The following is a 137,311-nucleotide window of genomic DNA, read 5'->3' as shown; positions in this document are numbered from 1 at the left end:
GACCCTTTCCTACAGCAGTTCACAAACTCTTTGGGGGCAGGAAGGGTATGCTCAGCTGGGCTGATCAACTCATTTAATTTTTATTTATGAATTTAATTGGCTTTTTTATTTTGCAATCAAGGTGGAGTGTTGTGTTTTTTTTTTTGCGTCCTTGCTACAAGAAACAACTGCAGACACTTCTGGCATAGAGGCATTTTGGCGGCGGCCGCTGCTGTTGGCCTCACTCTAGTAGTCAGTGAGGGGGTATCGCAGGAAGATGAAGATAAGGATGATACAGAAGGTGGCAAGGGCTGAGCTGGTGATGTTAAAAAGCCGGGCTGTCTTGGCATCTTCGACTGCTCCGTTTAAGTCATTGAGGAGTTTCTTATCCCGGACCTGAGACAAAAAAAAAAAAAAAATAAATTGGGAGATGTATAAAAAGACATAACTTGTTTCCAGCAACCCCCACACTGTAGGGTACCTGTGCAGCGGACGAGGGCTGGGCTATGCCTTTTTGCATTTGAACACTTGGGGTGCTGTAAAACACCCCAAGTTGAAGTTTGCTATGGCTTGAGCTTGTTGAAGCCAAGCACCGTAATGCCTGTGGGCTAGAAAGCCCTGGAGTGGAGAAGACCTGGAAGAGCAGCCCATTGCTAACCAGGCAAACCAGGTCCCCGTGGCCCCTGGAGCGGGGCAGTGCCATTTTGAGCCCGAGGATGCGCAAGGGAACTGGGGTGCCATCGTGCACCCCATGCACGTGGGCACTAAAACATCCTTCCCACCGTGTCGCAGCCCCCTGGCCCTGCAGCGCCGGGCTTCGGCTCGCCCGGGGCCACGAGCGAGAAGGCTGGCCGCGGTTTCGGTGTGTGTCCCCGTGCCTCCGTCTGCACTGAGGGGCTGAGCGGGCGAAACCTGGCACGGCATCCTACTGCAGCTCCAGGGCTGCGCATGAGCCTACAGCATATTAAGCAGTCCTGGGTTAATGAGTTCCTTTTGCAGGTCTTACGCAGCTCGTGTAGCATCTCTGCCACTGGCAGTTTTCAATCCTGCCAGCACGGTTTGCTCTCTTCATTATCCTGCGGGCTGGGACTTTCATGGGCTTGCCTTGGGACAGTTCTGCAGTGGGTAAGGATTGTGCGTGTCCATGTCACCGTCTTGCTGTCACCTCTTCCAGGCTGCCAGGCAGTGCTTGGCACTGCCAGGCTGTGGTGGCACCAGCAGCGGATGGCATCGTCAGGCAGCGGATGGCACTGCAAGGCAGCGATGCCACTAGCAGGCAGCGATGGCATTACGAGGCAGTAATGGCACTAGCAGGCAGGGATGGCAATACCAGGCAGCGAATGGCACTGCCAGGCAGCAGATGGCAATACCAAGCAGGGATGGCACAGCCAGACAGCGCATGGCACTGAAGGCAGTGATGGCATTGCAGGCAGCAAATGGCACAGCCAGGCAGTGATGGCACAGCCAGGCAGCGATGCCACTAGCCGGCAAGGATGACACTATGAGGCAGTGGATGGCAAAGCCAGGCAGCGAATACCACTAGCAGGCAGTGATGGCACTGCCAGGCAGCAATGGCACTGTCAGGCAGCAGATGGCACAGCCCAGCAGCTGATGGCACTGCCCGCCAGCAGTTTGAGCCCAGCAGATGAGCAGTCAGGCTCCATCCCTTCCTAGCAGGGATGTGTCCCCATCCCCAAACCACCCCGTCAGCCGGCACTCAGCAGACCCAGGCAGCTGGAGCCACAAGGATGTGGGACGAAAGGACCAGGAGACTTTACCCCTCTTCCCTTTCCTGTATCTCAGCGGGGTATCCAGGGGCTGGCACAGTATCTGAGCGGGGTATCCAGGGGCTGGCACAGCGTGGCAGTGCCTGCTTCGCTGCCTGCTTTGTGGCCGGAGGGTTGCAGGCCGTGGGGCTGTGTGTCCTTCGCAGCCTGCCCTTGCTGCTGGCAGCACGAGCACCACCAAGGCACTGCCGGCTGAACGCTAGATGTCGGTGGCAGGCTGCGAAAACCAGCCCCAGGGTCCTACCTAGAAATATTAAAAGGCTTTTATCGACCAGCAGCTTTCCGAAAAGACTCTGTGATGGATTCAGACCACGTCTTAGTGACTTTTTCTCTCTCCCTCCTGCAGTGCTTACCCACGGGGCTGTCCTGAAAGCCTTCTGTGACTTGCTAGATATGGGGAAGGGTTGCCGAACCCCTCGTTCCCACTGACCCATGCTGGTTCACAGGGCCTCCAAAACCACATCTCAGCACCTCAAGCAACGTCCCCTCCTCGGTCACACCAGTGGGGACCTCTCTGCACAAGTACCCCCTGCCCTTCATTAATCCTGGACCGTGGGGAGGGAGTCTCTGCTGGCACGAGGCCCGCAGGAGCCGGCACCGGCAGGCGAGAATGCGAGCTCCGTTTTCCTCCTTGTATTAAATCCTGCGATGCCACATCCTTGGCCTCTGTTGCGCCCCGCTCCCGGGAGCCTGCAGTTGGAGCCGGGATCATCCCCCCATCACCCCGCTACTGAGCGCACGGCAGCTTCGGGGCATCCTTCTGGGAGTGGGGACAGGGGAGAGTCACAGACCACGCGTGGCTCTGTGGCATGCTTGGCTGGTGCTCCCAGCAGCGGAGATGACCTCTGGGAAGGCAGCAAGCCAGTAGCCTGGGAGCCCGCACGCCTTTCTGTGTCAGCTGTGCATCCGGGATGACTCAACTTTGAAATGATTCGGTAGGTTTAGCATCCTCCTGAAAATCCCTGGGCGCAGCAGTGCCGGGCAGCTGGCACCTCCTCACCCACACCGGTGAGAGCGGAGGTCCCTGCAGCCAGAGCCCCAGGGGTGCTGGATTGGGGCCAGAAATCCTGCCCGCTGCTCCCGGCAGGTTCTTTGAAGCTCTCACGCGCTTTCCTCTTCCCAGCGGCAGGGCTGCTGGAGGCAAACCCTGCGCAGAGCAAATGCCTTTTTACCCCTTCCTCCGCTGTAACCCAGCCACGGCTGGGAGAGGTCGCTCTCTGCCGCAGGCAAGCCAGTGTTTGCCATCGGTGTTTGCCATCGGTGTTTGCCATCAGTGTTTGCCAGGCAGACAAGTTTCTCCAGCAGACCGGCGTGGCCGGCACACCGAGCTCTGCAACCCTCCTGCCGCCGAGCCGCTTGCTTTGCCTTTGTGGGGCCAGCGCCTCTTGGCCCCAGGAGCTCTTCCCTGCTCCTTGTCTCCTGCTCCTCCTTTCCCCGGGGTGCCCTGCTGTAATTTCCATGCCCAGCCCTCTCCCAGTGCTCCCAGCAGCCTCTCCCACCTGACACCAGCTTGCACTCGTGACTGTGACCAGGGCTTTAGCTCTTTCCCACGGTGTGCTTCAGCAGGTCCTGCCCTTGACTTCCCGTGGCTCTCCTTCTGTCCCTGCTCCATTCCTGCTGCTCCTCAGCATCTCTAGCGAGGGGCGCCCAGGGCTGCCCTCTCCCCACTGCCACCATTTCCTCCCAGTTCCTTTTTTTGTCCTTCCCATCTCTTCTCTTTCCTGCTGTTTGGGCCCAAATGATGATACAGACAGCTGCCTTCGACTCCTGCCAAAGGGCACCCAGCTGCATCCTCTCCCTGCCCCTCCGGCCGGTCCTACCCACCCGTTCCTTCCAAACCCTGAGGCACACAGAGCTCTGCCAGGCACACAGAGCTCTGCCGGCATTCCCAGTCTCCAGCAGCCCCTTGCCCTTTCCCTGCCCTTTCCCTTCCCCAGCTCTCCTCCGGCCGCTCTGGCCTTGGTCGCCTGGATCCCTCATCCTCGCCGAGTCTTTGGTCCCTTTCCTCTCCTCCCTTATTATTTCCCCATACTCCCTATGGCTTCAGTGGTCACCCTCATGCAAATCATCCCTTATTGTCCATTATAATTTATATCGCAACGGACCTTCTAAGCACCAGACAAGTACCAGAGCCCCTGCGGCACATCAGCGCAATGAAAAGGCATTTCTCCTTCCAAACCACTCGAAGCTCCGGCCTCCCGCATCTCTCCAGATTGGCCTCACCTCCTCCCGCCTGGCCTTGCACCTCGAGATGCTCACAGACATCTATCTCCCCTCAACGTCCTGCTGCGGCATCCGAGCCGGGCTCTGGAGGAGGAGCTCTCCTGGAGAGCAGATACACATTTTGGCTCCTTCCCCGCTCCGTCCTTAAGGAGATGCCAGTGTCCTTCTCATAGCCCAGCCTCAGCTTTTCCTATTTTCATGCTTCTGTGGCCACCATCACCATAATGTGCTGGCAGCTGGTGCACGAGCTTCTGGGAGCCCTGGAAACTGCTTTCTTCCACAGCCGAGGGGGTGAGGCATGTGGGGAACTGGTCCCCAAGGTCACAAGGTCACAAGGCTGAACCCCCACAAACCCAAGTGTGGCGTTTCCTTAGTCACAGACTCTTTTCTCATTGTCACTTTGACTCTTCTCACCTTGCCTAAAGTTATTTGGGGATTTTTGGCCCTGCTTTGCACTGAGATGACTGGTGTGTAAGGATAATCATCCTGCATCTGCTGACTGCGGGGTTTCCCCAGGCACCCCAAAGCACTGCGTGGTGGCCCTTTTGGAGATCCCACCCTGGGCAAGGCAAAGCTCATCTCTGGTCTGGCTTGACAACTTATACGTTTCTTTTCCTCTTCCATGCCTGGCCTTCCATGAAACACAGCCCGCTCTTGTGGTTTAACATGCCAACATTCCTCCTCCCCTCTCCCACCAGTGAAAGGCAGTGGTGGCCTTCCCGTCCGTTCCTGCTTGTCTGTCACCTTCCTGCTGCTCACCTTGTCCTCCAACATCTCCAGATCACCTTGTCCTCCAACACCTCCAGCTCACTTTGTCCTCCAACATCTCCAGCAGACCTTGTCCTCCAGCACCTCCAGCTCACTTTGCCCTCCAACATCTCCAGCAGACCTTGTCCTCCAGCACCTCCAGCTCACTTTGTCCTCCAACATCTCCAGCAGACCTTGTCCTCCAGCACCTCCAGCTCACTTTGTCCTCCAACATCTCCAGCAGACCTTGTCCTCCAGCACCTCCAGCTCACTTTGCCCTCCAACATCTCCAGCAGACCTTGTCCTCCAGCACCTCCAGCTCACTTTGCCCTCCAACACCTCCAGCTCACCTTGTTCTCCAACACCTCCAGCTCACTTTGTCCTCCAACATCTCCAGCAGACCTTGTCCTCCAACACCTCCAGCTCACCTTGTTCTCCCACACCTCCAGCTCATTTTGTCCTCCAACACCTCCAGCTCACCTTGTTCTCCAACATCTCTACTGTGCTGGTGCCTGAGGGCTCTTTCTTTCTTCCCTCTGACCACTGTCTCCTGCCCTTCCTTCCCTTGTGGCTTTGCCTTCAGCTTCCTCTCCAAGCACTCCCCACGACTCCTACCATCCCGCTCCTTCCCAGTCCCTTCCCCAGCAGCCACCTCCCCTCTCTCTGCTCTGGGGCTCTGCCCCTCTCATTTTTGGAAGTAGGGAACTTGCTGCGCGGGTACAAAGTGCTGCCTCAGCTTGCAGGAGGAGGCGAGTGGTTTGCTGATAATGAGCCTAATGAGGCTGTCTTTAAGGCAGCCCGGCTTTTAGCGTGCAGCCCACAGCTGGTTGTCTGCAAACCCATTTCCCTGCAGAGCTCTGCATCCCTACATGTAAGGAGCTCTGGAGGGGATCCTTGGATTTATTTGCTCTGTGACTTGGTCAAGAGCTCTCCAGCCCATGTACCTCCACCACGCCGGCACCAGCATCACGGGGCTATCACCTCTGTATTTCACCCACTTCCACAAACCTTTGCTCCTCCCCAAAAGCGGGCTGAGAGCCTGCCTGAGAGGTCTGGTGCCGCAGCCTCTCTGCTTCTTGGGGTTAATAAATAGCTATGGATTTGTGCCAGTCTGCTTGCACTCGAAACGGGGGAGGTCAACACATGGTGAGAGGGGAAAGTAAACAGCCATGCCCGGAGCTGTGTGCTAAGGGCCGGACAGAGAGCGGGCAGGAGAGCTCAGCTCTCCTGGGGTGCTATCACACCCCAAATTTTGGTGGCCTCAAGGGGCAGGAAAACTCTGCAAGCAACCCCGTGGGCTGCTGACGGGGCTTAAAAAGCCAGCAGGGCTTCTTGCTGTCTTCGACTCTATACAACCACAACGTGGCATCCGTACCGCCGCTCATCTCAGGTCCCAGCTCCTCTCGTCTACCTCCTCATGGTGTAATGGGTACTGAGAAGGACTTGGCTCGCCCCGGCAGTCTCCAGAGACGGACATCCTAATGACTGAAGCAAGATCTCCTGCTACCAGGCGCTGATGCATCATTAATTGCTGCTTGGAGCTGGGAAAGAGGAGGGAGTTGCCAAATATTGGGCCACAGCATTTGCTTCTGATGAAAACCAACTGAATCCAAAGCGTTGCCATTGGAGCGATCCTCACATCTGTGCTGGGCTGGGGTTAAGGTTACTTCAGGGTTTCTAACTTCCCTGGTCCTGCTGTTTTTCTCTTCTTCCCCAGCACCAACGCATGCTTACATGAGAGCACCTTGCTTGCGCTCTGGGAGGCTGACCTTGAGAAGCCTGAGATGCTAGAAATAACCCCCGGAGGGATACGTGAGTCGGTGCGATTCCGTTGCAGCCTGGCAAGCTGCATCTGCTGAGGATCTGGCCCGCTACGGGTGTAAATAAAGACGAGGCGTGCCGTCTCACTGTTATTCAGAGCGCTTGGCTGGGGTGTCCGTCACATGGACTACTTGGCTTGCATGTCACAGTCTTTGCCCTCACCTGACTTCATGTGTTTCTTTGAGTAAGAGCATAAATTCTCTGGTGCTGAGGTGGGTTTTGGCATTTTTTTGTAAATGGTGGTCACCACGAAATAGCATTTCCCTGCAGAAAGAAATCTGGAAGGCTGCAGCTCCTGTGCAAAAGGCCAGGCAGACATGGAGGTACTGTTTTCCCAGCTGCGGCTGAAACCAATCAAAGTGGGCATGGGGAAGGAGACAGCTTTACGGTAACGTTCAAGCATACATCTGGCTTCCAGTGTGGGCACGGTGCTGCCGAAACTGGTGGAAATACTCGGGTGTGCTAAGGTCCATAATGAAACATCTCATGGACTTGGGGCACGAAGGAGCTTTATTAACGGTATGAATCTGGCAAAAGCAGATGATGTTTATGGCAGGGTATTGAAAATGCTATTTCTGTAATGAAAATGATGATTCCTGAGGTTGCCAGAAGTTTCAGTTGTTTAAAGGAAATGGAAAAACCGTAACCTGGGAACTGTTTAATGCCGTCAGCACCCTGATAGCCCTTCAGCCAGGAAACCTGTGCGCCGCTAGCCAAGGCTCCAGAATGGGCTCAGGGAGGGGAAGGTGCTACTCCCCTCCTCTCCCTCCCACAGCACCGTACTCGGTCTCTGCAGAGCACAGACATCCTAGAAAGGCTGGGACTTAAGTTATCTGCTGCTAAATTGTCCTTACATTTCATTGCAGAGGAACAAGAGAAGTCTGTTTAAAGGGACGTCTGTCTCCCGGGGCATTCCTCGCTTCTGCTTTCTCTGAACTTCTGGGAAAAACCTTATTGACTGCAAAAGAGATGAAAACAACAGGCTTCTGGAGAAAGGACCCTAACGTCCAGCCTGGCCGGGATGTTGTGAAGGTCTCTGCAGTAGCTGTGAGTGAGGAAGGATCCCATCTTCCTTAACATCCCAGTGGTCTTCCCCCGGACAGATCTTCTGCTACTGCCCCAGCATCCCCGTTGCCTCCCACCACCCATCCCAACAGCAGCCCGCGAGGGCACTCGCCATCCCTTCCGCCACTTGCTAGCTCTGCCCTGTGCCTCTGAGGGACGTTTTGTTTCTGTTTTCCCCCTGCCACGGAGTCACAGCTCCCGGGGAGCTCCAAGACCACAGCAGAGTTATTTCTACCCGCTCAGCTCCGCGTCTGTTCGGGTACCACCATTACAGCCGATCAGCTACTGCCCCCACAGTCCAAAAGCCAAGGCTGGTTTTTGACAGCCATCTTCTGTTTTCCTTTCCCTGATTTGGAGCATTATTTGCCCATTTGCCTTCCCTCGCTGACGCTTCTTTTTTTCACACTGGAGTTCATGTCTTCTAGACCTTTGCAGCTGGATGTGAGCCTACGCCTCTGCCCAGGCACAAGGCTCCGGCCCCGGGTTACTTCTGGGCTTTATCCTTCCTTCCACCTCCTGACAAGGATAGTGAAGGGTCCAGCTTTTAAAAACCTTCTAGGTGGCAGACGCTGCTCTGTCCTGTCCCCTGGGGACGGGTCAGCCAGGTCCTTAGGCTGCCTGCAGCCGAGGGACCGCATCTACCCAGACACCGCTGGAGGTACTGCCGTGTCCCCGTGATGTGAAACCCTTCCTTAGCCCGCTGTGACCGTGCCTCTTGCATGGGAAAGACGCCGGTCGTTAAAGGCAAATTCAGACGAGTAAAGGCACACAAAAAAAGAGGAAGCCAGTTTCTTCCCTCACTGGCTAAATGAGTGGGGCTGTTAAGGCACTCCCTCCCCTCCACTCCTGTTAGGCTGCCGCTGAATGGATTTGCCCTTGGGTCAGTCCTGCTTGTGGTGATGCTCAGCCCTGGCATGATTTAAGCTATCAAATGCCATGCCCAGGCAGCAGTGAAACCTGCTCCTTGGGTGGCGGCGGGGTGCTCATCGCCCATCTCAGGGAAGGGGAAACTGAGGCAGGCATCATGGTGCCAGTGCTGGGAGAGCCCAGGGCACGGGTCTGCGGACTTGACCCCGCGCCTTTCTGCCGGAGACCCTGACGGGCTCGGGAGCAGCCTCCTTGCAGCGCTGGGCACCCGCAGTCGGCTCACGGGAGCTGGATGGGGTTAATTGATCTGCTTCTGTGACGAAGCCCATCTGCGCCCGGGCCTTCCTCTAAATGCCGCCTGCCAAAACAAATCAGCTAGCTCCTCTTCGGGGCCACCCAGCCGCCCCCGGGCTCTCCGCACATCCATTCAGTCAGTTTGGAGGCTGGAGGCAGGGAAGGGGAGGGCAGCCCAGGCCCCTCTCTCCCAGGGGCTGCCTGTTTGCCGGACGCCATCCCTGCTGGGCTGCTCTCCCCTGCAGCTACTGGGAGTAACCCAGTCCCGTCCCCTACGCCGGCTGCGCTCCGCGGCATCACCCTCTCCATCAGCACGGCTCTATTTGCCCCCTGCGCAAAGTCCCCCTACACTCTTTTCCCCCTCCTCAGCTATCCAGGGCTCGTTCCCACGCTGCTGGCAGGTCTCCAGGGCTTGCCTTGGGATTTATAGGGCTCTCTGGGTGGAGCTGGCCACCAGCTCTGGTGTTTTAATTAGGGAGAGGGCAAGAAGGAAACAGGCAGGATTGCCCCGCACCTTGGCAGCGTCTCCCCCCTGCAACTTGCCAGGCGCCGGCTCTGATGCTGGCCGGCCGCTTCTTATTGCTTCTGCCCGACCAGCCGACGCTGCCGGATCCTACCCTGACAAGATCTCTAACGGACAGGATCCCGAAGAAGGGACCGAGTGCCGGGGTGTCTGTGGGTGCAGTACGAGCCGAGCCAGCCCTGTGTTGCCTGCCTGTCACCCTGCCGCCGCGGTACAGAGGAGCCTCCAAGGGTACCGGAGCAAGTCAAAGCGCCTCTTCCCCACCTGAAGCAACATCCCCGCCTCTAAAACTCATCCTTGGCTTTCCCCATCCCCATCCCCAGTGGGCGAAACCTCTCATTTGGGTGGCAAAGAAGTGATTTACATCAGCCGTGACCCCCAAACTCTTCCCCCACCTCTCCGGCCACCCCTTACCCTGCGCCTCGCGCTCGGTACTCACTTTCAGTGAATAGGCCAAGGCGATGAAGCCAAGGCAGCAGAAGTTGAGGTATACGAAGTTGAAGATGGACCAGAGATAGTAGTCGTTCACCTCGGTGGTGTCGGGGTAGATTTCGATGACGGTGGTGGGGTTGGTCATCGTCTTCTTCTCCACTGAGTGCTTGCACGGGACCGCCGGCCGCAGGCTGTCCCCTTTGCAGCTCTTGCTCTCCATGAGATAAACGGCGGAAGAAGGAGACAGGACGGGCGAAGCTTGCCGGAGAGCCGGGGGCTTGGCGATGCAGGCGAAGCAACCCTGCGGGGGGCCCTGGGGGGGTCTCGGGGTCCAGGCCACCCCCTCGAAGGGGCACGGCGGGCCCAGGGGGGGATCCTGTGTCCTCTCCGTGGTGGCTGCTGCGGCCTCACCGCGCTCTGCCCTGGCGAAGCGAAAGCCCCCCCCGTGAAAAATGGGGGTGAGGGGATCGGGGTGGGGGGGGAGAAGAAAAAGGGGGGGAAGGAGCGGAAAAGGGGAGACGTGGGGGGAAGGCAGGAGAGACAGAGGGACCGGGAGACAGAGGAGAGAGCGGGAGAGGAGCGAGGGAGTGGGCAGAGGAGAGAGGGAGGAGAGGAGGGCAGGCGGGAGGGGGAGGAGGGCGCACCGCTACGCCCGGGGACCACAAAGCCGCCGCCTCGGCACGGAGCTGCCGCCGGCCCCGGCCCCGCGGCGGGGGCAGAGGAGCGGGAGCGGCGGGAGCGGCCCTCCCCCGTCCGCCCCCCCGCCCCCCCGCTGCCCGCTGTCCTGCGTGACCCGCGCCCGAGTCACGAGCGGGGGAATAAATTTTAAAAAATTAAAAATAAGGAAAGAAAGAAAAGCAGAAACACTTGGGAGGAGGCGGGGGGGGGGTCCGGGGGAGTTGCCAGCCAGCCGCGCTGCATCCCCCCGCAGCCCGCCCCGCCCGCCTGTCGGTCGGTCTGTCTGTCTGTCTGTCTGTCGGGGCCTTCTGTCCCACGCGGGGACGGGAGCGGGTTGCCGGGCTGCGGGGCGGCGGGCGGAGCGGCTCTCCCGGTGCGGCAGCGCAGCACCACACCCCCCCCCGGGGTTTCATTTTTGGGGCTTTTTTTTTTTTTTTTGGCTGAGTCCTCCTCTCTGCGGGATTCCAGGTGGGATTGCATTTCCCGATTCTTTCCACCTGCCAGCAGGTTCCCTCCCCCCCCCCCCCCCCCGTCTTTTGGGGAGAATGTCGTGGCCGGAGAGGAGGAGGAGGAGGGGGAAGAGGGGATGAAGGCAGAGGATGAGGAAGGGAATGTGGGAAGAGGTTTCCCCCCCCCCCCAGCTTTGCAAATAGAAGAGACTAGTCCACCTCTGGCTGCCCGTCCGTCCGTCCATCCGTCTCCTCCGAAGGCATCAGGAGGAGCGAGGGAGACTCCCGGGGAGGGATGCGGGGAGTCGCTGCGTATCCGGCTCAGCCCTCCGCCGGCTCCGCGTCCTCGGCGCTGGAGTTGCGGGAGGCGGGGAGGGCGGGGGGGGCACCCATGGGCTCGGGGTGGGCAGGGGGGGACCTCGGGGCTGGGAAGGTCATCCTGCAGCCCCCTCCATCCCCCCCTCCCCCCCGAACATGCTCCACGCGGGAGAGCTCCTCCGTGTCTCAGCGCTTCTCCTCGTGTCCTCCCCACGGGAACGTCACCTCCTGCTTGGAGCATCCTGGTAGCATCTCCTGGGCCACGGGCGAGCAGCTTCCCCGGCCATTCGGAGGGGATGCTCAGCCCCGCTCTCCCCAGCATCACCCACAGAGACCTTTGCAGTGGGGACTCGCTGCAGCCGGGGTTGCGGGTTCGCTCCCACGGGCCTGGGTGAAAACCTCAAGCAAGCGTTGCAGGGGCACGTGGGGACGATGGGGACAAGGGGAGGTGGCGGTGATGCAAAGCCATGGGGAAAAAAGTGCTCCGGTCATGGGGGATGGATGGAAAGGGGATAAATCCTGTGTGCGGGGCAATAAATCCCGCTGGCCCTGAGCAAATCCCAGTGCAGGCAGGGGCGGGAGCACCCCAGCAGCAGGATGCAGGGCATGCGGCTGCTTTAGGGGAGGGAGGTGGGGATGTCATGAAGGATGGACAAGCCCAGGAGGATCTGGCTGTGCCCAGGCTTGGCACAGGATCAGGGAAATGCTTGCTGTCTCCCGTTGCCAACTGCCCTGTGAGTTGTGTGGAAACCCGCTCCTGGGGTGCTGCGGTAGCATCCCCCCAGGGACACGATGCTGGAGAGCAGCTGGTGCCATGCAGGGACAACTTGCAGGTCATTCGGGAGGACGGAGCCATGGAACGGGGCGGGTGAGGACATGAGGACACGCCGTGTCACCCCGCAGCAGCAGGGCCTGACCCGGCGCAGGTGGCCTTGAGGCAGCAGCCACTTCAGCTGGGGCACTGGGGAAGGAGAGCAGAGAAATCCCAGAGTACTGGAAACAGGGAGGGTAAAACAAAAGTTCATGCAAAGCGGTACCTGCAGGGGAAGGGAAATCCTCTGGAAATGCCTTAAGCCTACCCGCAAAGTGCTGAGCTAAGAAATAAGAATAGTAATTCACTCGGCTGTTTGCAAGCAGGTTTGGCTCCTGCGTAGGGGCACCCACCCCGTGTTCATCCCCATGGGTTGGTGTGATGCAAGGGGACTTCTTGCACGGCCACAGCGCTCTCAGACTGGACGGGGTCCAGTTTCCACAAGGCCGGTTTAATCCCTCTGAAGGTGCCTGCGTTGGTTAAAAAAGGACCAATTGCCCTCTGGTTCGGGATTTATCACTGCTGGAGCAGTGCTGGGTCCTGCCAAAGTAAAGAGGGTATTATCAGTGCCTGTGATGAGACCCAGATCTCTCTCCAAGAAGCTCCTAAGGAGCAGAAGCAGTGCTGGAGTGAGAGTGATGTTCCCATGGGATTAAGATGTTTGCAGGAGAGGCAGAGCTGCGGCCAGCTGTCGTCAGCTTTTCTGGAGGGCTTGAACAAAGCTGGGCAACCCGCAGCTGTGCAAAGCATCCTTCTCGCAAGCTCAGGGGGAGCAATGAAACCCCTTGGATGCAGACGGCTGTCTGCCGTAAGAGCTACTGATGAGCCTGCTGTTCGTTTGTTGGGAGAAAGTTGTGTAGGTAGGGCTGCTCCTCTTCTTGATGTCAGGCAGGGATGGAGGTTGAGGAGAGAAAAAGAGAGGTCAAAGAAGGGGTCTGGAGGAGGCGAGAGGTGGCAGCAGGGTGGTGTAAGGGAACGCGGGATCAACAGAGGCGGGCGCATTCCCTGGGGTGAATAGGATTGAAAGGTCAGGGAGGTTGGATGGCTGGTTTTCCTCTTCTCTGGGTACCCGATCAGCCCTACAGTTTTCAGAGCACTTTTGGGTCTTTGGGTTGGTAACTCACCGTCGTTCTCAATGCTAGGTGGTGAACAGTGAGAGGTTTATTACCGTGCGCCACAATGGCACATACGCAGCATCACTGGTTCAAAAATCATTCATGTGACCCTTCAAAATTAAGGAACTGGCTTAAAAAATAATGGCACAAGGAAGTAAACCCTCAATATTCTGCATTATTTTAACACTCCTTCTATTTTCTGGGAGTCCTTAAAGGTCATGCGTGCAAGCCCTCAACCACAAGGTCTAGGACCATTTTCCTTTCAAATAAAAGCTGGGATGAGTATGAATAATTGCCTGTATTACTGTGGCATCAAGGTCTCCATTCCCTTGTGCTAGAACAGAAAGATATTTCCTGCCCCAAAGCAGTTCTCCTGTAATCGTGTTAAAGACATGTGGGCTGTAACATAATCAAGTGCTGTAAGACCCGTGAGAAAGTCTTCCATCTCAAATCGTACTCCAGTTCTCCGCAAAACCATTAGCAGGACCTGCCCCTGCTTTTTTCTGAGGGAGAAAGCCCACAACCTCCTGAAGGCTCTTTCCTATTCCCCTTAGAAAATTCCTCAATGGGTTGCTAAGCCCCATAAGCAGTAAGGTGGCCTGAGGCTTTGAGGGGTAAATCTCATCTCCCCACTCTCCCTTGTAATCTGTCTCCTCTAAGCTTTCAGTCTGCACGCTGCTTCTTTTCCATCCCAAAGGAACCTAAAAATAAATCCAAGAAGGAGCGGAAAAAGAAAAAGCCACCAGCCCCCAAAACAATGTTCTTCGTCACTGACGGTGAGTAAAAATAGTTTTTCAAAGCAACAAATTGCTGAGCCAACCAGATGAGCAAGTCATCTCCATAAACGAGGGGTCTCATCCTCCCTCTCCTTGGGCACGTCCTTGTCTGAGTGGGCTTTTGGCAAAGCCCTCATCAAACCTAGAGCAGAGTCAGTTGGAGAAAGATCAGGCTCATGAAGACAGCCCTGAGGGTCAGGGCCAAGCGCCCTGCTACTGAAAGGGACGTATAATGAAAAATTCTGTCTTCTTTGCATCAGTGGGGACATTTAATAAAGAGTTACCAAATTGCCATCTGCATGGAGTTCTGCAGAGACAGGGCAGTAATGGGGGGGCTGGTGTAAACCTGAGGATTTGCGGGGCAAGACAACATGGGGCCGCGTGCAGGCTGCTCGTGGGGTGGGGTGCGCTCTGCTCCCTGCTGGAAAAGCATGGGTGGACAATCCTGGCTCTTGGCTTCTCCAGCTCTTGGCCAAGATCAAGCCTGTGACTGTTCCCGCTAGGACACAACTTTCAGTACTCACGGCACAATTAAAAGCTTAGGCACAATCCCCCCAGCAGAAACAACGCCCTCGTATTCTTGTCGATAAATATTTGGCAGCGGATGACTTGTTCTCCCCTTGGGCTATTGAGGAATGGTGGGCTGCATGATTGGTTTTCAGGACCCAGCCAGGCTTTTTGGGTTAAATCCATCTCTTCAACATAGGAGAACAGCTGATTGGGGTATTAAGGCATCCTGGCGGAACAGAGGCTTGGGATGTGCCAGTGGGGAAATCAGTTAAGCTCTCTGCATGCTTAGATCTTCGCTCAGAAAACGGGATGGGACTTGGCTGCATCCGTCTTGCTTATGTAGATGATGCTTTTTTCAAAGTAGGGATTAGCTCTTATCTTCCACCTGGCACATGGGGCCTTCATTCTGCATCAGAGTCTCCAGCTCCTGTACCGCAGCGCTAGGACTAAAAATCGCACAGCCAGGCAAGAGGGATGGATTTTTCCCACGTTTTGAAAAAAACCCCCTGTGTTCTTCATCATCAGGCTCTGGGAGCATAAGTTCCACATCCTAGGGTTTTTTTTAGGCTGGACTTAGAAACTGGAGTCCCACTTTGGCTGCTACAGGATCACTTTATGTCCCAAGTCGAGCAGGAGCTTGTTCTAGCTGGCCCAGAGGACCAGGGGACAGCTTGAGTACCGTGTTGGACGATTACCCTTGGCAATACTCAGCCAGGGAGATGTGGCCCCAGGAGAAGGCTGTTGGCTAGGAGAGATGCTGGGAATACTGGTGGTGCTGGGTCAGGCAGGTGACACTGTCATGTCATCCTGAAGAAGCTGGGTTATGTTTTAATACATTGAAAACGACAAACCCGACAGGCTGCTAGCTTGTGTCCTTGTCAGAGAGAAGGGAAGAAGCTCTTCTGAAACACGTATGAGTCCACCCAAGTGGGTGACCAGATGTACTGGGCCAACAGGTCGGGGAGACAGAGTCTCTGGACACCGAGAAAGAGTTTGGCATCTCAAACTGCTTAAGAAAAGACCACTCTCAGAGTTAAGGGGGGGGAAATACTGTATTTTCTTTTCAATTTTCTATGATGAGACAGTAATTCTGACAGCAAATTAGATTAAAAAAACATACCCAACAGTCACGCGGTTAGAGTTTGGTTTAAAAATGCAAATAAAAGAATAAGGGGAGGAGACCCATTCAGGGAAGACTACAATGAACCGCTCCTCCAGCCTATCCTAGGTATGTCACTCAGGACGTCATTTTGGGCCATGCTCTTTCCCCAGGCAGCAGTCTTCTGCCTGCCCCAGGACAGACACCAGCCCAGCCTTGGATTACCGTGGAGGCTACGACGTGGATGGCATAAGGCGTTGCACACCCAGCAGAACTGCAGCCCGACGGCTTGTTCTGGGGCTGTGCTGCATGTCCCGCTTAAATCTGATGCCAAAGACATTCAAAACCTGCCACCAGCTCCGTGTTGGGCTTCCCCCCTGCATCAGGTCTGATTAGCGGGTACTCGAGAGGCTGCCTCTGTCTCACCGCGGTGGAGAAATCTTGCAGCTGGAAAATGATGTAGCAAGACTTAGAGGAGCTCTGGGCACTTAATCAGTGGGAAACCGGGGCTCTCCAGAGAGGTGCTGAATATCTGCTGATTTTGAAGTACCTATTGATGATATTTTTTTGGTAACATGCTACTGTTCTCTAGCCAGCCTGCAACAGATGTCCTTAGGCGTCCAGGCGCAGGGCTGCACGTGAAGGCTACGAGCAGGCAGAAGCAAGCTTTGGGAGCAGCATTTGTCGCATCCGGGGTTGCAGGGGACAACGCACGCATCAGAAGTGTGCCCAGGCCTGTCCCCACTGCCCACGCCAGACCCCTCCAAGGCATGAGGCATGGTTATGAAGCCAAACTGATCAGCTGCAGCGGGTGGAGACAGGGGACATCGGCAGGCTGCATGCCCACTGTCCTCCCACAGCTCACCTCGGGACCTCTTCCCCACCTGTGCCTCTGATGCTCGTGGTGAATTCAATATTGGGGATGATGTATATGCATTTTGCCGGGCATAACCATCTATTCACCCACTGCCCAAAGACCTTTCTCGGGAACTTCCTTGGCCCCACTGGTACTGCTGGCAGGATTATCAGTGAATTTTGGGGAACCAGGATTTTACCATCTGTTTTGCCTGGCCCAGGGTCACGGATGGTGCTGATCTGGTCCTCTTGCCACCCTCAGCTTTGCCCCTCACCTGCTGCCACTCCCTAACTTCAGGACTTGATCCAGTGCCCTGGGAAAGCAAAGGGAGTCTTTTACTCCCAGTGCGGGCTGGCATTCTTGGCAGACTCTCTTCTGCTTTCCAGTACTGCTTAAAACTCACTTTATCGTCCTCCCAGCTCCACCAGTGTTTGCCTACTGACGCCAGCCCAGTGAAGCGAGCGACTCCATATGCGCAGCTCTCCAGAGGATCTGCGAGCACAGCTAAATCAGCTACAACCTCTCCAAAGCAGGATTGTGCCTCACTCCATCTGCAACACAGGGTGGACATGAACAGAGCTCTCACCAGCATTAGTAAGGTGGAAAGCAGGTAAGGAGGGTGTTAAAGGCAGTTGGGTTTCGGGATGGGGCAGAAGGGAAAGCGAATGCAAGTCCAGCAGCTGCCGCAGCACCCTCCTGCCTGGGAAGCTTGCTGGCTCTGTCAACTGTCTCTTGAGTTTTGGGCAGTTCAAAATGCTGCGAATAATGTTTCCAAAAGGTCTTACGTGGCTGACAAACACCTACGGATTTTATCAGTGTGATTTTGGCTTGTAGATCACTTAGATGCTTTAGGAAACATTATTCTCAACTCACTGGCTGCGGATGAAGCTGGGAAGATCTGAGGTTTGGGGAACCCGGGAGAAGTTCACCAAACTCGAGTCACTCAAGTGACTTTGCTCAGCAGGAAGCTGGGCCTTCATGGCCATGAATTCAAGTGACCTCTATTAAGCCCTATCTTGACCCCCTTTATATTCTCACTTCCTGAAGAGTCCCACTGGCTGGAGCCCCCCTACGAATCCTTGCCTTGTTAGGTCAGGCACGTGGACATCATGCCTCCAGCTCTCTCACTAGTGCTGTCACAACACAAAAACACACCGCTAAAGCCCTCGGGCTCTGAAACTCAACCCTCAGGCACGCTACCACAGTCACCCGTCGCTCCAGCCCCGGACACGCTCTCCCAGGACCAAGCCAGCACAAACCCGTTGAGAAATGACCTAGTGGTCGCTGCCTCAACCTGTCACGGAGGGGTGATGAAGACGGACTCTCCTCCCCCACCCGCTCCCCCACTTCATCAGTGAAAAAGCAAGAAGAAGTAAATAATGTGCTGGACAGCCTTCCCCATCCCTCTCCCCCAGCGCAGAAGCCCAAACCCAAGAGCAGCCGCACAGCCTCTCTGCAGGAACAGAGGTGCTGGGGGCTGGCTCCAGCCAGCTGCCCCCCCAAGGAAGGACACCAGGGCTGGGAGACGTGAGAGGGCCTTGTTGAGCTCTGAGAATAATTCTTAAAAACAAATACTGGAAGACCTAGCAGTAAAGCAAGGGGCTACTCCAGCTGGAGTTGTCAACTAGAGACCTCCCAGCACCACTTACTCAACGGAGGGGAAAAAGCTAGCAGGGCACTAATGACTATTTTCCATGTAATTTTAAATCTAGTTCCATTTCTTTTTCTTTTTTTTTGTTTTCCTTTCCACTCACTGGGTTTCTAATCCTGGTAATCTTTCTCTACGGCTCCTGTGCGTGTGTGTAAGTGTGTATGTGGCAGAGGCAGTGGGGGGGTCAGGCGCTTAGACACATTTGGCAAAGCCAACAGAGTCGTTATCACGGTCAAAGACGGTGTAGTAGGGACCGATGAAGACATCTCCCAGGATCCAAAGTGGGCCCCCGGGGGGTGGGACGTCCAGGCCTGAAAAGCCGCTCAGGCAGATGGTCTCTCCTTGTACAGAAACCTAGAGAGAACAGTGAGAGCTTCAGTCCGAGGAGGTCCTCCCCTTCCCTCAACCTCGCAGGCTCGGAAATAACACCGGCCAACGCCGGCTGCGCTTCAGCCTCTCCCAGCCTGAGGTCCACAGCTTGCAAAAGTAATTCCCAACCCGCCACTCCCACGGCTCCAAACCCAGCTCCCCCTCCCACAGCCCTTAGGCAGCAAAGCATCAGGTAAAGCCCATAAACCTCCCAGCCCACGCAGCTCTGAATTAGAGCTGTCATTGAAATTCTGCACAAGATGGTCCTTGCAAGTTGACTCTGGTGGCTTAAATGCCAGGCTGGTGGCCTCTGCTATGACGAGGCTGGCCTCGTGACACCAGAATCCAGCAGAAAAGGGCAAAATGTTTGTACAGAGGGATGCAACAGCCTGCCTGCCCTTTCTCTCCCGTCCTGCTATCCCTCACGTGCATCACGCAGGGGGTCTTGTTCCTGCAGGACTTTGGTGAGGTCGCCTGGGTCCATCAGCCAGTGCCACCACCCCATCACCCCAACCTTTCAGACTTTTTCCCAAGTGCCAGCTCCAGCCTTGCATTTTGCTGCTTTTGCATTTTGGATTTCATGGTTGAGGTTTGAGTGGAGAAGGCAGAAGTCAGGCCTTGGGGGAGAAGCGTAGGGCTGGCAAAAGCTGCCTGGACGCACCTTGAAGACATACTGCTCTCCAGTGAGCTGGTAGGGTTTCCCTCCTAGCGTTAGTGTGACGACAGGCAGAGATGACACCTTATCGCAGGGGATCACGTACTGAAACAGAAACAGTAAAGGCCTTACACGGCAGCTCTCATGCTCTCAGGAAAGGGCACGGTCTCTCCCGGGCACAACCATGTCTTTGCTGCGGTTTTCCCTGAGAACTGCTCATCTTAGGGTGCAGAAGAGGCTTGAGCTGGGGTAAGCGGGCTGCTCCCTGCCCAGGGCTGCAAGCTGAAGGGTCAGAGGGTTTTAGGGATAGGGATGGAGCCCAAGTATGCTGGGTCCAGCTTTTGGCTCTGCTGAACCCCAGGGCACAGCACCTGACACTGCAGGGCTGGGGTCTTTCCTCTGCCACAGGAGGGGGAGATGTGGCTCAATAGAGCCTAGAGGCACAGACAGGGACTCACGGTGTGATGAACGGACAAAGCCTGTTTAATTAACACTGGCGAGTCTTGGGGAGGGTGGCACGTCTAAGCCAGTTGTTGCTGCACCATGGGGTCTCCCCATACTGCAGAAAAGCCCTACAAGTGCTCATGGCTCTGTGATTTGGGAGGAGTTCCAGAGCAGAGCATCCTTCCTAGAGGGTCCGTATAATTCCTCTTCCTCCACAATTTCAGGGACAAGAAATGACCTTGTGAGATTAGCTAAAATGGTTAAAAGCTTGGCAGGGAAGGATTATCATTTGCATTAAATATATTTGTATTAAAGTGCCTCTGGACTCATGTTACCGTGAATCCTTGACCTCAGCTGCAACTTGCACCCCTTCTCCTCCGCCTCCCAGAGACAGGCGGCAGAGATGACCCGAAGCCTCCCGAAGTTCACGGGACTGTGCCCTCTACCAAGAGCATGAGCTACCTGGGGTCAAAAGACGAGGGGTCCCTGCTATGCCAGGGGCTTTTCCAGGAGCACAGGCTGGGAATGGAGAGCAGAGGGAGCAGAAGACCAGGGTCTCTAGAAGCATCTGGGTACAAAGCAGGGCATCAACGTGGATGCCGCGATGGCCATGGACTCCCGCTTTCCCAGCCCGGCCTCACCTGGCCTTTGATGAGTGGTTTTGCACCGATGGCTGTCTGCAGCTCCTTCACTTCCTTGGTGGGGCCGGTGATGAGCGAGGTTCCTGTGTCCACGATGGCCTCGCAGCCCCCTTTGCACAGAGTCAGCCCATTGGCAACGTCCACCCTGGGGAGAGATGCCGAGACAGAAGACATCCCTTAGAGGCCTCCCAGCAAAGGCTGTGGGGAGCAGCAGGCAGAGACTTGAAGACTGCTGAGCATGGGCAGTACACAGGCATGCGAGGGAGGGTTGCGACAGATGCCCAGGAAGGACGGGCGCTCAGAAATCCTGATGCAGCACCGACTTAGTGCACAGACCCCCTGGCTCCCCGCAGGGCCCTCGCCTGCTCCCGACTGAGCGGGTGCCTTGGTGCGTTACTGCATGTCTGCAGGCAGCCGGACTGCTGCCTGCGTACCCTGCCTGCTAAACACCGTGACTGACGGGCACGTGAGCGTGCTAAGGACGATGCATTAGGGACTCGTATGACCTGTGCTACTGCAAAAAGCAAAGGGTTAAAGGGATGATGTGATGGCTGAGGGGGTCATGGGCAAGGGAAGGTTTTATACATCGAAGAGGCAAGACAGGAGCTGCTTGGGGCCCTCACCTGCATCGTGTTTCACAGCAGCGCAGATAGATAAAGCCTTCCAGCCAAGGGTCTGCCACGCTTTGCCAACGTGGCAGGGCTGGGGGAAGATGAGAACTAAAACTCTGCGCTGGGGAGGGATGCGATCCCCAAGAAAAGGACACACTCTGATCACAGGCCGCTTTTAAGTTCTCATCACGTGGGAGAGCTCAGAATAGACCGCAGGGCTGGACTGGCAGCTCAGCCGGCTCTCCTCCCCTCTGCCTCCAACAATGCACACTGATTGCCACTCCGTGCCCTTCAGTCAAGGGCTGGCTTCCTGGGGCCTCATCCTGTTCCTCCGGAGCTGTGTGCATGTGAGCCACACAGCTCAGGACTCGCTGAGAGCTGAGCAAAGCTGGGTTTAATCCGTGGGGCTCGCCGTGCCTGCAAGGAGGACAACGCCGGCATTTTTCCCCGCTTTGCAAGGGCGTTTTCAAGGGCCAAGCCATAAACAAGAGGAAAGGATTTTGCAGAACATCTGCTGTTTTTTGCCTCTCCTCCCCTTCCAGCGACAAACCACCCAGCCTTAGGGTGGGATTTTAATCTGCGTTTTTTTGGTGTGGATGTGTTACAGGGATAGAGATGATTCCTTTATGGGGAGGGTCTCAGTCCAGCCCTGGGTGTCAGGTGTCTGCACACATGTCCCCATGCATGTAGTCGGGTGGAGGGGGGACTTACGCATCCATGTGGACCTGCCAGTAAGCCTTGCGTGTGACGTTGACCCAACTGAAGTCACCGCTGTAATATTTGGGGTCGGTCCCTCCCAGGAGCAGCTCACCGCCGGGCTGAGCGGTGGGGTCTCTGAAAAAAAACCAAACCCAAAACCATGAACATCAGGGGTAGGGTGAGAACAACCCCCTCCGCGTGCCCCCAAAACACACACTGGGGTGCCTAGGGGTGAAGCATGGCTTAGTAGCATTGGAGACAGACAACTTACGTCATGCTATAATATGTCAATATAAGGACAGATACTGTGAGATAGGCTGGGGTGGGGAAATGGGAATATTCTGGCCCAGCCGAAACATCCTGCAACTTTGCGCTTTGTGCTTTCGCATGGACACCTGGAGAAACTCGCTGCAGAGAAGAGGGACAGCAAAGCGGAACTGAGAACTGGTGCAGGGACCCACCAACAACAATCAGCTTGTAACAAGCACCCGTGCAGGGCTGGACGTGGCTGATGCAGCGTTAGGTTATCTGCACCCAACTCTGCGCCAGCCAGCAGCCTCAGAGCCGAATCCTCAAGGTTACCGTCAGATAAAAGCTCGCTGCCGAGCAGATGGGAAGAAATATGGTGATGGGGGGAGGGCTGGCGCTTGAGCGGCCAGCAGCAGCCCTCTCTGTCCTCCCCGCTCCCGGTGTGCTACTTTTTGGGCTGAAGTAGTTCAGAGTTTCCCCTGCCGTGCCGGGAGGGTGATGGGGTGTCCTGGGGGGAGCTGCAGCGGGTGGCAAGGCGTTGGGAGCCACGCAGGAGGATTTCCCGGAGGGTGAGGGAGTGTTAGCCCCATCATTAGTGATGACTGGTGGGGGGCACGCTTGCCTGGGAGCTGACATGGTGGTGGCCGCGTGGCTCACAGATTTTGGCAACAAACTGGGGCTGTGTTTAACTCCCTAGCAGGGACTGCACCAGCAGCATGCAATCTCATGATCACAACCCTCTTTCTTTTTATTTCTCTTTCCTCTGGAAACATCCTCTGTCTCTTCATCAGTTAAGAAATCTGGTAGCAGATCTACCCAGCTTTTTATCAGTAAAATGGCTGCATCTCTAATTCCCTTAGTCTTACTTCAAAGCAGTAAACAGAATAGATTTTGGCCCGATTGCTCCAGCAAGGAAGGAGACCTTGCTGAGACCTCCCCAGTGGTGCTGACCAGGGCGTAAACCTGCACATAGCAAGAGGTGCTACCAGGAGGCATAGAGAAATGCCCAGCTGGGCTTGCCCTCGCAACGAGAGGTGTGCCACCGAACCCAACGCTACCTGTTCAGGTAGAAGGAGAAGATGTTTTTCTCGATCAGCTTCTGTTGCATGATGTTATCGAAGAAAGGGGTGACCTTGTCCACAGAGATCCTCGGGAATGCCATGCCCAGGATGCCGTCGAATTTAGCAGCGATGAACGTGATGCCTGGCTGCTTCACTGCCTCCCCAAAGATCTGGTTCTTGATTTGCAAGTTACCGAGCTGAGGGGAGATGGGGAGGGAAGCAAAAAGCAGATTGTAAAGAAAACTGTCTCAGGGAACCGGGGTGGAAACGGGATCATGCTGAACACAGGCTGTAGCATGTCCCTCAACATGCTGCCACACTCCTGCCTGCTTTCACCCTTGCATTCGTCGGCAGCTGCAGAAACCAGATACCCTGGTGCCATTCTCCCGAGGAGGGGGGACGGGGATGACAGGCCACGCTAGCTGCAGAGTGGCACCTCCTGAGTCCCTGCAAAGCCCAGCACACCCCTACGGGCAGGACCCCCCCTTTGCTTTTTGCCCACCTCACTCAACACTTTCAGCCTTTCGCTGGGTCCCGGCACTTGACCATGCCATTTTGCAGCTCCTCTTTGCAGAAAGGGCCCTATATCACTTTGTCCCCTCTACATCCCTTCCCCTATTGCCTACTTCATCCTTTCCTCCCAGTCTGAAAAGCTCTTGTGCTGTGCCTTTAATCTTCTTCCCCACCCTGGACATCTAAGTCATCTCCGTGTCCTAATTCCTTGGGTGCTGCACCCGTCCCTGGTTGGGAGCACAAATCCCTCTCACCTCTGCCAACGACCCCTGTGATCTCCCCTACAGAAGAAACATCCCCAGGATATTGCTGCATCTCCCAGAAGAGCCACCAGCCTGCAGAGACCTCCCGTGGGAGGGAAGAAGACCCAGCCAGAAAACCGAGGTTGAGTCCGAAGCACAAAAATAGCAAGAGGAGTACTGTGAATGCAAAGGTCACCTCTCTTGCCAGCCACAAGAAGGACTGGTGTTCCCTGCCGGAAAGCTGAAACGCCCCACAAGGGCAGATCCGCGGAAAGAAGGAGATCGCAGAAAACAGGATAGCTCTGCTGACAGGGAGTAGGATGTGTCTGCTGGCTCCTGGCTGTAGCAGTTCAGGAGGTTTCTGAGCTTCTGGCTGATAACGGGCAATTTTAGCATCCATGCTAGGACGATTTCAGCCTCTCAGCCTCCAATTAGCAGCCCTGTAGTGAACCGGGCTGGACTGAAAAGCTGGCCTCTCCTACCTGATGGTGGATAACGATCGCTGTAAATTACTAATATCCCCCCAGGGTTAGACAGTGCAAGGCTGGGATGGGCAGTGTTGGCTTTAATGGTATCAGAGGCTTGCGCTGGGCGATCGAGCCTTGCAAAAGCTAAAAGCCACAGGGCAGGATGTGGGGGTGAAAGAGCTCGCAGCAACGCATCCGCTCGCCGGCACGTGGCGAGCGCCCCAGTTGTATGCCTCAGGTTTACAAAAGCCACCGCTCCACCGCTCGGTGCAGCTGGTCCTGCAGCAGCTCCGCAAGTTCAATAAGGCTTCCACTTAAAAAAAAAATAAAATGCAATGGACTGATAAAACTGAGTGCCAGGTTGGTTTGAATACTGCCCTGGTTGTACATCCCAAGAGGGAGGCAGATATCTGCCCGGTGGTGGGGGTCTCGGCAGACCCTGCCCACGCTTGGTCCTCAGCAGGACTGAAACCCAAGAGCATCTTTAGCAGAGCGCTGGTGCCAGGTGACAGATCCTTCCTCTCCATCCCTCGGCTGGCTCTCGCCCAGACACCGAGCGACCGAAAATCATTACCAGTGGATGGCTGCGTTGTGGCCGCCCTCCAGCACTTTGCAGACAGGTGTCGGCACCCCGCAGCTCTCCCGGCCTCCTTGTTAGCGGCCTCAGCCGAGCGGGCAAGCACTGGATGGTGAAGGCAGACTACAGGCGAGAGCCTCCGCGGCATGGTTTGGCACCGGGGCTCCCCTCTGCAGAGGCACAGGGGAGAGGCGAGGAGGGGCATCTCCTGCATGTTGTACCTGCACTGCAGCCCAGGGTGAGACCTCGCACCCCATGGCCGGCAATGCTTCCTCTGCTGTCCTTGAAGGACATCCCAAGGTCAGGCTGCGATAAAGGGCTGAGAGGCCCGAGCAGGAAAGGGCTGGCTGAACCCGCTGCTCTTCAGAGGGTGAGCAGCACTGAGGAGCGCGGTGCTACGAGGCATCGTTCATCCACAGAAGGAGCAAGGATGTTCGACATGAGCTCGTCACCCTCTCCAAAAAAAAATTCAGGGCTGAGGGACTCTGGACCACCTGCCAACCAGCGCCTTTCGATCAGATGTCAGTTCTACCACAGGCTGCTGTGGCTGCTTCCACCCGTCGGGATGGCTGGAGCCGAGAAGGTCACCCTGAAGGCTGTTTCAATGTCTGTATTTCCAGACTACAGCTGACGGGGAGCTTGCCTATGGGATGTTGTGCATCAGAACAAGCATCTTGGTGTTCAAGCTGAAGGTCCCTGACCCTCTGAGTCGCCCGTGCTCCTGCATACTGCAAGCGTGACATTGCTCAGGCTCCACGCAAGAGGGTTCTCTTGCTTCTGCCCAGACAGAAACCAAATGCTACAAGCTGTGCTGGCTGCCAAGAGCCATCCCCGCTTCCTGAACAAGCTCAGGCACAAAATCCTTCATCTGAGCCGCCGGGAAGTGGAGAGCTAATTAGCAAGCAGGCATTAGGGTGATAATTACAAACCAAAAAAAAAGAAAAAGCTGCAATTTTCCTTCTGACTCACTTCAGCCCCTGCATTAAGCCGGAAAGTGCCTAAACCAGCCTACACTTTCACAGGACAATAAAGTTCGCTGTTTGCCTCACTGCCCCGGTCCATTACTGGGATGAACGCAGATGCCTCCGCCTGCTCCGTCTGTATTTTGCAAACCTAATGTAAGAGAATCCATTAATGCTACGTACATGGTGCCTTCATTTGGTGAGAGGCGTGGGAAGGCTCGGATGGGTGGCTTTTTTTGCGGCGGGGTGTTTCTAAGCGAACCGAGGGGTGCAGGCAATAAACAGCATGAAATGAAACTGAAACTGTCCTGAAGCTTGGTGGGCTGCAGGAGGCAGGGAGCAAAACCAGAGGTGCAAAGCTGCTGGCAGCCCCTCTGTCTTTCCCCCACAGCCTTGGCTGCACTGATTTTCAGGGTTCACCGAACCCATCAAAAGCCCTCTCCCCCAACGAGGGTCCTGCACCCAGCCTGAGCCGCTGGCACCTTTGGATGTAGCACAGAGGCAACGGCTGGTGCTTCCAGGCTAGCCTGAAATTTTCCCGCTATGAGGATGGGCTGAAGAGTGCTCCTTGCATGAGCCACCCACTTCAGGCTCCTTTTGGATATTTTTCTTTTCATCCTGATGAAATTAGTAAGCCAATACCTTTCAGCTGAACCTAACACGGAAAACCCCAAATCCCTAGATTTACGTGCTTATTCAAAACTTTTGCTTTGTCTCCCCCCCAGCAAAGCAAACATATGCTCTTATCCCTGCCAGGATACCAAGTAATCCGGGAGGACATGCGCCGCTGATGTTCGGCAGCTGACAAACTCTCACGAGCATCTGTACCTGGGAGGCAGTCACAAAAGGCGCCCGGCCTTCACAGGACAGCAAGCTCAGCCTTTGCTCACTGAAAAGGAAACGATGGGAAGCAACCATCCGCAGCCCGGCTACCTCAAGCAGCGCCCTGAACGCTGCTGGGGAATCCCCCCAGGTGTTACACAGCCTTTGCAAACATAAGCACCAGTTCTCGACACCAGACCAGGATGGGGCAGCGAAGAGCCCATTTCTGGCCAGTGTTTGGGCAGCTGCCTGTGTGGACGTCTACTACCGCATGGATATTGGCCTCTACAGTGGTGCTGGAGTGCGCTTGGGCTGGGAAATTTCCGGGGTCAGGAGGAAGAGCATTGGAGGGATGGCCAGAGACTGTGTTGGCAGGGCACCACGCATGTGGTCCACGCTCCTAGCCTGCTGACCTGCTGATTAATACCTTCCACCTTCTCCGCCTGCCTCGGTCATCGTCACCTCCTCAGTCATCATCACCACCTCATTTCAAAGCACTTGGAAAGACAGCGCTGAAGCATGCTTTATACGAGTGAGACACTCAAGAAGGGGAGACCCATCGGAATGAAACGGCTTTGAGCGCTCTGCCAAAAGCAGGCTGGGGCAGCTCGGGGTACTCACCGTGACGGTGTCCTGGCTGAGGTACCCAGAGAGGCTTCCCGTCCCGTAGTGAATGGCGAACTCGGTGCCGTTCTCCACGTAGGTGCTGGATTTAGAGGCATCGTACTTGTGGTGCAGCACTGCAGCCGGGGAGGGAGACACAGGGGGACATAACAACGTTAGTGCTCCTTGATACCTAGGGCTGCCCGATACTTAGCCCCACACCATCCGGCTCATCTGGACAGACACTCAACAATGTGAGGGTGGGCCTGAACCCAGCATTTGCCAAGCCCAGACTGCTTAACGAAGCATTTCCAACACCTGGGGAATTAGGTGGGCAGATCCAATTTGGCTGTTAAATCGGATTTGGCCACTGGGTATTAAAAGCCTAGAGGTTACGTGGCTGGTATGTCAGGGTGCGTTAGACAGCAGAGCGAAACGTCCCCCCCGTGCCATGGAGAAGCAGGGTGGCTTTAAATATAGCTTGCTCTGGGCATGAACATTTTCACTTTATGGATTTATCTGTTTCTTTTACTAAGACTAGCTGGAAATTTTTTTTACATGGTCTTTGTTTTTTGCATAGAGAGGGCTCAAAATACTCTTTTATTTGCAGAGGAGAACGGCTTTCCTCTAGTCTAAGCTGCTTTTCCCCTTGGAAGGGTTGGGAACTGTAAGATAACCCTGGTTTTATGGGCAGGCAGATTCCTCCTCCGCAGATTCCTCCTGAGTCACGAGTTGGGCAGCGGCGCGTGGCGAGCTCAGCCAGCCCGGCTCCACGGCTGCTCGCTGAGTGGGGCAGATAGCGGCTGAGGATGAACCAGCCGAGTCCTGTGGTAACCAACACGCTCTACGGGGACTTCCCCGTCCGGGCCATCTGGATCCCCGTCTGGCAGGAGGTTAGACTTGTTGCATACTCATAAAACGAGCCCTTTGGTCCCGGCACCTCCTGCGCTACTGCCTTGAGAAACCAGCTCCCTGCCGGGTCAGGAACCCCCAAGACAGACCAGGTCTGGACCTCACCACCCTACCAGTGTCCTAAATCTCATTTCACGTATGCGAAAAGAAGGTCCGCCTCCTCTCTGGGCTCTACAGGGTGTACAAGAAGTCCAAATTTCCTCCCTACCTACAGCGAGCCCTGTGGGCCACCTTTCACGGTTGCATTTGTTGGCTCCACAGGTTTCTCTGCTCTGCTTAAGCAGCAGAGCCGGTGGCTTTTAAATGGCATTTTGCCATAGCCGGGTTTGACACCTTCAACTGTGGAGGTTTATTGCGTAGGAACGCCACAGAGCAAAAAAAACTTGTAGTCCCTAAGTCGTTCTCATCTCATCGTGCCTACCTGGCTCTCGTTAATTATAAATCCATAAACATGCACGCACATGCTCCGTGCGGCAATAAACCAGAAACTAGGACAGTTTGTATCAGATTTGGCAAGAGGCTGATTTTTTTTCACCGGCATTGTGCAATGGGGCAACAGCAGCGTCGGTCTATAATTTGGGGAGAAACATCACAACCTGTGATGCTGCTCCCCAGCTGCAAGGCCAAGGCTGTTGGGGAAGGTTTGAAGCTGTGCGTGGGCGACGCGGAGGGGGAAAAACAGGAAGGGAGTAATGAAGGATGGATGTGGGATGTTGGGATCCTATATCTAGCTCTGACCCTAGAGAGTCCATCAGCCTCTGGCAAGCCCTTTCACGCTGCTGCCTCAGTTTCTCCTCTTGCAATGCCAGGTTCTGCATTTTGCGGGGAAGGAGAAACTGTTGAGCGGTGGCTGACACTGGTGACACTTACGGCAGGCGATGTCCAGCAGGTGACAGTGCACAGATGGCACCCAGAGGTTGGAGGAACCAGTGTCAAAGACCACAGTGAACTTCTGGGGGGGGGTTCCGATGCCGATCTCACCGTAATACTGGGCCTGCAAAGGAGGAGAAGGGAACCATGAGCAGAGGCGGCAGCAGGCTAAAAGCGGGATTAAAGACCAAAAAATCTCTTAGGACTGAAAAAGCGACCAGCTTCTCGTCTAGACATGGCTCTTCTCTTGTTTTTGGCAGTGATGGGCTCCCAGTCTTTCTCCTTTGCAAGGGAGGCTCCCCTTCAGTGTTCACACCTCATTACAGCGGGTGTGAAAAGGATAAACCGGGGAGGAGAAGTGGGATGGGTGCTTGCGGGGGAGGACTTTTGGGGCAGGGAGACAGGGCAGAAGAGAAGGGGGAAGGTCTGCAGGCCAGCATGCGGTTCACTATAGGGAAGAGAAAAAAGATGGGAGGAAGCCAACCAAAACACCTGCGTTATTGAAAAGCTGAAACTGGCTGGGAAGCTGCTTTGCTGGCAGGTTTGCAGAGGAACTGTGGGTTGCAGTGGGCAGCAGCTCTGCCCACTGCGGGTGGAGGTACAGCTGCCGGGGCTTTCGGTGCGGGCTGGCAAGCCCCTGGGGTGGGGAGGAATAAAATGCTCAGTTGTGGGCACTGGAAGACTTTTGAGAAGCTGGAGGGAGAAAAGGGCATCAGCAGCACCGCCAGAGAGGGATTTAGGGCTGCGGGGTGAGACTTTGGGAGAAGTCCCTGTAGTGCAGGTAGCTGATGGATACCCCTCTGCCCTGTGAGTGCATCTCTGCTGGGACTGGAAGAAACCCGGGTGGCTGAGATGTTTGCAGGGCATCCCTCTATCCGGAGGGGAGAGGATGAATGGGGAATGCTTGGCAGGTCCCGGACAGACCCATTTTTCCCCAGCCCTCCCAAAGGGGCAGAGAGCCACGTCATGCTTGGCGAGCAGCTGGATCAGGGCCCTGGAGAGAAGGCTGCTAGCAAGGGAAGTCAGCCTGTGGCCTTTCCAACCCCCCTGTGTACTTAATTAAGGGGGGGTAGGGGGAGAAAACAGGATTAACAAAGCTGCTCACCTCCTGTGCGCTTAGTTTGCAGGGGGTGCTTGCTGAGTAATTAATAATCCATTGCAATTAGCCATAATGGGGAGGCAGGACTTGCTTCTAGCGATTCTGTAACTATTGCTGGGGCTTGAAAAGTAAACCCTGGCGTAGAGGTCCCATACATCACATACACAGACCCGCGAGAGGTCCCAGGGGCTGGTGGGGACCATACAGGGTGGGCTAGGGGAGGATGTGCCTTTCATCCCAGCAGGTCCTCTGGCAGCCAGAGCATTTTCGGCCGGGCTGGGAGGGACCCAGTGGCCCCTTATCTCCCATCGCAGCTTGGGCTGGTTCCCCTATGACAAGGGAGCAGAGTCCTTCCCTGAGGGGTGGCCGGAGCTGCGGTCGCAAAAGACAACGCCGTGGCGCAACCGCTAGCGCCCTGGCTTTCAACACCGCCGATTAAAACACTGGCGGCCTTTCCCATCACAGCCCTGGCAGGACGGTGCTGGCTGGGTGACAAGAGCCCCTGGGGGGGGGAGCAGGGGGCGTTATCCTGAATTAAGACCCAAACATCCAGCGCCAGCTTCATCCTGCCGGCCAGTGCTTGCAGCCCACTCCTCCAAGGGTCGTGAGGATACCTGGTGGGGAACCCAGAAATAGGAAACCCCACACGTGTCTGGCAGCTGGGCAAGGGCAAACCTCATGTCCTTTATCTGGCTTCTCCTTTTATCACTGCTTCCACCATGAAGGTCTCTTTGTTCCCTAAGCTGCCAAGAAGAAGGTGGAGGTGCAGGGTGGTTTTTCCCAGGGCAGTGCAGAAGATGAAGGATAGCAAGAGGAAGGGTCCTGAATCCCCAGTCCCACAGTACGCTCGTGCCCAGTCCAAGCCCTCTCCCCCTGCCCCATGCTCACTCTTTTATGCCCCAATGCCCCAAGGAGTGGAGCATGATTTTTACGCCCCTGTCTTGCAGGACGGGGAGCCCAAAGGGGCCAGAAGATGCTAGAAAGGACCACAAGTGAGCAGGCCCCTATTTACGATACTAATACTAATTACTAAAATACTAATTAGTATTAGAATTAGTATTTTTAGTTCAGCAATGATGGCAAGCAACTTTCGGCAACCACCCACCAAGCCATGGTGCAGGAATCTCTCCTATGGGATTAACACCTCTCCCTCCTTCACCTTCCCAGCTGTGGTGGGACGGTGAGGCTGGCATGTCCCACCACCTCCCCCCTGGGACAGGTACCCCCAGAAGGGACGGCTGCCCGGCCAGCATCGCACTGGGGTCCGCCATGGGGGGGGAGCGGCTGACAGGAGGAGGGTTACTCACATCCATGTAGTTCTTCAGGATCTCCGGGGTGGGCTCGGCCAGGTCGGCGAAGCCCAGCTTGAACTTGAGGAGCTGGGTGAGGGCGTTCATGTCGGGGATCTCGCTGCCCACCTCATTCAGGACCCGCCGCATGGAGGGGAACTTGGTCAGGGGGATCCTGCGAGGGGAGGGCGAACACCCACCTGTTAATGGGGGGTGTGTGTGGGGGGGTCCCCTTGGGGAGGAGGGTGGCACGGCTCCAGCAAAACCAGGGGACGCGCAGCGTGGGGTGGATGAGGTTTGGGCTCCCGCCAGCACCCCGTGCCGGATCCCCTTCGCCGTGCTGCACTCAGTGCTTTTCCCAAAATGGGGGGGGGGGGGGGCAGGTGGCCGCAAAGGTCACCCGCAATAGGGGAAGCCGGGATGAAACCCCCCTTGGGCAGGGCATCACCCCTGAACCCCCATCTGGGGGGTCTCAGCCATTCTCCCCTCTGCTTTAATGGGGGGGGGGGGGGGAGCAACACCCGGGGGGGGGTGCCTGCAAGAGGATCCCAGAGGCCACCATCGCACCAGCACCTGGGGTGCATGTCCCATGTCCCCTCCCCATCCCCACCCTACCGGGGGGGGCTCAGCCAGACCCCGAGGGACCCCTCACCTGATGAGGGCCGCGCAGGGCCCCGCCAGGGCGAGCAGCAGGAGGAGGCCGTGGGGGCCCATGGCGGCGATGGCGGTGGTGGCTGGGGGGTGACAGAGGCCGGAGGGTGCCACCGAAGGGAGGCCGCGACGCCGCGCCCGGCCGCCTTCCCTGTTTTTGTAGGAGCGGCGGCCCCTCTCCAGGGATTTTTCGAGTCAGCTGACGGTCTAAAATTGCAACCGGCGGCGTCACGTGAGGGCGGGCCGGGGCGGGGGCACCCGCGTGGGGTGCGGGGCTGGGGGTGCCGCCTCACGCCCCCCCGGTCCCCAGGCCTGACCCCCGGTACCTTGGCCCGTGACTCAGCCTTCGGGAAAAGGGGAATAAACACCATTAAATAAATCACGAGGCGCCTGGCCGGCCGCGCATTCTTGCTTCTGTTGTGCCTTTCACTTCCTTTTTGTTGGTGGTTTTTTTGTTCTTTCCAGGTTTTCTGGCTTTTCTCTCTTCCCTGGGGAGGTGGGGGGGGACACACACAGTCCCCAGCCAGCGGCCCCCCCAAAACCCTGCTGAGTGCATCCCCCCACCCCAGCCTGGCCCGGCGAGGGCTCAGACTTCCAGCAGCCCACGGCCGCTCACGGACCTCGGCCACCCACCTGCTCTCACCAGTGGGGTTCAATTTTGCAGCCGGGCCCACAGGGATGTCCGCACCCCCCCAGCGCCATGCTTCTCCCTGGCCCCGGGACCCCCCCAGTTTGGGGGTACTCATCCCTCTGGGCTGGTTGATTTTGGGGGGAGACGGGCATATCCTGGACCATAGCTTGTTCGGGAGGTGCCGGGGGGGTGCCAAGCCAGATGTGCCCCCTCTCCAAATTCCACCGTGGCAGTACCAGGCCTCCTACAGCCATTGAGGATGATGCTGGTGCCTGGCAGAGCCCGGGGGGGGGCACTGGCCAGCAGCAGACCCTGAGGTTCCCCCCCACCCCAGGATGCAGGGCCGAGCATCAGGGAGCGCTGGGACTCGTTGCCAGCCCCGGGGTGTCACGGCAGGGCTCGGAGGTGCCACCCCACTGGCTTGGGAGGTGGTGGACGGAGCTAATCTCTGCCCCGTTCGCCCTGACCGAGCTCTTACAGCCACGAGACCAGCTGGAAAAAAAAATAAAAATAAAATCGGATTTACAGATGCTTTCCCTTCCAAGTCCTGAGGGTTAGGGGTGTTTTGTTTTCTGCTCCTGCTTGTGCCCAGCATTGGGGACAGGAGAGCAGCAGCCCATGGGACAAGCTGGGCACTGCTGAGCTGGGGGACCCCTGGCTTCATGGCGGGGTCCCTGTCCCTTGCCCGCCTCCTTCGTGTTCATGCAACGTCTGGAAAATCATTGGGTCATGTTGCTGGCACCTTGCTCATGTCATCTCTCCCCGCTCTCCCTCCCTGAGCCTCTTCCACCCTCCCACGGCCTCACGCAGCATCCTGCTGCCCCGGGTCTGTGCCCACCACCCCCTGACTGCGGTCCGTGCCGAGTGTTTTTAGGGGTTACTTCTGCCCTGGGCTATGTCTGGTCCCACCGGCTGTCCAAATTGTCATGCCTTGGTTGAGCTGGGGGTATCAGGAAACCCGCCTCCTCCTCGTGGGACATGGCACCCACCGGGACGAGGTTTTCCAGAGCGATGGCCGGAGGCATTGGCTGAGCCTGCTGGGTTCCGTTATTTCGGCCAGCCCCCGCTTCCCTCCTGCCCTGCGGGCGCGTGGTCAAGGCAAGTGCCACTGACCCTGAGTCAGCAAAACCCAGCGCCTTCCCAGCCCCGCGGCACTGCGTGACTCAGCAAAACCCCGTGCGGCTCTTTTTGGGCAAGGGGCCAAGGTGTGGTGGGTCCCCAGCATCTGTAGCCTGACCCCGGAGGCATCACTAGCCATGAGCTCCGTCTCGAGGGTATCCTCTTCTTGTCCCCCTGGGTAGCGGCAGGCCCAGTGCTGAGTGCCCGCGGGTGGGAGCGGGTCAGACATAAACTAACTCAACCGCGGTCCCACCCAAGCAAAGCCACCTTCCGAAGGGCTCTAAACCCCTTTGCAAATGTGCTTTGCAGGCAAAAGGGATGGTCTTGACGCCAGGCCTGGGGCTCCTCTGCACCCTTTCAGGCTCTGCCGGAGCCTGCGGTGGAGCCGGCGTGGTGCCAGCCCTCCTCCCTCCTCTTTGAAGTGGTCAGGAAACCGTAGCCGGCCGGGCAACGTGCACCTGGCCCCCGGGCTGGGGCACCTCCGGCAGCTCCTCCGTGAGCATTTCCAGTCCAGCCAGTCTCTCCCAGCATCCCGTGCCTATGGAGTGGGCTCTGGTGTGCAGGGATGGGCTGGTGAGGACGGCACGCCACGTTAGCTCCATACCATCACGCGCTGCAAAGTCTTTCAGCAGGGTCAAGCAGTCCAGACTCAGTCTGTGTCTGTTTTTTTAATTCCAAGGGATTAAGGGCAATCTTTGGTGTGAGCAAAGCTGTTATGAACGAGCCTTTGCTTGGGCTTCATGGTAGCAGGGCTCGTGTCCGCATCTGGAGCAGCTCTCGTAGCAGCGTGAGAGGGTCACTCCTTTTAGATGTGCTTCTCTAAGTGACTTACGTGTTCATCGTGCTGGTGAGTCCAGGCACTTGGGAAAAAGGGAGGATGGGGCTGTGTCGGGGAACAGTACGATCCTGATCCTCTCCTGGGTGCTCACGGGATGGGAAGGGACTGAGGGGCTAATCCCCAGGGTGTTTAATTTGCTGCCAGCCCTTGGCACTGGTGGTTTCCGAGCTGCCACTGCTGTGCCTGCGTGCCGGGGGACTGGTAGCCCCAGAAAGAAGCCAGGATTTCTGCACTTGGGCTCCCTCAGCGCCTCTGTGGGCTGTTTGCCCTGATGTCAAGGCCTTGAGAGGTGCAAGAGGGATATTGAACCAGGAGCCGGGAGCACGTCTGGGTATTTATAGGCTGGGACCGTGAGAGTTGCACCGTGTTATCTTCAAAAGATAGACTGGCATGAACTTGTGCTCGGGAGTTTTTACATATTTTTCCCTGTTTGCGGAGCAAGACCCGGAGTACTGGGTCTGAGGCATGTGGAGCAGGCAGAGATGTGCAAGAGACGGCCGAGGGACCTGTCCCTCCTCACTCCTATTTTTGGCACAGTGGATGAAGACCTTTCCTTGCTGATCTGTCTTTCCAGCCCCCCGCATCCCTCCCCCAGCTCCAGGAGGTGAGCCGGAGTGCCGTCCCCAGAGGCCTTGCCGTGGGAGTGGGGGTGACACGCCCCTGGGAGCGGGACACACTTTCGCAACCTCGATCCTTGCTGGAGAGGATTCCCAAGGTGGGGGGGAGCCGAATGACTCAGCCCCAGCGTCTCCCGTAGGGAGGTGCACCCCAGCCCCAGTCCCGGGAGACTGGGGTCCCCTCCGCGGGTGACGCTAGGGTGTGCCACCTGCCCTTTGCCATGTGGATGGGGACCTGACGCCACTTAATTTCAAACACTTTATTTTCTGGGGGGCGGGGGGCGGTCCTCGCAACTCCCCCGCCCGCAGTCTGGCAGCGCTCTGGCAGGGACGCTGCAGCAGCCTTTCTCCTTACATTTGGCTGTGCATTTGCCTTCGCCCTTTCCTCCACGTTTTGTTTTTTTTTAATTTATTTATCCCAGCGGTAGCCAATGCCCCAAGCTGCAATGACCTTAAAGGGCAAGGAAAGCTTCAGTTCAGAAATACTGATTATTTTTTGGCCAAGAGGTGTTAAATGCAAAGCTGAGGGTGGGATTTCTACCAAATGATTGTCTTCTTCAAATCCAGAAAAATGTGTTTGGGATTTTGCAGCTTGTTGCTAAAGGAAAAAAGAGAACTATTCCTCTCTCTGAGCCGAGCAGAGCCTACAGGCGCACAAGCCGGGACAGGTCTGGTTGCAAACACTGTGACTCCGACTCCAGGTCTCGGTACCGGTGTGAAGCTGCTGGATGCAGCTAATCAGCGGAGCCTGATTCACCGGCCCCGAGCCCCCGAGCGAAGTGGTGGTAACTTTTTCCCGGCGCGGTGCCAGGACCTCGCCCACTCCCAACGCCGTTTCCTAAACCGGCATACAGTTTGCAAGGCGAGGGTGCGTTTTCCAGCGGCACTGGCACGTCACAAATGACACCCTTTTTCTGGGTGACACCCACAAAAGCAAACCTGAAGGTGCTTCAGTAGCAGCTCCGGCTGATGGGAAACCCGGGAGCAGGGGAGGGGTTGCACTGAGCACAGCAAAGGGACTCATCCAGGCCCTGGCCACCACGTCCCAGAGCTGCGAGCGCTGGGGCAGATGCCCTGGGCATCGCAGGTGGTGGCGACCCCGGTCTGTCGGTGCCAGCTGGCTGGGGCTGGTTTGGAGACAGAGCGGGCCAGCAGCCTGCTTAAACATTTTTTGGTTGCCAGCATGGGCTGCAGTGACCTTGGGGAGACGCTAAATGGAGTTGCAAAAGGCTTAGGCTGGGTGGTAATTGTTCCCTTGGTGCCTCTCACGCCACAAACCCTGATCCCGGTGGCAGGCGAGGGTGGCTCGCCGGCGGCCAGGTGTCACGGCTGGGTGTCACGATGGGTGGGAGCCCTGAGCGTGGCTCCGTCACCATCAGGGCTGTTTGCAGCAGCCTCTGAGCATGGGGTGCTTTCAGCTGGGTGGACCTTCTCCACCACATCCTGCCTTTCCCCTAACTATTTAAAAAACATAAAGGCTTTATGCAGCAAAACGCTTATGGTCTTTAAGCTTGTGAGCTTAAAGCCCTGGTGTCTTCACTAGGGCTTACTCATACACTGCCGTGCCTCACCGGGCTGCTGCTAAACTCGGCATCGCCTGTCCCTGCGTCCCACACGCTCTGTGGCCCTGCCCAAATCCCTGCCACCCCCGTGATGCCTACCTGCCCCTGACCCTGCTTGGCATCGGACGTCCTTCCGCATCCCCCAGCCTGTCCTCCCCCGCGGTTGGGGACACGCCTGGCACCCATCTCGGGGCGGAGGGGACCTGCCTCACCCCGGCTGCCGGCCCCGTCCGCTCCTCAGGGCAGGGATCTCGTGGTGTTTGCCTCACCCGAGTTATTTTGCAGCAGGCTAAAATTGCCCGGGACGGGCAACAACAACCCCGGCAGGCAACGGCAGCATGACCGGTGGCTGACGGGATGGGGTGGTAAGTGGCAATGACAGTATCGATTCATCGACTCCCACGCCAGGATGTGATGGGGAACACCGGGACCCAACTCAGCTCGTCGCCTGCCTTCAGCAATCCCTGCCGCAGTCCCCAGGGCCGTGCCAGCCTGGCTTGGGGCGGGAGATAGTGGCTCACAGGTGGGATGTCCATGCATGATGCAGGGATGTGCCTCCAGCCTCATCCAAGCATGCCATCCATCTCGTTTTCTTTGCCAGCACTAGATGCCGTTTAATTATTTCCTTTAATTTCTAGCTGAAGTCGCCTGGAGAAGACCATCATTTATGCAATTACGTCTCCTCCATTTGACAAAGCACCAACGCAATTGAGCCTTCTGGTCCTGGGGGGAGGGTGGGCTCAGAAAGGCGAGGATCAACACCCCATGGTGACCCAAGGATCGGCTTAAAATTGCAGTGTGTTTCCTTGGAGCGGGAGCAACCACGCAGCTCCTCTTTGGTGAATCAATCCTGACCTCCTAGGGCGGGTGCTGCTGTGTGAATATGCCTATAAAGGCTCTTAATTCCCACCTATTTATTGCCACCTTTCTCCTAAGCACCGGCTTCACTTGCTGCCGCAGCCAGCATTTTCCAATGTGCCTGCCTGGGGTTAAGATCTTGAATTCATGTTTAAGCACCCCGGCAAACACGGTCTGTGGCTTTGCACACCCTCTCTCTGAACTTCTGCATGCAAAACACCCCGTTAATAATTATTTGCAGCGTGGGACTTGGCATCTCAGCCTCTCTGGCTGCGAAGCCCTGAGTGTTTCTCAAGGAGCTCTGCCACTGGGGTGGTTTAGGGTTAGGTCAAAAATGTGAAGATGCTTGCTCTGTGCTCGCGGCTGAAGGTGCTTGTAGGTTATGGGTGCAGGGAGGTGCGGGAGCATCCCTGGCGGATACTGCAGCTGCGCCCAGGTCCTGCAGCCTCCAGCACCCTCTCCCACTGTAGCCGGGAGACAATAAAGCCGAACTGCTCGGACATTGCCAATGCAGACGTCTGTTAGCAGCTAAATACCTGCCAATCTTCCCTCCCCGCAGCAGCGTCTTTTCATAAAAACATTTCTTTCTCTCTCATAGTGCTAAGTTGGGGATTTTTTTTGGCGTTGCAACCCTAAATTGACTGGTGCAGTGAGTGGGGGATTTAAGGGCATGCTCCTGGGCAAAGGTCTCCTGCAAAACTCCATGGGGCCAGCCGGCTGCAGCCTCTGATCCCTGGGGTCACGCGCTGCCCCCAAAACAAGGGCTGCTTGTTCGGCACCACTGGCAGGGCTAGGCTCAGCGGAGGAGGCAGCCGGCCTGCCTGCGGCTGAGCAGAGCAGGGCATCGCCCGCTTCCCTCCCCGCACCGGGAGGGTGTCACGGGGGTGTCCCAAGCAGTGGTGGGTCAGTGCTGGGGGGGACCCCAACGCTGGGCATCTTCAGCTGGGATGGTGTGGGGCTGCTGAAAAGCAATGGCCAGAATGAAGTGCAGGTCCTTGGAGCCCCCTTTGCACCTCTTTGCACCCCTTTGCACCCCTTCATTTCTTTTCCCAGAGTGGAAAGGTGTGAAACCCAGCAGGGCTTAAAGGGAGCCTGTCCCTGTGGGTGGCATGGAGGTGTGACCTACTCCTGCCTTGCCCTGGCCCCAAAACCTGGGATGGATATTAGAGAAGCATCCCGCAACCAGCCCCAGCAGCTAAACCTCCTTTGGGCTGTAGCAGCAGCCGGAGACCCCTGGGCACCAGAAACCCCTTGAAGGAGGGAGATTAAAATGCCTCAGAAAGCCAAGACCTGAGGAACATCCCCAGCATTAATGAACTTATTACGGATGCCTCTAAGACAGAAACAAGAAGTTTGCCCTTACAGCAGGGGTTGAAGCTGCAGCAGTCCTTGCCGGAGGGTGTTTTTGATGCTCCATCTTTGGAGCGGGGCAATAAAGGGCAGTTTTGATGATACACCTTTGAGCCACGGCCTGAAGCAGCTGTACTTCGCCCCATATGACGCAACCCCACAAACCCTGAGCTTCCTTCCTTTTTTCCCCATTTTGGGCACATTTCGCCTTGTCATCCCCTGCCGTGCTGACAGTGCTAGAGGAAGGCACGCGGCGCCTTCCCCCTGCCTCAGCAGCTCGTGCCCTGCGAAGGCTCACGTGGGCCTGTCCCCACCACCCTTGACTCAGCTAATTCCCCCTCGCCCATGGCATTGACCAAGCTCCTGCCGGCAAAGGCGATGGGTCGGAGCGGCGGAGGGTGTCCGGGACCACCACCATCACCGCCACCGCCAGGTCCATGTCCCCTCCGCCACCTGCCACCGAAGCAGCCGGCTGTGCACGGTGAGTGGGGCTGGAGATGGGTGCTTGGATGCCCGCACCAAGCCCTGTGGTATCTGACCTGCGTAACAATGGGACGAACTTCTGTACCTGCTCACCGGGCATGTTTTGAGCATCCTGTAATTAATGTTTGCTCAGCGACTGCATCTGATGGGTGTTTAGTGTTATTAGTGAATGATGACTAGCTGATGTTGTTGATGTTGCTACCTGGAGACATCTAATTTCAGCATCTGGACTGAGCAAAAGGGCCACGGGCCAGACTGCTAGTGCCAAAACCCTGCTGGGCTTCGCGTCTTTGGAGGTGACTTCCTACCAAAGCCCTGCCCATGGGCACACCTGCCCTGCCCTGCCCTGGCAGCACCAAGTTTGGACCCACATGGTGGCCACGGTGGCAGGGACAGGACCTGTGCCGGTGGCACGGCGGAGCCAGCAGCTCCCCTTGCTAGGGTGAGCTATGCAGAGCCCCCAAGCCCGGGTAGCGGGGAGGGGAGTGGGTTTGGGGACACAAATGCAAGAAGATGTTCAGGGGCCTAATCCACTGAAGGTTTCTTGTGTGTTTAACCCATCTTGATGCACGCGTATAAGACCGGATAAAAGAACTGAATGTCTGTAAAGGAGCACTGAGTTATCCCAGCCCTCCTCCCACACTGCTGAACGTGGGCATGAGGGACAAGCGCTCACACGGGGATGCTCTTTTATTTATTTATTGGGGGAAGAAAGCATTGGTGCGAGTGACACTTGTGAAGCCTTTGAAAAAAAATTACTGTCTGATTACGCTAAGATTAAAAAAACTAAGCCACAGTCATCTTTATCTCCTCGGTCCATAATCCTGCTGCCACCCAGCAGGCACTGCCCTGCACAGCCAGTTTGTATTTTCTTACAAGGTGGTTCTGGGGAGCTCCCAGAAATTTGGGGTGCCGTGTCCCCAGGCAGCACAGTGGCCTCTAGTGGCAACTGCTCGCATCCAGCCCTGGGGAAGGAAACCTGCAAATGAACCTTGGGGGGCTGCTTGCTCCCCAGGAAAATTAGAAGCAGAGTCCAAATTGCTGGAGGAGAGGCATCCCTGCATGGGGGGTGGCTCGGTGCCGGGCAGGGTCCTGAGCGCACCCACCAACCCCGTCTGAGCCAAGCAGCTGCACCTGGGACCCCCCACCCATGCCCTCCGCCCACAGCCCTGCGGACTCATTTAAGCTCAGGCCTGGGCACCCAATCCTGCCCTAGTCCATGGGGTGCTGGTCTGCAGCCCTAGCCCCTGCGTGGCTTGTGCTGTAGGCAGGCCATCTCCAGTGCCCTCTCCTGGAGGGACATCAGAGCTATGTGGCAGCTCTGCCTCCTGCATAGACCTCAGACCTGGGTTGCAGTCTTGTCCCTGGCTTATGTCCTGCAGCTTCAGTGTCCTACAGGTTTGGGTCTCCTAATGGCACCCTGTGAGCAGCCTGCATGCCTAAGGAAAGGTGACTTGTGCTATACTCTCTTCTGTATAGGGGCACAGCTGGGGCTTGCTTTCTTCAACCTGATCACCTGTTTCTAAAAAGCTTGTAGGTCCTTTATGGCTTTGAAGTCTTTCTCCCTCTGCTGAGTTTGGCTGGAGCTGCTTGAAGGACTGGCTAACACATCAGCCTCCCCAGGAAATCAAGCTGAGTGTGTCTGGTGAGGCAGGGTCTTGAGGGCTTCCTTTGGGCAGCGGTCCTGGGAGTAAATCTTGGAGACTGAGTGTAGCTAAAGTTAGCCCTTTTAGTGCTTGGTTTCATGCTTCCTTTAGCTCCTGTGTGGGGTAATAGCTTCATTTGTTTCTTTGCAGAAGAGAAAAGTCTCCAGCTCCTACAGGGCAGGTAGGTGGTGGTCTTAGTGTCACAGTAAGGGTGTCCTTCCTTCCTGGAGCAGTTTCATCTTTTGGCTTTGTTGTAAGACCTAAATGACCTCATATCAGGAGCAGAAATAAGTACCAAGTCTTGCCTGGTAGTCTGTGCTTTCATGCAATGCTCTTGCCCCATTTCCCTGAGGTTTTCTTGCTGTGGGTTAGGAAACCCTTCCTTTTCCACCAGAAGGTTTGCCTTCAAGTGGCCCAGTCCCCCGTGCTGCCGGGAGGGAGGACTGCTGGCCTGCAGCCCATCAGCAGCAGGAAGGGACCCAGGCAGAGGGTACGCCCACATCTCGAGCACCCTGGATGTTATGAAGGCCATCGTCAAAGAAAATGTGGGGCTGGATCTGGGCGAGGATGGGCCCCTTGGGAGCCCCATCCATGAAGAAAGCCTCGTCGATGGCCAGACCCCACTCCCGGAGCGTCTTGATGGCTCGGATGCCCATGTCCCGGCCACTGCGGGCGGTCACCAGGTAGGTGCGGATGGGGGATTGTTCTGGGCTGAACTTCTTGCGGATCTTCCCAAGGTGCATGGCAAAAGCCTTCAGGGGACCCTGGAAGCACAGGAAGATAATTGGGAGTGGGGGGGAAATAAGGAGACATCTACTCTGCTTGTACAAACCACTTGTTCCTCTTCCAGGGTCTCTCAGGGCTCTGCAGAGAATAAGGATGCCTCTGGGGTGCAGGATTGGGCAGTGCTGGGACCAGTGCTGTGCACTGGGGTGCTTGGGAGGACGGTGAGCATTGTGGTGCTCATACAAATCCCAAAGTGACCAGGAAGGTACATCCCAGTGAGCAGTGCCTCTGGATCTGAGTCCTGCAGGGACTTGCACAGCAAGAGGTACCAGCCTACAAAAGGTGAAGTGGAGGTAACCACAACCCTGGAGCTGATGCTCACTTATAGGAAACATTGGGCCAGGTCCGTCCCCAGTAGGACTCCAGATCAGGCCCACACCTGGGACAGAGTGGTGGATACAAAGGGAACCTGTAAGGATTTGTGCTTTTTCAGCTACTCGTGGCAAAGCCCTAGTGGGAGAGATGGGTGTAGAGCCTGGGGATGCCCATTGAAGTGGGGTGCCTTGCTCACCTCTCCCATGGGCACGGCCTCCATTGCCCGCTCGTACTGCACTGCCCCCTCCAGCCCCTTCCTCTGGAAGACCTGGTCCGTCTCGTTGGAGAAGAGCACGGCATCCCCATCGAACACCACGCGGAGCGGGGTGCTGGGGGCCTGCACCTCTTGCTGGAAGATAAGCGCTGCCGAGACCCCTGCGAGACAGAGCAAGGTGGGGCTCAGGAGGCACACCCCCATCCTGGGGGCAGCTCGTGCATGGCCAGCTCGCCCCCCCCGCACATCTGCCGCGGCCCCATCCCACACCGCAAATGTTGGGGTCTCCAAGGCAGGGGTCTTTCTGGGGGGTCAGCCCAGGCTTTCTAGGGCTGTGTTATCTACCCATGGGGATGGACAAGAAAGCCCTGCTGCCCAGAGACTGGTGTCTGGAGAGATACTTGGTCTGCTAAGAGATGACGGGTGGCTGTGTAGGCATGAGCAGCCCTCCTCCTGGTGCTTCCTCACCCTGCCAAGCCTGGCTTTAATGCCCAGATTTAGCACTCTGCTGTGACTAACAGGGACTGGCACCTCCACTTGATTGGGGTAATTGGCTTAATTACAGGTCTCTTCCTCCAGGCTGCTCCCTGCCCACCTTCATCCATGGACTGAGGCCCCCGGATGAGGGACACTTGTCAGAGCAATGATACTCTTCAAGGAGGCTCCAGGAATGTGCTGTGTAGCGAAGGAAAGCCCAGGCTGCAGATGGCTTGCTCCTGACCTTGAAGGACCTTGGCCAGCTGATGGGCTCATACCCAAGCAAATTAATAAGGAGGTGATTAACCCCATTAGAGCTGTTGGAAAGACTGCACTCCCTCCGATCCAGGTCAAGCATGTGCTTACATCTATCACGGAAAGCATGGTAACTCTGCATGCACCAAGAAAGCAAATTTCTATAGCATCCTCAGAAAGCCCTTGGAATTGCTGAGGCACTCTCATTGATCCAGGGAGCAGCAACGGGCAGCATCCTTGGTTAGAAAGGCTTCAATGTCAGGCAGGGAGTGACCAGCCCATGGCAGAGCTACGGCCAGAATTATGCATAAAGCACTTGGCGACTTGTGAAGGCATCTGAGAAACCCTGGTGTGTTTGCAGGCCACTGGTGAGGACAGAAGAGGAGACTGAACTGTTCAGCACCATACTGGTAATCAACATGCCATTCACCCCCTTACCCTTGTGAGAGTACGGGCTCTGGCATTGCCTCTTGGTTCTGGGCTGCTTGGGGAAAGTGTGGTGGGTTTGGGGACGTGGGACGGAGGGGAGAACACACCTCTCCGGAGGGCATTGCAGACATCTGTCCTGTCAGCCGAGAGGAAGAGTTTGACCCCGTGGGACTTCAGGTACTGCGTGGAGTCCTCATCGCTGACAAAGCAGAACTTGGAGATCTCCAGGCCTTCAGGTCAGGGGATGTGAGCAAAGTCTGTTATGGGCCAACATCTTCCTCACAGCCCCCCCTCCCCTCCCAGGGTCTCGGCGTGCTTTGCTGCAGAGCTCAGGGCAATTAATTTCCCAGTGCTGTGTGGGGACCCTGCCCCTATTCTTGCTGCATCTTCTTGCCCCGTTGTCCTACAAAGCTGCAGAGTGCAGTCAAATATTCCCTTCATCCCTCTCTTAAATGAGCCTTCCTGACATCACTGTGGGATTTAGTTTTTCTTAAGAGCTCTGTTTCTTTAGTAGCTGCCTGAGGATGCCCAGGCTGTGTGAAATGCTGCCAGACCCCCTGGTGCAAAGGATACGGCCGAAGGGAGCTGGGCTCTGCCAAGGAGCCTGTAGCCTGGGTGTGCTCCGGCACCCTGGGCAAGCTGCATGGGGCTGGCAGGAATTGGGCTTGTTTCCAAAATAACCCTTTCCCCTTGTGTCCCCTGGCTCTGTATTTGCCACTGATGCTCCACTGTGATGCCTTATCTGCTTCTCAGCCTCCCAGGGGGAAGCAGACATCCCCGGGGATGGGGTACCCCTTACCGTAGTGCTTGGCGCTCTTGACGATGCGCACGCCGCTCTCTGGGCTGTTGTTGGAGAGCACCAGGATGTCAAAGAGGTCCTTCTCTGCCGGGTTGCTCTCCAGGATCTTCTTGTTCACATACTGTGCTGCCTGCAAGGAGATGAGACTCTCTTGGAGGGGTGTGACTGCAATGGCTTTGCCGGGGCTCTTTTGCGGTTAAGGTTAGTGGTTTGTGCTGCATCTGTCAGCTATGGCAAGGCTAGTGTGTTGTGGAGAGCCAGACAGAGCAACCATCCTGCAAAAGACATTGCTAGGAGGGCAGGGAGCAGGATACCCCACCAGCAGGGAGGTAGACATGTGGGACTGGTGAGGAGCACAGGTCTCAATGCCCTGCAAGAGGCCAGGCCAGGCATATTTGCACCCCATGATGGGAGTTGAGACCTAAAGCTGGGAAAGCTGAGCTTTCACCCCATCCTATGAGTGTCTGCTTGTGCCTCTGGCCAGGCGTGGGGCTCACCTGGATGAAGGCAAAGGCCGTGCCCGGTGGCAGGGGCTTGTCCTGGTTGGCCTGCTGGTGCCTTGTGTACTCCTCCTTGCCCTTCTCCAGGTAGAGCTTGTGCTCCTCCTCCAGGTTGAAGATAGCTCTGGTGGTCACCGCAATGACAAGTGCCTCACTGGGGTCTTTCTGGAGGACAGGGAGGAAAGAGGGGTTGGGGGACAGCAAAGAAGGAACTTGAGGAGGTGGAGCGAGCAGGGGGACCCAGGGCTCCACCAGCCAGGGTGGTGGTGTTGGGTGTTGGAGGCATCACCCATGCGTCATGGTTCCTGATGCCAGAGGGCCTTTGGAGAAGAGGTACCAAGCCCAATCTTCATCTTCAGGCCACCAAGGATGGGGCAGGCAGTTGTGAAACCCTAACCTGTCCGGTAAGTGCCATGTGCTCTGAGGACAGCTCACACCAGCGGGGATTGCTTCATAATTTTTGGTGTTTGTGGGCACAACACAGCCATAGTCGCCTGTTTGTGCTGAGCTGGGCACTGCTGGGTTTCTCTGCTTGTACTGGTGGTTTTACCCTTTTGTTTATGTCTGTTCTGGAGAGTCTAATAAAGTCTCTATAGATGTACAGAAGCTGCTGTTTTTTCCATGGCTGCTCCAAAATCTAAGTGTGAACAAATGCACCCATCCTATCCATGTAACTGGGGGTTCAGTCCTGCAACCTCTTCCCATGTGGAAATCACACAGATCTCACTGGGACCAGGTGCCCAGCAGTCCTGTGCCAGGCCACTTCTGCTGAAACCTAGGCACAAACAATTCAAGCCACCACCACTCTGGGTTGTGGTATGTCCTCTCCTGCGGTGGCATTTCAAAATTTGCTTTAGACATACAGGATGCATGTTTTGTAACGAACAACCTTTTACCTGTTTCACATCGGTGTTTATGACTGTGCTTTCAGGCTCTGCCATCTTCAACTTTCAGCCTCAAAGAGAAAATATACAATTAAACAGTGCATTATAATACAGCCAATCTAGAGAGGGGGAAGAGTGGGAAAGAAAGGGGACATCCCAGCCCAAGTGAACCTGCTTCTGCTGACAACAGTTCTGCTCTGAGAAAGCCTGGCCTGATAGTTGCAATTAAATATGAAGTGGCTTTTAATCACAGATCACCACTTTTTTTTTTCCTCTCCAAAGAGTATTTTTCTCCAGGGGGAACTGCTCAAAGCGGTTGTGAAGCTCTTCCCAGCAAAATAAGTCTGTCTTTACGCACCGTAACAAGGCTCGCAGATTGATTAGAGCTAAAAAGCCAAAATAGGTCAATCTTATGGGTAGGCTTCTAGTTCACATCCTTATTGCCTTTCTTGCTACTTTTTTTGTCTGAATGGTGAATTTGTATCCACAAATAAGCAACTTCACTGTGTGAGCCGCTCATTTGCAGCTGCAAAAGGCCTGAGTAAGTAGAGATGTGTGGTGAGGGCTTGGGTGCAGGATGGGATCCTGCTGATGGGGCTGGTCTGCTCCTCCGCAGCCCTCTGAGCCAGCTCCTACACTAAAGGTCTCTGTGCGGGCTGTGCTAACCCAGGGCTGGCAGATGGAAGTCATGAGGGGTTACATGGTCTGCCTGTGCCTAGCAGCTGAATAAGAAATCACATTTATTTTTGTACATCCAGGTCCTGTGGTTTCTGTAACTGCCACGCTGTACACTTCATTTCTATGTGCTGGTCAGTGTTAGAAGTGGACTTCTAGGATTCAGCGTGTGGGATGGGAACTGTTCCCATTCCCACCGAGGGGCATCCCATGGGGGTTGTTTCCACCCAGCAGCTCCTACAAGTATGCTGTGGGGTTTCTCTGGAGAGCAGAGGCAGCAATGATCTCTCTGTACAGATGTGCTGGGAATGGCAGGGGGCTTAAAATTTAATTTACCAGTTCATGCCCTACCTGATTACTGGGTTGGGGGGCTGTGCAAGCATAGACCAAAGCCAGCATGCAGTGTAAAGGGGAAGTCAGTGTCTCCAGGGAGACCTTTCTTTTGCCCCATTTTCTTGAATTCATTTTTATTATTCAGGGGCTGTGCAAAGTGTTGCCTGGGCTGGTAGGAAATGCACTCAGCCGATGCCAGCCCCAAGAGCCGGAGCCTTGCCATGGGGGTTCAATGTTTGCATGCGTACTCCCCGACTGCCCCCGGGGTGGAAAGCCCAGCTGGCAGGGCTGCTCCCCCAGCCAGGGCGTGCCTGGAAAACCAGGAGATGCTGAGCATCCCTCTGCTTCTTCCCCCCATAACCCCTGCTGGGAAGGGGTTTCCTCCCACAGAGCAGGGCAGAGGGTGGCAACCACCAGCCCTTGTCTGCTGTGCAGCGAGAAGCTTTCCTCTGACCGAATTTCAGCCGAGCACTTTTCTGAAAATGAAACGAGAGGAGGTCAACGGAGCTGAGCAGTCCTTCCCAGAGGGAGGATAACACCTCTGATTTCTGCTCTGTCCTTCCAAGTGCTGCAAACCGACCCTGACTTCTCCTTTCCATCTACCAGCCCCTAATAACTGCAGTGTGGTTTACATACAGATATATATACACACACACGCACACACCTCCGCTGCGAGCACCCCCCATGCACACAATACCAGACATGCAGGAAAGCGTTTCAGGCGGATGCTGCCTGGTCCCCGCAGCTCATCCTACAGCCACGTAGCACAGAGCAGCTATCACCCCACCGCACGCAGCCAGGATTTTGCTAGAGAGAAAAGCCCAAACTCACCGCAAGCGCCTCTGCTCCCTGGTGCAGCCTGTCCAGTGGCAGCATCTAAACTTTGCCCAAGATGCTGCCGTTTATATTTCCCCCTCCCCGCGCTGGCAGGAAGCAGGCGGGAGCCAGGCTGGGGTGCAGCTCCGCTCCCCGGCGTGCTGGGATTTGTAGGCAGCTGGGTGGGTTGGCGTCATGCTTGGGCCAGACTGCATTTCCCAGCCGGCGCCGCACAGGCGGCTCACGGCCGCCCAGGCCTGGCCTCGGCCATGGCTGCGCTCTGCGGAAGGGGCTCAGCCCTGGTCCTGCTTTTCGGGCTCCCTCGGAGTTGTGCCACCGCTGCTCGCTGCCCACAAGCACTGCAGTGATGTCTATTTCTGTAGCTGGGGTATTTATAGCGTGCCTCCAGACCTCCCATTTCCCAGCCCTTGAATACACAATGGTTGTGGCTAATCACTTTTGCAATTTTACTGTGATGTTTTTGGGTCCCTTTCCCCTTATTTTCTGAAAGCTGCCTCTTACACACTGCCCTGAGCAGGGGTGATTTTTGGGCTGGGCTCTTGCTTTTCCACAGGTGGGCTGTGCGGCACCCAGCCCTGCGAGGCTCATGCTGCCGGGGTATTTCAACACCCCCTTTCTGCCCAAGAGTGAGATTTCGGGGGTGTGGGGGGAGGCTGACACAGAGGAGCGGCTGCCATCCTACAGCTTTTCCCTTGCCCAGCCGGGGCACATCCCTGCCCCGCTGCTGGAAGATGACCCAGAGCAGCAGCATCCCCAGCCCGGCTCCTGCCGAAGGAGACCATTAAGGCCAAGCAGCCGTCCCCCTGCCTGGCACCAGCTTATCACCAGCGTCACCAAATCTCCTCCTAAAGCGTGGGCTGCAACCCGGGTCCTGCGCAGCTTGGCTTCACCGAGGTGCTTCTCTTTAGCAAACAACCTGTTGAAAAGGCTACTGATATGCTCAGCTTTTAGCGTGCATATGCAAACCCTCTTTCCGTGACTGTTTTTTTTGGGCATGTTCCCTTTTACCCCTGCCCCCTTTATGCATTTCTCCCATGCATCCTCTGGGACTGCCAGTTTAGACCAAAAAGTGTTTTGGCACCTATGTTTCCCCCCTGGAGAGGTTTGCTGCAGCATCGTTCCTGCATCATTCCAGAGCAGCATCTGCTCCTGGAGACGATACCTCTCTGAGCAGCAGATGTGCAGGGTGCTTGCGAGTGGGGCCGTGTTTCAGGTGGCCGAGGGGCAGCCCCAGCACCTCTCCCATGGCCAGGCACCCGGTGTGGCAACGCTTTGGTGGCCATGTGAAAATCTGGCAGGACCGGTGAGCCAGGGTGGCTGGGGAGAGCTGGGACGGGTCTGGTTTCCGGGGCCTCTTCCCCCATGTCCGCGTCAGCCATCGGGCACCGCGGTACCGCTCCCTGCTTCCAGCACCGCCCCACATTTCCGTGGTGACAAGGCAGATTTTGGGCTGAGTTTGCTGAATTGGCAGCAAGGGAAGAAGCATGCAAGCATAAATTTAATGCGACAGGGATGCCAGTGAAATTGCACCTGGCTGTGTGCCTGGTGCTGCTCCCATTGGTGCTGGGGGATGGAGGAAACCAAGCGTACTGCCCCCAACAGTATCCCCTCATCCCGTCTGTTCTCCTTGCTGCGCTGGAGTGGAGCATCCCCGTTCATCTCTGCTGCTGCATGCGTTTCTCAGGCCGTCGCATGGTGCATTAAACCACCCTGTGCCCCTGTGGGCCAACGAGCTGGGCTCCCCAAATGCAGAGCTCACCAGGGATGGATGCAGCCATGCACCCATCCCCTTGCAAGCATCCGTCCCCTTGCGCTAAGTGCCTGCAGCCTCGTGGTCCAGCCCAGCATCGCTGCAGGGATAACTTGGAGAAGCGAAATTCCTGGGGCACAGAGCCAGGCGGCGATGCCCACCAGCTTGTCGCAGGCAGGAGGGCAGGTTTTGCTTCCTGGTCTGGCAGGGAGTTCCCCGCTGGCTTTTCACCTGCGTGATCGCCGCTTGGGTCAGCAGTGAGGTGGGGCCGACGGAGCTGCTGGGGCCAGCCGGTTCCTGGGTCGGCAAAGCAGACTTTCCTGTTTCGGCCGTGCCGTGCAGCCACTGTTCCTGCTACACCCCTGGCTCCGCACCCAGCGGGGTCCCGTCTCACCCTGCAGCATGCCCCTGCCGTACGCGGCAGCTGGGCCTGGACCCTGTGGAGTGGGGAGGGGACACTGAGGCTGGGAAACAGACCTGTCGGTAAGTCTGGTTTCGGGACCCTGGTCAGCACAGGGTGGGAGTGAGAAGCAGGGCTCCCCCAGCCCCTTTTCCAGGAGCAGGATGCTCGATGTTCCCTGCAGGGAGGCTGCACTGCCTCTCCCAGACTGCAACAGGGCTGTCCCCATCAACCCCAAACCAGAGGTTCAGGTCACCCCACAGGGCTGAGATGAGCTTTCTTTTTAAACCAGGGTCAAAGTCAGAGTAACGTGACACAGTCCATGGGGGCCTGGCAGGGAAAAAATGCTGAGACACCTAGTTCTGTGCTGGGTGGGTGCCTGCTTGCCTATACTGTCGCGTCCACCCACCGCCACAGCCTGAAGCCGCAGCCTGGTGCCTCCTAAATATCATAGGCATGTCACTGGCCACCGAGTTCCACGTGTAGGAACAGGAGAAATTGGTCATTAAAACTGCTGGTGGTGAGGCTATGAGCGGAGCTCGGGTGTCTAATGGCACAGACGTCCCAGGTGGCCCTGGGCAAGTCACTTAACCTGCACCTCATTGCCCCAGCGATGATGCTGCAGGGATGACAGCAATTCCCATGTCCCTCCAGCCCTATGCCCACACGCAGCAAAGCCCACTGTTGGAAAAATTAAAGGCTCCCGCTGGCTTTGCAGACTCAGCAGAGGGAAGCACAGAGGTGGTTTCACCCCAGGAGGATCCCCGTGCAAGGAGCCATGGCCCTGCGGGGTGGGCAGAATGCAGGCAGAGTGCAGGCAGAGCGAGGCGGTGTTGGCTGCTTGAGCAGGGACCTGCTCAGATGCGGGGCAGGCAGCTGGGGCAGCCAAGGCAAACAGGCACATACCTGCCAGCCTTGGTCACGGCACTGGGGCCGGCTGCTGCCAGCACCGTGATGGCTACAGACCTGCTCGCCACACAGCCTGGCTCCTGGCGCACCTCTCCCACTGCTGCTCCTCACCCGAAAGGAGGCAAGAAGGAAGTTTTGGCTACGAGGAAGTGTTCACGCTAGAATAAGAGCCTTGCTATAGGGAGAGCAGTAGTGAAAAAACATTCTGCTTTAAATTTGAAGCCTTCCCTTAAGCCGCGTCAGTGTTGTCGTGTGCACGGGTCGGGCTTATGCAGTTTCTGAGCCGGTGTGACTGCAGCCCACCGGCACCACCGCCACCTGCAACACGGGCACCAGTCCGGCTGCAAGCCCAGGAGCAAACCTTCTTGCTCCTCAGCACTTCGAGAGGGGGAAAAATAGCCAAAAAAAGGAGTTAGCTAATGGTGGGGCTTGCCTGGGGCTGAGCACACCCTTGGCAAGCTCAGCTGCCTGGCCAGGGAGGAGCCAGCACAAAACCACTCTTGGTTTATTTCCCCTACAGCCAGGTGATTCCTATTCTCAAAAATAAGGGAAAACTCCCTAATCCATCCCACCTGCTCCCTCCCCTTTCCAAAGGCAGGCTTGCAATGGTATAAATGAAAAGCTTGTAGGTAAGGGGCTGGCTGGTGCACAGCCCTCCCTGCCTGTGGCTCCCTCCAGCTCCATTTCACACCTCATTGCCGAAGTGGCCAAGCCCTAAACCCTTATGCTGGGCTCTAATTGTGTTCTTTTAATTGTGTTTGCTCTCATTAGAGCCCGGGGCCACCGGCAGCACATGCACTACTGGAGAGGAAATCCCCACCCTGTTAATTTTGCTTGTGTCCCCAGGTCACCTCAGCTTAGACATGGCAGTGGCAGCCAGGAAAGGCAGGGTGACAGCCTCCCCGCTTGCTGGCAGTGCTGCAGCCATCGCCACCACGGCTCAGCCGGGCTTCCTGGGTAGCTGGCTTAGCTGGATCCCATGTGAGTATGGTGGTGCTTGCCCCGTTCTCTTGCACAGCATTATCCAGGGGGGCTCCCAGTCTCTGAGGCTTCATCTCCACTTCTTCCTCCCTCCAAATCCCTTTTTCCAGCAGGATCCGCTGGGGTGGGGATGCTGCAGAGTGGTACCGTGCCGCCCTGGGAGTGCAGGGCATCCTTGCTGCCTGTTTGGGGCATGGTCTCCGGCTGCAGCATCCCTGCATGGGGCCTATCCAGGGTTATAGGAGCGATTTTGAAAGTACAACTCCTTAAGGCTGAAGCACTAGGAAGGGGTTTAAATGCACTGTACATGTTTTTTGCTTGGTTTTAACTCTTCTGTCCATCTCCACTCCCTGAACATCGCATAGTACCTAAATGGGCACTCATTGCTGTGGCTGTCGCAGTGGCTGTTGTCCTCCTCCTCTTCCTCATCTGCATCATCAGGTGCTGCTGTGGCAAGAAGAAGCCCAAGAAGAAAGAAAGAGTCAGCTTGCATGCCATCAGTGGCTCCAGCACGGCCTGCCTTGTGCGTCCTGCTTTCCCCTCTCCCCCACCTCCCTCCTCCCTGGAGGTCTGCTGCCCGGTCCTGAGGGTGGTGGCCGGGGACGTGGCTAAGCATGTCCTGAGGGCAGTGCTGTTCTCTGCTGCAGGTCCAGCCCGAGATGGAGGACCTGGAGGAGGGCACGGAGCAGACAGGGCGAGGAAAGCTGCAGTACTCCCTTGAGTACAACTTCCGTGCACAGGAGGTGGGGATGCTCGCGGCTGTGGCGCGGCAGGGAAAAGGCTTTGCCCTTGCATGGTCCCTCTTTGCTGCCCACCAAGGTGGACCATATCCTCTTGCACCTTGCCCCTGCCCACAGCCTCCTAGCTTTCACACCCAAGTGGCATGGAGGTGTCCTCCCTGCTGCACTCGCTTGCTTCCCACTGAGCCCCCAGTCATCTGCCCCGTCCTTTATCCGGTGACCTTGTGCATCGCTCCTTTTAAGCTGAAAGTTGGCGTGAAACAGGCAGCCGAGCTGAAGGCCATGGACAGTGGAGGCACATCCGATCCGTATGTGATTGTCTACTTAACGTCCGATATGAAGAAGAAGCACGAGACCAAGGTTTACCGCAAGACCCTGAACCCCGTCTTCAATGAGAGCTTCACTTTCCAGGTAGGAAACCATAGCTGACGATGGTTTTATGGTCCCATCAAGAGAGTTGCATGGGCACTGCTCCCAGGGCACAAACCACTCCAGGGAGGGAAATGCCTTTGCAATCAGATGGAGAAGCGTCAGAGAGAAAGACCTGTTATTGTGTCTGCTGCCCTGTCCCATGGGGCAGGGCTGCCACTGAGGAGTGAGTCCGGGCTTTTGGGTCCTCCCCTGCAGGTACCCCAGGCAGAGGTGCCTGAATCCACGCTGGTGATGCAGGTCTACGACTTCAACCGCTTCGCCAAGCATGACATCATCGGTGAGGTCCGGCTGCCCTTGGCCAGTGTCAGCCTGCAGCACGTCATCGAGCAGTGGAGTGACCTGGCGGTGGCCAGTAAAGTGGAGGTTGGTCGTGGCAGGTGGGAAACTCTACCGGGAGGAACACGCTGTTGCTTTTCCTTCCCTTGCCACCGCCCCAGGAAGCATCCCTTTGGGGGCAAGCATGAGGGTGGGGGAGACCCAAGAAACCTGGGTCCAGCCTGGTGCTCCAGCCCCAGGTGAGCCGGCTCCTCTGCCTGGTGCTCATCACTGGCATCTCTCCATCAGGAAGAGCAGCTGGGTGAGATCTGCTTCTCGCTGCGCTATGTCCCCAGCACCGGCAAGCTAATGGTGGTCATCCTGGAAGCCAAGAAGCTGAAGCGGATGGACTCCCATGGGCTCTCAGGTCAGCAGGGACTTGTGCTCAGATCTCCCTACCCCTGTCCAGGCCTTAATGATGGCACCCAGAGCTGCAAAGCCTTGAAAGCTCTCGGTGCGGAGACCTGCTTCCCTCTCCCACCACCATACCCAGCCCTTGGCTGGCTCCCATCCTTCCCCAGCACAGATACTCCAGCTTTGGGCAGAGCTGGAGGTATCTCCCAGGAGGAAATGTCATGGTTGGATGGTATGGGGAGCTCATGGCAGGAGGAGGCAGGGGTAGGTGAGCTCTGAGGTGGCTGGCAAGGGGAAGAGGGGTAGATGCTCACCACGAGGAGTGACAAGTGGGATGCCATGCTCTGCTTGGGAATGGCCCAGGGAAGCTGTTTCATGGCTGAGCTCCTCAGTCAAAAATTGTCACTTTTGTCAACCATGTCCTCTCTCCTCAGATCCTTTTGTCAAGGTGCATCTCATCCTGAACAGGAAGAAATGGAAGAAGAAGACGACAAGTGTGAAGAAAAACACCTTAAGCCCTTACTTCAATGAGGTGTTTGTTTTTGAGGTGCCTTTCAATCAGATCCAGGTGGGTTTCCCTGCAGTGCCCAGGGCTAAGTGGGTCCCCGCTGCAGCAAGCCCCATCTCCCTGACCCTCTTTCTTGTGTCCCCCCCTAGAACGTGGACGTGGTCATCTCCGTCTGGGATCATGACAAAGTGACCAAGAACGAGCCCATTGGCAAACTCTTCCTGGGCTGCCGGGCCACGGGCAACCAGCTGCGGCACTGGTCTGACATGCTGTCCAACCCACGCCGGCCCCTCGCCCAGTGGCACATCCTGCAGCCCCCGGACGTGGTTGACAAAGCCCTGGGGCTGAAGTCCCACATCAAGCTGTCCCTGCCCCCCAAATAGTGGGGATCCTCCTCCACCCGGGGGGCAGGATGGAGGGCTTACAGAGGGGTGAGGGGCTTCTGCTCAGCAGCATCTAGACGTGTTGGTCCCAGCTCAGTGTCAGCAAAGAGGGGACTGGGGGCTTTTTCTGGCCAAGAGATAATCTGCCTGCTGGTGCAGCTCATGCCCTGTGTGATGGCCGGAACGGGGCAGCTCGGCACCCCAGGGCAAGGCTGGACGTGAAGCAGAGGATGCTAGAGGGGACGGCGTGGGCGCAGGAGCCAGCTCATCCCAGCCGCTCATGGGCCAGGGGGACAAATACACAGAGCTTCAAGCTCATGCAAAAACACCGAGTCCATTGATATTTTTAAAGCAGAGGATTAACGTGCTGACAGCCTGGGGTGGGAAGTTTCTTTGGTTGCGAATAACTCGGCAAGAGGCAAACTCTTGGGAAGGCTTTATGTGTCCTGTGAAGGCTTTTAAACGAGACCAAGATCTTGAAGCATCCCAAGAGGCTTGAGAGGAGAGAAAGAGGATAGGCTGGCGAGGAAGGTCTTGGAGATACAGGACTAGCTCTTTAGTGCCCCTGCAACAAGCATGCTCTGTGTCCTGGCTAGAGGCTAAATGAGACAGCAAAATGAGCCACTGGTTGTCCACCTGGCTTCACTCTTAGCCCATTCCCAGCCCATGCTGGCTTGTGCACCCCAAGATGTGACTCGGGGTATGGGACTCACCAGTGACCATCTCCATGGACCATGCAGATGACGATGCACAATGTCAGTTCCATCCACCCCACGTGGTCCTACAGTACTAACGCAGCAAGGTTTGTGCCCCTGGCACCTGGAGGTGCTGCCAAGGTGGAGGGACTAAGGCTCTTGCTTTCATGCCATGATCACGCTACCCTGATGAAGGCTGGGTTGCAGCCCCCATGTCACTTCTGGGCAGGTTTCATGTAATCTGACAGGTTTTTGTGGCCACATATCCTGCCCTGCCCTGCTTTGTGGGGCCTTGGGGTGGGGGCTACATAAGTAACAGTCCCTCCGAGAAGGATGAGGGCATCAGAGAGGTGCCACTGTCCTTGACTGTGCTGCAGTTTGGGGTGGCTCAAGGGCAGCTCCTCTGAGCCATCTGCAGGAGGAAGCTCCCTGCATTGGGCTGGAGGAGGGAATTACCCTTGTTCCAAAATACTTCTGCTACAAAGCAGCCATAGCACACAGAAGATTTGGGCTTATATAATGGAATTTTGGCCCAAAAGACAAAAGTAATTTGCACCACAGGGAGATGCTGGCATGGCTCTAATAGCTATCGCCCGGGCTCTGGAGGGGAGAGAGCCCGGCACATTAATGAAGAGCCATTAATATTGAAAAGCAGTTAATCTGCAATTACCCGGAGCTCCACAGAGCAACCATCTGAGAGTTAAACAAACATGGTAAAGCTGAGGAAGGTTATGAAAACTCTTGATAGAGATTAATGACCTGAGCTTAACCATAAAAAGCTGCTGCGTCTGCTTCTTGATAAATATTCTCCAGGCTTCGCCGTGGCTGTGAGGAGGGAAGAAATGACAGGGTGATTTCGAGATGGCTGTAACGAGTGGAGTGTGGCTTCTGCTGGGGAAACAGCATCTGCTGGCGGCTGCTCATGAGATGGAGAAGGAAATCAGTCACCTCAGAAAGACTCGTAAAGGGGTGCTTTAAAGCCTCAACCTTCAGTCTCAGCCTTAGATCAGGCTGGAATGGGCTGTGCCGAAGACATCTCTGAATTGGGTTTGGGGTCCCAAATCCATCGCCAGGTTGCTTTTTGGTGATGCTGTGTGGTGATTTAGGGCTATGCAGGACCCCAGAAGGGTTTTGGAGGTGCTGGGAACAGACATTTCTTATTTGTGTGTGTGCTTTTTCCAGCCCCCTTTTTTGAAGTCATGGCCTTGAGGTTCACTACACAATTTATGGGGCCAGGCATAAAAGCACGTGCATATTAGTCCCAAAATGGACATAGTTGAAAAAGGTGCAGGGACATCCCTTCCTTGAGAAAGGTTACCCCCAATACCAGTGCTCACTGCTCTTCTCTCCACCTTTGCTACGCCCAGAGCCCGAATTGCTGGTGCAGTCCCAGGTGAGCAGAGCCGGTGGGAGAAGCCCGTGGCACTTTTCGGGGTGAAGCTGGGGACCTCAGGAGCCAGCGCCCAGCTGGACTAGCTCCAGGCAGCCTGAGCTGATCCTTGGTGCTGTAAAACTCAGGAAACTGATTTGTTTGCTCAAGAGGGAGAGGCGAGCGGGTGGGGCTGACCTCCACCCAGTTCCAGTTTTTAATGCACCGCCAAGGCTGCTTTCTTCCTCCGTCATTGCTTTTCCTTCTCAATCTGCCTTGTGCTCTTACAACAAGGCTTTGAGCGCTCTCCCCCTTCGGCGGGATCCTTTTTGTATCTCCTGGCAGCTGTTTGAAGCAGGACTGGCGGAGCTGGGCTTTGTTTTATGGCTTATTTCACCCAAAGTGAACACAGCCCTCCCAGGAGCCTATTCACGGGAAGGACGATGGCCCCATCTCATGGGCAAGCATCTCCTTTTCACCTTGGCCTTGGCAAAGCCAGTTGTCCCCCATTCACCAAGGCCAGATGTCCAACCATCTCCTGCCCGACTGATGCTCCTTGTGTGCTTGGAGGGCCTGGAGCAGAAGGATTCTCCAGTGGAAGATGCAATGAGAAGTTAGAGGAGGAAACCAACTCCTCCTCAGCTTGCGTCTGTGCTGGATTCCCCAGTCTGCATCTAGAGGGCAGGGCAGGTACATCCTCCAAGCTGGGTCTCTGTGTCGTCTCATCTGTGGCACCCGTAGAGCCTCACCAGCCAAGATTTCTTCTTCTGGAGATGGAATGCATGTGCGAGAGGGAGAGAAAGCTGTGATGCTCAGGTTCAACCCCGTTCCCATTGCCGCAGAGCCAGTTGGCACCGGGGCAGTGATGCTGGAGGTGTTCACGTGGCTTTTTGCAGGAGGCAGGAGCCAGCTTGATCCTGCACCACAGGGGCAAAGGGGGTTTTGCTGGTGGGTTAGGGGGGCAAAAGCAGATATCCAAAGCCAGTCTGCATGGTGCCAGGTGTCTGGGTGGAGTTTGTTCCTCTGCTTAGTGCAAGGGACAGTCCTTCTGCATTTGATTAGCAGCTTTGTGGGATGGTGGCAAGGCAAAAAGCAGGGCTTGGGCCAGGCAGAGGGCTGTTAAAGGAGACAAGAAGTACTGAAAATTGAGCTGTTTGCTATTAAGATTTATAATCTCAATTATTTACATCCAGATCCAAGACTTCTGACCTCCAGAAGTCCCTCCCAAAGTGAATTATTCCCTCATTCAGTGAATTTTATGATATTTGCCCCTGCACTTCAGGAAATCAAACAGGAGAGCTGCACCAGGAGAAGGCTGAGCCTTATATGTGCTTGTTGCCAGTCATCTGCCATGAGAAAAAAGTGATTATGGGCTGTCATCGTTCAGCCTGGGTATGTGCTGGCTGTCCTCCAGCCACAGATTTTTTTTTTGGCTAGTCTCACAGTTTTTGAGAGCTGGAGAGTATCTAAGCTTTTCTCACAAGGAGCAAGTGTGCCTGTTTTATAAATATTCGGTAACTAGCATCATTATATCTCACAATTTTATGGGGAAACGTGTACTTTGCCATGCAACGGTTTCTTTTTTAAAAGCTCCGGCTCCTGGATTTGCAGGGTCTTATGCAGGTTTGCAGCTTTTTCTTTTAAAGCACATTTTTAGCCTTTGTGGTTGCAGAGGGATATACATGAGGATGCCTCCAGGCTCAAAACCCAGAGGCAAAGCAAGAGGTTGGTTGGTTTTTGTTGGAGGCTTTTGCAAAGGAGCTGGGGTCCCGGGTTTGCTGTGGGGAGGACGCTGGCTGGAGGGAGGCCCCACGCAAGGGTCGTCAGCTGCCACAGCGGTTTGCAAGGTGGGTGGGAGGAAAGCCAGTACCCCTCAGCCGGAGCACATTTGGGGAGGCGAGGCGGTGAGGGCTGCAGCCAGCCTCCCCCTGCCCAGAGCCCCGCCGTGTGCCACACGCTCTCGGGGGGCCCAGGGGCACGCTTCCTACTGAAACTACACCTTTCAGTCTGCTCAGCACGCTGTCCCAGTGCCGGTTCCCCAGGGAGGGCTGCTTGGGGGAGATGGGGGGCAGCCGCCAGCCCCCAGCGGGCCCTGGCATCCTGCCCTTGCCTGCGGTAAAGCACCATGGCAGGAGAGGGGGGAAGCTTTGCTTGAAGGGTCCTGCATGGTGTGGGATGGGAGGGATGGCTGCAGTCGGCCAAGCGGCCTCTGGGAAACTCCGGTGGGAAAGGGGGGTGCTGGGGAGGGGTGCTGGGAGAGCCAGCCTGCTGGGCACTGGTGGGAAAGGGGTGGAGGGAAGAGGTCGTGCCTGGGTGCTGGGGGCTCTGGGGGAGGTGCATGGGAGGGAGGGGAGGGCGGCTTTGTGCTGAAGTTGAGAGAGGAGCGGGACGGGGGCTGCGGGATGGTGCACCGCTGCCTTTCAGGGCGATTGCTTCCTCCTCTACCCTGGCCGAGTCTGCTGTGGATGTGCCTTTCAGTTTCTTAGAGAGAGGCAAGGAGCCCTACCCTTATCTCTACTCCTTTTCCTATCCCCTTTTTTTACCCTTTTCCCCCTTTCCCCTGCCCCTACCTCTTTTCTCTGCCCCCTTGCCCCTGCCCCGACTGCTGCTGGAGCTCTTGCATCTGGGACTGTTCCTGCCCCAGACTGGGCTTCTTTTCTTTCTGGATCAGTCTGGTGACACAGAGGTGTTTTTAGGACCACTTTACATCCTGGTGTACCTTTCACTGCCATGGACAAGAAGGGAGGAGGGTTTCCCTCGTGGAGTAGCAGCCTCCTGCCCCAAACAGTCCCATCCGAGGAACAGGACTGATAATGGGTGCGTGGAGATGCTCCCCAATGGCTCCTTCCATTTGAACTTTGTGGGCAGACCTAAAAAACCAAACCTCCCATTTCTCCATATTTCAGGTCTCAGGAGGATGGAGCTGGGGTTTCTTTGCTGTCATGCTGCCGGGCAAAAGATGCCCCCCAAAGAAGCTCAGTGTTACAGGTACCCATCTGTGATGACTTGTTGCACGTCAACAAGATGGGGATTTCTCAACCAGCCTTCCTAACTTCACACAAAGGTGATGAAACCCCTGCGGGCACTTACCGCAGTTCAATTTGAGCAGAAACAAGCACAAAGTCAATTAGGAATAGGAGTTCAGCTGAGCTGAAATGAGGTCTTGACCTGCAAACACCCCAACCCATATCTTATTTTAAGTCCTGTGAGCGGTGTCTGGGAAGATGGTAGTTTTGAAAATGAGTGTTTCATCACCCTGCTCATAAACATGGACATTGCACATGCCCCTGTCTGAGCCAGTTATCTGGGGGCAGCAAGCTCTCTGTGGGAAACGAGCACTTTGAGTAGTGAATCATTCGTTTAGGATGAGAAGAAGAATTGCACCCTTGTAAGAGCCAGTTCTTCTCATTGCCTGTGAAGGAGGCAGCTGGCTCAGGTGGAGGTTTCTGCCCATTCGGCATCTGGGTTTGCCCTGGATGGAGAGCATTTTCCTCTTAACTTACATAAAAGTCAGAGCAGTTTTGACATAGCAACCTGAATTTTGGCATGAAGGGCGTCACTTAAGACAGCCCAGTTAAAACACTTGGCCTTGGTGTTATAAAAAGCTGGTGGGGAACTTCACTCTGGATGTGACAAAGGACACGTTCACATCTGCAAAGGCCAGAAACAAAATCCTCTGAAGGTCTCTCTGCTTTGGTTGCACTCATCCCACACCACCCCTGACTTTTGGGTATGTGCTAACCTCAGGTCTGGCTCCATAGGGGAAAACTCTTGTCTCAGATACACCCTGAAGTAAGCAGCATGGGGGATGGTGTTGAGAGATGCTCGATGGGTTTGGGTGTTGAGTTTTCCTGGCTCAGCCCTCTCTTAGTCTGAGCTCATCCTCTCTCTTCCCAGGCCTGATTGCGAAGCACCTCCAGAAGACCTTCCAGAGGCCCATTGCCTTGCAGCTGTCTTCTCCCATGGTTTGCTCTCAGCCTTGTGCAGGTAGGTGAGGCTGCTGAGGGTCTTTGCAGTTCCCAGCTTTTTTATAAATTGTGGTGTCTGGGGTCACACAGCACTTGCAAAAAGCCAGTGAGCTTGAAATGGATAATTTCTGGAGAATCATTCCCTACGTGGCCACTGGTTTGTAGGACAGTCGCTGACCTTGGGAAGAGAAGAGCTTTGTGCTTTATTGTGCTTTTTTTTTTTTTAGCTCTATGGCCAGTTTTTTTTTACTAACACAGTGTTCTCACTGCTGCTTCGTTTTGGCACAGAGACTGAAAGACCTTTTGAGAGCGAAGACACATTGCAACCATACTCATTTGAGCACAGAGAGGTCTCAGGCTGTTCTCCAGGCACGTTCTGGGTCACGTCCTGGTCTTTAGCAGGGTTTGAGGACGCGCAGACTCACGGAGGATTGTGTCAGGTCACTGTGGTAATACTATCCAGGGGCAGGCTCGGTGGGAATGCCGGAGGGATCACCTCAGCTGCTGGAGACCTGGGCACGGACCACCATCGGGCAGAGGTGTTGACTGTTGGCTTTCCAGAGGACCTGCCAACTCAGCCTGGGGCCGTGGAGAAAGGGCCGGGCTGTGGCAGGGTCTGAGGCACCTTCTGGTCCAAGTGTCCTGGGTAGGAGTGGGAAAAGCTCCTGCAAGGAGCGAGATCTCTGCCCGGGGCTGAGCTGGGAACCGAGCGATCCTAACCCTGGCTATGAACGCAGCCTCTCCATCACTGGAGACTGGAGCCCCCGGGTGCTACTGTGGTCAGAAGGGGCTTCATCCGGAGGGGTTTGCTGTTAGCTGCTCTCTCCCTGCAGCTGCTCTTCATCCCTTCGTGTTTTCAGTTTGAAACTCAGTCCTTCCTCCTGGCTCCAGCAAACCCCTCCAGCAGCCCACACCAAAGAGTGTTCCTCTGGAGTGGAAGGGATCATTAAAATGCCGTGTTTCTCTTCAAGGCCGGTGTTTTTATCGAAAGCACCTGCCTGTGAAGTACTTGTGTGTGTCCCTATGGAGTTGTTCTGTTCCTACAGGCTCTTCTCCAAACTTGGTGGTGAATAAAAGTGAAGTGCATGAAGAGAAGGGTGGGGATGTGGTGTCCGTAGCCGTACAGCCTGGCAGGACACACCGGTCACTCTGCTTAGTGCCATCAGCAGGAGGGCACAACTGCTCCAGCAAGTGGGCACCCCAGGACTGGCAGAGCGCTCTGCAGGTCCAGGTGAGCCTTCACGGTGATTTTGTGCCTGTCCTGGGGGAAGAGGATGGCTGGGTATTTGGGCTGGTGACGTGCAAGGTCTTCAGGGCCTCTAGTGTCTCCAAGTGCTGCCTTGGGCAAAGCCAGCTGCCAGCTTGTGCCTCCTTGTTTATGCAGCTGGAGAGATGAATTTCTGTGGTCTCACCAGTCCTTTCCTTTTCTTTGCAGATGGAAGAGGCTGAGAGTGGAGGGGCAGCCCACAGCACAGGGTCCCTGGCACGGGCATCCCCTTCTTGTGCCCTCAGATCCAGTCCCACCCCTGCTCCTCCTCTGCCTTGTCCAGCGGACTCCCCTTCCAAGGCAAAGCTCTCCAGCTGCTTATCCATCTTCTTGCTGCTGTTGTGGGGATCCAAGCCCAATTCCAGTCCCCTGCCCCATGCCAGCTACAAGAAACCCCTCAGGGGGAGCTGGAAGAAGAACCCGCATCCTGAGGAGCCCGCTGGTCCAAAACCAGGAAAGCCTGCATGTTCGCCCTTCACAGGACCCATCATCGCTCAGATAACCTACTGCATCTACCTGGGGAATCTCAACGCTGCCTACAGCGGGCGGGCAGGCACTGTGCACCAACAGCATTGACAGTGTCATTGACATGAGCAGCCGGCCCAGTGACCACAGCCTGAGTGTCATCCCCTGCCTGTGCCAACGGGGAGGGTTCAGGCACAGCTGGTCACGCCTCAAGGTTGATATCGAAGCTCCACTCCATGCGGATCATCACAAAATGGGGCAAACCTGCTTCCGGGACATCGAGTGCAATGAAGCTTCACTGGAGAGAGGGAAGCGTGTCCTCATCCACTGCAGGGATGGTTACTCTCTAGGTCATTCAGTACCTGATGGTCAAGCACAGCATAAGGCTGCTGGCAGCCTACGAGTTCATGGGGGCACGGTACCCGCTGAACATCCAGGAGTGTCATCAGGACCTGCTGGTGGGTTTGGAGATGTCCCTGCAGCATGGGGGCATCAACATCACGTGCCTGAAGCACTCCCTGTCAAGGAAGATGGCATGGAGCTAAACGGACAGGGTGGCTGTGTTGTTTGGCAGCGGCCCTGGAGAGGAAAAGCCAAAAGCCTTAACTCCATCTCATGGGTGAATGAGGTGGTTGTAGCTGTGGGGTGTGTAGGACAGCACTGGCACAAGATGCAAAGGCGATGGCCTTCCTTTGCAGCAGTTCCTAGAGGCTGGTGTTGGCAGAAGTAGAGTGTGGGGAGCTCTTTTAGGGATACACTGGAGGGAGATGGAGTGTTCTGGGCAGGATGGGAGCCATGTGCTTTGCTTTGGTCTGATACGATTTTGGGAAAGCAAAGGGAAGTCGGACACTGGTTTGCTCAGCAGTCCTGCTTGAGCTTTTACCATGAGCTCAACTGCTGCTGAGCAGGAGGCTTGGGTTTTTTTTGCCAACAGTGTCACCATCGGAAGTAAGACATAGTGTCATGTCACTGATGCTTGTAGGATGTTGAAGAGGAGGCAAGGTGTAAGGGTGTAGGAGATGGCCGTCACGGACAGCTTGTGTGGATCCATCAGCTTAGTCCTTTCAACACGTGGTGGTTCCCTGGAGGAGTCTGGCCCAGATGTGCCATACCTGAGTCTCTCTAAAGCATAGGGCAGAACCTCCTGTACATGCCAGGTCTTCCCTCTGGCCTTGCAGGATGGTGAAATTGCTCTGGGAATGGTGGGCCATACTCATGGCATGTTCCTCTAGCACGAGTGGAGGGGAGCAAGGGAAGGGAACAAGGTCATCTGCTCCACAAGAAAGGTACCCAAATGTGAACAGTGTGTCCACCCACAGCCCCTGTGCAATACCCTCACTCATACTTCATACTCACAGAGCCGAGTACCTCTCTGAAGGACTTGCCTGGAGCTTCCTTATGTCTTCCTTGAGGAACTTGTTCATTCACCACTCAAACACTTACACTACTTCCTTTGGAAACCTCCGTCTTAATGTTAACTAGAGCTCCTACTTTGGGACGTTTTTGTTTTTCTGTTCTTCCTGGTCCTCCCTGGGTTTGTTCCTCATGACATTCTGGGTCTGAAGCCTCTTTCTTTTTTTGGGAGACCTGCCTTACAGCTTAACCTCTGTGCAAGGCAATTCCAGGGAAAGCCTTATGCAGACTTGGAGGCTCAACCTTCTGTTCACCCTATTACCACACCTCACCATCCACTCCTTCCGTATTCTACAAACACATCTGTTTTAGACAAAATTTTGCTGATGGGACTTCTTTCTTTGAACTTCTTTATTCAACTGTTTCAGGCCAACACTTTCCTATTGCAAGCTGATAAACAAAACCTTGAACTCGGAGCAAATCTCTTTTGCTGTGCTGCATGCCGGAACTCCAGGAGGTTCAGAAAGCCTTCATTTCACAGGGCTGAAGGAAACTCCTTGGCTGTGGGGAATTTTTGAATGGACAACCCTCCCAGTTTTGGTCCCTCCACCAAGAGCTGAGCTGCTTTTTGGAGGACCGGTGGGCCAGCAGTGGCTAGAATGTGCGTAGCTGCATAGGGAGCTGAAGAAAATGGCTGTAGAGACTTTGGAAAGAATAATAAAGACTTGGTTTAACCCTAGAGTCAACCATGGCTTATGGAGTCGGCACTGAAAGGAGAAGTGAAGCAGCTAAGCTGTCCCTGAATGGGTGACTTCTGCTGTTGGCTATAGAGGGTGGCTGCTGTCTGTCTGGAAGTGTGCTTGCTTTGGTCTCTGTTTTTTCATTTTCTGAGAAACTGGCTTTACATGGGACAAACAGACGTTCCTCCTGCCAAACTGTCTGTTTTTGCTGAAGTCCAGATGGGAGATGGGTGCTGGGTGCAGTGATGCCTCTGCCAATGGGTCTTCCTCAGGGGCTGCAACAAGGGATGCTCCTGGGGAGCAGAAGCTGCTGGAGTTTAACCTCCTTGTTTACTAGCTCTGCCTGGAGCTGCAGAGCCCTGTCTCCATTAGGGCTCACCGCCCTGGGGACGTGGATGTGCAGGAGGTGAGTGAGGAGGAGGGTTGGAGCTGGCTGATCCTCATTACAGATCTTCCCAAGCCCCGCTCCCTCACTAGGTGCTGACCCACAGCCGTTGCATGGGAGCCCAGATGAGGGCAAAACCAGCCAAAACCTCTGCTGAACTGCACCTTCGCTGTGAATTTCCAGGAGTCTCACGGTGGATTTGCAAGGGGGTAGCTCAGATCTACAGGCCAGCATACATGGACACCAAGGTGTTCGCTACCCAAACCATCTCCCTCTTGCCGTTTCAGAGGGACAAATCCCGAGCGGACCCAGCCTTGCCCACAGTAGGCATTTCTCTCTCCTCCACCTGCTATGGGTGCAAACCCCTGCAAGACAGCAGCCCTGTCTCAAGGACTTGCTCTTCCTTCACTGGCATCTGCAGCATTACTTGTACGATGCCAAGGTGGTGAAACAGGAAGCCTGCAGCAGCGGATTTGCCGCTATCTATATAACCTTTGAGAGGTGCCTGGAAAATATTGTCAGGGCCACGTCTGAATCAGCCTAAAAAACCCCAGCTGAAAGGGGAGGGAGCGCCTGGGCTGGAGGAGGAGGAGGGCAGGAGCTGTTTGGGCTCCTGTCTCCATGGGATCCCCTACACACACGCACTGCATGGGGCGGGCAAACATTTCCAGCTACATTTTCACCTGCCTCTCCATCGGGCTCATGGAGATAGGGATCTGGGGCATCCCACAGCAGATGGGGGGGGGGGGGTTACCTTTCTTGCTGGTAGCGTGGGGCTGCTCCCCCATACTCTGCTGCCTCTCCCCAGCCCCTGCACTGCAGTGAGCCTCTGGGCAACCCGCAGTGGCTCCGCAGGTTTGTTTGTTAAAAAGCCTTAGTTGTGTTGAAATACTTCACACGGGGAGGAGCTGCAAATGCTTCACATGTGGTAAGTGAGGTTAGAAGAGCATGCTAGGGATGGATGGCTCGCTCAGTGATTGCTCTTGCACATACTATTGGCAGTGGATTGGGGGGTGCAGGCTCTTTCCCCTATGCATTCCTGAAGGGCAGAGCTGCTCCCAAGCCACTGGAGGTGAATGGAGCTGTGCCCCTGTCCATGGATAAGCCACTCTGTCTCCAACGGGAAATTTTATTAGAGGCCTTGCGGATGGATGGCTGTGTGCAGGGAACCCCGGGCTCTCAACAACCTTGAGGTCATATCTAGTGTTGCAGGTTGATGGGAGGAAGAGGGGGAGGAAGGCTCCCTCCTCGGCACTCCCGAGGAAGAGCACCTCCCCGGCTCCTCCGGGATGGCTCTGCTTCCCCACCCCATGGGTAGAAGATGTCCTCCCCCTCCCCACCCCTCCGTCCCCACGGCTGCCCTCTCCTCCGGGGCTGCCTGCCTGGCCTGCCCCAGCCAAGGGAGGTGCACAAGGGACTCTTGCACATCATTGGTCTGAGAAGGTCTCCATGCCCTTAAAGAGAAGGTGGATTTTCTGCTGAGCCACCCGAGAAGCCCTTTTATACCTCCTTACTCAGCCAGCTGCCTGCGGCTCGCCAGTCCGTCCTGTCCGGCCAGCGGCACTCTCTGGTTTTCCTCTCCAGACTTGGGTGAGCCGTTTTGCATGTCTCTTACTGACCCAGCTTGCTCTGAGGGGGAAATGGGGGAGGAGATACACTTACCTGAGTTTTAGGGAGATAAATGCCAGGTGGGGTGACCTGCTGGGAGAAACGGGGGTGCTAATAAAAGCTTCTCCATCCTTTGCCTGCGGGAGAGGGTCCGTGCATCGCAAAGTCTCCCTCTGTCTTTTCCAGTGCCCTTCTTTCTCTTTGGTTTCATGCCTTCCTCTCCCTTGGTTGGTTTTGCTCTCCGGCTTGAGTGGCAAAGGCAAGCGGAGCCGCAGGGTCCCTAACGCTGACCTCCCTAGGGCCATAGGACGCGGGGTCCTTGCCTGCCGTAACTCGGCAATGCTCCCTATTTACACCCGACCCGGTCTTTGCAGTGCCTTGCTCCTCAAAAAACACCCTCAGACAGTGACGACATCCAAATCTACTGTGTCCCCCCACCAAGAACAGGTGATTTAAAGCCCACATTGCACGCAGCGAGCCGCAGCCTGGCGTTGTCCCCTCACTTCCTCAGCGCTCGCAGCATCGCCGCCACCGAAGTGGGTGCGTACAGACGCGGGACAGGGATGCGAGTAAAAATAGCTGGCGTTCCTTGGCCGCCCTGTCCCTCAGCTGTAGCCCAGCCACCTGCGGTGGCTTTTGCTTCGCATCGCTCCGACCTCCCTGAGTCACGGGGGCTGGCACCAGGGAAAGGCTGCCGTCCGAGGAGACAGCTGCAGCTCCTTCTGCAGCTCCCTGACCATTTTTAGAAGCACTTTCCTCCCCGCCCCCCCCAAAATAATGTGATGGGCCTGCACATTTTCCAGGATAAAGTTTCCTTGGCCCTGCAAGCTGTGCCTCCTCCCTTGGGCATGAGCCCCCGTTAACACTTCACCTCCCGACAGAGCCTCCCAGGTCTGCAGATGGCTGTGTTGCAGGGGCTTGCCTGCTCTGCAAAGGACGAGCTTAGTTTGGGCTTGGCTGACACTCCTGCATCCTTCTATTAGCAGGCACACGCAGGAGATATTGCTCTGCTAAAAAAGTAAAATCCTATTTACGGGGAAATAATTTACAGCAAAACAAAGCTGCTCTTCCATCTCTTCCCTAATATGCTGCATTGTACCTGTAAAATTTCCACTTAATGGAAATGCAAGGAATTGCCAGGGGAAACTCTTTGTGCCTTTACCAATTCGACAACTTTCAACCCCGTTCGACGTCATCTGTGCTGAGGTGGTTGCAATAGGTTCCCCTGCCCCACGCAATGGATGCATACATTGGCAGTCGCATCCTCTGAAGTCCTTCCTTGTCACCTGGGGTCGCTGCCTGGCTCCGTTCCCAGGGTGTCCCAACCCTCCGCAGGCTTTGGGATATTTCTTTTTCATGAAGTGGGGCAAGACTGCGTGGCAAAGTGAAGCAGTAAGCTGAAAATAGCTTTTTCCTCTACTTCCTTCATTGCATACAATGGTTTCCTGGGGGTCAAACAAGAAACATGCCTGCAGGAATTACTGTCACAAATCTCTCTTTGTCACCAGACCAAATGGTGCTGGGCCAGAAGTCCCCCCGTGCTGAGGTTTGTGTGGCTGTGAGTAGGCACATATTTGGCTCTCGTCCACAAACTGCAGCCTAGTTCCCTATATGATGAAAATTTGGAGAAGTTGGGAAATAAGAGAAAACCTGTTCCTCTTTTTTTTTTTTTTTTTTTTCTAGAGGAATCTTGCTTTGTTTTTAAGCCCAAGAAAGTCACCACCAGCACGAATAATTGTGAACTGTTTTTTTCCTTGGTTTTCTTTGCAGGCTCACAACCGTCTAAAGCAAGATGTCTGAGTAAGTTCCCATTTTTCTGTCTCTAATATGTTGTTGGCATTTAAAAGCTTTTGTTCAACTGCCAACTTTTTATGCTTGTTAAGATTCCTCTACTTGTTTCTGATTAGGATGCTAAATGCCTTTTTCTCCCCTTTCTCTTCCTTCCCTTCCTTGTCCATCCGCTCATCCTGAACAGTGAAGAGGTAAGTGTGTCTTGGTGGGGTTTTTCCTTTAGCAATGCTCATGGCATCGATCTTGGCTTCACCGTTCCTCCTTAGGAAAAGCAGCTGCTGGGGATGTGTGTGGGAAATGGCAAGGCTTTCTTGCTGGCTCCTGGTAAAGATGGAAAGTAGAAGAAAAAACCCTTTTGAAGGTCTTTTCTGCCTCCTGGCTTGGAGTTAGATGCTTTTTTCCCCTCCTTTCCTGCTTCCCCAGCCGGCCACGAGATGGTGCTGGGAAGGCTGTGGTCCAGAGCCGCCTCTCCTCCATCACCCATCCACCACCCAGCCCTTGGTCAAGCATCCTCTCGTCCTTCCCCACACCTAGCCCCTGGTTTTCTGCCCACTGAGCACTGCCAAATCACTTCTCAAAGGGGATCTGGTGAGCCCTGGATGCAGGGCAGCCTTAGCAGGGTGGAGGTTGCATCCTTGGCAAGTTCTCCCTGGCTTCTGGCAGAGCCAGAGAGGAGCTGGGCTTGAAGCCTGGGGGAGGCTGGGGAAATGGAAGGGAAGGTGTGGGAGAGTTGTGCATGGCTTTGTAACTCCGTATCTCCTTTTAGCAAGCTGCTCCATCCTTCATCTCTGCTTGGCACCTCCCCATATGTCCAAAGCACCACAAGCTCAAGCTTGTCCTCACCAAGAGAAAAGAGGGTTTCGGGGACACATAGAAACTCCACAATATGGTGCTGATGTCCAACAGGTGCCTTGATTCTCCACCAAACCCAGTGCCCCCAGGGAAGGCTGGGAGGGCACTCTTTACTAAGGTACTAGTTTTCAGACAGAGAATAAGCCCTGGGCTAACGGTGCTCAAGCGATCTGCTCTCTCCTGGCCCATGGCCAGATTCATACAAGCGAAATCCTCCCAGCTAATGGTGCGCTGCACCTCTGAGCTAGATGCTTTTTTCTGCAGAGCTCTTCAGCCCTGTCAGGAGGGCCTTAGCACCATTTGCATATGCAAAACAAGTCAGATTTTGTTACATTTTGCTCTGCAGATTCTTATCCACTTCCTCCTCTATGCAGCCCAAACACACAGCCAAATGCTGCTTCTTACTCCCCCACCACAGCGTATCAGATGCCAGGGTGCGCTTCCTTCGCCTCAGCCACATTCAGCCTTGCTTGCTCGTCTGGGCAAAATGCTGAAGAAACAGCTGCAACGCAGTGGCACATCAAGGTTGGGCCTTCTTTTATAAATAGGAGACTTGTTGCTGCTGTTCCAGCGCATCACGGGTACAGAAGGGCAGGCTTGGTCTTCCGTGCTCACCTGGCATCCCAGGGAAGAGCGAGCTAGTTTGCACCTTGCAGCCACAGCCTCGTGGCCTGCAGACCCCGTGGTTGTGTCTGTCCTCCAGCGGTGATGAACCCCCCACGCCCTGGCCCTGCCTCCCCAGTGCCCTAACGCAGCACATCGAAATACCCGTAACTGCCAGGCTGGGGAAGAGTTGCAAAAGGGCTTGCTGTTTCTCACAGCGTCACCTTCAGCATCACCTGCGCTGGGTCTTTCAGCTCCAGAAATTATGCAGCCTTCATGTTTTCACCTGCCTGGCCATCCTTCTCACTCTGTGTGCCAGGGAGCGCTCAGAAAGACATCCCACAGCTCCCAAGTGCCCAGGGGCATTAGGGCGGTTGAGTGCAAAGCAAAACACATGTCTGAGTGAAGAGGAAGTTAGAGAAAAAGCTAAAAGTCCCAAAAAGCCAAGTTTGAAGTTATATTTTATATGTACATCTGCAAGTTCGTCAACCTCATTATCTTTTCCTGATGCACTTCGTAGGGTTTAGCTACCTGAGGTTGGCAAAGCTGGGTTCAGCAGGGAGCCTCTTCTTTGAGTGCTGCGGGTTTGGGGACCAACGGTGTGTCAAGCATCCCGGCTGGAGCCAGCTCCCTGGCATGGCTGCAGGTCTTTGGAGGACTGTGCGGTTGTATGGGGAAGGGGAACGGAAAGGGGAATGGGCATCCCATAACCTGCTTTTCTCTCATTCCTCCCACATGCAGAAAAAGAGGAGGGCAGCCACTGCCCGTCGGCAGCACCTGAAGGTACGTGGCACTGCTGGGACTGGGCGAGGTGTGTCCTGACCATCCCATCTCCCATCCCAAGCCAGCCAGCTCTTAGCACTCTCCCTCCTGGAAGAGGCCTCGATGCACAACATGGGGCCCCCCCCAGCCTTCCCCACTCCTTACTGGGTCCCCACCATATCCCTGGCTTGGAGACACTGGTATTGATGGGGAGCTCCCCAAGCTGCCTCTCCATCCCTTGCTAACCCCCCTGCCCTCCTCCCTCGCCTCCACTCTGTGCTGACCATCCTCCTGCTGCCTTCCAGAGCGCTATGCTCCAGCTCGCTGCCACCGAAATAGAAAGAGAAGCAGCTGCTAAAGAAGTGGAAAAGCAAAACTACCTGGCAGAGCATTGCCCTCCTCTGTCGCTCCCAGGATCCATGCAGGAACTTCAGGTAAAGACTTCTTTAACCCTTTCACTGTGCCCAAGCAGAAAGGATTTGGCTCCATCAGTCAGCCTGATGGGTCTAGATTGTCCTTCCCATCTTGACGTCCTCACCTGCGGGTGCCCTGGCGCTGGCTGGATGTGGAATTGGCTTGAGAGACAGCTGGGGTCCCTGCAAAAAAAAAAAAAAAGGGGTCTGGCTGGCAGGAAAGCTGCATTTCTAATGATGTATTGAGACAGCATTTGCATGAAGCTGGTAGCATGGAGACCAGGATCTGGCCTGCGAACCACCCTTCGCCATCTGGTCTTGACCCAATCTGGTCTTCTGGACTGAGGTCTTTCAAAGCTAGAGCGGTCAGGAGAGAGGAATCACGTGTGTGGGTCCTAGCAGTCGACATCCCTCTCTGCTTTTCCTCCCAGGAGCTGTGCAAAAAGCTTCATGCCAAGATAGAGTCAGTGGATGAGGAGAGGTATGACACAGAGGTGAAGCTACAGAAGACTAACAAGGAGGTGAGTTTCTGCCAGAGCCATCCCTCAGGAGAGTCTCCAGCCCATCCTTCGTGCCTCCCTGTGTCACTTGGGTCTGTCTCACGAAACCCATGCCCCACTTTCTCTCTGCCCCCCCTCCCCTTTTGTCCCCCCACAGCTGGAAGACTTGAGCCAGAAGCTCTTTGACCTGCGGGGCAAGTTCAAGAGGCCACCCCTGCGCAGGGTGCGCATGTCCGCCGATGCGATGCTGAGGGCCCTGCTGGGCTCCAAGCACAAGGTCTGCATGGACCTCCGAGCCAACCTGAAGCAAGTCAAGAAGGAGGACACTGAGAAGGTACTCCTTCCCTCTCTGCTTTGGCCATACAGGAGTTGGCCCCCATTTTTCGGGGCTCATGCCTCCTTGTGTGATAGGCAGGGTTGAGGGTGAGCCTTTCTCTGTGATGTTCTTCCTGCTCAGTATTTCCTCCTCTGGCACCCATGATGTTGAAAAAAGAGGGTGCAGCCCCAAAAGATGTACAGCATGGGTGGAACTGGTTTCCTGTAGCTGATATGGGGTTTTCCATGGGTGGATGGGTGAAGGGCCCTGCCTGGGTGGGTTGTCACCCTGGGGGGGGACCCCTCGCACCCATGCGCCTATCCCTCCCCCAGGAGAAGGACCTCCGCGACGTCGGTGACTGGAGGAAGAACATCGAGGAGAAGTCTGGCATGGAGGGCAGGAAGAAGATGTTTGAGGCTGGCGAGTCCTAAGAACCCGCCTCTCCACACCCGTCCTCCGCTCCCTCCTGTCCCCGCTGTCCCCCCGGGCTCAAGGGCACCGACTGGGTGCCGTTTCTCTCTGGTTTTGCGAAGAGCTGCATCCTGGCAGCAGCGGTGTAAATAAAGCTTTGGTGGGAGAGGCGGGTGTCGCCTGCCTGGGGGGCTGGACCCTGACCCGTGCCATGGTGCCAGGAGGGTCTGCCCCCAGCATGGGGGTCCTGGTGGGGATGGGGAGGCTTTGGTGGGGTCTGTGCTGCAGGGATGGGGGTGGGGGACGTCTCTGCTGTTGGTCCCTCCCTGAAGCTGGGGCTGCTCGTCCCCCTTGTTGTGGGGAGAAAAGGGTGAGGCCGTGCCACCAGGCCCTGCTGGCATCCTCCTGCCAGGCTGTACCATCGGCTCCTGGCCATGTCCTTCACCGGTGGCGAAGGGACAAAGAGAGGAGTCCGAGCCCCAGGAGGTGTTGCAGAACCTCCTCCCACGGTGGCAACAGCGGGAAGCTGTGGGGAAGGAGCGGAGCTGGGAGGGGAGGTGAGGGGTGACGGCTGCGGGGCAGAAGGAGACCCTTTGGCTGCAGCGGGCTTTGAGAGGTGCAAAGTCAGGACAACCTCGGCAGCTCCTGTGGCAGCACCCTGGTACCCGGTGCACTGTAGGGTGCTGTGGTTTAGAGATGCTGGCTGTCCCCAACGCCAAATGGGCAGCTGGGGGAGCGGCGAGTCACCCCTCTCCCGGCCATGGTGGGGATGTCCATGGCCCCCACTTTCCCTTTGGGTTAGCCCAGCGCTTTCCGATTTTGAGCTGCCGGCAGAGGCAAAACCTTAAAATAGCACCAATGGTTTTAAAAAACTAAAAAAGAACCCCAAGTTTGCCTTCCCTCTGCCTCTCTCCCAACCCCCCAAACCCTCAGCCCATGAAGCTTCCGGCACAGCTCACTTCTGCCGAGCACAGGAAAAGCGAAACGGCGGCAGCACCCTCGCGCCGGAGCCGTCCGCGGGGCCGCCGTGCCAGCCAGGGGAGAAGATGTCAGACTCGGAGGGGTGCCAGGAGGGTGCAGAAGGTGTCAACCGAGTGGGAGATGAATCCTCTGGGGAGAGCGAGAGGTGAGGCATGGCGACTGGGTACCCCAACGCCACGGCTGCCTTCCAGTCCAGGGAAACTGGGAGGCTGGGAAACGGGGAGGGGTGATGGTGGGAAAGGAGGATGCGCGGCCAAAACGATGTTGACCCATGAGGCTGAAATGGGCCAGATGCTCTGGCAGGCTTTTGACAATCTCCTCCAGCTAGGGAGAGACTTAGACTTCCTAAAGGTCTCGTCTTCTTTGAACTTCAAAGTCTTTGAAAAGTTTTTTTGGTTTGATCAAGTGGGCAACCACAGCTCCAGCAGTAGGCAAGCTCAGCAAGGGGTCTGGCAACCTGGACCTGCTCCGCAGTTGAAATCAGCCCCATCTTTAGGACCAGTGGGTGGGGATCAGCTGCCTCCTCTCCTTGCAGCAATCGCTGGGCACATCTGATTTCTTGCCGTGCCTCTAACCGAATTAACCTGGCAATGTTTCAAGCTAGTTGCTGTAAGGTTATACATCTTCCTGTGCCTCCACTCTGCTTTGTTGTTTTATCAGCAGAGACTGAAAAATTTGGGGTCTGCTTGCTCCTATGCGGACAGCTTTGCATGGGGGTTAAAAGGAGACGGACCCGTAGCAGAGACCACATCTGTCTGTGGTAGAGGCAGACAGTGATAAGCTCGGCTGAGGTATATCACCCAGAAGTACTCAGATTTGGACTGGATTCAGGCTGAGCATCCAGGGAGCTTGGGGTGTTGCCTGATTTTTCGCCTCCAGCTTCAAAGCTTGCATTAGCATTTCTCCCCAAGGCTTCTGAAAGCCAGGCAGTTATTGTTGATAGGAAAAAAAAAACCCTTGAGTGACAATGAGAGGAGAAAGGTGTGTCATCTCCTGTCACTAATGGTTGCAGCAAGTGTTTTGGCTGACACCTGACAGCAATTAGCCTTGGCTGAAGGCTTGACTGGAAGCTTCAAAAGGCGCTGGAAGGCTCCATGCATGACTCTCTGCTGAAACGAAGGGGAAGCCTTGGCTGCTGGGGGAGCGGCGGGGTTTCTCAGCCTGGTCTCTGGGATTCCCAGTATCGCTCCAGTCTGGCCATGCCTCCACCACAGGCTCGGCTCACCTTGCAGGAGGAAGGAGCAGATGCTGGGGGCTGCCCAAGGCAATTGAGCCTCCCCGCTCCCCTCTCGCTGCGGCGGGCGCAGGTACATCGGCGCAGCCGGGGCGAGGCGGTGGGGGCTGCCGGTGAGGCAGGGTCAGCTTGTTCCCTTCTCTGTTTCCCGCTGGAGTTTCAGCTAAATAAGAGGCTGTCTGGAGGGGTCTGGTCTGTACCACTCCAAACCTTGCAGCCTTCAGAAACTTGTTTAAAAAATGTGTGTATGAATACTGATGGCAGGGTGGCACAACCCTTCCTCCCTAGCTGCATTTTGGAATTTTAATGAATTATGACATTCGATGGAAAAGAAGTAGCGAGAAAAAGTAACTTCCTTTTTGCTTTGAAAATATGGAGAGTTACTTTCCCTCCCAACTTGTGCAATGGTTTCATGTGCAGTTCTAAACTCTGGTTTTCACTTGTGCTGTTCAAATGCTTGCTAGGCTCTGGTGATTTCCACTCCTAAAATGGAGGAAGGAAGTGTTTGCTTGCTGTTTGGGGCTACCTTTTCTCACCCTGTGGCTAGCTCAGCCCTCTGATCTCCTCTCCCTGAAGATAAAGCTCTTTTCAAGCCGACTTGTGTATGGATGAAGTCAGGACAGTGCTCCTAAGACAGCTTAAGGCGTGCTGGAGATATGAGCAGCGAGGCTTGTGATGGAGCTGCCAGGAAAGCAAGTCCCAATGCTCCCTGGTGTAAAAGCACAGCAAGGAGATATGGGGAGAAAAACGGTGCTGGCTTTGCGTAAACAATGAACTGTATCTATTTAGCTGTGGCCAGTGTATATAGAAGAGAAGCTTGCATTAGAAAATGCCCTAGAAATCTTAATTTGGACATACCGTACTCTGTTTCCCCACACAAATGGGGACACGCTGGCAAAGTCTTGCTGATGCCCATGTACCACCACCTAAACCAAACTGGTCTTACGCTCTCTTCCATGAACTGCAATTGCTATATATGAAACCACTGCAGTTGCAAGCCTGATGTGAAGCCTTCCCAAAAGAAGCGAGAAGCTGGGGTGAGCTCTGGGGAGGTGACTGCTTGGGTTGTCTTGCCCTGATGGGACAACACGGTGCAGGATGAAGGAGCCAACCCTCCTGCCTTGACAGTAGGAGGCTGGGAGCCCGAGGTGTGGGCGAAGCCTGCCTTACAGCAGGGCTAAATAACCCAATATGTATTGGGACTGTTATTCAGAGCACCCTCCATAAGGCTCTGGAGGCTTCAGGCAGCCCCTGACCTTAGTTGCTACACCCATGGCTGTGCACATCCCTACGGCATGGGCTGTGCTCTGCAGGATATTTGCACCTGAGCGGGAGCGTGGCTCACGAGGCAGGTTTCTCTCGCCTATGGGGTCTGAAATGAGAAATTGGCTTCTTCCAAATTCCCCCACCTCCTTCCTTCTGGGGCTTCCCACCCCGGGAGCTTCAGGGAGCCCTTGGCAGCCCATGTATGGTCACCTCCTGGGGAGAGGCTCTGCTGCACTCGCAAGCCCCAGGCTTTTGCCACGTCTGTCCCCAGCTGTCTTGAATTCTCCAGATCCTTAGAGGAGTCTCGAGGGCCCTTGCTAGGATGACTGCTGTTGCTAAGTATACCCGTGGTTGGAAGAAGGTTGTCTGGGAAAATTGATATGTGGAGAGTCTTTGGACCCCTCGGCACACCGGATTCCTTGGGGGAGGGAGGGAGAGATGGCTGATCCCTGTTTGGGAGTGACTGGTCGCAGTTTGACCCAGCTGGGCTCATTAAAGTGGAAAAATAGTAGGGAAATTAACAGGGGAGGGCCAGATGGATAATTTAATGAAGCTGGGCAATACTTTTGTATTTCCAAATTGGATATAGGTGCCCTGGCAGTGGCATTAGAGATAAGGAACCGTCTCTAATTATAGGGAGCTATCAGGTGCCTTCACTGCCCCTTTCTCCTTGCAAAAAAAAAAGCTTGGCTTGCCTTGCCTCACCTCTGAGCTTATTTTGCAGTGTAAAGCTATGGTTTCGAGGCTTGTGTTAAAGTAGGGGATTGCCCAGCAGCCTTTATTTGAATTTTACTTTTTTTAAAGCCCAGAAGACTCTCTGCTGGCTGGAGGGGCTGGCTGTTTTAAAAATCTCGGGGTGAAGTCTGGCTCTGAAGCCTGTGGGAATCCCTTTGCCCCTGGATTTTGGAGAGACCTGGCTGTGAGAAAGGTCCCAGGGACCATTCTGGGGGCTGCTAAGAGTTGGTTTTGCCAGACCAGCATTGCTGGGGTGGGGTGAAAAAGCATTTCTGCTGGTTGAGCTGGTGCTGGGGCTCCTGCTCCTCTGGAGGAAGGGGGGCAGAGGCACAGCCCAGCCTGCACCCCCGGGGCACCCAACCCCTCTGGTTGTGGGGCGCCCAGGCATCCCCTGGCCGCACCCCACGAGGGGGCGAGCTCTGCTCGGCTGGATTTGTCTGACAGCACCAATAAACCTGCAGCAATGAGGAAAATGGATATGTCCAGGCAGAGTTTTGGGGCATGGCAGGGCTCTACCACTTCCATGGAGCAAGCGGGCATTGCCCAGGGTGGAAACGTCTCCAAGGGAGAGCTGCTGTCAGGGGATACGATGGCACTTTGGGACAGGGTGGTGTCCTGGCCTTGGAACGGAGAGTGGGGACAGCTCAGGGTCTGTTTGCAGCCGTGTTGCCCACAGGGGTTAAGCCGCATGGGCTTTCCCAGGTTTGTTGCAGCTGAAAGAGGATGGGTGCTGCCCCATGGGCAGGGCTGAGTTAAGCCTAGAGATGTGCAAGGTGTGTGGAGGAATGGTTTGGGAAGGAGGGAGGAAAGGGGGAGTTTTTTCCACCCCCGCCCTGCTCTGGGTGTTCTCTCTGGACATGTGGATTTTGTATGGTGTGCTGCTTCAGGGGGTTTCAGGCCTTTTCCAAAATCCGAAAGCCCTTTTCCTAGCAGTAACTGGAGGGTAGAAGGTATCACGGCTGGCTCCATGGCAGTGAAATGGTTAACCTCGGCTTACCCTGGGGATCCTGGGCCCCTCTGCTCTGACCCTGCTAACCCAGCCCTGGCCCATGCTCTGCCTGCAACCCCCCTCACAGCCATCACCCCCGTGACCCACGCGCCCGGCTGCGGGGTCTGCGCGGCGGCTGAGCGGGCTCCTGGCTGCCTCCCTGCTCTCCCCAGAGCTGGGCTTGCTCCCAGCTAGCCACTTATCCAGCCTGGCTGCTGCCTCCGTCGGGACACTGACTTGCATCTGGGCAGACCGCCTGGCGGGGAGATGCTCTGAGGCCTCGACGGTGCGGCGTTTTTGTCGGGAACAGCTTTTTCTTTGCGGGGGTGGGAGTCCTGGCCCAAAGAAAGTCATTACCCAGGCTCCAGGGGGAATTGGTGGCTGCCAGGCTCCTGGGACTGTAATCTGGCTTCGACAGACAGTGCAAACCTGCTGTGGTCCTCAGGGGAAACACTGCAAGAATTTGCTGCCCTCACTTCATCCTCCACGTGCAACCCTCCCGGTACAGCCCGGCTACGCGAACCTGTCTGGGAAGGACGGTGCCCGCTCGCCCGGCGCAGGCGAGGGAGGGCTCTGCTCTGCCCAAGCTTGCGCGGGAGCTTTGACCTCCTGCAGCTCCAGTTCCCGTTCCCTTAACATGAGTCCAAGAAACTCCTCATCAGGCTGAGTCTTTGGGCTCACTGAGGAGGTGCTTTGGCATCCTTTGAAGCCAAAAGCATGAGGAATGGGTTCTCATGAGATGGCTCTGTTCTCAAGTCCTTCATAACGAGAAAGCTTGAGGATATACATCAATGAAAAGAAGACAGAGGGGTGTATTTGTATGATAGGGCCTAAGGGGCCTCTTTACCTAGGTTGTGCTCTGGATCATGGTCATCAGGTATATGGGTCAAAAATATGTCCTAGGAGGTGCTGCACATGCTGGGAAGGCAGCTGTCCTGCATGGCATGACTGCAGCATGATCGGTACTAGAGCAGCACCTACAGTGCCCAACCAAGGTCAGGGTGTCACCGTGGTGGGTGCTCTGTGGCTATCCCAGTGGCCTCCTCCCTCAGGGCAAAAAGGACAGATTATCTCTACTGCAAGGCCAGAAAACTGAGATTGAGGTGTTTAGGAAGGGGAAGAGATGCCCTAACCGTAGGACTTGCCCACTGTGGATCGGGTACCCAGAAGATGTGGTTTCCTATTGGACCCACGTGACATCTGCCAGGCTTTGGCAGGTCACTTAGGTAACCCTAGGCATCCTCAGTGGCACTTGACATCTATGTTTAGGCACCTGAATTGGTCCCTGATTTCCCAGTATCACCTAGGAAGCACAGTCCACTGCTGAGATTTGAGCCGAGCTCCCCTGAGGCTTGGCCAGGTATCTCGCAGTCCTCAGCCTGCCCGGGTGCTCTACAGAGGCTCAGTCACAAATGGGTTAATCATCCCCGGCTTGGAGCCCGTGTGTGTTTTCTTTGCCAGTGTATCCGTCCTAACACACACCAGATGTGTGAGGCAGACACTGGAGTGTCTTAATCCCAGGTTTCGGCACTTGGAGTTGTCTTTCTCACGGGCAGGTCTGCAGTGGCTTTCTGGGAGCTCCACCGCTGCTCGTGCAATGCCTGAGCAGGGAGGCTGGCAGCCCCCATCCTCCGCAGGAGAATTTGCAGCAAGGCAGGACGATATATCTTCTCTTATTTGCTACTTTAAACAAGTCACTCCTGGGATGGGCTGCTGGGGCTGGCAGCAGTGCTGATGCTGATAACTCCGTCTTGAGTCATACGGGGTGAGTGTGAAAACCCAGGAGCTACTCGGGTTCACCCTATCTCAGAGGAACAGTGGTGGTTCATACCAGCCTGGTGTGTCTGATAACTGTCCAGGGAATACATGGGTAAAGAGGAAAATACACGAGGAAACCCAGCTGGATTTATTAATGAATGGAAATGGCAGTCAGTGGGCATCTATTATTAGCTTGATTGGTGACTTGCACCCAGTGGTCTAAAAACTTGGAGCCACCTGGGAGCAACTGGTCTGAGATGTGCAAGACTTGGTTTATTTGGAGCTCAGTTTATTTGGATTTCTCTTGCCATTGCACGGATGTGTAGGCCCAAATGCTTTTGCTAGTGTACATCAGCACCATCCCACTGTCTGCCATATAGCTGTGCCAGTTTGCATCAGCTGCAAGTCTTTGGTTCTTTCGCTTACATGCTCATTTTGAAAATAGATCCTTTGCTAGGGATTAATTCTGCATTACCAAGAAGCCTCTCTCCCAGCTCTAGGTATCTCTTGCTTGCTGCAGCTAAATAGACAGCATGTGCAATGCCTTTTATCAAGCCCTTGCCAGACGGTTAGGAAAATATGATCTCTTCTTCTGTGCTTGTGCATGCATGTGCTTTTCTGCTGCAAAAGCAGTTTCCTTTCCAGTGAAAGCTTGCTCCAGAGCCATTAGCATCGACAAACCCTGAACTATTGACAGACCCCAAACAATCACGACTGCCAGCCCTTTGGGAGGGGCAAAGTTCTCCCCCTATAAAATTGATGGCAATAATTATTTCCTCTTAAAATAAGTGCCTCCTTGCAGTTGTCATTTAGCTTCACGTAACAGGAGCTGACAGCAGTGTGTCTGAGCTGAGCCGTCCTCAAGGACAGACTAATGTGATATACAGGCTGTACACCCCTGCTCTGGTGGGGATTCTCCTTCCTTGGGGTGGCATTTGCCTCTTCTGCTGCTTCTCCGCTCCAGTTGCTGTCTTCCTCCATACAGCCTTAGCCGCCCCTTGTGCAGAAAAGCTCATCTTAACTTTTTGTTGGACCTCACTTTGAGCATTAATGACTATCCTCCCGCTTGGCAGAGGCGTGTGTTGGTCTTCAGGCTTTTTGGATACGTGATGATACTTTTGCCTGCCCTTCCATAACAGCTCCCATCTTTTGCCCAGCTCGGTGAGGGAGGCGTGGGTGGATATTTCCAAGCTAAGATTTGATGCCTTTCCCCAGGACAAGGTGCAGCTTGAAGTGAGGGTATAGCTTGGAAGCAGGAACCATCAGATGATGCTTGGGGGTTCCTTCTTATCCATGAGTCTACCCTGACCCCAGCTGGAGTAACCAGCCTGGCAGTGTGAGGCAGGGATTAATGGTTGCTAAAACTACTTGTGTTGCACAATGCGGTGCTACATCAGAGCCTCGAGCCAGCTGCAGATGAGCTAATAAGTTTATATCAGGCAGAAGCTGTATTTCACTTCTTGAAAGCTGTGCTGTGCTGGTCAGCTGAGCAGCATGGCTTGGGCACAGGGCTGTACTCACACAGCAGTACAAGCTGCTACAAGCCTATCAACAAAATTTGGGTGATGCTTAAGCACATCACACAGATGCCACTTGGTGAAAGAAGGTGGTGCCTCTATTACGGGTTGCACCCCTCTTATGCTAAACACGGGAGATCTCTGACGGTGTCTTCAGCTGCCCAGTGTCCGTCTAATCCACCTAGCCAAAGCAAAGGCCACTCCATTTATTTTAAATGGACGTTCAAAGTTCAAATTCATTCAGCAGCTTTCCAAACCTCGGTGAGCAAAGACTAGTGACAAGGCAATGTGATGCTGGAAGAAGGCCTTTTTTAGACATTTCCTACGGCGTCTACCGGTGGGAGGACAACCCCTTGGCAGCAGTTGCCTATGGCTTATTCATCCCGGCTGGAGTCCTTTGTCCTGCTTCTTGGCCCTGCAGTGGAGAGGCATCCCAAAGAGATGGAGCCGGTCTCCTTGGGGCCAATAGTTCTCCTCTTGTCCTGTAATGACCCTCCTGCGTGGGCTGGGAGTGTCTTATCTGCAGCCATTGTTTTGTCTTCCTGTCTCTTTCCCAATGGCTTTGTTGATTTAACCTAATATATAGATATGGTGCACACTGCCGTAACCACGTTGGCTCGACGTGCTGGACCAGCTGCACTCCTCCAGGGCTTGGCTGAGTCACTTGGCCTTGGCCCCGGTCTGTAAAACCCGGGTGGCAGCTCACTGCAGTGGCTCAAGTGGTATCTCCCTGTTTGCGCAGCACCTAGCGCAACAGGGGCTCTGATCTCCTTTAACCATGCTGGGCTGCCCGGTTAATGCTTACACCACCTCTCTTTGCTTCCCTCCTCCCCCTTTTTTCAATCCAGCTTTCACATGTTCCTTTTAGTTCCTTCTCCCTCGGTCCCCTCATCCTCTGTCCTTGTTCGTATAAACCGCTGGAGCAAAAGCATTCTCTTACAAGGCTTGTAAGCTTGCGTCTCCCCTCTCACCGGGAGATGAAGCAAACTCTTGGAATTTTAGGTTTATGGATGTACCCATGAAATGCCCCACAGGGAGGGTTCCTCCTCCATTCTGCGTGGGGGTGAGGGGTAGCACTGGGGCAGAGGAAGAGGGATGCTTCTTCTAGACCTGGCTTCCTCTCCCTCTCATTTCTGCCTCTTTGGATGTCATGGGAAGAAAGTCATCATTGATCCCAAGCCAAGTACTTCAGACTTAGTATGACACGGTGTTTGTTGACTCTTTGGACCCAGCCCACGATTATACATGTTCTTCATGGTGCTCCTCTGAGCGCGTGGGCCAGGCAAAAGCTCCGAGCCAAGACAGCTCCCGCCTACAGCACCCCCTCCCTGAACATCCATGGGGTCACGCGTTGGCTTGGGAACGTTCCCTCCTGACTCATGGCCAGGGCAGAGGAAGGCTTGCCAGGGAGCGTCGTTGGAACCGGACTCCTTCCCCTGCACCCTGAGTTAATTGCACCGATGAGATGCCCTGCCCTCCTGACAGCACACTTCTGGAGCCTGTAACGAGCTGTTCTGGTGTGAAGGAGACAATGTGCTGCTTTTGGCTGTTAGACACCCTGTTTCCTTGGGATTATCTCCGGCTGCCTGTTTTGGCCTCTGTATTTGGCTGCCCAAAAGTGAGTGCTGGCAGAGTAAGCCGGACTGAGCTAACTGGGATTTAGGGATGAAGGTGAGACGGGCAAACCCTACCCATCAGGCTAATGTGTCAGCCACGCCATCTACACAGCTGACGTACCAACTGCTGTGGCCTTCTTCAAAGTGGGGGTTGCACGTGCATGGTGAAGTGAGGCTGGGGAGGTGTCGGGATAGGGAGAGAGGTTTGGGACGGCAGAGGGAAGGATAAATCACTTAGAAGGCAAAAGAGAGACCCATCTACTCCATTGTCCTAGGGGGACTGCTGGTGGAAGTGCAGGGTCTCCGACTGAGACAGGACTGCTTAGTCCTTGCTGAAGACGTGAGGCTGTTCCTGCGAGAACATCTTCTCTGGGTGGGATCCCACCACTGACATGCAGGCATGGACCTCTGGAAACCATGCTGGCAGCTGATGGCAGCTAGAAAGGACTGGCCCTCGAAGCGACTGTACGTTGGGGCTTACGCTGACAGTGCTATGCATCCCAGCAATATCGGAGAAAATTGCTTGGGCTGCATTTCTTTGCTAGCAGGACTAGAGTCTTTTTGTTTCTTTTCTTCCTAGACCATGTGTTAGCCTCCAACTGATTTTGCAACTAGTCCTACATAGCAGAGTGATTGTGTAATTAACGGGAACTGGTGCGGCCCTATCTCTCTGGGACTCCCGCCCTCCTTCCTGCAGTGATGGAGCCAGGCTCGCTCCCACCCGGCGTCTCACCTTCTCTGCTTCCCCTGCTGCTGGGAAGAGCTCTGGGAAGCTCTCCGGTGCCCTGCAGCGTGTTTCTGGGTGCTCCAGGCATCCCTGCTCCTGTAGTGGGGTGCGGTTTTGCTGCAGTGATTTATGGTGGTTCTCCTAGCTTAAACCGTGCCAAAAAATAACAGATGAATTAATTCTTTGTTTTTCTTCCTGTGTCTGTTGTACTCCTACCCGCTTCCTGGGGGGACCAGGAGGTTTGTTTCTGTGAAAGGATACGAGCAGCTGTGGGACTGATGCTGACCTTACTGTTCTTGGATACATGGTATGACTCAGACTGATGCACCTGGGCTCGGCAGCAAGCGAGGGAGGAGAGGGGACAGAAGGCGCCTCCGTTCTGCTGAGCGATGGTGTGGGATTTCTCTTTCTCCGTGGTCCCTTAGGCCCAGCCTTTGTGCTTTTGAATAGTGGGTTTACATGCGCCCTGCCCCAGGGAGATGGGGATAGTGACCCTGTCCATGTCAGTGCACAGTTCCCTCCCTTCTTGCAAGCTGTGAGTTTAGAAACAGGGTCCTGCTCTTCTCTCCTCTCCCTGTGGTCCTGCAGGACCCTGCTGATGCTGGAGGAAGGGTGAGTTTTCATATATCTGCTCTCTTTCTCAAAGATGAAAGCCAGGGAGAAGGGCAGGAAACCTTCCCCAGAGGTCGAGCAGCACAGACACCTTGTGAAGGCAGGAGGATTTTCCAGGCGGAGTTCAGTACCGGGAATTTCTCTCCCCAGGAGCAATGCAGAGCTCAGCCTGCTGCCTGTTGCCATGTAGGGACCCCTTTCCTCACCGCTTCACTTCTGGTGTTTCCAAATGATCTTAGCACCTTAGACCAGTAAAAGGTAATGTCACGACCTCTCTCTGGTCCTGGATTTCATCATCCAAACATGGGTTTTGTCAGCCCTGTTCAATGAAGGCCCCCATCTCTGAGAGGCAGTCAGTCCTGGGCTTGGGGTGGAAGTCTGCCAAGTGCTTGGAAGAGGAGGAGCTCGCACTGGCATCCTCCAGGAGATGAACCCGGGTGTGGAGGCAAGGCTATCTTGCTGGGGGAATCAACAGCTTTTCCCTCTGCCTGTTTACCCGGAGGATCTCACCTCCGGTAGGTAGTGGTGTGCCATCGCCTCTTCCCCTCCCCGCACCCAGCAAGCTCCTGCCTTCTCCTGGTGACAGCGGCTGCATTCCTCTCTGCCCCTCCTCAGCTCCCTGCGGATTGCCCGGCATCTCTGCCTGAAATAAGAGTGCTGCTGTGATTTCATTCAGCCCCCAGTTGTTGCTGGCCCATGGCTGCTAGCTACGTCTCTGCCTGCCAGGGCTCCTCGGGCTTGCATCCTTGGCTGGCTCGGACCATGGGAGCTGCTGGCAGGTTTGGGTCGATTCTCTCCAAAAAGAAAACCCTGTAGGTGTGGTGAGGTTCATGTGCTTATACCCAATTACTCCTGTAAGTACTTGCAGGGCTGAGACAGGCTCTTTTTCAGCAACAGAGACCTTTTGTGGTGGATCTCTTGCACCTTCTTACCAAATTTAGAAAGAAAAAAAGGCAGTGTGACAGCATCTGAGCAGCCCACAGAGTGAGGCCAGCATCAATGTCTGTGCTTAGCGGTTGGTTGTTGTTCCTAATCACCTAGGGGATGCTTAGTAAATACCTGCAGAAAAAAATAAAGTGCTTTGAAATGAAGAGACAGCGGGGAGGAGGGCAGGCACTTCCTTCTGATCTGGCTTTAATGCCTTTCCTTTTCATTGAGATTTCTGGGTGTATTTCATGGGCAACTTCCCCATTTCAGCTTACCAGGCGGCAAGAAACGCTTCTGCAGAAGTGATTGAAAGGAAACATGTAAATGAGATGAGAGGGACTGAAAGCAGAAGGACGGTGAGTGAGGGTCTAAGCAGGGTGGTGCCATCATACTCCTCCTGTCTCGGAGACAGCCAGGGGAATATTCCCACCTACCGTAGGGGAACACGGGCAGGCCATGCCATGAGCACCATGATGGGCTGGAACTCGTTAGGTACAAGTCCAGGTGCCTGTTGCTTTGGTATAGCAGAAGATCTCTTCCCCAAAAAAAGGCACATGTGGACCAGGAGATGCAGGTCAGGGAAAAAAATCACTGTTTTTTTCCCAAGACTGCTCCCACAGGAGCATGAAGAGCAGTCATCTGAATGCATGGCAGACGGGCATTTTGTTTTAGCAGGCGGCAATGTTAGTCCTTCATCAAACACTCATGCGTTTCTTTAATCTCCTGAAACATTAATGTTTCATGGAGACAAACCAGATTTTTTTTGCTCTTGCCCAATTTGATGGCTGGGGAAACAGAGGCATGGGACAGCCGGTCACTCGAGCAGGTGATGGGGAAGTTTGAGAGCAGAAGGCGTGCTGCTCGCCTGCCTGGGACTGCAGCCCAGTGGCTTCCCCCAGAATCCAGTTACCGTCTCCATCCCAGGAGAACATTTTTCTCCGGTGCGGCATTCCCCAGCACAAAGCCCCTCTCGCATTAACCTGGCTCTTGGTTCACCTCCGGGCGTTCGGGGAGCGTTTGGAGGTGAGCCCTTCGCAGAAGACTTCTGCTGTGAATGGACCGGGAGTGATTTACAGCCTTCCGAGTGGAAGTTGCCAACCTGGATTTCTGCTCCCGAGTTGCTTTGTGTAATCAGGAAAACAGTGGTAAAGGTGGAAAAAAAGGGGGGGAGGAATAGCGGGAGGGGTGGGTGGGGGAGTGAATAAGGGAAGGAGGAGGGGGCTGGAGAAGATGAAGGAGGGTTAAAGCAGAGGGGGGAGAGGGAGAAGCCCCCCTCGCTGGGAAGCGCCGGGCTTTGTGCCGCGGGACCCGCCGCCGGCTGCGCTCCGGGAGCTTCTCCCGTGACACTTCCACGAGGAGGAGGAGGAGGGGGAGGAGGAGGTAGAGGTGGAGGAGCCAGGCCGGGGGTGTGGAGCTGGGAGGGGAGGGGGGGGCTCGCAGAAACAAAAGGAAACCAGCTGCAGAACTTCCTGAAGGCGGAGAGGGGGCGGCGGGAGCGCGCAGCGCCGGGCGGGCGGGCGGGCGGGCGGCTGCCTGCGGCGCTGGGGAAGGGGGCGGCGGGCGGGACCCTGCCCGCTGCTCCGCCACCATGACCAGCGCCATCCTGAGAAGGAACTCCAGCAAACAGGGCCTGCAGAACCTCATCAGGTGAGGGAGCCCACCTGCCCGCGGGGAGAGCCGGCTCCGGCTGGCTGCTGCCCCCCCCCACCCCGCAGGGACGCGCCTCTGCCCGGGGGTCGCGGGTTGGGGGGGGGGGGGTGGGTACCGGGGAGGTGAAAAACTGTGTTCCGCATCCATCATCTCCGTGTCCCTTTAAATCAGCTGAATTTCTTCTTCAGCCCGCTTCTCCAGCCGACGCGATGCGTTGGAAGGAAGGGAAAGAGATATCCCCCCCCGCCACCCCCCCCCTTTGGTCCCCAAAAGCAATATGAGAAAAGCAGGTTTGAACTTACTGATGGCTTTTCCAGGAGCACACAGCTGAAATCACTGCGCACAACTGTACTCTGACACTCACCTGAGCCGCCTGATTCCCCCCCCACCCTGTGCAAGGGATGTCTCAGGATGCATCTTTTTGTGTCCCCTGAGCGCTGAAGGCTTCTGCCTCGAAAAAGGGTTTCTTCTCTTTTTTTTTTTTTCGTAGGAAATGTATGCTGGGCATGCTGTGATGTGCATTTGCAATTCAGAGATCTGTAAAGGGCCAGATCCTGCCAGGTCTGCAAGCTGACATTGCTCTTTTGATTTAATTGATTGCAATAGTGCTTTCAACCTTTCTCTCGCGGTATAATTGCCAGGGCAGGGAGGTGGATGGTTCAGGTGGGTTTATTCCCATTTGTCAGCCGGGGCTGAGCCGGGGAGGACGGCTACATTGTCTGCTGGCGCTGGGATTCCCTTCCATGCGGTCACTCTGGTTTTCTCTGGGGGCTGGAAATAGCGCTTTTCATTGGGAGCTGGAAATGCTGCTTTCCTCTGGGGGTCTCTGGGACCCTCCTCTGGCTGCCGGTGCTGGGGGAGCTTATTCTGTGCCATGTTGATGGCTCTGACCGGGCAGAAGAGATGCGCTCCTCTCCTTTTTATATTTAATTGAGCAGCTGGATGGGTGAGAGATGGAATTAGGGAGTGCTGGACTCGTATCCCACGTCTTGGGCGCCTCTTGGCTCCCTTGCGCAGGTCTTGCCTGCAGGTCTCCAGCTGGGATGTAGAAAATGTCAAGGTGGGGGCATGGGGGTTATTTGGACAGGCGTTTGCCAGTCAGTTTGGGATTTCCCTGGCTGGTAATGCAGCCTCTGAACCTCACCCCTTGAATGAGTTTCTTGCCTTGGAAGGGAAACTGGTTCCTACAGCCATCCAGTCCCTCCCGCCTTCTTCCTGGGGCCCGTTCTGCACCCAGGGGAGTGGGCAGAAAAGCTCCCACTGGTTGTGGGGACCCCCGGGATGGGAAGCAGGCAGGAGGAGCTGACTCCTCTCTGTTCATCTCCCATTTGGCCCGTTGCGCTTTTTCCCTGGTCTCAGCCCGGAGGGACTGGGATCTTGGTTACAGATCCCTGTTTCAGAACAGGGCTTGGTCAGGGGCTCGCAAGGGGAACGGAAACCTCTGTGTGGGTGCGCAGCAGACAAGGATGGGCTCAGATTGGGGGCCAGCTGGTGCTGAGGAGGGCCAGGCAAATGAACCGGGGTGGGAATCACCTGCCCACAGCTGCGTGGCAACTTATTTTGCAGGATGGCAGATGGGGGGGGAGAGGCACATGTGCCTCATACGCAGAAAAGGAGTGTCCAAAGAGCTGTCCATACACAGCCCAAGCCAGAGGTGTTTTCCTGTCCTTAGTGGTGTCTCCAAGTTCCTCCTGCTGTGGATAAGGGACTTTTGGTGCCCTAGAGACTCACAGGGGCTTTTGCCAGGGAAACTCCAGGATGACATTTGTCCTGCGTGGGGTTATTATGCTTAATCGGGCTGAGGTTTGGCTTTGTGGCTGTGTTTTCCAGTCCTGCTTACAGACGAGGTGGGGTGTGAGGATGTGTGAGGGATTTCATCCATGGTTTACACCCAAATAAACCCACTAATGCTCGCAGGAATCAACAGGAGAATAGGCAGGATCTGCTCCACGCACAGCACAGCCTGTTTTGCGGTTGTATTTTTCTCCCAGAGCAGTTTTTCTCCTAAGCCCAACCATGGGGCTGGCTCTGCAAGCCCTGCCAGCCTGGGTGCAGGCACATGCTCCTTCAGTCGGTGAATGGCTTGAGGCTCCTTGCTTGAAGATATAGTGCTGTCAAGATCGCCGTGCTCTGCTTTTGTCTGTCCCAAGGTGATCGCAGGCAGAGCGGTTACACTGCGTAGGTCCTAGGCTCTCCTGGTGTGCCTGAGCGCATCGGTGACCTGGAGCACAAGAGTGAAAACGGCTGCTCAGAGTCATATTCGTGAGCACTGGGGGTTTCGGTGTGATGCCAAGATTTACCCGGTCGCTTCTGCTGCAGAGCATCAGTGGGGATAACCAGGGAATTACCTTCTCTGAGCATCGCTCAGCCGAGGGAGCTGCTTGCCAGGCTGGCCTACAGCTGGGTTAAGGGATCCTCAGCTGAAACCAGTGTAAAAGTCTTGTGGATTTGGGGTTGAAGAGCTGAGTCCCAATGCTTAAGCATCCAGCCTTGTGCTTGAGACAAACCCCCAGCATTTCAGACAAAGTGGCCCACGCCTGTGTGCGGAGCAGGAGTGCCTGGCTGCCATCACCCGAACATCGGTCCCAGGAGCCAAATTTGTGTGAAATGGCTTTTCCACGGACCGTGCTGACAGGTTTGGCGCACACTGGGTTTCGGGGTGGGTTGGTGTGCTCGAGAACAGTGGGCCATGTCAGAGGCACCACAGGCTGATGTGCTGAGTCAGCACTCTGGGGAAACATCCTTTACCTTTTCCCAGCCCGGAGGTGGGCTGGCAAGATTAGCCCTACTTGTTCCTCGCTGGCTGCCAGCCGTGGGACACTGGCAGCTTTGCAGGAGCGTGCCATTTACATCCGTAAGGTTGGAGGCTGAAAAGAGCCCAGGGCTATGCCTTGGACCACAGAGCGTGAGTGGCTGAGCAATTACTTGGGAAAGGTTTAGGGAAGAACGGGCAACTGCAGGGTTATCTACCTCCCCTCCTTTGCCCCACGTGCCCAGGCACTCCCTTCGTCCCGCATAGTCTCTCTATCAGGATGTTCCTGGGGAGAGATTTCTCCCTTTGTAGCACATTAACAGCGGTGATCTCTCACACACCCACAAGACTTTGTGTATTTTTAAAAGTCCTCTCCAAACATGAGCTGCTTTTATCTTGTTATCGTGGTCTATTTTTCCTTATCCTTCTAATGAATTCCTATAAATAAGATAGGGATCCAGCGCCTGTCATGTCGATTCATTCAGTGCGTTATCTGCTCCTGCTGGAATTTTACTCTCCTTCTATCAAGCCTCGAGTGTTTCACAAAAGAATATGGCTGTTTAATTAACCTACAAATCAGCCGCCCTGTAAATCAGCTGTGCCACTCCTCGAAACTGGATTATCGGGCCTCTCGGTTGACACTGCTCCCACTAAGTGCCGCGGTGGCTTGCTGCGGTCGCCTCCCCGTAGCCGGGCTCTTGGTGCCTGCCTGGGGTGTGCAGCGATGGGGTGAAGCATGAGTACGGATGGACGTGTGTTAGAAGAGCTGCCGCTCTCGTCTCAGCTGGTTTGGTTTTTATCCAGCGTGTGGGTGAATCCCGGGTGTCGTTAGGAAGTGAGCTGCGACCTGTTCTTGGGGAGAAAGGACAGTTTTCTTGCACGCTTCCTAGCACAAAGGGAGACCTGGCCCAGAACAGGGGTTCCAAAGCTGCACAGGCAGCAAATAAACGAGTGTCTATAATTACATGTCTTTGCAACACCACAGAGTCTGAAGTGCAAATAATGCTGTGGGGAAGGGGGACTCAATCTTGAGGATGAAAAAGCTCAGGGGAAGCAAACGAGTCAGAAAATTAGATCGGGTGATAAACCTAATTATTTCCTCTGTAGGATGGGACTTTTGCTTCTTTATCTTCTGTGGAGTCATTAACATGGGAAGCCAAACCGTGAGATCTGAAATCATGTTTGCACACCCCTGTGTTTTGGCCCGTCATACATGATGAAATGCTTTCCGCCTCCAGCCGATGCCAGCACTCGTGGTCCTGGTGCTGCAGCTGCACGGCCCCTTCTTTCTCCCTGCAACGCGCTCCTGCATCCTTGAGCAACGCCCTGGCGATGCTCAGAGTCCCCCAGTGTTAGGGGTAGTTTAAAATTCCCCGAACTCCTTGAATTTTGGTGTATGTCATGAGTGTGATATTTAGTTTGATGAGGATCCGGGGGCTCTGCCCACCTCTGCGGGATGCCTTCCTTTCCGCCTGCGCGCGAGGTTTCCTGGACCTTGCCAGGACGTGTCTCAGCAGGGAAGATGCTACTCCAGTGTTTCTGTCTTGACCTCCCAAGCACTGAGCTGGGAACAAGAAGCTTGAAGCGCCTGGGAGGGCTGGATGGCGCCTTGCAGGGACAGGACATTTTTTGGGGGGGCCGTTGATGCTAGGACATGCTCCAGGCAGGGTTTGTTGCCTGGGAGGTAGCGGTTACTGCCTCCGAGGGCTATTGCAGCACCTCTTTACTCCACTGCCCCGGGTTGTGGATAGGTACGGGGAGCGAGGAAAGCTTGCCGTGAAGTGGGGCAGCTCCTTAGGGGGAGACGGGGAAAATGAAGGTGCAGGACCAAGGGGAGAGGAGGGAGGGGTGCTGGCATGGGGACAGCGGGGGACACAGGGCCTTCATCAGTGCAATTCATACTTTGCAACGCTGCCTCAACTTTTCACAAGGAGCCTATGGTCCCTGCAGGGCTTACCCACCACGGTTCTCCCATCCCGAATCCCCCCTATTTTGATGTTTTTATTAGTGGCCTCTTTTTATCCCTCTGTGTCCCATCGCTGGGGCCAGGGCAAAGCTGATGGGCACCTTTGTGAGCCCTGCAAGCGGAGGGCGGATGCGAAGGGAGAGGTGACCAGATGCTGCTGGTGGGGAGGAGCTGCCGGGAAAGCCCTTTGGGCCAGACCCATCGCCCGGGGCGCCAGCGAAGCATGTCCAGGGGCTTTCCACATCCCAGCACGGCTCGGGGATGCCAGCTGCTTGCAGAGCGATGTCACGGCATTTTGCAAGCCATGAGGGACCCGGGGCTTTGTAGCCCAGCTGAGCCGTGGGGCAGGGTGGGCGTAAGGGGCCAGGCTGGTGCCTGGTGGGCGCCCCGTCCCTGGGTGCCTTGTGGGATGCCCGCCCTCTGCTTTCACCCCAAGGAGGGCAGCTCATCCTTCTCTCTCCACTGGCAGCGTCTCGCCCATCCCCTCTGAGCACCCTGTGGGTCCGTTCCCAGATTTTCCCAGCCCTGGGGCTTGTTTCATCAGGAGCACTCCACCTCCCATTGACTTTTCCCAGATGCCCGCTGATGGTTTTTGTTTGCCTTTAGCCTTGCTTCTCTCAGACTTCTACCTGCTCTCAAGCAATTGGATATTTAGGGCCTGAACTTGAGCCCATGGAAATTTTGGGGAGCTGTAGTGAGCCTCTGAGCCCCTCGGGGCTGCAGCTGCAGGTTATCCGCATTCTCTGGCGAGGTGGAGAAGCACCGCCACACGTGTCTGAGCACGGTTCAGCTGGAGGGGGCACTGGACGGGGTCGCTGGGGTCTGAGCCTTTGCAGCTGGGATGGTGTGTGAGAACAAATTTTCAGCTTCCAGACTCTCGTTTTTTTCCCTTCTCCCACCATTGGTATGACTTCACTCGTCTGACTGCATGGGAGTTGCAATCAGTATTTTGGGGGACAGACTGGTTTTTCTCATGAAGGCACACTGCCTCAGCGCCGCAGGGACCGAGGGCTTGCCGCTGACTCCGGTTCCTGTTGCAGCACAACTCATCGGCCATGGCCATAAACGAAGAGAGCCTCAACTCTCCCAGGGAGCGGAGCAGCACGTTCCCACGGCCTCCCTCCTGCCAGTGCTCGGGTAGCAAACTCCCTCCTGCTGCTGGGGACTGCAGGGGTTGGGGGGACTGTGTCACCCCGAGGGCTGCAAAATGAAGGACTCGCAGCCAAGCCAGCGGTGCTATAAAAAGCAGCATGCCTGGTACGAATCTCACTCTTACTCCTGGGCTTGAAGCAGGGGTAAGGCTATTGCTCGCCTCCCTAGGCTCAGACTTGTTTTCCAGCCTGAGCGTATCGAGGAGGATGCTGGCTGACTGTAGCCAAGGCAGGGAGGCTACGGAGGCTTGCTTCCCTCTGAGAGAGGGGAAAAATAAAATACAAAAGTTGGGTAAGCCAGTCCGAACCTCTCTGACAAGTCTTTTTTTTTTTTCTCCGCTGGCATGCTTCTCCCTTGCAAAAACAGAGACCAGACTTCCTGCTCTTTAGAAAAAACCCTCCGATTTCTTGAACCTTAGGGCTGAGGTGGAGAGACCGTGAGAAAGGGCTGTGGTTCGAGGTTGTATGTGGCACCAATTTCTCACACCTACTGAATACCGTGGAGTGCTGGGAGGGCTCAAACTCCAGCCCTTTCCTCCCCCCCGCCAAATTCCTGACCGGTGATGTTAATACATTACCGCACCAGTCTATCTGTGTGCTAAGGACCCACGGTCCTGGGGGTGCAATCCATCATCTTGTAAGGGATTTGTTGGGATTCTGTCTGCCATGATTAAAACCAATAATAATAAAAAGAAGCAGTCGTTCCCATCAGCTGCCTTGTGCCTCTACGAGTGGCCTGTGCATCTGGAAGCGCAGACCATCCCATGCGTCTTTCTGGAGCTGCCACCCTGCGAGAGGCAGGAGGGGACAGTCGAGGCTCATGCTGAAGGACCAGCCCTGCCTGCGTCCCTCCTCCGAGGTCTGCTCTTGTCACCAGCTTTCTCAAATGTCTCTTGTTTTGCTTGTGGAAGCTGTAAATTACCAGCTCGGGGCTTTCCCCGCCCATCACGCCGCAGTGACAGGTCAGTCTTTGCAGGGAATTTAATGAAGGCTAAACCAGGCAGAGTTTTATACCTGGCACGTGTGGATGCATGGCTGCACAACTGCACATCCTTCTTTGGGCAGAAATGGGATGTGCTTTTCTGGAGAAACCCCAAGATTCATTTAAAAAAGAAGAGTTGTTTTTTTTTTTAAGGGGGAGAGAGATCTCCGCTGTGCTGCCTGCGGTTTTTCTTCCATTTCTGCTCGATGAAAGTTCAGGCTGTATCATATTCTTTTCAGACGCCTGGGCGTGTCCTTATCGCCCCGTGCGTGACGCCTTTCCGCACCCCCCGGCTCCAGCTGGTCGGTGGGGACGGGCTCTGCGGCTGCTCCTGGGCGTGAAGCGGCTTTACCCTGCTGTTCGCATCTCGAAGGCGAGCCGTGATTTATAGGAGAAACGGGGAGACGTGGCTGAGACTGCACGGCTACGAGTGGGGTAGGGAAGCTTGGTATGAGAAAAAGGCTGAGGGTGAAGCATATACATGCATTTTTTTCCTCACCCCCTTGCCCCCCTTCTTGTTCAAACTCTGTAGCCTGGACTCTGAACAGAGCAATGCAGCTGAGGAATTACATGAATGTATGGGAGGGAGAGGCTTGGGCAGCATCTCTGGCTGCCTTTGACTGACAAGCTGATCTTTCGGAGCTAGGATAACCATCTCCCCCGAGACTAGGCTGCAATAAACTCCAGGCTGTGACATAATAATTTTTGATTTTATTTCTTTTCCCAGCCTCCCTGGATCGTACCGCTATCCACGCCCCCTTCCTTACCCAATGGGATGATTATCCAGCTGTAGTCTTTGCTATCAAGCCGTGTTACTCCTAAGCCACAGAAACTCATCCGTCGAGAAGCGTAACTGTTGCTTGCTGTCTGACTCGGTGATGGCCGTACCATAGAGGCTTTGCCAGCCCGTGTCCCCTGGTGTCAGGGAGCACAGCCGTGGTCGCTAGCGTCCAGCAGCAGCCTCTTGGCAGAGCGTTAATCAGGGGGTCGGGATGCCAGCTGGACCTCCGCTCCCTTCCCTACATCTTCCTGGCTTCGTGGTGACCTTGGACAAGCCCTTGGGCTTAGGGACGGGTTTCTGAAGGTGTCTTGATAGGTAGAGGTAAATCTGTGTCTTGGAGGGATCTTTGGAAAGGGCTGAGATGCTGAATGCCTAACACACATGCCTAACACTGGTACCCGTGGTGTGTGGCATCCCCTGGGACGCTGCTTTGAGCCAGCACATGTGTGATTTGCAGGGGTGGAGAGAAACTGAGCCATGGCAGCATGACCATGCACTGCACGCAAATGTCCTCAGCCATGACTTCTGTGGTGGCCTGACACCAGTTGTCCTGCGTGACGTGAGCGGAGGCGTTATCTGGGTATTTCAGCGTACTTGACTCAGTCACACAGATCCATTAGATGCTGTTTATAAGACATTAATAAGTGATTAATTTGTTGGCGGAAGGTCAAGTGGGTGAGGGAGATGCTCCTTTGTAGCCTTTTAAGGGTGTTCTCTTCCATTTCATGTGACAGGGTGAGCTGCACATCTCCATACCCCTGCCAATCATGTCTGGGCCCTTTATAAACGGGTGATAAATACAATACGAATTAAAGCCCGGCAGCAGGATAAACTCGACAGTCCCAGGCCGTATTCTGCACCGATATTGTATCTGGCACCGTGACAAGGCAACAGAGACTGCAGTGGATTACGTGGGAAGGGGAAGGTCCCTTGCATAGGTTTTTGGCATCTCCCTTTCCCCTAACCTCAACGGAGGGGCCAACGGGATGGCTGCCGGGGGGCTCAGGGCTACCCTTCCCAGTTCTTCTCCAGTTCGTGCAGCCCCATCTCTTGCAGGTGATATTTTTCAAGCGGTGGTAGACGCTGTTTCTTTCACAGGAGATGGGTCAATATATCCTCTGGGAAACAGCAGCCGCCATGCCAGGGGTTGCACATGGCTCCTCCTAAACCCTGTTCCCAAAACTTCTTCCCTCCTGACCCCTGGATCTGCGGGGGCAGCCTACCCAACAGAGGCAGCAACCAAAGTCAATGCTGTCCTGGCCCGATACCCCGGCGAGCTCAGGAGACAGGAATGTCCAATGTGCTGGTAGAGGGTTCCTGGGTTTTTCTGGCACAGGTCTGCAAAGCCCAAAGCCTCCGGGACGCATTTCATTTTCCTTTCTGGAATTAGCTTTAGTGCTGAAGGTTGGGTTTGGGCCAGCAAAGCTTCCTTTGAGCCGTCGGCCGTGCAAAAGACTCCTCGAGTCTTCAGCCTTTCCCTTAAACACAGCTCATCTGGTGCCAGAAATTTCCCTCGCCTGAATATTATAATCTCCTCAAGTGCCAGTGAACAATTGCCCAAAGGAAATGTGACCTTTCCAGCAACGCTGGCTTGTCTGGAGCGGGCGTTCGTGGCCGCGTGGAACTGCGCAGCCAGAGCGCGGGTGCCCGTATCGTTCTTCTGCGGGAGGAGGAGGTGTTTTGTAGAGCGAATGGAAATAAAACCCCTCCCTTGGCTGGGGGTCCGGAGGGAGGTGAAGTCAGGAGCTGGATGTGAAATGGGCAGCCAGCCCCAGTCAGAGCAGAAGTCTGAGCATCCCAGACGCTTGGCAAACTGTGGCTCCGTGGCCAAAGCTGAACCGAGGTGCTTTCAGCTGGTCCTTAGACCTGCAGGATCTCCTCCCCTCCTCAGGAGGAGATAAGCCCCTTCCACAAAGAGTGTTTTGCCCCAAACCAAGACCTCCAAAAGCTGTTGGCAGAGATGTAGGGATTGCATAAGAGAAACGACCTGGCCCTGTGATGAGGTCTTGCCAGAGCAAGCCTTGCCATAGCTCCTGGCTGCCAGGGCAGCAAAGTGGTCTCTACTCTCCCTCTCCCCCTTCTCCAGTTCCCCTAATGTTTGCATGAGGGGGTGAATTTCCTTTCACCAGCATGAAAATCCCTCTATATGGGCAGGTGACTGGATGCAGGAGTGTAGCACGCCGTAGCTCATCTTGCAAGTCTTCAAGTCTTCTTACTTTCCATTTCCTTGTCCTGTGTTGGGTGAAATGAAGTGGGGAGCTCTCAGTCCCACCAGCAGCTATGACCCTGCTTCTTCCCAAAACTTCCCCAGCCTGGGACCGACCTGGGAAAGTGTTGGCTGGAGGTGAAGGCAGAGGTACGCAGTGTCAGCCTGATCCTGAAGCGCCGGGTAATTTTTTCTAGAAATGGGAAAGATGGTTGTGCAATACCACTGTGGGCTGAGCACGTTGAGTTACCAAATGTGATTGCGAGCAATTAGAGCAAACGGGAGACCGCGGCCCCTTCTTAGAAAACGGAACCGTTTGGAAATTAAATCTTTCCACCTTTTTGCTTTGAAAGGCAATTTAACAGCTGACCCCCTCCTCACACTTGGGCTTGTCCAAACTGAAATGGCACATTCAGTCTGTGGTCCAACAGACCCTTGTAGCTAACGAAAATGCAAGAACTTTGGCAAGGTTTAGTTTCTCATTTGTTTGGGGGCCTTTTTGTTTCTTTTTCATTGAAGACAAATATTTGTGCTGTCAGTCAAAAAGGAATTGTCCTTTTCCCTCCGTTTGTTGGTGTGACTACTGAACCCCAAAGCATCGCTTATTAAACCTTGCTCCGCTGCCAGCCTGTTTGGGCATGAGAGAGTGCTCTGAATCCCCTAACAAAATGATTTTAGGTGTTTGCTGGAGGGTGCTGATATTTCTGAACCCAGGGAGAGTGGGGGCTCAGTGAGGGCTTTATCCACAGCCCTTATTGCTGAGAGGAGCAGGCACGAAGCTTGCAGCATCGCAGCCCCACCATGATGCTCAGTGTGTCTGAGCCACATCCCAGTGCGGCGGTGGGCAGCTCGGAGGCTGGTTTGCTCTGCGGCAAAAGTTGCTGGGAAAGATATTTCCCTGCTTGTACAGAAAAATCCTTCTCCCCAAAACGGTCGCCCCTGGCTCTGTCCTCAGCCCGTTCGGAGGATGCAGGGACAGAATAGCGAGCCGGTGAGGTCATGGGGAGAGAGTTAGTCACATCCAACTGGGAAAGGGAGAGGGCTGCCAACCAACGTTGCTCTCGTACCGCGGAAAGCTTGCATGGTTTGGAGGGGACCCCCCTCCAGGCTCCCCCGGGCACCCCGGCTAAGCTGGGGGGGTTGGTGCAATGCTGCTTCTGCAGCGGCTTTCCAAGGAGCTGGAGGAGGGGGCAAAGGAAGTAAGTCGAAATCTAATTTGTTCTGGCATAAACGTGGACCTTATTTCTTGTAACTGGGGCGATATGGGCGAGAGGGGGTTAAGAGCCTTTCCAAATCGGAGACTATCTGGAGCTGTCGCACAAGGGAGGGAGATCATGGCAGAGTTTAATGAATGACTTCATTTATATATTTAAAAAAAAAAAAAAAAACAAAAACCAACAACACGGTGGCTTCCTGCCAGGCTCACAGACAAGGGTTTCTATGGGAACCTGGGGGAAAACAATAAATAGGAGTGTGGGATGAGTAGGGAAGAGAGGAGGGGATTCCAGGCTCTGGTCCGGGTCCGCTTTGTTCCCCATGGAGAGCAAGGTGGCAAGGAGTGACGAGGGGGGAGAAGGGGAAAGGGTGGCTGAATTTGCTGCTTGCAAAAAGGCCCCACCCAAAATAAGGCAGGCAGTAATTACACGGCAGCGGAGCGGTCTCTTAGCCGAGTCCCGAGATCTGCTTCGTTCCCTGCTCCCCTGTGGGCTCAACGGGGATGGGTGACCTGTCTCCGTCTGGCTCCATGTCCTGGCTCTGCCACCTGGGGGGAGGTGGGAATTTGGGAGGGCAGGGATGCGGGGTCACCCCTAGCCTCCTGCCAGGGCGGCGGTGGGACCACCCCACAAAGGGATGCTACCGGGGCTAAGCTTGGCGGTCCTGCCAGCGCTGCAGAGTAAAATAGGCTCCGAGTGAGTCTCCCCTAGAAAAGTTGACAAGGTTCATAGTGTAATTAGAAAAGCCAAATTTTTTGTGAACATAATGTCTCAATTAATCTCAAGGTGGGTTGGTTTTTTTTTTTCCTTTCCTTTGCTGAGAGAGGGAGGGGATCTGTCCTGAACCTCAAAAGAAAACAGCATCTTGAGAGGCCCTTGGAGAAGTGAGACCCTCTGGCATGGTTCGTAGTCCAGGCTGTGGGCAGAGCCGGGCAGGCTGGCAGAGTGGCACTTCTGGGGTCAGCTGAAACCTGCCCCCCGTTCACTCAAACTGGGCTGAAACAAGCCTCAACTGAGGCATTTTTGGTTTTTTGTCCCAGTTTGAATTGATGTTGCGCTCTATCTCCTACTGAGCAGGTTCATCCTATAGGGACTGCAGTCCTCGGGGTGTGCCCGAAGCGGGGGGAGGCGCAGGTCGGGCTGGGTGCTGCTGCTGGCAGGAGATTGCCTTCCTGACTCCCGTGTGCGTGCCTCGCACAAGAGCGTTTCTGTAAATAGGCTTGCAAATACCAGGTGGAACAGCCTTCATGGTCTGTTTTGGACCCGGCTGAGCCAGGGGTGAGTGGGGTGAGGGAGCCCCAGCATCTGCCCCGGCATCAGCCGCGGGTACCACGAGTCAGACCTGCCCTGCTCCGGCTGCCATTGCAGGCCCTTTGGGTGAGCGGTGACCGCGCCACCACGGCGCGTCCCTTTCTGCCTGCACCCCAGCTGGTGCTGCCAGCGGTGGAGAAGGAGCCGATGCCATGCTGAGACAGGCGTTATCGCCGGAGGAGGAATGTGGCAGCTGCCTTATCGCTTCCTCGGGCATGTGAGAGGCCGTTCTGCTGCCAGAGGCGTTATTATCCAGCAGCTGAGACGTCTGGGAGAAGCCAGGGCAGGTTTTTCTTCTCTGCAGGGGAGGAAGGAAGCTCGGCAGGGCAGAGCAGGACACAGCCGCTGCCCTCCGCTGCTGTTCCCTCTGCTCCTGGTCAGGCAGGAGCAGCTCAACTGCTTAAGGAAACTACCTCCAGGGTGCAGATCTCGCCCTCCCTGGGCCAAAGCTTGAGATGGGGGCGTGGGATTTCTTGCAGCACTGCAAGACCCTTTACAAAGCTGCTTTGCAGGGAACGGTGCTTCCCAGTGGGCTTCCAGCCCGCGGCGAGGTGGCTGGTCTGGGGGAAGGGGGATACGCACCACATCTTCCTCGGGGTTGGGAAAGGCTCTCCCGCACCCCTCTCCCAGTCTGCGTGTCCCACCTTATCCTTGCACATCGGTCGGTCCCGCTGCGGAGCCCTGCCGATGGAGGCAGGGATGTCGCTTCGAGGACCACCACTCACGCTGGCAGCGCTCCTCTGCAGGAGCCCCCCGCTTGCCCGAGGGGAGACCAGGCACCTCGGGGGATCATTGCCAGGTTTTGTAGGTGCTGCCCGACAGCGTTAAGGATGGGTTTTCCCTCTGGCTTGGCAGGCTGACAGCGCAGTGGAGCGTGGAAGACGAGGAGGAGGCGGCAAGAGAGCGGCGGCGGCGGGAGCGGGAGAAGCAGCTGAGGTCCCAGGCAGAAGAGGGCTTGAACGGCACTGGCTCCTGCTCGGAGAGCGCGGGTCCGGCACAGGAAAACCAGTAAGAAATACCCGCGGACAAATCCTTCAGCAACACACTCTCTCCTTACAGCAAAACCCTCCTGCATCCAAGAACTGGGTGCCTCTGTTGTTCGGGGTAGTTTGGGGAGACGGGGAAGTTCCCTAATAGGTTTGGGTTGGGGGATTTAGCCCAGACTAACAAACAGCGTGTTTCTAGTTTGGGCAGAAAAAGCCAGAATCCCTGCTTTGCTCTTTCTTTTGGCTGGAGGCTGGGTGTTTTCCTGCCCTGAGAGTTTAAACTAGGACAGTTTGGGTAAGGCTGAGCTCAGGCAGGGAGTCCTCATCACCAGGGATTTCAGTGCCTGGTTAAATTTCAGCTTGTGAATCATCCTACGCCGAAACTAATGGAAGTTCCTGATACGTGCAAAGACAGACACGTGCCTGAGGACGAAAGGCACAACCCCGGGCAGATCACGGCGCTGGCGGTCGACCGAGTGATCACCTCTCCTGGCCGGGCTCCCCGCTCCTCCCTCGGAGGATGCTGCCCCGGCCATGGGGAGCATGGAGCAGCTCCTGAGCTGGTTAAAGTTAACTTGATGCTTTAATGGGGGCGGTCCTAAATGGATATAGCTCAGGAGGCATTTATGGAGATTCTGAGCTATCTGCTGTCAGAGAGGAAACTCTTGGAGAAGGGATAGGATGACCAGTCACATCCCCAGCATCCCACCGCAGCCGCCCCGTGCCCACGGTTCAGCAGCCCAGGTGCTGTGCAGCATTGGAGCTAGCACAAAACCCAGCCTGCACTCTTGAGTTGCCAAACTCTGTCTTAAAGACCCTAGTCTTCCCACTATTTATGTGTTAAACTTATTTCTAAATATATTAAACACAATGGAAAAGTGGCCGCAGGATTTGGGGTTACAGTCAGAGAGAAGCGGCAGCTTCATTTTACTGGAAAAATAGCAAAAGCTATTTATAAAAATCTATTTTTTTCCATGAAAAGATCAGTTTTTTCCTCAGATACTTTCAAAATTATTCTGGAATTTTTTTTTTTTTTTTTTTTTTTTTTTTTTTTTTTGTCTAAAAGCATTGCAAAGAAGCTTCAAAATCTTTTGTGGAAATACACCCGGTGACATTCTGCAGACAAAACCACTGCAGTCTGCCCTAAAAGCAAACAGAAGATCTGGAAAGTAATAATAATCGTTAGCTTTTCCAACCCCCTCCCCTTCACATGGGGGCTGGAAAATAATTCGTAAAGGTCTTTAAAACGGCAGACAAGATCTCTGGTCTCTGCTTTACCGGAGACGCTGTGAGCGGCCTCGGGCACAGAGCAGCAGCCCCAGTAACCCAGCTTGCAGGCTCCAGTCCCGTGGGCACAGGCATAGACGCGCTGCTGACCCCACGGGACCATTGGCATTGCCCGAATTTAATTGAGTGCTTAAGTATCTGCGAAGGGGGACAGGGAGAACACCTAAAATGAGGGGTTTTGCTCCCTGCTCCACGATGCTTGAGCTTGCTGGGCCAGCCTTCACCAGAAGGATGTTTCTTCTTCTCTGGCCATCCCCTGGTTTCTTCCATGGCTGCTGACAGCCACCTGGGCTTGCTCATGCAGCTGGGGTCAGCCCTGGCTATTAATCTTCCGAAAAGCTTTGCTCTCTCTTGTGTAAACACTGTCCCCTCCTTCCCTCAGCTCTTCCCGCGCTGGGACTCATCCCATCCATGTCACTCCTGTTTGTGCAAACCTGCCCGCGGCATTTCCTTGCACCAAAGAGACAGAACGAAGCTCCTCTCTTCCCTTCCCCCCACTAAAAAAAAAAGGAGAAATAACCTGCAAAACAGTGGGTTTGCAGGAAAGACGTGCGTGGCCTTGGGAGCCAGAGGGATGGACGTCAGCTTAAGCAGTGCTGATGGGCTGTGCTGGCTCGGTGCTTCCCCTGGGGCCCTGTTTGCAGAGGGGCACAGGGAAGCGACCAGTTTTCAAACAGCATTCAGCCAGTCTCCCTTGCTCCCTGGGAGCTTTTCTGAGAGCCTGAGCACGTGTTTGTGGCTGGGGCCACAAGTACCGGAGCAATTCTGCCTTGGGCATCATCAGTGCTGCAGCTCACCCGAAGCCCTGACCTGGGACTCCGCAGATCTGTGGTCCCGTCCTGGCTCTGCATCAAATTTCCTGAGGTTGTCCTGGGGCATCCACAAGCTACTGCTACAGACGCAGCGGAAAATAATCCAGCTTGGGCTGCGATGTCCTAGACTGACACAGCATCGCTGCTCGGCAGTCTAGGGGGATGCTGAAGCACGGCGGGAGCTGAGCTGTGCTCAAAGTTATGGCTGAGCAGCCATTTTTGGTGTGCCCCCCCCTGCTACCCTCCCCAGTGAGGGCACGTGTTTTTTGTAAACCCTCAGCTCCTGCAGTCGGTTCAATATGAGAATCCCGAATCTCAGAGAAATGCCCCATATTTCAAGCCACTGGGGTCACAGAGGAGGCTAAGCATCTCCTGATACCTCCTAAGAGCCCAGAAAGGCAAAGAGAAGACTCACCCACATTTATTATGTATTTTGAATCTCTGAGTTTTAAACTAATCTGTGGGTCCCACACGCTAATTCCCACTCCCAGGCGATGTGACCGCCCTGCATCCCAAAAACAGCTATGAAGCCACCTCCTCAGGCCGATGCTTGCCACGTGGCTGCCCACCCAGGACCCCCAGCCGGGAGGCGATTCTCCTTGCGAACGCAAGGAAAGAAACAGGAAAACCCCAACAATCCCTGTGCACAGCCAGCCCACGTCTGCTGCCGGCAGCTGTGCATCCCGGGAGTGCTGCGGCTCCGCACAGCAGTTGGGTATTCACAGGCGGGGACCCAGAGTCGTGCAAGCGCACATGACTGGCTCAAAGCTGTAGAGAAATGTGAAGATCCAACCCAGAACTTGAGCCAGTGTCCTAATATTTAGGTCTTCGTGCCTTCCTCATCCAGCGATCCATTCAGGCCAGATCCCCCTGATGTCTTTTCCATGGGGCTGCGTACAAGCGTAGGACAAGCAGCAACCAAGTTTGAAATACCTCTGGTCCAAACAAACTAGGGCCAGCTCTGGTGCAGAAGAAAACCATGGACTTTTTGGTTTTGATGTGCTGCGTGTCTTTTGCTCGCCTGCGTGCAGTCCCGGAGGCCGGGCGTGCAGCGGGGTGCTGCCGCTGGAGACACGGAGCGGCTCCTTCTTCCTCTCCATCTCGCAGTGATGCCCTGAGAGACCCCCCTTTTGTACAAGGGCGCTCCTAAGCATGTGGCAAAGGCGTCTTTCCTGTAATGGAGAAGGCTTCAAGTGGGATTTGGGAGCAGCCAGGGGAAAGAAGATGTAATAACTGGAGGGAGAGAAAGATGGTATCAGGCTGGGGCTCTTTCAGGCCAGGTTTGGGGTTTTTTGCATCTCATCCTAATTTTCCTTCTTGCTGTGTTTCAGCTATGACTTTAAGCCATCTGGGACTTCGGAGCTGGAGGAAGATGAGGGCTTCAGCGACTGGTCCCAGAAGCTCGAGCAGCGCAAACAGAGGTGGGTAGGACACAGCCGGACCGAGAGGAAGGGAACCACCGTGCCCAGCAAAAGGACCGTCCCCGAGGAGGGGTGACCAAGCCCAGGTCGAGCCTAGCATGCGTAAGAACGAGGCCAGAGGCTGGAGCATCAGCAGGGCAGGACAGGTCCTGTGCTGCTGGGACGGATGCTCTCCGCCTGCCGTTTGGGCTAGCGGGGAGGAACAGGCTCAGGGACTGCCCCAGGCTTGGGGGATGTTTGGATTGAGCTTTGCACTCCAAGCAATGGCAGCCCGCCAGGGTGCCTGGGTTTGGAGGAGTGACAACAGCGGATTTAAGCCACCTGAGCTGCTGCAGGGGCTGAAACGGCCTCTAACATAATCCAGGCCAGCCTAAAAAGCTGTTCTAAGTTATTGCTGCTTCCTGGCTCATGTCAGCGTAGTGGGTGTTATGGCCGCAGCCCACCTTCTGCTTGACTCCTCTTTCGGCGGGGGAAAAGAGGCAGCAAAGAGCCCTGAGAGGTGCTTGTGTGCCAGCTTTTTAGTGCCCGTCTCCCATCACTCTCCCCTTGCTGAGCTGAACCAAACTCCTGCCTTAACCACTTCCCTTGGACAGCATCTACCTGCATGTGAACTCTGTGACTCAGCTCTCTCGGCAGCTTGATTTTATAGGAAATTTTGCCCCCGTGATGACACAGCCTCTTCTTTACCCCTGAGACCGAAAAAATGCCTAAGATTAATATTTACTGCTGAACAAATAAATAGAGCTCGCCTCTTTCTTACTTTTTTTCCAAACACTGCAGCTAAACCACTCTGCAAGCTGTACCTTTGCAGCCCTGACCCCACAAGCATTGCTCAGCCATCTCGCCATGGCGTTGACTATCACATCTGTGGGAGCAATTAGAAATCAGCCCCATCTGCTTTTTCGGCATGTTGCCTCTTTTTCCACCACCCCCCCCCCCCCCCCCTTACAGAGAGCTTCTCCGGAGAGAAAGGCTGCTGCTGTTTCCCTCCTTGGCCTTCAAAAGAGAATTAGCTGGAAGGGTTGCGTTATCCTTTCCAGAAATTGCTCCTTGGGTTTTTATGTGATGCTTGTGTTTATTCTGTAGCGGGGCAGGAGGGTGCTGAGCAGGGGAGGTGGCATCCGTGGCAGGTGAAGCCCATCAGAGAGGGGTGGTGCTTTAAAGGCAGCGGCCGGAGGTGGGCAGGCTTTTGGCTGGAGGCTGGTTGGGAGAGGCGGCTGAAGGAGCTCAGACCCTGTGGGCTTGCTGGGAGCGGGCTTTTTGCAAAAGTTGGGCTTGCTTCCTAGCGGGTGGCTATACCCTATAAAGTCCCTTCAGCAGCTTTGCCCTTGTTCACCTGCCTCACCTGAAGGACAGGCTCAGAGCGTGGTGCGAGCACAGGTAGGCTGTGTGTCTGCCGCTGGCTGGGGTTTCCCAACTCCCCCTCTCTCCTGCTGAGCTGAATACGGAGCAAACCCTGCTTTTTCAGGTGAAGGATGTTTAGGTGGTGGCTACAAATGAGGGGATGGAGGCAGTTGCTCTCTGTTGGATGGAGCACAGAAATGGTGTGGCCAGTGGGAGTAGGGAGGTGATCGTGCCCCTGTACTCAGCGCTGGTGAGGCCACACCTCGAATGCTGTGTTCAGTTTTGGGCCCCTCACTCCAAGAAGGACATTGAGGTGCTGGAGCGTGTCCAGAGAAGGGCGACAGAGCTGGTGAGGGGTCTGGAGCACAAGTCTGATGAGGAGCGGCTGAGGGAGCTGGGGTTGTTCAGCCTGGAGAAGAGGAGGCTGAGGGGAGACCTCATCGCTCTCTCCAACTGCCTGAAAGGGGGTTGTGGGGAGGTGGGTGTTGGCCTCTTCTCCCAAGTGACTAGTGACAGGACTAGAGGAAATGGCCTCAAGTTGCGCCAGGGGAGGTTCAGATTGGATATTAGGAAAAATTTCTTTACTGAGGGAGTGGTGAGACACTGGAAGAGGCTGCCCAGGGAGGTGGTGGAGTCACCATCACTGGAGGTGTTCAAGGAACGTGTGGACGTGGCACTGTGGGACATGGTTTAGTGGGCATGGTGGAGTTGGGTTGATGGTTGGACTTGATGATCTTACAGGTCTTTTCCAACCGTAGTGATTCTGGGATTCTGTGTGATTCTGAGCTAAAACAGCTTGTGCGTCCCCGAGGGCCTTGGTGCTAAGGCATGTTTTCTTTTTGGTTCTGGTTCCCCACTTTATGGGGGGAGATCCATGCTATCAGCTGCATGCAAGAGGGTGGGAGCAGACTAGCTGCCTCCCATACAGAATTGGTGTGGTGCAAAAGGCATCTTATAGACTGCATTATATCTGCTGGCCTTAATTTTTAATATGAGCTTGCGCTTCAGCCGGAGGCATTGCTGGCATCCTGGTTCAGAGAAACTAGTTACCTGGGCCTTCAGAGCCCGTTCACTGTTGGCGACTGTGCTGTCCATGATTAGTAGCAAGCCAAGCGAGCCAGCATATGCATCAGCTTTTTCCCCATGCGGTCAGTGAGGAGGGCTGTGAGCTGCCTTCCCAGCAGCAGAGAGGTGGGTGGAAAAGTCTTGCTTGAACTTTTCTTCATGTTTTGGTGCTGGCTGGTGAGGCAGAAGTGGTGAGTCAGCCTTGCACTTTGGCAGCTGCCTGCTAGCCAGCTCTCTAGCCTTGCTGTCACAAGCCGGGTGATTTTCTAAGAAATGGGTGGGAGGAGAAAGCTATTCTCTGCCCGGGGAAAGTAAGATGGCAATAACATCTTGGTGCGCGGCTGTGAGCCAGTGAGAGCTCTGGAGTTACGTGCTTCCACTGACTCTGTACCCAAAGGCATGGGCTGCTCCGCTTTTGCAAAGCTGATTGCTTAAACATACTCCCGGCTCTCCTTTCTGCAGCCTCGGAGACCTGGAGGAATCCTCTTGTACAAACTCTCTTGTGGTTTTTTAAACCGAAGTCAAGGGGTGACCCTGGCTGCTTTGGGACTCCTTTGTTTTACTGGGCTATGACATGAGTGACATGAATAGAGGTGTAATTTATTCCAGCGGGCAAAACTGAGGCTTGGGGTCAGGTGTAGATATAGCATTGCTTGTGAAGCGCTGTGCCTTGCGAACAAAAAAAAAAACCACATGAGTGGCTGTGCAGCCTTGCCCTGCAGTTCAGCTTCAGCTAGGGAAAAGGGGAATCTTGGGAAGCATGTTCACGTGTCGTTGGTTGGATCCTTCTCCAGCGAGAGGCTCCGTTAACGTGGAAGACAGGTTTAGGCAGAGGAAGGCTGTGTTTGCTGCTCCACGTTGAACTGATGCTGGGAACCATGGGGGCAGTGTCAGATCTGTGTTTGTGCACTAGGACCACAGAGCACGCTGGTTCACCTGGGATTTTGGCTGTAGCTGAGCAGTGAATTGAGCCAGCACCACACCATGGTGGTAGTGTCCTCTCTGCCTAGGGGCTGAGCGGAGGTCCGATCTCTGTTTTCCAGTGGGTCTTGCCTGCGGTGGGGCTGGAAAGGTGCAGATACCTTCAGCTGTGCCACAATTCTTAGTTGAGCTGCGGCTTAGACATTCCAAGTGTGGGAGTGTGATGTGACTGCTGTAACATCTGGGCACCTGGAACTGGATGGGGCCGTGAGGTGGCTGTGAGCCGTGGTGTAAAACACCCAGCAAGTTGTAGGTTTGGGGGAGTGATAAAACCGTATTTCTAGAGGTCTGAGGCACCTGATGGTGTCTGTAGGCTCATAACATGTTTTGCTTCTTTGACCTCTCTCCCCCACCTCTAGGTCTCCACGACAGTCGTATGAAGAAGAGGACGGTGGTGTGAGGGAAGCTGAAGTCAAACTGGAGCAGATCCAGCTGGATCAGGAAAGACTGGAGGAGATCCAGGAGGAGAATGTGGTTATCAGGGAGGAAGAGAGGCTGTGCCAGGAGGAAGAAGTCGTCCAAGAGCAGGAGGAAGAGGAGATAGCCGAGCAAGAGGTGGGATCAGGAGGAGCTGACCTTCTCTCCACAGGGCTGGTGGGAGAGCTGGGTCTGGGGGCTGCTCTCCAAGAACTGAGCTCACCATTGCTGCTTACACTGCTGGGTGTTGAGGCCACGTAGGCATGCTTTTATGGCATAACCTGGGGCTGGTGCCACTCCTGCCTACGTGCCTTCTTGGGGTCACTGCAGGCAGCGTCTGTCCTCTTGCGAGGGCGGTGTGTTTGCTCCCAGAGTTTGTGATGGTTTAGTCATGTCCCTGCAATACCGAGAAGAAAAGTGCTACTATCTCTCCTGTGGTTTTGTGGGCAGTGAGTAGCTCTTCAGGAGAACTCAAATCTCAATTTTACGGCTTGTTTTTCTCTCCCCAGCCTTTATTGCACCTTTGGAGCACCTTGGCCTGATGGATCTTTAAGTCTTGCATTGCTCCCAGCTGAGGTTTTCTTTCTTTGCTCTTCTGACATGGTTAATGAGAGAGACAAAGCTGGAACTTGAGTGGTGTTGAAGTCCGTTAGTGTGGCTGAGCTTCAAATACCTTTTGTTGTAAATGGATTTTGACTTGCTGAGGCTAGTATGCTTCTTGCATTTGAACAGTGTGTGTGACTCTTTCTAGCCCTTTATTTTAAAGGCAGCTGCTCTCTCTCCTTGTGGCCTTTTTAGAGAAATTCATGTTTTCTTATCTCAATAGTGGTAAGAAATCTTTATTAACTGATGCAAGGACCCCTTTCCATATCTCTTTGGAACATTGAACCTGCAAAATTTCTTCAATTTACCCACCGCCCCATATGACACATGAGCTTCTTCCTGGATGTTGCAAAATTAGATGATGTGAAGTCAAAGTTTCTGTGCTCGTGTGTTTGTTTAGTGTAAAGCAGGAAGCCCAGGAGACGGGGGAAAAATCACTTTTGTAGCATAGTAAGCAGTTTGACCAGCTCACTTCCCGGCTTGTTCATTTTCTGCACTCAGGAAAAGAAGAGAAGGAGAAATGAAGAAGAAGAAGAAACACCAGAAAAACGCCAGAAGGCCCCCAGCCCTGCTAGCCTGGAAGAGGAGGAGCTGTGCTCTGACCACACTGCAGCGTGCTCCACAAAGGTTTGTTCCTGGGGCCCTTCTGGAGGCGATGGCAGCTATCGCGATAGAACACCTAACTAATGATGAGGAAAGATGACCCAGGTCTTACTGTAACATAGGGTGTGAATCCTGTTATTCCACTCCTGCTACAGGCTGGGACAAATAACCTGATGTGTTTCCCTCATCTTCTTTAGTTGTCAACCTCCTCTCCTCCTACTTTGCTAGCTTGAGCTGTTGGAGGCTGTAACTATCTCTGTGTATATTTTGCCAATCACCGTAAAAGTCTAAAGTTCATTGAGGACTTCAGGGAATATTGTAATAGCGAGAAAGATGTCTGTGCTTTAAGCTTGTGAATTTGATCAAAGACGACATGTGAGCTTAATCAGAAAATGAAGCTTCCCTTCCCAAAAAAAAAAACCCAACCCCGAAACTTGAAGCACTGGAATTTCCCTATCTTACTTAGAATAAAAGCAGAAACTATGACTTAAGTTTTTAAACAAACTGGTATTCCTGATCTGTGAAACACCTTGTCTTTCCCCAATCCCATCTGTCTGCATTGATGCTCTTGCGAAACTTCCATTTTTAACACCACCTGAATTGCATCTCATGACTTCTGTTGCATTTACTACAAATCCTTGGTTCTCTGCATGTGCTTTTAAATACAATAGATACAGATAAGTGTTTTCTATGATGAATGGCTTTTTGTCTTTGTAAGCCCTAAGCTTGTTGATGGTAGCAGCGAGGGAAAGGCCTGGGTAGCCTGTTAATCTGCTGTTGGTATTATCTTTGCTTTCGTGCATTTAGATCTGTGCTATTTGCTTCTTAGTCAATATTTCCTGGATGGGGAGGATTGTGTAAGCACTTCCTCTTGCACCAGTAAATAGATCGTAAGAGGAAGGTTTCATCATCTACAGCCGTCAGATTCTTGCTCTTCATAGAGAAGCCTTTTTAAAGTCAAATGAAAAGAGGGGAGAAAGGGTGGGTTTCGATGCAGGCCATGTGCTAATGTTAGGTTTGAAAAGTGGGGTGGGGATGGCCAAAGCATATCCCTGGAGTGGGACCGGTGGGGAAATGTGGGAAACGCTTCCAGTGCGTTTTTATGTGCTGAAACTCTCGTCATTACAACCCCAAAACACGCATAGCTTCCTGACCTGAGCTTAACAGCTGCTGCTGCTAGGATTAGCCCAGGGAAAGGTTTAGAAATATAGTCTCTGTGTTTTATAACGGTGATGTCAGAGCTCACCAATACACAAAACCGAATGTAAAGCTGTTCAGGAAAAATATGAACTTGGGATCTTTCCAAAGGAAAGCAGGGCTTTGTGTGAACAGTAAGAATTAAACACATTGACCACCAAGAAAGTGTTTTGGTATGGGAACACTCAGCAGAAACACCGCTTGTAGTGGAAAGGCGAGAGCATCTGCAGCGGGCGGTGAGCTCCCCTGCCAGCTGTGGCTGGTGGAGGCCAGGTACACATCTGGGGCAGGCAGTGTGATGGGGTGTCTGGGGTTCAGAGGGCCGGTGTGGCCTGGCGGCCAAAAGGGACGTGTGATGGCAGGGGGGAAGCCTTGTACCAGCCCCGTTTTCATCCCAGGCTGCTTGTGAGCTCTGAGTTTTGAGGTTGGCTGAGTGAGCAACTGTGGTTTCTTCTGGCACTCAGCAAGTGCTTTGAATCAGAGAAATGCATGACTCTTGCTGCAACAAATTGCCCTATGGGGCCAAGGGAGATGGTCTCCAAATAGATTAGGGGACGTTTGTTCCCACCTAGACTGTCATGCTGAGATCTACTGTCACCTACAGCCTGTTTCTAGGCCTCTCTGTGTTTAACTTGATGCTCCTTTTTAACATTTCAGAAGGGTGGTTTGCACCTGCACAGCATCTCTCTGGCAAGGTTGGCAAGGTTTTTCCTGTTGATACCTTATCTACTTGTAGTTGAGAAGCTGAGACATGGGCAGGGATCTACCAGATTCCCCTTTCAGGTGCTGTTATGCCCCACGAGGTGCCAACCTGCCCATCAAAGTCCCAGAGGGATGGGCAACCCAATCTCTGCAGTCACTGCTCAGGCAAGCACCAATTCCTCCGGCACCAAGCGAAGGAGCGAGCTGGCAGCAGGCAGACAGCCTGCCCAGCAGAAACTGCTGGCTGGTGGGATATCTGTCACGCTGCTGTGTTAGGACACTGTAGAGTGGCTCTCCCTAGCATACCTCTATCAGTCAGGGTCGCACCATTTGTTGGTGGTTGTGCTCTTCTCTAATGGGCCTTATGCTATTTGGCACAGCTGTTAAACGTGTTCTCTCTGTAACACTGTCTTGTCTTCTGCTTAGTTAAAAGTTAGCACTGGCATCCTGAAAGTGTCTTAAAATGAGCGCTTAGCACTGCTTTTTATCTGCTAACTTGGTAGATGATGTTTCCCTGTGGCACAGACAGCGGTATATGGGGAGAGAAGGCTCCCTGTTACTTGGTTGCTGCTCCTTGGCTCTGTAGGAGCTGCTGTTAAGGAATAGCCGCCCCTTTGACTTGAAAGTGTTTTTTTTTCTCTGTGTTCTTGTTTTTTGGGGCATGGAAGAGCTGTGAGGTTCAGCAACACTTCAGCTGTCCTTTATTCAGTTGTTGTGAAGAGTTTGCTTGCCTTCCTGTCTTGGCCAAAGAGTTCTTGCACAGGAGCCTCTTGTGCAAAACTCTCTTTCCTGATGGCTTAACCCAAAGGACTGCCTTACAGGTGGCTCCATGTGCTGTATTGCCCTGTCTGTGTGCTTCTCTGGTGTGGATAAGCTGATGTAACTCATGCCAGTGCTGCTTTCATGCTTGGCTCTTCTGCAGATGTGGCTGGCAGTGCCTCTAGTTTTCCCCCTCGTCTTCCCACACTTGCCACTTTCTCTTTTGTGTCTGGCTAAGAAACCAAGTGTCTGAGAAAGATAGCTGGTCCTTGAGCAGGGAAAATGATCTTGGTTGCTGTTTCAGCTGTCAGTCAAGCTGCACATTGTTGGTTTGTCCCTGAAACTGGTTGGGTTGCTACTGTGCACTGGTGCTTTTGGTTGGGGTTCTGCTCACCTGCCTTGGAAAGGGGATGCTCGCTGTCTCTGTGACCAGCATGGGAACATGGGACTGAGTGAGGCATTTCTAACCAAAATCTGGGTGAGGGAGCAGGGAAGAGAAGTGGTTGAACTATGGTCAGCTGAGGTCACCTACATGCACCTGAGGTCCGTGGAAAAAAGTAATATCTTTGTTTTCTCTCTCCCACCTTAGATCACGGACAGAACCGAGTCGCTGAACCGCTCAATAAAGAAAAGGTATTTCTAGGGTTGATCTCAGGGCAAAGCAGGTCCCTTCCTCCAAATGGAGGATGCCAGAGGGCCCTGCCATGGGGAAGGGCAGGAGTTGACAGCCTGTGGCCCTCAGAGTCCTTCCTTCTGCCTGGGGCATCGGGGGATCACCTTAATCTTCTCTCTTCTGCTCTCCAGTAACAGCATAAAGAAGACCCAGCCTCCCCTCCCCGTGTCGAAGATCGATGACCGGCTGGAGCAATACACACAGGCTATTGAGGTGGGCTGCTGTGTTGTGTCTGTCCCCACCCTCCAAGGAGCCCTCTTTGCCAGGTGTTGCTCTCCCACCATGCCTCTTAGTCTTACCATCTGGGAGGTGACAACTGAATCATCTCCCCTTGGATGGGAGCATCCCTTTCTCCTGTCTCTATCTCCCTCCACAGCATAAAGTAGGTTTCTTCAGTGAGCTCTCCAATCCTTGTTTCATCATGTTCCCTGCTTAAAGGGTGGGAGCATCCGGGAGGAGCTAGCAAGACCCTACAAGTCTCCTACAACCTCTTATCCCTGATGCCCTCCAATTATAGGGGAAAAGAAAGCACACACTCCCTGATGGTGATCTTTCTCTATTTATTTTCCAGACATCCACAAAGACTCCAAAACCTGTCCGACAGCCCTCTCTTGACCTTCCCACCACGAGCATGATGGTAGCCAGCACAAAAAGCCTCTGGGAGACTGGAGAGGTGGCAGCTCAGTCTGCTGTGAAGTCCCTACCCTGTAAGGTACGGCACTCACAGGACTTGCCTTGCTTGTGCAGGGGGAGAGGGGCTGGCCTCTGGGCACAATTCGCATTACATTTGCATTAGCCTGTTGGTACGGCTCATTGGTGGTGCCCACCAGCTCTAAAGGCGTCTATATCAGCGATCCAGTCTCCTTCACTAGGTTGCAAGGCCTTGTGACCTCAGAGCTGCCAGGGTCCCGAATCATTCCTTGGTGGTACAGCTAGGAAAGCCTCTGTGATGCTGGTGGAGGCTCTGCTTTGAAATGGGAATAAATTCAGCTGGTGTGGAAAATGTGTATATCTTCTGCAGGGGCTAGAACTGAGCTCCAGTTGTTCAGCACAAAGTTGGATTTAGTACTAAGGTGATAAATCTTGTAAAATTGGAAAATGCAGAGAGTATTGTGTATTACTCTCCTAATTTCACTTTCTGGTCATTGTGAGTGAGGCGGATTCTGTAATGGGTTGCAAATCTGTGTTTATGTGAGCAAAATTCCTTCCACATAAAAAAAAGCCTTGATGTTAACATGTCTTAAATAGTTAACGAACTTAAGAAAATAAACATCTGGATCTCTGATCCAAGTTCTTGTTGAAGAGAGTGAGAGAGGAAAACATAGGATGTACTGGGAATAGGAAGAAGTTTTCACAGTCATGGGTTTTAGCTGCAGCTGTCATAGGTCAGATGATGTGATATTATAAATAAAAAAAGGAGGTCAGATGTGTGGGTTTGAAAGGGACGTGAACAAAGGCATGTTCAGCAGCGTTAGCAGCGAACGGTAATGAGAACATCATCTTCTCAGGATATCGTGGCTGGAGACATCGTGAGTAAAAGAAGCCTTTGGGAACAGAAGGGCAATCCCAAACCCGAGACCAACATCAAGGTGAGTTAGTATCTGTGTGAGTGTGAAAGCACATGCTCTGCTGTGAAAAAGAGAAGAGCTTTGGCTGGGTTGGAAGTATTGAGAAGATGGTGATCACAGAATCACTACGGTTGGAAAAGACTTGTAAGATCATCAAGTCCAACCATCAACTAACACCACCATGCCCACTCAACCATGTCCCACAATGCCTCATCCACGCGTTCCTTGAACACCTAATGCTCTGTGATGTTCTGAAGGGACAAGGGCTGCCTGTATCTATCAATGCAATTGCATACCTAAGAGCTCTTCCTGACAGTGAGCTGCTATTGCTTCAGCCCTAGTGAAAATGGGGGCAAAAATTGTTTTATAACCAGTAGTACTGAAGGGTCTCTCGAATAGCATGTTGTTGGGAGCCTCAGCCTTCTAGGCTCAAATTGAACTGCAAATGTGAGCTACTTTGCTCTTGTTAATGCTTTTTAATCTCGAGAGTAACGAAAACATGCAAAATTAAGTGGAACTGAACCTAAGACAGTATCAACACTTGCAGATGGACCTGGGTTTTGTGCCTACTGGTATGTTTGTGGGAATGCCTATTAAAATGCAGCAAGTAGCTGCTGCTCGAACTGTCCAGGTTGGGAGAGGATGATCAAAGTATCTTGTCTGTTCCGGGGTCAGTACTGCTGCCAGTACGTGGTAAACAAAACTGGCTCTTGCCACGGGTGAAACCAACCCTGGCTTGGGGGTTCTGGGCTCTTAGATGAGCCCTCCCTCGCCATGCCTGGCATTGCATCTTCCTTTTCACTATTACACATCCTGCGCTTGCTGTGTTAACTTACGCTTATAGAAAGTGGTGGTTGGTCTGTGCAGAGTTCAGGCAGAAGGGGCAAGAGGGGAGTACAGGGTAGGCTGTGTCCAAGCCCTCTGGGATTACAGACAACTGTATCACGTGCTCCTCTGGCTTCAGTTATTTGATCTTGACTGCCTATTTGAGGGAGAAAAATGCTGACTTTGGCTCTTCCTTTCTCTCCTGTTCAGTCCACTCCTGGCAAAAAGTATAAATTCGTTGCAACAGGCCATGGCCAGTACAAGAAGGTGTTGATAGATGATGCTGCAGAGCAATAGCGTGCCTGGAGAACTCATTAACCAGGTAGGTGGGGTGTGACCTTGTGCTGTGTAACAAACTCCTGGTGCTGTTCTGGCAGGACGTTGGGCTTTTTTCTGCCAGCTACACTTTGGGTGAATTGGAAGGTACTGTATGATAACAGCTGGAGCCTTGCTTCTGGGCGAACGCCTGACTTTCTGAGCTGGAAGGGAGCAGGTACACAGTACGGGTTTGTTTTGGTCTCTGACTTTCTGATGCTGCTAGGAAGCTGGATGCCTATGCTAGCTTAATCTGCAGAGTAAGTCCCTTAGCTGCTGCTCTGTGGGTGAAGATGCATTTTCCTTTCATAGTTCAAAGGAACAGTCTCTATCTGCTGTTTTTTCTTATCCTGTGTTATGTTGCAAGGAGAAGCAGATAGCTGGAGGTCATTCTGGCTGAGCATGGGGGCTGATGTAGTCCAGAAATTCAGATGCTTCTGTGGTCTAATACCCAGATTTACTGAGTTAATCAGGGGAAAAACTTTTAATGATATCAGTAACCTCTTGGAACCAGCCCATAATAGGGTTGTAGGTGGGTAGGACATGAACATCCGCTGTGCTGGGTAGACCAACAGAGCAGAAAGGACCGTCCTCCGACTTGCAGGAAGGGGGAAGGCAGAGCTGGGTTGCTGTCTCTGTGCCCTCTTGAAACAGTCTTTGGATCTCATGCTCATATTGTGTTTATGTTAATGGATACCCTGGTGTTATCTTGAGTGGATGATAGTAGAGGGTTGTGGCAATAAGGAGGAATGGCGTAGAGGGAGGTGATAACTGGTTGGATCCAACCAGGCAGCATCTGGCACAGTGAGAGGAGAGGAAGTTGTTGGGGGTGAAAACAAGCTCATTCTCTTTTTTTTTTCCTACTATAAAAAAGAAGCTTTATTTCATAGCCAAGCTTACAAATAGCTCTGTCTGCTACAAAACACCTTTTGTTTCTGAATTCTTCCGGGGACTGTGTTCCTTCTTTTTTTTTTTTTTTTTGCCTCAAGGAGATGGCTTCTGAGTGCAGCATATTGTTTTGTTTGGGGTTGTTTTTTTTTCCTTTTGTGGTGCCCATTTAGAAGAGAAGCTCTCTTGAATGCCACTTTGAGATGGGCAGCAGTACAAACCCAAGCCTGCCCAAAGCTATCTTTTTAGATGTAAAGAAGGAGGAGCCCACAGAACTTTTATCCTCAACTTGCTTCTCTGCCTGTGGCTTTCAGAAACCTATTTTAAGGTCTCCTCTTTGATCAGTCATCTTCTTTTTCTTGAAGTCTCTTTCGGTGCACCAGGTGGGATCCTACTGAGCTTTAATTCTTTATAGCAAACAGGTTTTGCTAGGCTGTCAGCAGGTTTTATTTGTCCTACCTGAGCTTCTGCAAGCAGCTCAAAGGAAAGTGCCCTCAGCTCTGGTCTTTTTCCAGTATCCTTTCTTGAAAGGCCAGTGACTGTCACGGGATGCCCTCTAGGATCCACCCAGTACTCCAAACAGCCGTGGCACAACACTGTTGCCCTATGGGCTCATTCACAAGGAAAGGGTTTTTTGACCGTGAATAGCAAGATGACTGCAATAGCTGAAGGATCCTAGATTGTTTCTCTTCTTGGGTTTTTAGCTGGCTGTTTTGTGTGCTGTGAGGTCCCAGCTTCTCTCCACCCTCCTGAACTATGTTCATTCTTTTTCCCTACTGCCAGATCCCTTTGTGGTTCCCTTTTTGCTCCCAAACCCTTCTGGCTCACCCCCGTGTCTCTCACTCAACACCATATCATCAGCTTTCTAGGTACTTAAGCACAGGTACAGTTTTTCCTCCTCCCCTCCCTTCCTGAGCTGCAGGACCCCTGAGCAGGCTGTGAAGCAAGAGGTTTTCTCTAAGTGGCAATTTGGGCTCATACCAATTGCCTGAGGCTGTTTCTCGTAGAAAACCAACCAAATTCTGTGCCCAGCGGCGTTCCCCTTCTCTTGCTTGGCAGGGCAGCTCAGGCCAGGTCATGCTGCGATGGCTCCCAGTGCAGAGCCGCTGGTGGAAATCCGTTGCCTCTGCGATGCTCTCGTGCCAGGGTCTGTCTCTGCAGGACTCGCCATGCCTGCTGTATGCTTCTGCCCTTCACTCTTGGGGCAAAAGGGCTGATCTTTTGCCAGATCTGCCTTCCTCTGCTTCCTGCAGCAGGAACCGTTCTCCCCACCAGCCACTTTCCATCCTCCATCCCTGTACAGTGCGGCTGGGTTGTCGACGCAGCCTGGTAGGAAGCCCAGCAGACACAAAACATAAGCCTTACGTGAGAGTCGCTAGTTTGTTCTGGGTGGTCATCCTCACTGCAGGACAAAGTGGATTAAAGCACAATTGCTTCTGAAACCATCTTCTCTGGCCAGATTAATTTAGTCTCCCAAGTGTAATCAATATTTGCCATTCCGCTTCGTGCTAATGCTGTGGATCTTGTGAATGCCGACTCTTGTGCATAGGCATCCATCTAGCTGTACTACAGTAAGGTGCCATTTTATTGCTGTGTGCTAAGGTCGTCCTTATCTGCATTAGGCATTCTACGTGTTTTATGCTGCGCTCTTTTTGATTTTATGTTGCTGTGTGGCTCTTTCTCTATAGCCTTCTCTTGCAGCATGTTGAATTATCCTGCAAAGGCTTACTTGGGATCCACTCGTGATTACTGTTGCATTTTCAGCCTACCTCTTTTCAGCTTTTTCTTGGAAAACTGGGGGGTTGGAGAAATCCAAACTTTAGATACCTGGGTTGTTATTCTCATTTTTTTTTTCCCCCCTTGGAATAGGGAAAGGGTTACAAACCAGAGAGGATAAGACCAGCAAAGTGAAAAACTCGAATGAAGGTTTGATAACTGAGGTCATCTTATAGCATGATCGCAAAATTGGAAGGTTTCAAAAAAGCAAAAGGGGCTCTTGGTTTTGTTTCTAAGTCTGTTCACAGTTTGGCTTGGGGAAATTTTGGTCAGGTCCATATCCTCTGCACACGAGGAGAATGTGAAGAGCTGTATATCGAGTTTCCTATTTGGACTAAACATAGCAATCCTGTATTAGCTGTGTAGGAACATCCCACCATATGACAAAGTCCCTTGTGAAACAGAAATAGCTGATCTCCAGCTTTCAGGCTCATAAGCCTGCTAGCAATGGAGATGCAAAAGGTGACTGTGATGTTGGTAAGCACGGTTGTCTCTCTGGATGGACAGAGTTGGGGGTTTTGTTTTAAATACCCTTTTTTCAGGACATCGGGCACCAGTAGGTATGCAACTATCATGATGTTCCCCTTGAAAACGAGTCTATGTGTGGTTAGCAGAAAACCTCAGAAAACAGTGCCTTGTTAAATAGAGTTGGATACCCACATGCTGAAGCAGGCTCTTCTTGGTTATTGTGAAAACACTAACCCCCAGCTATACTTGAAGCATGGTAAAATACGTAACGGAACTTGATTACTGCAACCAAGTTAGTCTTCTGTGCACTACGATTTAGTAGACTGACCTAGGAGGACATCAAATGATGTCCTTTTTTTTTTGTTTTTTAGGCAGAGGAACTGCTATGTGAGAGGAGGATGGATATCTTATGCTGTCCCTTGTCTGTGTCTTGGGTGAAAGGATGAGTTTCCACCTTGTTCTCAGTGAAGGTGTAGGATGCCCTCCACAGCACTTTCAGTGGAGAAGCGAAAGAGATGATGTGTACCTTCTTTGAGTTCAGTTCTTAAGACTCCCAGGAGATGCGGAGCAACCCAGATTCCTTCACATTGTCTCATCTACAACTGCTTCTGTTCCTAGGATTTATCTTGTTCTTAAATAAACACAGCAAAGTAAATTCAGATTCCATCACCCTCCTCTAAACTGGGCTTTTTCTACAGGCATTTGTCCTCCTCACTGTGTGCCTCCCCTCTCTTCCCCGTGTTACTGCATACAGGGCTTATTGTTGGCTCTTTTTAAAACAAGTTCATGTTTGTTTTCCTGGCTCATGACCTGTGGATGTGGTATGTTATGCGTTTAAGCTTATACACATATGGAGAGTAACCTTTAAAGCCACAGTGTGAGGCTGCTGGCTTGGAGGGGTTTTATTTAATTTTATTTTTTCCTTAGACTTGGCTCTGTTGGGCAGTAAACGTAGTCATAGGTGCTCTCTTTCTTGGTGCCCTGTAGGAACCTCCAGTCATGTGGGCCTGGTAGAGCAGCCTGGCTTCAGTTGACTGACCATCCTGATGCCGTTCTGTTAAAGCTCTTGGTGTGCTCCTCAGCCGCTTTGGGTTTAAACCGGCTCACCTCGAACGCGGTGGTGATCTTTGTCATGGGTTTGGCAGCCAGTTCCTTCAGTTTCCGGGCGTCAAAGCGTGGCTTATGTAGAAGGATGGGTAAGCGGCGGGGAAGAAAGCAGCTTTCTTCCTTCCGCAGCTTCTTCTCTTCTGCTTGCTGCTTCTTCTCCTTGTTGACTGTCATCTGGTATAAAATAGCATCCCACATCCTTGTGGCCCTTGATTTAAACAGCCTGTGGTCTTGACCGATGATTGCTTGAGAGCTGTCCTTCTCCTTGCTCCTTTCCTCCTGTTCCAGCTTTTCTGGCTCAGGCTCTGGGAAGTTGGATGCTTCTGGCTGCACCATCAAGTGCTTCCTAAGGCGATGCCAGCCACTGGCATTGGCTCCAGGAGATCTTGCTGCTTCTACTGATGATAGTGCTGGCTCAGCTTTGAGGGGAGGGCTGGTGTTTGCTAAGCTGGGGGTCAGCTGAGGTTGAATGACATGTTCTGCCTTGGTGTCTGTGGAGCTGGCCCCGGTACTGTCAGCTTGTGCTGGGGTTGCTGTCTCCAGGTTTGCTTGCCTCCAGGGAGTGCTGGGTGTCGATGGTTTTAGGATGTCACCATCTTGCTTGGGTAATTCAGGAGCTCTCTCTGATCCAGGTATTTTGGTGTCACTTCCATGCGTTGTAGGCTTATCGGTGTGGGCATCGGAGGTGCTGGGCTTGGGTGAAGGGGCCTTGATGGACTCTTCAGTAGGAGCAGTCTTGGCAGCTTGATTAGGAGGCTCTGCCTGTGCATCAGAAAGGAGAGGAGGCTCCAGTGCAGGAGCTGTGGCCTTGCTGTCATCAAGCAGGGCGGATATCTGTCCCGGAGATGGTTCAGAGCAGCTTGGTTCAGGTGCCGGAGAAGAAAGCCTTTCGTCTTCATGGCTGATGGTTCCTTGGGTCTGATTTGATGTGGGCGTCTTAGCCCTGGGTGGCTTGACACTGTGGAAATAAGTGTGGACCTTGGTGACATAGGTAACCTCTGGTGCCCTTTCTTTACTGGGTGTACTGGAAGGAGGAGGCTGGGAGAAAACAGAAATCGAAGGGTTGCGTGGAGAGGCAAGGTGGGTGTCTGTGCCTTCAGGCTGCTGTGGAGTCTCAGGAGCTCCTGGCTTGTGTAGAAGGGGCATAGCTGAGGAGGTCGTGAGCGTGAGGTGTTCGGCAATGCGCCTCTGCTCAGTGACCTTCAGCGTGAAAGGCTTGCTCTTATAGAAAGGGGAGGGGACGCGGTGGGTGATGGGCTTGACGGAGAGGTGGGTCTGGAGGCTGGCAGAGGGGGTTGCTGTGGTTTTGGGGGTCTCTGCTGGGGGAGCACTCTCATTGTGCTCTAGGTCGGAGCTGGCCTCGTTCACGGGTGAGAGGCTGGACCGAAAAGACTTGGCTTGCTCCAAAGCTAGGACAGTGTTCTTCTTGGCTGCCTTCTTCAGCAGCCGCTGGAGCCGCAGGTTGTCCTTCCCGGGCTTTGGTAGGGTGGGAGGGGGAGAAAGGTGGTGGCGGATGGGGGCAGGTTGGATGGAGGATGATACAGTTATCAGCATTGTTGTCTCCTGGAAGAAAACACAAAGCTTGGAGTTGGTGTGGGCTTAGCCCTGGGCTAGACTATGACGTAGTCATACATAAGAGCTCCTCTTCCTCTCTCCAAAAGCTATGAGTATGGAGTCAGTGTTGTGGGAGAAGAGCATCAGACTTGGTTTCCTTAGTCCCCCAAAGTAGCCTCAGCCAGTCTTGAGGATGGTGTGGCAGGGCAAGAGATGTGCTGGTGGGAACCTGGAGCGCTCCCGCTCCTGGCGTTAGCGCAAAATCCAGTGAGAGCTCCTTGGGACCCCAGACGTTTGTGTCTTGGCAAGTCCTAACAGGATTTGGAACAAAACGTCAAGAGAAACAGAGCAGGTCTGAAATTTTGAAGCTTTGAAACATTCTCCAGAGGCACAAGTCAGGAATGTTTCACGGCTTTCCAAATTCCAGTTATTAATACTCCGATATAATGTTATGTACAACAGAACAGCCATAAACTACATGTGTCATTTGAGTCAAAGTCAATACTGGCCTTGATTGATTTCAGCTGGCAGAAAGACATCCCTGTGAAACACAGGACTTAAAGCTGTGTTTATCTGTTGAGAAAGTGCTTTGTCACAACACTAACTCCATGCTTGCCGCATTAAGCACAGTGGTGACCGTCTCTTTCTGCATTGAATTTAAGATAAAATCTAGTTTTCTCTTTCCCGTGGGGAGCATTGCTGCTGTCCTCCCTGTATCACCCATTCTTCAGTGAAACAGAAAGGGGTTGTGGTCCAAGTTGGGTCTTATCCCCAATGGCAGTTGCCACTGGACCCCCTTTGGCCAACACTGTGCTGCCCCTGGGGGGATGCACGGCTGCTTTTCCAGCTCTCTGTTGCTAACTCACCACCATCTCCTCTTCTTTCTGGTGAGCACCGGTCAGATTTCCTGCACAGTGGAGCTAAGGGTCTGTATTGGGGATAGAAAGATAAAACTACTCTCGGTTCTTCTCTCTCTCTTCCTGACCAAGGCTGGGGAACGCCACACACTCAGCCTCTGATCTGCAGTGACTCTTTGGCAGCCCCCAGAAAGAAATCTGACTCTGTCCTGGCTCTTACTTAGCACAGTTGCTGAGTTTTGCTATGAAATGAAGCATAAATTGCTGAGCCCCTTAATCCCTGGTGCTGGATGTGACTGAGCATTCTGAAATGAGGAAGAGGAGGTGGGGTGATGTAAGGATTGCCCAGAGGGACTATTGCCTGTGCTCTGCTCAGCTCCTGGTGGCTCCCAACCCGCTCTGGTTAGTGTGGGTGTGTAGCATGATACCTACTGTGTGGGAAAATTATCCCGAATAAAACTCTCCAAAAGCGCAGAACAGCTATTTGCGCTTGAGTGCCCAGTGTTGCCTTTGGGCTTGCGGTGCTGCTGTCAGCACCGGGCTGGGAAGCTGATGTGTACCAAGCAAGCAGGTGGGGTATTTGCCAAAACTGGTTGTGGATGGCGAAAAGAAGGATGACTCTAAAAAAAAAAAAAAAAAAAAAAAGGCAGCAGCAAATGAAAGTGCCGGCATGTGGGGCACAAAGCCTTCGAGGTCCAGCCCTCACCACAGTGGACGAGCTCTCCTCCAGAGCAGAGGCTGTGGTGGGCAGGGGTCTGGGCAGTGTCTAGCGAGTGGTATACTGCTCCCGACTGATGCATTTATTTCGGCTGCAGGCATGAGAAAGCTCCCACTGTTTTGGCGAGGGGCTCGGAGGGGATTTATGCCAGCTGGGGGTGACAACTGTTGGGCATTCCCAGTGGCTTATCAGCTTCATGCCTTAGGCACAAGGCTGGGATTAGGACTTGCTCTATTCCAAGAGCTACTCTTAGAAACAAGTCTGCACCAGCCCAAAAAAAGGCTGAGACCCCACTCCATCACATACCTGCTCTCTTCCCCAGCCCTGTGGATATTCTAGATTCTTCTGAGTCAGAAAGCCAAAATGCCTCAGTTGGAGAGGTGCAGGCTTGCTCTTGTGCAACACTACTCTGGTTCTGTTTGTATAGGAATTGGTAATTGCTTGGGTGATTTTTATCTGCCGCAAGGTGAGCTAGTGCGTACATCTGATGTTAGGATTGATGGCGGAATGATTTAATCTGCTCCTGTTTAATGTGGTCCCGTGGACAGCCTGTACTACAAGATGTCTTGCAGCAGAGTCTAGCAGCGCTGGTAAACCAGAATTATAAGGCTGACCTGCTTCAGGTTTGTTGTGTTGGGAATACTAAAGAGGCAGGGCAGTGAACTTCCCAATTACTGATCAGCTCTTTGAGTGTTTTCCTTGTCCTACGGACTGCTGCACTCCAGAAAAAATGCAGCTTCCCATATGGGTTAGACCAGGGTCTTGCCTGGGATTTGCTGCAAACTGTCAGATGCTGCTGAGGAGGGCATGGGTGTTCTTGGAGTGGGAAGTTTAGATATAATCTGCATGCACCAGGAAAACTTTCCCTCTAACCTCCAGATTTGTGGTCTCTTACAGTAGTCTGTGCTCTTAGAATCACTCTTGCTCCTGTCTCAGCATCCCATCTGACTTGAAACCTGCTGTGCGTCTTGGAGACCTTGTGGGTGGTAACTTCCATGGCATGTGACTGTGCTGGAGTCTGTGTGTTTGACTAGCGAGGCAGAGAGATGCTAAGAGACAGCAAAAGGAAATCAGCTCTTAATTTATTTGCCTTCCCTGTCATGCTTAGATTTGTCTGAGTCTCCTTCAGAGCTTTGTGTGCTCAGCAGAAATTCTGCAACAAGCAAGATTTATAAGCGTCTGTCCCCTTGCTGTGTAATGAAGCAAAAGCAAAGGGACTTGCTTTATTGCCAGTGGAAAGACCAGAGCTGAAAACCCAGGGACAACAGGGAAAATACTGCCCGAGAAACTTGGGTGGGTTTGTGATAAGCGAGAAGGAAATTGAGCTTGAATCTGAATCAAGAGGCTTTCAAAGGGTTAAGTTTCCCTGCTGCTGGCTGGGTGCCTGTGGGTGGAGGGGAGGTCACCCACTCTTGGACCCCAACTGTTCTCCTGGACTCCACTCCATCTGCGATCCACCCCAAAGTGGGAATGGTGGGGAGAGTGTTGGCATGGAGGAGTCATTTATCACGCGATGGAAAAGTCATTTGCGTGCTGGAGCCCCTCGGCTGCACCAGCTGTCGCACGGAGCAGATCGAGAGCTGCAGGAACACGATACTGCTGCAGATGGTCCCAAGCGGAGAGCTGCGGCTGCCGGGGGCTGTAGGAACACACTCTCTGCTTTAGTAGCTTTCTCAGGCTTGAAGGAAACCTGCTAATCTCCTCCTTCTCGGGAGGAGACGGCTGGGCAGGAGCACATCCTTCCCTCTGCCTGGGCAGTCGTGACCTCTGCCGGGCGCGCAGCCCTTGGCATCTGCTCTGCCATGGGCACGTAGCACGGCTGGCTGTTCTGCAGTGCCAAAGCTTATGGGCTGATTCACGGGACTTTGCGGAAATAGGTGGGAGAAAGCCACCTGTACTTGCTAGACAAGATGCAGCCCCTGTATAGCCCAGGGTATCGCTCAGGGCAGGCCAAATGGTATGCATAAACTTGTTGTTTTTCTTGTTTTGCAGCTGAGCTTGGTCCTGGCTCGATGCAACCCTCAATGCCACTATTTCCTCTGCTCCACAGAAGATAATTGAAGGATATTTCTCTTCTCCTGCGTGATGTCAGTCTGCTTTTGTACAGCCTGACTCCTCTCGGGGTGTGAGCAATACCCCACGCTGCCTCCGGTTGGATGAAAGGAACTGGATCAGCTGGCAAAACCCATTCCTGTTTTAATCTTCTACGTGACTCTTTGGCTTTTTTTTTTTAATCTGGCTCTGTTCCCTCTCTTCTTTCTCAAGTGTTGGAAGAGATGGATCTGCTGCCCTGCGGAGCTGGCAGGGCTTTTGCTACATGATGAAGAATTTCTACTTTTGTGGCTCCTGGTGGGTGGGTGGTGGGAGAGAGGGAGCTCAACAGAAACCTGGTAAAAGAATCAGTGTTTGAAAGGAGGGCAATGGGCAGATCCTGAGTGTGAGGGGACTGCAAGGACTGCTTGTCACCCTGTTGGTGCCAGCTGTGTGGGTAAGGTCTTCCCCTGTTTACAACACAGCCTTTGTCCCTCTACAACATCTGCTTTGAGGGACTTCCATCTACCCGTCTCTCTGTGTACATCAAATGACATTCAGCTTAGTCCTGTTTTTTCTTTTGTTCCCAGATCATCCTTTAATCACAGTTACGTACCCATGCCAAAATGTTCCTGACACTCTTCTGTCTTGACAGTGGCAATAGCAGCTTAATTTCAAATAGCTGCTGCCTTCACCTCCCTGTCTAACATGGGTTGGAGGTCTCCTTTCCCAGGCAAGGAGTGCTGATCACTGGTATTATCTCCTCTCTCTGGGCAAGGGATTTGCTTGTTCTCTAACCTGTGGGCTCCATTGCCAGTAACTGAAACACTCCTTCTGAATGTCAGGGGGGGTGGGCATGTCGATAACCTGCCTGCTATGCTCCTGGAGGTGGACAAGATATCTGGGAAATGGCTGCTTCTCTTGTGCTGGAAGCTGCCTCGGTGAAAAGGCATCTTAGTGATGGGGATGATTCCCCCTTCTTTGGGGAGGTCAGGGCTTGCTGTGAACATGGGGAAACTGAGCCCCTAAAGAGTAGCACTCTGGCCTTGGGCCCGAGGTCTGTAAATCAGCTCCCAGGGCTGTTCCTGAGCTCTCCCATGTCTTCGTACCTCATGGTGTTAGCATGTCCCCCATCCTGTCTTTAAAGTCTTATTCCTGCCCTTTTCCCATGTCAACATAATTTTGCAACTTGTTTCTGCCCTCCTGGAGAGAGGGCAGCTTCTCTCTCCTCCTGCATCAGTTTGCTTTCTGCTTAACTTTACTGCGTGTCCTGGATTTTTTTTTGTAAGCATTTAATAAAATTTGAGGAAGACGTAACAATGGCAACTCTGAGGATTTTGTTGATGTAGGAATTCTTGCAGCAAAGCGCTTTTCCGAGACCTTGCAACTCTCCGCTTGAGCAGAAAGTGGAGGAGAAGAAACATCAGCCTGAAAAAGGAGCTTGATGTATGCAGGAAAGGGGCTTTCTGTGTGCCTGCCCCATTTAGGAGATCCTTGTCATCTTGCTGTGTTCTTCATTGTTATTGGGGCTAATGGACTGTAAAATGGGAATGAGCAGTGTTTGGGTGAGAGATGGAGCAGCATGCAGAAGACTTCCCATGGAGTCATCAGCTAGGAGAAGCAGAGAGCTTGGCTCTCCAACCAATAGACCTGAGCAGTGTCACAGGCTTCAACCAAAATCACTGGTGGCCAACTATGAAAAGAAGTCTTCTGTAGGCTGCTAATACAGCTGAGATGAGGTTAATAGAGCTGTCTGTACAGGACCCCAGCACTCTAATGAGTTGACTACCCTATCTGGAACCATCTAATGAAAAACCTTTTTATGGAGATGACCTTCCAAGTAATAACACTTAGGTGTTCAAGGAATGTGTGGACGAGGCATTGTGGGACATGGTTTAATGGGCACGGTGGTGTTGGTTGATGGTTGGACTTGATGGTCTTACAGGTTTTTTCCAGCCTTAGTGATTCTGTGATTCTATGGTGTAGAGGCAAATAGTTTGTGCTATCCTTACCTACACTTGCCTAAAGTGTTAAGAACTGGAGAGTTCTCAGATATTACTTCTTGCTGTCATCTTTCTGCTTATTGGTACCCTTGTCCTCTCCATCCTCTGCTTCAGCTCCTCCTGGAGGTGGGAATTCAAGGAGTTTGTGTTCCTCAGCCCTGAGGAACGTGGACACCATCTGGTCCCATCTTCCTTCAGCCCTTCTTCTGCCAAGCTGGGATTCTTCAAGTGAGGCCAGAGCAATAGCAATGGGGTGTATAGAGATGTCCTGGCTTGAGGTGAAAGCAGCGCTACTGTGCCCTTGCATGCATGCAAACTGGTTGCACCGATTTGTTTCGACTCTGTTTTGCTGGTGGAAAGGATGGCCAGAAACTTCTCCTCTTACTATTCCTGTGCCCTGCCAGCTTGCAGAGTGCAGAAAAGGCCCCGAAGGCTGCTTGTGTGAGATTCCTTCTCTAAGGAGGGTTAATTTGCAGGGCATATTTTCCCTACTTAAAGCCCGTGTGGACCTAGATGTGGTTTCAACAGAAACAACTGCTGTAATTCAGGCGCTGGCTGCAGCGCAGAAGTGAGCAGGTTATGTGGAAACTCCCGGGAGACCAGAGCACTCCAATGGTGGTGAGGAACCAGGGAAAGACCTGGCTTGGAGCAGATGTGTGTAGCTCTTTATGAGGTACCTATATCTGCCCGGGGAATATTTTCCACAGTTAAATTAACTTTATGATGTTCTGTTTCTCCTCCCAAAGTAACACGGTGCGCATGTGGCAGGGGGGAGTGGCAGTGGGGTTACCAGAATGGTGAAAGACCCCCCAAAAAAGGGATGCTGCAGCCCAGGTGCTCTGGGTATGTATCTTGGGCCATGCCAAGAGGGGATGAAGGCTCATTCTCCCCTCGGCAGCAAGCGCAGGGCATTGTGGCTGGTTTCAGAAGAAAACGTGGCATCTCTGAAATGCTTCTGCTCAAACTCTCTCGCTAAAACTAAAAGGACTGGCAGGCGAATTTGCTCTGGAGAAACCACAGCGTAACCACTGCGGTGGTGAAGTTATGCTGCAACCTTTGCAAAGCCAGCCTGCTTCCAGCTCTCCTGTGCGGCTCTGCGTGTCGCTGGGACCTCCACTCCTGGGGACTCGGCTTGCTCACGTGAGTAAAGGAGAGGAGGCTGTGCCTCTCTATAGCAGTTACTCATCTGGTCTTATTCAGTAGCTGCCTGCTCCCTACCTTTCCTACATTCGTATTGCACGATATCATATTTTTTGCAGCATTGGCACGTCCGAGGCTCTCGTTATGAGATCTTAGTTCTATCTTTTCCTGGGACTGTTGAATTTTGAGCGTAACAAGGACAAACTGAGGCATTGAGTGAGTCTTTCTTGCAGGATTAAGCTTACCCTCAAAGCCTGATGAAGAGGGATGCTTTCCCGGTCCCTGTATCTGTTGACCGCCTGTGCTCCTCGTGCTATCCCCAATTACCATCCCCTCAGCAGGTCGACAGTGCCCAAAGAGAGGGGCCGGAACCCCTATGTGGGCTCTCAGTGCTCTGACCTTGAAGCATAGCTCAAGGTGTTGCTTGTCTCCAGTTTCTTCCTTCCCTCTCCTGCCTGTTTAGATTATGCAGGGGAATTGTACAGCATTTGCTCTTAAATAAATCTGGGGGGGGCTACAGTAATACTGAAATGTGCTGCTTGTCTTTCTGCAGCAGCCTTCGGGGCTGCTTTTTTTCCAACAAACTTTAATGGTTGATTCTACATGAGCATATGTGAGATGGGGTTGCAAAACATGGCCCATGACCATTGCAATGCCTAGTTCCTGCAGGCCATAAACCAGCATTATTTAAACTTGGGGGAAACCTTAGCTGATGGAAAACTCAAGTCTGTTTTGAATGTTACATCTTTATATAGCACTTGTTCTGCCTCGAGACTGTGGGCTAGACTTCATCTGGTTCTCTTTCCAGGTATAAAATAATTATAGGCTCATTTTTATGACCATCCTTATGTATACGTGCTGGCTAATTAACAGATCTCTGCTCAACCTTCACTTGCAGCTCAGCACTGGGCTTCCAGTGGGGTGGTGGATACGATGATCTAGAGTTTCTAAATGACTTTGTTCCTTGAAATGTGTCTGCAGTTTCTGCTCTTTGAAGGAAAGGTCACACTCGGAGACACCTGGGCCTGAATGTCAGAGCTTCCCCTCCTGCCACCACCACCTTAGGGAAGGAAAATAAACAAGTTCAAAGAACAGGGTGGCTATAAATAATGAGGTGGTAGCTGATACACTGCTGAACAAGGCTCTGAGGTTGGTCTGTTGGTAACTCTTGCCAGCTCAACACACTTCCCCTGACACTGCGTGAGATCTATACATATAGATAGATATTAAAGCAGGTAAAGAATGGATCTCACAGTGGCAAGAAGTGCAACTGGAGCCAGCATTTGCTTCAGAAACGATGGACCTGTTACAAGGATTCTGACAATGGTAATGAGACAGACCACAGGCGATTTCCCTGTGATTTTTGCATTGGGCCCCCTGAGGGTTTTGGCTGCAGTGGAGCCATTTGATTTAGAGCGTATGTTTCAGAAAGGTGCTTAATCTCTTCATAATAATTCTAAGTAATAGTGGTTTAGCAATGCTAAAGACATGCAGTCTTCATCCTTCACATAAATAGAAAAAAGGGTCCTGGGCTTGGGGCTTTTGAGGGTGATGGGCAGAACTGGGGAGGAGGTTGAAGCAAAGTAAAGGGAAAATATTGTTGGGATTTATATGAGCGAGCATTTTAAAGCATGAAAGCAGCAAATTGCAAGTGCAATTACTGACTCAGAGGTGCTTGGTTGGCTAGGTAGTCCTTCCCCAAGGTTGCGGAGAGGCTGCGGGTGACTGCTGTGAGCATCTTGGCTGCTCTCCCGCCCTGCTCACCTCCTCTGGGAACATCCCAAAACAGCAGCTCCAGGCACTGGTCCTGGCTCCCATCCTGCTGTTCAGGCCTGGTCCTGTCTCTCGTCCATTTAGGTGTAAACAGCCTGAGGATGAGCCCCTGGCTATGTCTTGAGTTGTCCAGCCTGATCCCTTATCTTCAGAGAGACATCTAGCCTAGATCTAGGGTGTCCAAGGAGGATCTCCTGAACCCCCCGGGACTGTGCCTTGGATGTCTAAAGCAGATGGAGTAAGCACATCTCCCAAAGCAAAGAGCCGAGTGATGGAGCAACAGTCTACCGCAAAAATCAGGAATTTATATTAGCTGAAGAAAGATGAAATTCAGTACTTACTGTTGTGTAATTTGTTTCCATCTGCAATCACTTGCATGTTGGGTGCATCATGCTACTCAGTTCGGTTTACGAAATTAACAGGTCATCGTTCCTTTGAGGTCATTTCGGGTGCTGTTTTCTTGCGATTTTTAGAGCTCTGTAGGTAAGTTGAAAACACCAGACGGAAAAGAGTATTTACAGTAGCCAATAAATACAAGACCTGTCTCAAATATAAATGAAGTGACTCCTTTTTGAAAGCATGAAAAGTTCCATCACCTAAAATTAGCGTGAAGAAGGGCTATCGAGTAACACCATTGCATGCTCCCAGCTTTGGCCCTGCGAAGTTTAGCATCTAAAGTACCGGAGAGGTGAAGGGCAGATGATGGTGCTGTTGCCAGGATAGATATTCTAGCAGGGTAGCTCCAGGCAATGAAACCAGTTAGAGGCTTTTCAAGTTTGCCGGTCAGATTTACTCTTTTGCAAAAGCCAGGGTTGCGAGATGCAGATTTGGAGCTGTGCTTTGACTGTTACTGTCTGTAGAGAGGAAGAACCCAAATTCTGGCTCTGGCTCTGCCTGTTCCTGGCGAGGGACGTGCCATATGCAGAGGGTGCAAGCGTGGAAAATGCTGCGCTGGGAGCAGAGGGGGTTTGGAATTGGGTTTGGTGAATTTTTCTTGGGGGTTTGCATGCAGCTTGACTCTAAGATCGGGGCTGAGACTGCTAAAATGAGCTGGTAAGGATGGCACCAATACCTGCCTTTGCCCTGGCTGAATATGTGAGCTGGTCAAACGCCATGCAGTTATTTACCATCTTTTGGCCCCTGGGCGTTTCATCCCCTTTTCCAGTTGTCATCCCAGTTTGGGCTTTGCTTTTTCGCAGCCTTTCAGGAGTTTTTTAGCGTGGGTGCCAAGGAAGCTGGTAGGTTAAATGTGCTCACAGGGAGATGGGGGTATGCGAGAGCAGTTTCTCTGGAGGCTTCCAAAGCAGCTTTACACCTGGGTTAAGCTTGGTCTGTTCTATCTGGCTTTTGAAATGCTGGTGAGCTACGCCAGAGAGCCAACTCTGAAGGCAAATTCTTCTTCTCCAGTACCGCCCCACTAAAGCCTTGTTGCTCATTGACCCTGTGTGGTAATGTAGCTCTAATCTGACTTTGAGTCACTCTGTCATGGATCAAGATAGCAAAGCATTTCCTGCATCCATCAGAGTTGTGGCCCGTCTGATGAGGCCCGTTCTCATGGAAGGGATGCAGAGGCTGGTATCTTTGGGTTGGTGTCGGAGGCAAGCTCTCCGTTTGCTTTCTCCCTCTCTGCTTCCCTGATGACTGATGAGATCACACTTGGCTCTGCCGGACACGCTGCTCCTTAGAGCAGTGCTGACCTGTGGAAGGATTGGGGGGTAGGTGCTCAATCCTTCATGCAAATACCCTAATGCAATTAATTCCTCTTTGACTGATGACTTCAATGTCTCAAAACTGCCATTGTCTTTTAAGAGTTCTAGGGGCTTCGTGTGTCTCCAACACTGAAAATGTTGCTGGGAAAAAAACCAGACAATAATAGCCAGAGCCAACCCAACTGGAAACTTAGAAAAAAAACCTGTTATGAACAAGAAAATGTCAACAGGATTTAAAAATGCCCAAGGACATGTTGTACCCTGCTCTGCCACTGTCACCGCTGAAACCACACCAGCCTAATGAGTGCATTTGCAGCATGTGCTGTATGAATGATGCACAAGGCTGGCTTATGTTTGTGTCCGATGCTGAAGTAGGAGGTGTTCCGATCCCTCCCTATTTCTTGTGCAAACATGTAGAGTTTCTGCTCTTACAGGCTAAGAGGGGATAAGAAGGGGGCAGATTCTCCTACTGACTGAATTTCACAGAAGGGATGACACGCTAAAGTCCTTCATGGAGGTGTTGATTGACTTCCTCCTTCTTGATGCAAGGAGGAGAAGAGCAGTAACAGGAAGGTCAATGGAGGCATACATAGGTAATTAGGTAATAAGGGAAAACGTATTTGTTGCCCTTTATTCTCATTTTTATGCCCCATAACCTATGAGATGTCATGGAGCCCCATCAGGAGAAGGTGTCGGCACCCTGAGGTTCCCCAGCCACCCTCCAGGATTCAGGTAGGTGAACCCACAACCTGGCAAATACTTGCTCTCCCCTGTATCTGAGCGGCTGCTGCAAGAGGTGCATTGCTGTGCATGGCAAGCACAGCACCAGGTCTCTTCTAGCTGGGGGAGGGAGAGACAAGCTGAGGACTGACATCCTGAGCCCAAATGCCAAGCGGAGCTATTAGAGGAGCTGGGGAGGAAGCTTGGTCATTGCTTGGCCCGTTTGAGTTGTGTTTCAGAATCGTCGGGACCCCGTCATTGCCAGTAAAATGGCAGCAGTCTGCTGATACTTAGAGGAGCTGATTTTAAAGTTTAAGGCTATTCTGATCTCTGCTTGACCGGCTGCATAAAACAGGTCATTGGGTTTTACCCAATAAAAAGAAAATAATTATATATATATTCTGTCCTTTCTCTGAGCGTACATCCTTAGTCACTATCTGATCTGCCTTTTTATTGGCAACTGCTTCAATTAAATTGGAAAGAGTGTTTTGGTGAATGTAGGGCATCTACTCTAACCTTGAACTGCTGATTAAACCCCACTGCAGAAACCCGTTCTCTGGAGTGGGCTAAAGAGAAGAAAGGCGGGAGGGAAAACTGGATAAGAATTTAGTGTTCCTTCCCAAATGGCTTTTGTGATTCCCATTTCCTGCCTGCCCTAAATCATAGTAAAAGGTTTATAATTGAAAGTGTCATAAAACAGAAAAATACATCCCCACCCTTCCCCAGTCAGCTTAATTAACACGTTTTCATGGATAACTTCAAGTGTTTCAGTGCTGATGTCTGTATAAGCAGACAAACACACCAAAACCAGAATAGCCGTATCATGCAAAAAAAAATCAAAAGACGTTGTTTTGAAAGCGTTCAAATACGACTTCAGAAAGGGAAAAATAAAAAGAAGAAACATTCAGACTGTGAATGATGGAACAACTCAAGTAAAACACATTTTCCTGGCAAACAATTTAACTTTGGATAACTTAACCATTTTCGGATGAAAGAAGGTGTCAGTGGAAGTTCCTCTGTAGCTCTACAACGAAGGTGTAAGTGCAGAGTCATGGGCAAGTTTGGGTGAGGGAGGGACCTCAGGAGGTCCTCTGGCCCAACTTGTGTGCCAAAGCAGGATCCGCTTTGGTATTAGATCGGTTTGCTCAGTGTTGGTCCGTAGTTGGTGAACAAAGGAGAGGTGGTGTTTCTTTTCAGGAGTTAGATCTCTCCTGGGTTGTGAAAGAGCACCTGTTTCACGGGAAGGATGTAGCTGAATTTATTTACAAACTGTAGTCTAACGAACATGGGGTTGTTCAGTCTGGAGAAGAGGAGGCTGAGGGGAGACCTTCTCGCTCTCTACAACTACCTGAAAGGGGGTTGTGGTGAGGCGGGTGTTGGTCTCTTCTCCCAAGTAACTAGTGATAGAACGAGAGGAAATGGCCTCAAGTTGTGCCAGGGGATATTAGGAAAAATGTCTTCACTGATAGAGTGGTGAAGCATTGGAACAGGCAGCCCAGGGAGGTGGTGGAGTCACCATCACTGGAGGTGTTAAAAAAAATGTGTAGACGTGGCACTGCAGGACATGGTTTAGTGGGCATGGTGGTGTTGGGTTGATGGTTGGACTTGATGATCTTAAAGGTCTTTTCCAACCTTAATGATTCTGTGAAGCAGTAGGTGGGATTTCAGACTTCCAGGGCTGTAGAGGATTTTAAATGCACTTTTACAGTGCTTTTTCAGCTCGCTGGCTGGGTCCTATCTAGTCGTAGGAGGCAGTGACCCATGGAAATGCTGCCCACTGACTGGTGTGCAATGAGCAAGGGGGCTGAGGGTGTTAAAAAAAATACAAAAGCCCAAAAGAAATGAACAAGCGTTTGGCCAAAGTGCCCATCTTTACATAATTTGTCAAATTATCGGGGCTTATGTGCGAACACTGTATTTAAAGGCATCTCCCACCGAGTGCACTGGTTGCTGCAACGGGTCAGCCAACAGCCAGAAAAGATGAGAAAGGCTGATTACAGCTCCCCTGAAAGGGGCTCTGCTATCCCATATAATCCTGTGGCCCATCTCAAATAACCTGTCTGGGTGCTCCTACCTGCTGAAAAGAAATGCGATATTGGGGTAGGTTACCTAGTGGAAACTTCTCTAGCTCTCTGCCCCAGCCTCTAGTTCCTATTAAAGCAGGAACACTGGTTTGCTGTATCCTCTCCCAGGTGGAGATGCTGTCACTGTAAAAGCATGACAGGCTCTGGCTTGAGGCCGGCAGGCGGAGGGACTTTATGCAGTTTGAGACCCTGGTTCATGTCGTCTGTGACCTGCATGCATACTCTCTTTGGCCTTGGTGCTGTCTTCTAACCTGGCAGCTGGTGAGAGGGGCTTCTCCAAAGCCAGGTGCTTGCTTCACCCTTGCCTAACAAAATCTGATAGCTTTTGGAAGAAATGGGGCCACACCTGGGATCATCTCTCTCTCACCTGGTCCATGCGATCAGTAGAGAGCATGAGGTAGTTGGTGGTGGTTTGCTCACTCTCTAGGCTGGCACGGCTGCGCTGCAGCAGCTCAAAGGCAAGTCCAAGTACACCTTGCTGCTGATGCAGGGAGAAGAGATGATGTCAAAACAGCACAAAATATGTATCCTAGAGCGGGACGATCTGCGGTAAAGAGAGGCAAGTGCGTGATGATGTCGCATGCTGTGAATGAAACTGGTGTGCAATGGCATCAAGAGGTGAAATAAGGACTAGATGTAAGGTATGTATGAAAAACACAGGGTGTGTGGCTAAGGCATGAAACAAATATTTGAGATTATAGTTACGTGCCAAAGTGGCTAGAGAGACCCACAAAGGGAAGAAAAGGCAAACATAAAATAGGCTGTAGGGAATGAGCCTCGGTTGCGAACCAGATGATAGCAGAGCAAACAGAGGATGTGTGCATCAGATAAGCCCTCTTCCAGAGGGATGGAGCAGATCCCCTCGGTCCTGTGGGGAGAGGGAACCGGATCATGCTGGGACTGGAGACAAGATGCACGACGTGGACACGAGCGCTCTGACAGAGGCAGCCCGTAGGATGCACAGATGTCCTTTGGGACAGTACTAAGCAGCTGGGCCATGCTGGCAGGGGGTGGTGATGGGGAAGACGGAGCGTGGACGTGATGCGTAATGTGAAGACCAACGTTGTCTGGAGCAGTTGCCCAACGTGTCCAGATCAGGAACCGAGCTGAGCGCAGATGCACGCATACAGGAACTAAGGGGATGCTGCAGGGAACAACGTTTGCATCTCATCTATTTGAAAACAGAGATGCAGCAGGTAAGAACATCTGGATACCTGTCCCTCCTGTAGCCTGCACCGACATCACATTTTTCAAGATGCTTAGAGGGGAATCTGAGTGATGTGGTGCGCTGCACAAGCAGCACCGCCCCGGCAGAGGCTGTGCAACTCCACGAGATGCTCACATTGCTCCTGCCAACCAGCTGGCAGAAAACAGGCCAGACGGGACCACGGGAGCGTTCAGCCTAGCATCTGCTGGGAGAACCACCCTGGTGTAAGCCTGGGCTTCGCACGGATTTGCATGCACACGTTTCCTTTTTAACTGATTGATCCAGTCCTTGGTGTGGGAGACCCGAGTCGCAATGCCCTGTCAGCAGCGGGGACAGTCTATAACTGGCAGGCAGGCCAAGGAGGCTGGTGAATACCATTGCCAAACTGGGTCCACAGCAGACATAAAAGGAGAAACAGCTGGGGGACTCCCCTCCCGCACATCCCCGCTCTGCTGCCAGTTTGGGCAAATACAGTATTTCTTGGAGATGTGCCCAGCTGGTGCAGTGCCCGAGGAAAATGAGCCAGTGGAAGATGGTAAAAATGCTTGATGGCACCAAAAACGCAGCGTGAAGGCTGGTTTGCTGCATTAGCGCTTTCGGCGGAGCTGGGGTCGGGGAGCGGAGGCCACAATACCTGGTCTGGCCGGGCGTCCCCATGCAGGTTCCACTCTCCTTGGCAGCACGGGGTGCCCACCCCGGCTCCCCCACCCGGCAAACTCCTCCAGGCTGAAGCCAGGGTGCTGAGGATGAAAGCACTGTCCCCCTCCCACCCAACGAGTTACAAAAGGATTGGCTTGAGCTGGGTTGCGGGAGGGAGGTGAGGGGATAAGCTACCGGACAGCCAGAGAACACAAGCTGGAGAGGGGATTTTGGCTCGTGCATGTTACCTGGTAAATGGGAGGCTGCAGCGCTGTGCTCCTGCTCCACGGCTTTAAAAGCTTGTCTCTACATCCTCGGTTGGGGACCCTTTCCTGCAAGTGGCAGGGAAAGAGTGGGCAGGAATTAATCTGTGACCTGGGCCAAAAATATCGCCTGCCCTGCAGCTCCTAAAGGTTTTCTCTGCTCCTACAGGCTGGGAGAAAGGGGGTGCTGGAGCTGCCAGGCACACTGGAGGGCATGCTCCGCATGGCCAGGGAGCGCTGCCAAGGGGAGAGGGGTGGGAGGGAGGCGATGGGGAGGTTTAGTGAAATGGAAACTCTGAGCCAGAGGGTTGTCCAAGGCACTGCAATCCTCTGCTGGCATAGCTGTGCAACTGCGGAGGGTGCTCGGGTGGCCAAACCCCTCCCGGCACCTAGAGGATCCTAGATGGGGTCCAGCCATCTGGGGTTTCCCTCTCTAAGATGTCCTTACTTAAATAATGCTTTTGTATTGTGCTAAGAAAGGCTGTGAGTGTGGCTTGAGGTCAGACAAGCTCTCTTGCTGCGTTGGCTGCTCTCTTGCTTTTTGTTCCTGGTCTCCTCAAGCTCTGATGCACGGCAGAGCCCTGGTAGTCTTAGGGAGAGGTGGGTGCGTGCCACACACCACCCATACACAAACACACACGCAACACGTGTGCTACATGCTTCTGACTTCTCACACACCCCGTGACCGCTCGTTTCAAAGAGCGTTGGATGGCAGAAGGTCCCCAAGCCCTCCCCAGACTCTAACCCTGGTGTGCAACCAAAGCCGTTTACGTGTAGAGGGGCAGCAGGGAAGAGCTCCTGCCCGGCTCGGGGAGCAGAGGCGGCTGCTGTGTGTTGAGATTGCAAGAGCCAGGGTGCCACGACCAGGTTTTAAGCAGTGACCATGCACCATGGAGCTGCGAGGGCCCCGCAATTTGTTTCTGAGGTGCCTTTGCCTCAGATACCCCTCTTCAAGCTCTGCCTGCCTGGTGGGGTTGTAAATATAGAAACATAAGCCCTTCAGTTTTTTTTTTCTCCAAACATGTCCCTCCCATCTTAGCATCATCTGTGCAATTCCTCCAGCTGCTCCTATACATGGTATGACTTTTTTTTCCGTTCCCTTGCTCCCCTCCTCTATCCTCCCCCCCTCCACCACTCCATCCCTGCTCCCTTCCCTTCCCAGCACAGGGGGTGTGGGGCCAATCGGCAACTCCAGACGATCAAATGTCACTATAAGTTGAGAGCTGCATCACCTTGGGACCCTTGCAGATCCCAGCCTGCCCGTCCCCTTCAGCAGGGAGCTCGGCACTTCTCTCCACTCCTTCCAGGTAAGCGGGAGCCCTGGCGAGGGATGCTGCCGGGGGGGTAAAACTGTAGAGGGGCTGAGCCTTGGTTTGAATGGAGATGCATCAGGGGAGGGTTGGGGACCGCAGGATCCTAAGGGAAAGGCACATTTCCTTCCTGGCTTTTGTTGGGCATCGCATGAGGCTTCTGTCACTCGCAGATATTCGGGTGCTCTGAGCTCTCAAGGATCAGTGGTGGGAGAAAAGACCCTTCCAAAACCAAGGCCCGGGGCTGGGAATGAAGTGGCATCTCTCCAGGTATTCAGGAAAAGTCGATGCAGCAGCGGGAGGGAAGCACTGACCTTCCCTCCCCTGTCACCCGGAGAAAGGGATGGCTGAGGCAGGAGGGACGAAGGGCAGGACCATCAGGGACCTGCCAGCAGGCGAGGAGGGGTGTGGGGCTAGAGGGAGACCTGAGAAACATAAATGCAGTCATGGAAAACTGCCCCCTCCCACGGAAAAGAAGAAAACTGGGAGAGAATCCCCCTGTGAGCACAGAGGGGCAGGAGGAGGGGGTTAAATTCAGAGTGGTGATGGGATGCTCCCCGTATGCACGGCTAAACATGGTGGTTGTCTTTGAGTCCTCTGTCTCAGCCCTGTTCCTAGCAAACCCCATGCAGGGATCTGACAGATCATATCACCCCGAAGACAAGGAAAAAGGGCACATCTTGGGGCAGGGAATCGGGATTTTGCTTTGTGTCAGTGGAGCCTGCAGCAGTGCTTAGGTCCTGCTGCCCTGTTTGAGCAGCAGCGCTGCGGTGGGCGCTTCGCTCTCCAGCCCCGGGGGAGAGAAACACTTTCTGCTGGAAACTACCGAGCAGTTCAGAAACGAAGGAAGGAGGCAGATAGACAGAAGAAATATACATTAAAAAAAGTATATGTATATATTTAAGAGACATGTTTATATAGAAATATATACAGTTTTTTATATATATATATATATATAAAAAAAATAGGTGCAGTGGGTTTGCAGTGGCTCTTGCTGGGAAAGCGTGGCCATGTGGTGCTTGGTGGATTGTACCCCTACTCCTCGCCTGATAGCTGTCCCTGCCAGGTCCTATCGCCCATGCATGGCCACGTTTGTCCTCCCCCCTTTCCGTATGGCTCTCGATACCTTGCCTCCCTTGTATGGCCTGGCTTGGGAGGGGGTGATTGACGGGCGCGGTATTTCCAGGGATGGCCCGGAGGTGCAAGGCAGCCCATTTCCCCCTCCCGGGTGCATTCTCAGCTGCTAAGAGGCTTCTTGGGATGTGCTGGCTCCGCTCCTTCAGCCAAGGGCAGGAGCATTTGGGGCCAAAAGGGACGCAGCGTTCCTGCCCACCTGGGGCTGATGAGGATGGGGGTATTTGTCCTTCCAGACGTAACCCGCTTAGCTTGGACAAAATGCAGAAAAGAACCTTTGCTTTCACCTTTAAGGGGTGGGAGCAGGCAGGAAGTTTTTGGTCTGGTGAAACTTTCCCATGTGTTTTGATTTCCTTCCAAATGGTGGGCAGTATTAACTAATT

General features: G+C 53.9%; 6 protein-coding genes across 8 annotated transcripts; 3 read left to right on the top strand and 3 right to left on the bottom strand.

Annotated features, from left to right (window-relative positions):
* Positions 1-225: 225 nt before the first annotated feature.
* On the bottom strand, positions 226-11,258 carry IFITM10 (interferon induced transmembrane protein 10). Its single transcript, XM_059826044.1, is given in 4 exon segments — positions 226-375; positions 9,746-10,164; positions 11,157-11,192; positions 11,195-11,258. Coding segments are annotated over 4 exon segments (669 nt in total).
* A 4,170-nt stretch (positions 11,259-15,428) lies between these two features.
* On the bottom strand, positions 15,429-31,818 carry CTSD (cathepsin D). 2 transcript variants are annotated; one of them, XM_059825695.1, is made up of 9 exons: positions 31,739-31,818; positions 31,105-31,261; positions 28,699-28,822; positions 26,902-27,053; positions 22,728-22,927; positions 21,433-21,555; positions 20,111-20,255; positions 19,032-19,130; positions 15,429-18,355 (listed from the first exon to the last, which is right to left on the bottom strand). In XM_059825695.1, exons 1-9 carry the CDS (start codon positions 31,798-31,800, stop codon positions 18,194-18,196), a joined length of 1,224 nt encoding a protein of 407 aa, XP_059681678.1. In that variant the 5' UTR covers positions 31,801-31,818; the 3' UTR covers positions 15,429-18,193. The 2 variants fall into 2 exon arrangements, with proteins under 2 accessions (XP_059681678.1, XP_059681679.1); XM_059825696.1 differs by having other exon boundaries at positions 26,935-27,053.
* Positions 31,819-41,282: 9,464 nt separating this feature from the next.
* Positions 41,283-45,563, bottom strand: LOC104257504 (cytosolic 5'-nucleotidase 1A). The gene is made up of 6 exons (XM_009812285.2): positions 45,513-45,563; positions 44,614-44,781; positions 44,117-44,246; positions 43,425-43,547; positions 42,139-42,317; positions 41,283-41,605 (listed from the first exon to the last, which is right to left on the bottom strand). Exons 1-6 carry the CDS (start codon positions 45,555-45,557, stop codon positions 41,303-41,305), a joined length of 948 nt encoding a protein of 315 aa, XP_009810587.2. The 5' UTR covers positions 45,558-45,563; the 3' UTR covers positions 41,283-41,302.
* A 4,559-nt stretch (positions 45,564-50,122) lies between these two features.
* SYT8 (synaptotagmin 8) lies at positions 50,123-54,117 on the top strand. Its single transcript, XM_059826123.1, has 9 exons — positions 50,123-50,525; positions 51,251-51,385; positions 51,751-51,908; positions 52,033-52,128; positions 52,369-52,536; positions 52,753-52,920; positions 53,122-53,239; positions 53,661-53,794; positions 53,884-54,117. The coding sequence occupies exons 1-9, from the start codon at positions 50,123-50,125 to the stop codon at positions 54,115-54,117; spliced, it is 1,614 nt and encodes a 537-aa protein (XP_059682106.1).
* Positions 54,118-62,246: 8,129 nt separating this feature from the next.
* TNNI2 (troponin I2, fast skeletal type) lies at positions 62,247-71,635 on the top strand. Its single transcript, XM_059826122.1, has 7 exons — positions 62,247-62,383; positions 69,533-69,626; positions 69,955-69,996; positions 70,281-70,409; positions 70,820-70,909; positions 71,046-71,222; positions 71,537-71,635. Exons 1-7 carry the CDS (start codon positions 62,247-62,249, stop codon positions 71,633-71,635), a joined length of 768 nt encoding a protein of 255 aa, XP_059682105.1.
* A 1,026-nt stretch (positions 71,636-72,661) lies between these two features.
* LSP1 (lymphocyte specific protein 1) lies at positions 72,662-124,352 on the top strand. Of its 2 annotated transcripts, none has more exons than XM_059825820.1 (11): positions 72,662-72,741; positions 98,845-98,997; positions 102,406-102,495; positions 106,245-106,440; positions 107,407-107,532; positions 110,756-110,799; positions 110,971-111,052; positions 111,411-111,551; positions 112,348-112,428; positions 113,443-113,554; positions 122,908-124,352. In XM_059825820.1, exons 1-10 carry the CDS (start codon positions 72,662-72,664, stop codon positions 113,527-113,529), a joined length of 1,080 nt encoding a protein of 359 aa, XP_059681803.1. In that variant the 3' UTR covers positions 113,530-113,554; positions 122,908-124,352. The 2 variants fall into 2 exon arrangements, with proteins under 2 accessions (XP_059681803.1, XP_059681804.1); XM_059825821.1 differs by lacking the exon at positions 72,662-72,741 and adding an exon at positions 85,509-85,623.
* Positions 124,353-137,311: the final 12,959 nt, after the last annotated feature.

This window comes from Gavia stellata, chromosome 17 (genome assembly GCF_030936135.1).
Source record: "Gavia stellata isolate bGavSte3 chromosome 17, bGavSte3.hap2, whole genome shotgun sequence".
NCBI lineage: Eukaryota > Metazoa > Chordata > Aves > Gaviiformes > Gaviidae > Gavia > Gavia stellata.
The sequence above is the reverse complement of the archived record's forward strand: the minus strand, read 5'-3'. Positions and strand labels throughout refer to the sequence as shown.

Coding starts and splice junctions, on each gene's coding strand:
- CTSD (XM_059825695.1), bottom strand. CDS start 31,800: ATGGGCCCCCACGGCCTCCTCCTGCTGCTCGCCCTGGCGGGGCCCTGC. Junction 31,262..31,738: donor CCCTGCGCGGCCCTCATCAG/GTGAGGGGTCCC, acceptor CTCCCCTCGCAG/GATCCCCCTGACCAAGTTCC. Junction 20,256..21,432: donor TGGCAGGTCCACATGGATGC/GTAAGTCCCCCC, acceptor ATCTCTCCCCAG/GGTGGACGTTGCCAATGGGC.
- TNNI2 (XM_059826122.1), top strand. CDS start 62,247: ATGGTCAAGCACAGCATAAGGCTGCTGGCAGCCTACGAGTTCATGGGG. Junction 69,627..69,954: donor CATGTCTGAGTGAAGAGGAA/GTTAGAGAAAAA, acceptor TCCCACATGCAG/AAAAAGAGGAGGGCAGCCAC. Junction 70,410..70,819: donor GATCCATGCAGGAACTTCAG/GTAAAGACTTCT, acceptor TTTTCCTCCCAG/GAGCTGTGCAAAAAGCTTCA.
- LOC104257504 (XM_009812285.2), bottom strand. CDS start 45,557: ATGGCAGAGCCTGAAAGCACAGTCATAAACACCGATGTGAAACAG. Junction 44,782..45,512: donor TAAACACCGATGTGAAACAG/GTAAAAGGTTGT, acceptor CCTGTCCTCCAG/AAAGACCCCAGTGAGGCACT. Junction 43,548..44,116: donor CAAGAGCGCCAAGCACTACG/GTAAGGGGTACC, acceptor CCTGACCTGAAG/GCCTGGAGATCTCCAAGTTC.
- SYT8 (XM_059826123.1), top strand. CDS start 50,123: ATGACAGCAATTCCCATGTCCCTCCAGCCCTATGCCCACACGCAGCAA. Junction 50,526..51,250: donor TGCTCCTCACCCGAAAGGAG/GCAAGAAGGAAG, acceptor TTGTGTCCCCAG/GTCACCTCAGCTTAGACATG. Junction 52,129..52,368: donor ACAACTTCCGTGCACAGGAG/GTGGGGATGCTC, acceptor GCTCCTTTTAAG/CTGAAAGTTGGCGTGAAACA.
- LSP1 (XM_059825820.1), top strand. CDS start 72,662: ATGTCAGACTCGGAGGGGTGCCAGGAGGGTGCAGAAGGTGTCAACCGA. Junction 98,998..102,405: donor GGTCCGGCACAGGAAAACCA/GTAAGAAATACC, acceptor GCTGTGTTTCAG/CTATGACTTTAAGCCATCTG. Junction 102,496..106,244: donor CTCGAGCAGCGCAAACAGAG/GTGGGTAGGACA, acceptor CCCCACCTCTAG/GTCTCCACGACAGTCGTATG.